We start from the raw sequence: 144,179 nt of genomic DNA on the forward strand, positions 1-144,179 counted from the left end.
GTTTTCAGATTCTGCCACTCAATACCCACTGTGAAAACATTATTCATATACATGCAAATACTTCCCATGTTTGAAAGTGACTCTCAGTGTTTCTCTGCGCCTTTTTTCGGTATCCTTGTGTGTGTGTCAACCTCTTTTGCCTGGCACTTCGTGTTGTGATTGTGTTTGACTGAGTAACCAGTCCAGTTATCAAGTTATCAAGATAAACTGATTTAAAAATGTATAGCCAAGGCTTTACTAATGTTGCTAATGGCTACGAAATGTCTGTTTTTTAATTTATTTTTGACATATAACTGCAATGCCAAATAATTGGTTACTAGGAAAAACTTTGTAAATTCTGTTATCACAAATGAAATCTTTGCCTGAAACCATGATGGAGAACAAGAAGTCTTTAGGCTGCCATTGGTGGATGTGTTTTTTAAATGAAAGTATGAGTTCAGGAAGTACAGTGGTTACAAATGTTACCAGACGGTGTTGGAGTGTAAAAATGCTTTAAACACAGGAAGCTCGGGCAGTCAGTGAGCTGTCACATTAATTATTAGTCAAAGTCAGGCCAACTTATTTGTAAATAATTTTTTACTTTGGTGAATTGCTTCTTTTTATTGTGATCACTGATTTTAAAAAATGTAATATGCACATTGTACTGAATATTTTTGTTAATTGTATATCAATTATAGAAATTTGACAAGCACATTCCAAATTGGAGGTTTGCTTTTGAGTCTCATGTACCTAAACAAGGAGAAAAAATTATTTATATTTTCTGTGACACCATTTTGTCTTTCTCTTGAGCACAACTATTTTGTGGATCCCTTTGCTATGATGCATCCTCTTGTTGCAGAGGACATGTTTCCATGGGTTGTGACACTGGCCTCATTAGGTCACCTTGAACAGCCATGTTTTATCCAAGTTTGACAGGTAAACCTGTGAATGCTTTCCAAACACTTTCTTTTTGATTTTTTTTCCTGGTTATGAATTCTTGCTTTTGCATTTTTGATCATGTATTGGTTTTGATGAAAGATCTCTTTTGATTTGAGTTTTTTGACTTTTGATTTCTGGGTTTAATTTTGGTTCTTGCTAAAAAACTACTTTGACCTTCCATTATCGAAATAGTCACAAATCTTGCAATAATATGTGGTGATTAAATTCAATATTAATAAAATAATTGACTGGGAACTGGAAGCAACCTTCTTCTGACGTCATAACCGAAAGTGACTTCATCCTAGGTGCCGGAACCAGAAGTGGTGTCTTCAGGGATGAGTCGGACAGGTTTTCCCGCGTCAGATCTGCAGAGATAACAGAAGAAGGTTTAGTGCTCTCCGCCACCCCCTGGCCTGGCATGGAATTACCTTCACTTAGTCCATACAATGTCCTCCTACTACTATATATATCCATCCATCCATCTTCCAACCCGCTGAATCCGAACACAGGGTCATGGGGGTCTGCTGGAGCCAATTCCAGCCAACACAGGGCACAAGGCAGGAACCAATCCTGGGCAGGGTGCCAACCCACCGCAGTACTATACATATATATATATATATACAGGGTGGCCCACGAAAAAGTAGCCCGCCTTCCTGCCAGAGTGGCGTGCCGAGTGAATCCTTCCCCGTAGCACCTTGTCAACCCAACCCTTCCACCGAGTTTATTGGGGGACGCCGCGTTGGCGGCTTGCGTCACGCTTCCCCGCCCCCAGGTCCTGTTAGTCTGGGGAAACGGTGACAAAGAAGGCATCATATTGCCGGGTTGAAGGAACAGTAGAGGTGCGAACGTGAGTACGAGCGGAGCGACATGTATCCCATTCCACAAAGAATCGCGATAGTGGAGGCGTACGTTCTCACGGGTTCCATTAAGGAAACGCGGGACATTTTTGCTGCAAAGTTTCCTGCCGCTGGTGTCCCAGCAAAGCGCGCAATACAGCAGTTGGTGAAAAAGTGGCATACGACAGGGTCAGTTGGAAACGCCAAAAAGAATCGGGTCCCGCCCGTTCGCACACCTGAGGCGATCGCCGATGTTTTCGCACGGATGGAGAGAAGCCCTACAAAGTCTACACGTAAGTTGTCTCAGCAGGCGCACATTTCGCGCACTTCTTGCCAGCGCATTTTACACGACTGCCGAATGAAACCGTACACAGTGTCATGTGTGCAAGAACTGAAGCAACCCGACAAGGAAAAATGTGTGCATTACTGCACATGGCTACTTGAAACGATTGCGAGTGGTTTGATGGATCCGCTGCTGTATTTCATGTGTGACGAAGCCTGGTTCCATCTGTCAGGGTATGTGAACTCGCAGAATAGCAGATATTGGTCAGTAGTCAACCCGCATGCGATTCATCAGGAACCTCTTCACGATCAGAAAGTCGGCGTCTGGTGTGCTGTGTCTGGAACTCGGATTGTGGGTCCCATATTTTTTGAGACAACAGTGAACACGAACGTGTACATGAGAATTTTTGAGGAATTTTACGGACAGTTGGCGCTGGAAGAACGCGAGTACGCCTTCTTCCAACAGGACGGCGCGACTTGTCACACGTGTCACTGGCACGAGGCATTTACAGAAGACAGGATTGTCACCAAAGGATTGTGGCCACCGAGATCGCCGGACTTAACAACATGTGACTTTTATCTGTGGGGCAATTTGAAGGGAAAAGTGTACGCTAATAACCCGAGAACTTTACAGCAGTTGAAAGACAATATTCGTAATGCAATTCAGAGCATTGGTGCCCCAGAGTTGCGTCGCGTATATGACAACATGTTAAGGCGCGCCCAAAACTGCATTGACGCACAAGGGGATCATTTCCAGCACTTTCTGTAAAGAGTGAGTACAGATTTTGGCATTTCAAGTTCTTTCTTTCTTTACGGAAGGCCGCCAGTAATACTATAGTAACGCGGGCTACTTTTTCCTGGGCCACCCTGTATATATTATATATATATATATATATATATATATATATATATATACACTGTATATATATATTACAATACATGAAAGATACGGCGGCACGGTGGCGCAGTGGGTAGCGCTGTTGCCTCGCAGTTGGGAGATCTGGGGACCTGGGTTCGCTTCCTGGGTCCTCCCTGCGTGGAGTTTGCATGTTCTCCCCGTGTCTGCGTGGGTTTCCTCCAGGCGCTCCGGTTTCCTCCCACAGTCCAAAGACATGCAGGTTAGGTGGATTGGCGATTCTAAATTGGCCCTAGTGTGTGCTTGGTGTGTAGGTGTGTTTGTGTGTTTCCTGCGGTGGGTTGGCACCCTGCCCAGGATTGTTTCCTGCCTTGTGCCCTGTGTTGGCTGGGATTGGCTCCAGCAGACCCCCGTAACCCTGTGTTCGGATTCAGCGGGTTGGAAAATGGATGGATGGATGAAAGATACAGAGACTGTGTGTGATCATAGTCATCATTTTTGCTTTTTATGTACAAACTAACCAGAATCACTTATTGAGGCTAATTTGTTGTACTTAATGAAATGTCTATCCCCTCTGACCTTTCTCTTGAATTTACTTTTTGTTAATTCTTATTTTACCACCACAGCTACTCAACCACAAATACAATATCTACTATATAGGCCATCTACTTTATCAGGATGTAAGTTAAAACTGGAAAAAGTGGGCTGCAACTTAAATGCTATCTGCATCTTATCCTAAAGATTTGAAAATGTGGAAGATTGGCAATGGCCAAACAATGTTTATCTGCTATAGAGCAAAGAAATGAAATAAGCTGCCCAAAGTCATACTCGAGTACGGCCATATTACATCTGATAAAATTAACTCTTACTTACTTATTTAATTTACTGGAGGCACTCAGTATGAAGTGCTTCCTGATTCTTAGAATTTATTCATGTAATGTAAATATTTTGAAGGAAAATGCTTTAGGAGAATTTTAAAATCATATAATTACTTTTGATGTTTCAAGTGAATGTCAAATGCCAGTAATATCCAAGTTTCCTCCCTAGCTACAATGAAGCAGACATACTGCTAAACTGTAAATCTATCCATCCATTTTCCAGACCTGCTATATCTTGAATAGGGTGCAAGCACAGGGAGCAAGGCAGGAACAATCCTTGGACAGGAGGATTGCAGGAGAAACTTAAAGACACACTCACAAACTAAGGCCAATCCAAACTAACCTACATGTCTTTGGAAACCCAGTCGCACATGGAGAGAACATGCAAACTCCATGAACCCCGGCCCTCCTTGTTGTGAGGCAGCAGCAGCAGCACTATGAGACTCGTTAAGGATGTGCCCCCAATTGTAATTTCTAAATTTACTTTTCTAAAATGTTAACAAATTAAGGGGATCCTGAACAAAACATCTAGTCTCTCCCTCAAAAATAAAGCTGTCAATAAGTGTTTGCTTTCTAGGCTTCCAAAATGCAAGGTTTTGCCATAACACAAATGTAACTTATGTTTAAAAAATCAACAATTTTTCTAAAATGTTTTTACTGAATCTGATATCTCATGGAGATGGTACATGGTAGCGAAATGGATTCAGCACACCCAAATCTATAAAGTACACTTTTTTGAGGAGAATTTTGGTGCAGACAAATGCAGTAGATATTTTTTGGGGATGCTTCATAATTGTTTCTAAGGTAGAAATGCAGCTTACTAATAAGAAAACAGTGTGAGTTTTCCAGTGACAGCAGAAATTTTAAGAGTAACCATTGAAGTAACAGGGCACTTGTATTTGAACAGGTCATTTATTTCTTAATTGTATATGCAGGAGGAAGACTGCATTATTCCAAGTATTTCCTGAAGTGGTAGAATGAGTTGTGTGTGAAGAGAGCAGAGTCTGACAGGGAACAGCTAAATGTGATCGAGTGTGGGTTGGTTCTAGTCTTGTAAACCAATGTTGCTGGGATTACCTGAGGATTTCTGAAATCCAGAATTGGAATAAATAGGATCAGAAAATGAATGTATACATTAATATTGGGATATTTTTAATCCCCAGTTTTAGATTCTTGTTTAAAATCTGTGTTTTATTCCATACCTCATTTATTCACAGGGAGCATACCCTTTTTGAGCAGCTTATGTGAATTTGCTGATTGTAAAAATATCTGTAGTTGGCTTGATGTGACTCTTTGTCTTATGCTGTAGAAAAAAAAGATTTATGATTTTCTAAGGGGCAGTACAGTCTTACAGTGATCAGCACCTGCTGCCTCCTGGATTTAATATCCTGGGTTTGGATCATATGCCCAGTCAAGTCAATCCAACTTTTTTAAAGTGCCTGTTCACTGAGTGTAGGATCATTGTATTGTAGTGCAGTTACAGCTAAAATCAAATTACCTGATGTACATACAGTACATAAAAATAGATATTACTTTAAACAAACAGTAAATGAGAGTAATTTGAGTTTGGTTAAAGTAAACAAATCCCAACAAGATAGGTTCTTTGATACTATAATTTAGATATGGCCAGTTGACAAAGAAGGAGAGGAAAACAAAAACTCTTAGAGAAAATACACCTCTGGGGAGACCAAAATCAGTTATAACAGACAAAGTAAAACACAGTAACAGTAACAGACCTCCTACAGCATTAAGTAAGTCATTGTTCATGCTTTCTTTTTGTACATTTTCCAATGTGCCTGAGTTGGTTTTCCTCAAACATTCCCTTATATATTTAAGTTCATTTGGTTGTGTGTGATTGTACTCAGTAATAGACTGGAGCCCAGCCATGAAACCTAATGATCCAGCAACTCTGAACTGAATTACGTGGCTTGCTGTTCTGGTACATTTCATAAAGAGAGGTCTGGTTCTGATACATTATAAGACCTTCACCCAGACTTGAAAACTGCTTGTGTGAAATATCCAGTCAAGTAATTGTTTCACTGGTTTTAGAAAAGACAACCAGATGCATATATAGACAAATCTTTTCTATTAGAGGTTGACAAGAAGCTTTAACGTATTATGGTAGCATCAGGCATAAAGAGAAGCCAGCCCCTGGTGGTCTAAGGTCTAAAACAAATCAAACTCATCAATGCCAACTACACTCACACAAACCCTCAAATCAGGCTAGTTTGGTATCAAGAGAATCTATCCCTTGCATCATCCTGACATTCATCCAATATAATAAAAATGAAAGGTTTTAATAAATGACTATACAAAATAAGCAAGAAAACTAGACAATTTCCCAGTTTCCTATAAGTCTTCCAATTACCTATTGTTTCATTATTACTTTAAAACAAAACATAAAATAAAACACTCCTGCTATCATAATTCAGTCTACTTCACAGATTAGGCATAATCTGTGAACATATTATTGTTGGTTGTGTCCACATCTTCACAGGGAAGAATCTGATTTTTCCTCAGAGTCAGATTTTCCATTTACACTTCCAGTAAACTCAAAGCTGCTGACTTATTTGCATACACCTTACAAGAACAGAGTTGCCATAGTTAAAAATGTAAATATTCTATTTTAGTTGTAGAAGGTTTTACATTAACAGCTATCTAATCTAAAAAACAATCCTTCTCACTCTTGAAAATGAGATTTAAAAACCTTTAGTTGCGTGACTGATAAAATAATTTTACAATTGTAAGGCACCAGAGATCTACAATTTTAGCTTTGATTTTATACCTCAGCACATTTAAATTGATTTTTCATTTATTAAGTGATATCTATGTGCCTTGTGTGCTTTGGCTATCACAGAAAGATTTTAGTGCACTCTGAGCAATGTGGGCTGAAAATGAGTAACCACCATTAGAACAAAAAGGACCAAAAATAGACTTTGGACTAACTTCAATGGGTGCAGAAAATGGTTGGATAAGTTATTATTTACATGCAGAACTTATGCCAGAGAGAATGAGTTATGTGGTGTGAGTAACATGCTGTTAATTAAACATAATGTATATGTTTAAACCTGATTGATTTAAATGCAGGACAACTGGAGGCCTGTGTCTTTTCTGGCTTTATTGAGCATAAAGAAGGAAAAACCTAGGACAGGGCCTCTATCCAGTTCATATACACATCCACTCAGGGCCAATTTAGACTTGTCACTTAACCAGATAATTTGCATCTTTGGGGATGTGGAATGACAAATTGAGGATCTTGAAGAAAACCCACTCAGATGCAGGGAGAATGTGGAAATTTCACATGGACAGCAACCAAGAACTAAATTCAAATGAAGGATGTGTTTGTCAGCAGTGCCAATTTCTAAATCACAGTGCTATCCGAGCTTATACATTCCTTTAACATATTATCAGAAATAATTCATTTAAATTATTAATTCTAAAATATACTATAAATATACAAAAGGAGGCACTCTTGTTAACATAATCTCTCTTTCCATCTGCAGTTTTGGGGAACCTTGAACAGAAGGCAAGTGACATCACCTCGAGATCTGCGTAATTAGGACATGCCCCTTCTGAGAATCAGCACTACAAAACTAACCGGGACTGGAAGAAGGCATTCAGTTTTGATGCCTACCAGAGACTGAGATGCTCATAAGCTCAACTTTCTTATCTTGTTTTAATACCCTCGTTTTGTTTTTTTTTTTGCCCACTTTTCCCTTAATTTCTCTTTGGATTAAATGTAGGCCCACTGGCTCCCCAACACTCTTTTTAGGTTAACTGTTGCTGTTATCACAATACACCTACTATATATAAAGTTTAGTTGTTTTAAATGAGAATTGCATCAATTTTAATCATCTTTATATTTTTAGGGTGCAGTAAACATGGCTCTAAACTACATCTGGCAGCATTTAAATACTTCATCTACTTATGCCATGATCTTATTTGTGGATTTCAGTTCTTAATTTAACATAATCATGCCAGAGCTACTCCATAGCAAACTTCTCAGTATGAATGTGGACTGTGCAACATGTTTCTGGATTTCTGACTTTTGAAGGAGCAGATGTCAAACAGTGAAGATGGGTGAATATCAGTCACGACCCCTGACCCTGAGCACAAGATCCCCTCAGGGCTGTGTTCTGAATCCTCTCCTTTTCTCTCTGTACGCTAATGGCTGCCCCTGCAGTGACTCATCTGTTAAGCTGCTGACCCTGACTGGCCTGGTCACGAGGTGTCATATCAGAGGGAGGTAGATTAGCTGAACAGTTGATGCACCCTAAACAAACTTAATTCCTTGAACACAGAATTGATTGCAGATTTTAAGAGATACTCCTCACCTCCTACACCCCTAGTTAAAAAAAGATATCACTGTTAACAGGGAGGAATCATTTAAATTTCTTGGCACAACTATCACTCACAGTCCAATTTGGTATGAAAATATAACTGCTCTTGTTGAAAAAGTTCAGCAGCATATGTTCTTTCTCTGTCAAATTTAAAAACTGATCCGTTCCCAAACATTTCTGATATGGTTTTATAGCACTGTCGTTACAAAGTATCCATAGCAGCCTAGTATGGCACTGAATCTACTTATTTGAAACATAAACTGTGGCATGTTATTCGAACAGCAAAAAAGATTGTAGGCCCAAAATTCACTCTTATCAATGTCCTGTTTACAACATGGATCAGAAATCATGCTGGCAATCAAAGACTACACTCACATCGGTCAATGAAGGCAAGAACAACTAGATGCAAAAGTGGTTTCCTTTCTACTGCAGTTACTCTGGTTAAACACTGTCTCTGATTCATCTAAACTCTTACATCAATTCTAAATTATGTTTATTTTGTGTTTCTTTTTTAAGGACTTAGTTGATATATTACTGAGAAGGAGTGCAATTTTCCATTACTCTATTGTTTCATATATTTGCGTTTTGAGCAATATATTTTTTCGTTACTTCTGTATATAACGTTGTGATAAAATTATGTATTGTACATTGTGCTGATTAAGTGTATTTGTTATGTATATGGATGTTACAGCAAGAGAAATCCCAAGAAACAATGGGTGGCTGGCAATAAAGTTCAAGTTTAAGTTGAAAAAAACAACATTAATGATCTCAAACTTTGGGCGCTGGACACTCCAGGGTTCTGTAGCATCTTCGTCACCCTGCTTCTCACACATTTGCAGTTTACAGTATACACAAATGAGTTCAAATGAACATTCAGCTTACAGTCAAGGAGGACTGAAGACTAACATGTGACTTTGGTTTAGAAATAAGGAAGACAGAAGGCCACGTTTTGAAAATGAGGACTTTTCTGCACAAATAGTAATGAAATGCAGTCCTAGATAAAGGACAAACCATGAGACTGATAGTTTTTATCTTAACGTGTTTGCAAAAGTGGTGAAAGTCTAACTTTGACATATCTATTGGATGTCCCAGAGTATGTGTTTCCATGTATGCCATTTGGACCCTGCATTTCTTGAGCTGACATTTAATTGGACCCTGTGATGGATTGGCACCTTGTTTTCAGGGTTTGTTCCTGCATTGTGCCCCATTCTACCTGGGATAGGCTCAGCACCCCCCATGATCCTGTTCAGGACAAAGCGAGTTAGACAATGACAGACTGACTGACTGACTGACATTTAATTGAAGCCATTTGAAGAGGGAATAAAACTACTCTAATGTTTGTAATTATGTTGGATAGAGTATCAAGGCACAGCCGAGGCTTGGGGACCATTCTGTGTGGGGGTTGGAGGGTATGCACATTATAACTGCAATCTGTGGTTTTCAATGGAGAATTGTATTGCAAATTTTAAAACAGCCATGTTGAGAATCAACAACTACAAATTGAAGTTTACGATCATCTCCTAATAAAAGACTAGTGAATGTGAGGGTAGTTACAAAGTGAAAATGATAAAGAGATTGATGACTGGATCAACAAAATAGGGCACTGGTTGAGTTACCATCCTATTTTATTGGTTATTCTGTATCCCCACCCTCATCTCTGTACATATGCAATCAGTAGTTACTGAAAGATTAATATGATGGATGCAAACACATGAAATTAAGATCATGTATAGAGTTTGTAGGTTTCTTCTATATAGCAGAGTTAGGGACTCTGGTGGCAATGAGGACAATGAGGCTAAGGTAATATCAGTTTAACTGACTTGATTTATATGTTAAAATAATATTATTTTTTTCATCCATCCATCCATCCTCTTCCCTTATCTGAGGTCGGGTCGCAGGGGCAGCAGCTTGAGCAGAGATACCCAGACTTCCCTCTCCCCGGCCACTTCTTCTAGCTCTTCTGGGAGAATCCCAAGGCGCTCCCAGGCCAGCCGAGAGACATAGTCTCTCCAGCGTGTCCTGGGTCTTCCCCGGGGCCTCCTCCTGGTTAGACGTGCCCAGAACACCTCACCAGGGATCAGATCCTGATCAGATGCCCGAGCCACCTCATCTGACTCCTCTCGATGCGGAGGAGCAGCGGCTCTACTCTGAGCCCCTCTTAGATGACTGAGCTTCTCACCCTATCTCTAAGGGAAAGCCCAGACACCCTGCGGAGGAAACTCATTTCAGCCGTTTGTATTCGCGATCTCGTTCTTTCGGTCACTACCCATAGCTCATGACCATAGGTGAGAGTAGGAACATAGATCGACTGGTAAATTGAGAGCTTCGCCTTGTGGCTCAGCTCCTTTTTCACCACGACAGAACGATGCAGAGCCCGCATTACTTGTTGATGCCGCACCGATCCGCCTGTCGATCTCACGCTCCATTCTTCCCTCACTCATGAACAAGACCCCGAGATACTTGAACTCCTCCACTTGGGGCAGGATCTCGCTACCAACCCTGAGAGAGCACTCCACCCTTTTCCGGCTGAGGACCATGGTCTCGGATTTGGAGGTGCTGTTTCCCATCCCCGCCGCTTCACACTCGGCTGCGAACCGATCCAGAGAGAGCTGAAGATCACGGCCTGATGAACCAAACAAGACAACATCATCTGCAAAAAGCAGTGACCCAATCCTAAGTCCACCAAACCGGACCCCCTCAACACCCTGGCTGCGCCTAGAAATTCTGTCCATAAAAGTTATGAACAGAATCAGTGACAAAGGGCAGCCCTGGCGGAGTCCAACTCTCACTGGAAACGGGTTCGACTTACTGCCCGGCAATGCGGACCAAGCTCTGGCATCGATCGTACAGGGACCGAACAGCCCTTATCAGGGGGTCCGGTACCCCATACTCTCGGAGTACCCCCCAAAGGATTCCCCGAGGGACACGGTCGAATGCCTTTTCCAAGTCCACAAAACACATGTAGACTGGTTGGGCAAACTCCCATGCACCCTCCAGGACCCTGCTAAGGATGTAGAGCTGGTCCACTGTTCCGCGACCAGGACAAAAACCACACTGTTCCTCCTGAATCCGAGGCTCAACTATCTCAACTAACCCTCCTCTCCAGGACCCCCGAATAGACTTTTCCAGGGAAGCTGAGGAGTGTGATCCCTCTGTAGTTGGAACACACCCTCCGGTCCCCTTTCTTCTTCTTCTTATTATTATTATTTTTTTATTCAGTATAATATGTAAATGTAAACAGCTCAGTAAGTAGGAATGTATAATAAATACTTTTTAAATTCTACTTTGGTGGAACCAAATGTCATTGAGTAATGATATTTAACTCAAAGTTATTCAAATTATGATTATTTTTAATTCAATTTGTGATGAACAAAATATGTTATACTCTCCTGTACCATTGGAATATTAAAGAAAAGCTGTGCCTTTTCTGTAATGACTACTGTAAAATTTACTACACTCCCGTCTTATCAAAAACAATAGCTGCATAATATTAAACACTACAATTATAATAAACACATTTCATTTTCTAAACCTCTCTTTTACACATTGGTGCAATTAAAATGTACTCTGTCATTTGTTGTAAATCTTGTATGCAAACACACATTTCCTGTTCATGAATATAGTGGGGAAAGATGATAATATGTCTAGCGAGATAAAAGTAAACATCAGAACAGATAATATGATAATAAATATTTCCCATTTTCTCTTAAACTTCACTTCTTTTCACTTAAGGAAATGGTACAAAATAATGTTTGAAAGATAGGATAAATAATAAGGAGCAATTGTGGTAATAAAACATAGTTTTAAATTGAAAGTCACCTCTCATGCACAAAGGTAAAAGAAATTATGTCTTTTTTACATTTCTTTGGAACTTTGTAATCATAGGAATAACTCCCCAAGAAACATACTTTCTGACAATTCTAGTTTGATTATAGATGGAATTATGATTCATATACTATCCCATCACCCTCTAAAATTAATTTCTGGGTACAGTTATACACATAATTAATTATGAAATACTGATGGGCATATTTTAAAAGACTTAACTTTTAAAGTTTATGCTCAAAATGATTCATAAGCGCTAGTCTGTAGCACTAGAGTGTTTTACCATGTTAGTCATTATGGATGTAATGAGAAGTCAAGCAAAATGCAAAAATAGTCATACTGTATATTTGAAAAATGGGTCAATGCATACTGAACAACATCTGTTCATTAGTCTATCCATTCATCCATTTTACTGCTTATCTAGTTTGAGTCGCAGGGGCAGCAGTCTAAGCAAATATGCCAAGCAAATGCCAAACATACCCGCAATTCGTATGTGGAATACTGAAGCATTCCCAGGCTAACTGGGAGATATGATCTCTCCAGCGTGTCCTTAGTTTGCGCAGATGTATCCTCCTAGTTGGACATGCCCAAAAGCCTTCTGTAGAGAGTCGTCCAGGAGTCATCCTAATCAGATGCCTGAACCATCTTAACTGGCTCCTTTCGATGTGGAAGAGCAGCAGCTATACTTTGAGCTTCTCCCAAATGTCTGCGCTCCTCACCCTATCTGTAAGACAGACCCCAGACACTCTGCGAAGGAAACTTATGATGCAGTTCTTTTGGTCCCTACCCAAAGTTCAAGGTTAAAGCTGAGGGTAGGAACACAGATCAACTAGTATATCAAGAGCATTGCCTTTCAGACTCAGCTCAATTTTCAACATGATTGGCAGGTACAATGTCTGCACAACTGCTGATACATCTCCTTCTTCTCACACTCGTGAACAAAACTCTGATATACTTAAAATCCTTCACTTGAAATGCAACCTCCTCCCCAACCTGGAGAGGGCACTCTGCTCTTTTCCAGCTAAGAACCAAGACATAAGACTTAGAGATGCTGATCCTCATACCAAATGCTTCACACTGCACCACAAACTGTCCCTGTGCACAACTGAAGTCAACACCCAATGAATCCAATGGGACCACATTAACTGAAAAAGTAAAGATGCAATCCTAAGGTCACTAAACTGAACCCTCTTCACCCCTTGACTGCACCTAGAAAAAATATGAACAGTGTGGGTGACAAAGGCAGCCATGGTGGAGTAAGAAAGTCTGTTAATTAGAAAAAGACAAAATAAGAATTTCTAGTGGAAGTATTTTCATATAATTTTGATGCTTTTGCCTTTAATAGGCCTGATTGAAATCCCTGTATTTTACAACTACTTACAAATTCATATTTTAAATAACATCATACAGATCCAAAATCCAGGATTTGAATTCTGGCCCAGTCATGCCCTGTTTTGAGTTTCAATATTTTCCTAATTTCTGTACCATTCCCTTTCATACACGTTCATGTTAGTTTAATTGTTGACTTTGAATCGGCCCCATGTAGGTGAGCATGCCATGTGATGGACTTTCAGGGCTGATTCCTGCATTCTGCCTGATGCTGCAGAGATAGACTCCAATATTTGGAAATCATAACTTGGGTCAACTAAAACTAAAGCTTCATAGTACTGTTAAATATACAATATCCAATTCAGGGTCAGGAAGTAAAAGAACCTACCTCACCAGCCATGGGTACAGAGTGAAAATCAGCCCTGGTCAGGTAAATAGTCCATTGCAAGGTACAATCATGCAAACACCCTGTATTATCATAGTATTTCTCTTTACTTACCCTTTACCTGTTTTCTCAAGGGTAAGTGTACTCATCAAGTTCGTTATCAGGTTGGTCTACTGTTGCACTTTAAGGTGAACACGCACATACATAGATACACGCATACACACAGACCATAACCACAACAGTGCCCCATGAATGACACACACACACACGCTGATTAACCTTTAGCACTTTAAACCACACAAGTGCTTTAGGAATAACACAGCCTGTCACTCAGCACTTCAAGAGACTTACTTATTATCGGCACGAACATCATACGATGTTTTTAATGATATCTCAGACCTAAATATTACTTTTGGTCTGCAAGAATACATTTAAACATACAAAGACTCTTGACTATAGGCCATTTATCAGCCAAGAATACCTTCTTGATATACTGTTCCCTACTATTGAGTGGAGCTCTCACTCTCAGCCTTAATGAACCTCACAGCACAGAGGTAATGGCGAATCTCTGGCTGCACTAGGTGTTCAAAGAAATCTAACTTATTATTTCAATCACTCTACAGACATTAAGACAAAGCATAGAAAGTTAAAAGCAGCATGGTATTTATTACAAGAATAATAATATCACTGGAACAAAGAATAATGGAAAATAGGTAATGATAAGAAAGTCTGGATATATATAGTCTTTAGAAAAAGCTTACGAAAAAGTTACAGATGACAAGGATGCATGTCCCAGGGCGGCGTTTGACTTAGCAATCGATGTTCATGAAAATGCTGTTAACTGACAATTGGATGAAAACTGGTCACACGTGTTTACTTCTCTGACATCTCTCTTCTGTCGTCATTGTTTCTCTTCTTCTTCTGATGTTGCTTTCAAAATGAGGCATATTTATTATAAAGTTTCATGCCGTGGTTTCACAACACATGATACAGTAGTTGCATACACCTGATTGGCTGGCTCTCAATATGATGGATGAATTTAAAAGTCTTTAATCTATTTTTTCCCAGATAATAAAGTTTTTTGATATTGCCTCATGTCCTCCTTTCCCAGGCTGTAAACCAAATTGTTGTCCCAGATGTCCATCAATAAAGTAATCGATAGATAGATAGATAGATAGATAGATAGATAGATAGATAGATAGATAGATAGATAGATAGATAGATAGATAGATAGATAGATAGATAGATAGATAGATAGATAGATAGATAGATATTTTATTAATCCCAAGGGGAAATTCACATACTCCAGCAGCAGCATACTGATAAAGAAAACATTAAAGAGTGATAACAATGCAGGTATACAGACAGACAATAACTTTGAATAATGTTAACGTTTACTCATGCTGATCACCGCCTTTAAAAGCCCTTTTCTTCTGGTTCAAAAGGCCCTTGATGTCACTTGTAATCCATGGCTTGTTGTTAGGATAGCAAAGTACTGTTCTTACTGGAACTACAATATCCATACAGAAGTTGATGTAGTCAGTAGTGCAGTCAACAACCTCCTCAATGTTCTCACTATGCCTGAGGCATGGCTCAAACTTCCTTTCCCAGGCTAATACCAATTTAGCACTATGATGTGAACAACTGTTATAAAAGTAAGGTGTAAGGGAAGAGGATATGCCTTTTTATTATAACGCCTTCTACATCTGAATTCATCTTGTTAGGATTGAGCAAAATATAATAATAAAAATACAGAGAATAATTTGTAAATTTTATACACCATTACACACCCACATTCATGATCACAAACGTAACCTAAATTGCATGTCTTTTTTAGCACATGCAGACACAGGGATTGTATGCAATCTCAAACATTAACTAGATGTAGAATTCAAACCTAATATTTTCAATCCAAATGGAAGCAGCATTAAGTATTGGGGCATTGCGGATGGAAAATTTATACTTAGTAAGTGTAAACCCACCCTGGATGCCAGTCCGAAACTGCAGACCTAGCTTTAGGTGAACTGAGAACCCTCTTAGGGTGCATGGCCAGTGTGGGGCTCTCAACTCACACATCAGAAGAGTCAGGTGGAGTAGTGTCCCCAGATACATATATTCAGCCACAAAAGTCTAGAGAGGGCCATACATGACTGGGTACACTCATTAAAAACACTGACAATCAGTGTTTTTAATTGGTAAGTTAGGTTTACCAATCAATGCGATATTCACCAGGTGAATTCTGATCACAGGAAATAACTGGGTTTTAAATCCCAAATGTTTCACTTCTGTATAGTCTAACTGGAAAGGGCGCAGTGGGATTTGCTAAGGTGATACTCATATTGTACTACAATGCCTTGTATATTTTCCTCACTCTACTTATATCATACATTAAAGGCAAATGTGCCTTCTTATCTTAAATAAGCACATTTCACCTTTCCCTTACCATGTCATTGTGGCTGGCTAAAGCATACACTGTAAAACAAGGCAGGCATCTGTCCTTCAGTTGGTGATAGTGAGTATAAAAGCCTGGCAGGACCGAATATTGTGACCAGTGGCTTGTGAGAAGTATGTGGGGCATAATGAAATTCATCGCTGCTCTACTGCTTACGACCACCCTAGTGGTTTCAGGTATGTCTCTGTACTATGTCCTTATCTTTTCAGCAACACTGGACTTTATTTAAACTGTTCTCTATTTTAGGGAAATGGTAAGCAAATTATCCCAGCAATATTGATTGCAGCAAATGCTAGACTACATACGAGTGTTACTTCTGTTGCAGGCACTTGATGCCTCAGGAGTGGGACATTGAATGAATTATCAGTGCCTACAGTAGTGTTGCAATGTAATAGAAATAATGGAGCAGTCGATTTCCGGCACCGTGACAGGTGACACTGCTTTAAAGTTACCTAGAGCAGTTCTTGTCAGGCTTTGCCTTCATAATCCTTCATGTCTGCTAGTTTATAACTGAGGTTTTATCATTGAAAAATAACAGCGCTTAACAGAAACAAGCTGGGATCTCACTCAATAATGAGAAGTGGCTCTAATGTCACCACCACTGCATGGCTGACACAGCAGCAAAACCAAGGGTAGCTTTCAGTTGATAGGACTGTGTCTGTAAAGACTCTAAACTCTTTGCTTTAACCATTCTCTTAATTATAGTCTGTTTACCTGCTATTAAAGTAATATGTTCTCTGGACTTAGTTTCAGTTAACGTGTTTGTTACGATTCAGGCCATTTTATTTGTAAACAGCTGCATTTAGGTTTTAACTCTTGTCAGTTTCCTTAACCAGCCATCAGTTAATAGTGAGGTGCAAATGACAAAGGAACCACCAGCTCTACAGCTAACATGCTTACATTTAAGCCTGTGTATATGCATCATGCATTATATTTGTTAATGTAGTGTTTTGAAATAAATGAAAGAAGGGAAGGACCAAGAGTTACAAATCTATTCTAGACCACAAAACATGTGGAAAATGTTCTCAGAAAATGAACAATCTACAATGTAATAAAAGATTTGTCTTCAAAGACTGAAAGGAGTAACGAGCTATATAACTAAATACCAAGTTTCATTTATATTTTTATTTTATTAATTTTCATTGTAATCATTCTATACAAATAGATCAATTTATAACCCAAAAAAATTGAAGACAAATCAAACCCCACCCCTGAGAAGGAGAGCTTAGCCGAAGGAGAATTGCTTACGGCTTTTTAATAAGACAACAATAAACAAAAGAAAGGGAGAAATAAATATATATGTAAATAAGAGATGGAGAAGGGGATTAAATGCGGTAATAGTTATTTCTCTTATTCTAAAATAATATTGATTAAATCCTGCCATGTTTTGAAAAAATGTTGTACAGATCCTCTAACTGAAAATTTTATTTTTTCCAATTTCAAATAATATAAAACATCGGTTTCCCACTGACTTATAAGAGGAGAATTAGGATTCTTCCAATTTAACAGAATAAGTCTGCGTGCCAAAAGTGTAGTGAATGCAATCACCGTTTGCTTGTCCTTCTCCAATTCAAGTCCGTCTGGAAGAACATGGAACACAGCTGTTAATGGGTTAGAAGGGATTGTGATACCAAGGCTGTCTGAAAGGCACTTAAAAATTTTGGTCCAAAATGATGTTAGTTTGGTGCAGGCCCAGAACATGTGACCCAGTGAGGCAGGAGTTGGGTTGCAGCATTCGCAGGTTGGATCCTGCCCTGGAAACATTTTGGACAGTTTTAAACAGATGAGCTCGAAATATAATTTTTAGTTGAATAATTCTATGCTTTGCGCATATGGAACTCGAATGAATTCTCTGCTTTGCTACCTTCCACTCCTTTTCTGATATATTGATTAAGAGATCTTCTTCCCAATGTCCTCTTGGATCTTTGAAAGGTAGGGACTCTAATAAGATTTTATATAATGCGGAAATGGTGTTTAATTCCTCGAAATTGAGCAGTATTTTTTCCAGCGTTGTGGAGGGTGCGAGGTGGGGGAAATCGGGCAATTTCTGTTTAACAAAATTTCTAATTTGAAGATAGTGAAAGAAATGTGTAGCTGGGAGGTTGAATTTTGAACGCAATTGTTCAAAAGATGTAAATATGTTGTCTATATAAAGATCTCTGAGCATTTTAATCCCAAAACTTTTCCAGGTATTAAAAACTGGATATACTTGCGAAGGTTGAAAGAGGTGGTTCTCTTGCAGCGGTGCCACCGATAAAAGATTTTCCATCTTATAATGCTTTCTAATTTGGTTCCATATTCTGAGTGAGTAAAGCACAATTGGGTTATAAGTATATTTGCGATAATTTGCATTTATTGGAGAGCAGAGCAGGGAGTATAAAGAAGTACTACAGGATTTTACTTCTATTGCGGACCAAGCCGGTGTATGTTCATTTATTTGTGTCCAGGTTTTTATGGCTTGTATGTTTGCTGCCCAGTAATAAAACTGAAAATTAGGCAGAGCCATGCCACCCTCCGCCTGAGGTCTTCCTATGCTCTTAAACACTTTCTACACTCTTAAACCTACGTAATTTTAACAACATATAAAATTCAGCGCCCAGGATACAGAACACAGTGCTCTGGTTGGTCGCCTCCCATCCATCAGCAAATAGTATATTGTGGAAACTGGCTCGGACACAGACAGGCAGACACGCTCATGTCACCCAAACCATGTTTATTTACAGTATTTACACTGTCCTTACTGTGCTCACAAACCCCAAAGACCCCAATGTCCTGGCCTCTCAACAATGCCTTCTCTCTCTTCAGGCCGCCTCCTTGCCGTCCTCCCGACATCATCTTTCTTCCTCCCGACTCTTGTCAATGACTGGAGGGAGGCGGCCCCTTTTATACACACCCGGATGTGCTCCAGGTGCTCCCCGGCAGTCTTCCACTGGCACTCCCCAGTGTGGCGGAAATGTCGGCTGTGTACCCGGAAGCACTCTGGGTGTCCCTTCTTCTCTTCCCCCCAGTACTTCCGGGTGTGGCGGAAGCACTGGGGTCCAGGGTCCCCAAGGCATCAGGGCACCCCCTGGCGGTGGCCACAGGCCCCTACAGGGTAGAGCTTCCAAGCTCTGTACCCATGGCCCCCAATACAACCAGGGCGGATGCCCCCTTGCGTTCTGGAGGAGGAATGAGCCCTCCTCCTGTCCTCCTGGGCGTCCCGACCAGGCGTGAGCCCCGTACGGGTGCCACAATATATATATATATATATATATATATATATATATATATATATATATATATATATATATATATATATATATATATCTATATATATATATAGATATATATATATTTTAAAAACCCACGATACAGTGAAGCCACAATAGGTGAACCACGATATGGTGAGGGACGACTGTATATATATATATATATATATATAATATATAAATACACACATGCACGCAAGCATTAATATTGTTTTCAGACTTTCAAGGTCGTAACACTTTTTCTGTTTGCTATTAATGTAATTAAATAGTTAAATAGTAAGGGAATGTAGAATGTGGTAAATTAAGCTAATCACATTTTTATTTAATTGAAATAAAGGTATTTGCATTCTTTTGAGAAAAGCTGATTATTATAGAATGAGATACCATTAATCCATCCATTTATTAAACAAACATAGACCACTTCTAAAGTCTTAAAAAGCTGAAGTGAACCAATTCTGGATGGACTACCAGTCTTTTCGAGGGCAACAATAAGAGACAGATGAAACTTTCCCTTTTGATAAGCTAATTTATGAATGTTTTCATGTCTGGATGTCCCAAGTGATGTTGTCAGAAGTGTAATGTAGAAATATAATTTTTGGAGAAAGGAAAAGTGTCATCCTGGGGTGTAGATCTCCTTCAAATTTTTGCATAACACTAGTTATAAGCCAGTTACTAGGCCGTTCATAGGTATGGGGTTCAATATCTAAATGTCTGAATTAGTCCTCCCAAAAAAACAAAATTCACCATTAGCTTTAATTTTTTTTCATGAAAATAAACAGCAATCACATATGAGATCTTAAAAATTACACTTCTGGATGACTCAGTTATACTCGTATTCTTCTATCATTAGATACGTCACTCATAGGTGACGTTTGGACTGCACAATCAATTGAGATGTGTAACACAAAAAAATGTTGCTACAAAGATGAAGACTGACCGACAAAATCAGTTGCACTGCAAAAATGGGCAGGCAGACAAATGACAGCCTTGCCAAGAAGCTAACTGTTGTTGTGTAGATCCATGGGCTCACTGGAAAGTGGCAGGGTGGGTGTAAGAGACAAAACAACATTGTGGCTGCCTGGTGAATCTGACATGAGCAGCGTGTCTTGCTTACACACTACAGGTCACAGTTGTCTGATATATATTCCCATTCACTAACAAATCCATTTGTAACTCAAAATTAAAGACAAACTTAAATCTAATTAAGGGCAAAACATAATGCAAATAAACAAGAACATCCGGTACATAAAAATAAACATGTTGCTGCTTCAAAGTCTGGATAGACATCCGGCCCGAGTGCAAGGTATGGCCTCTCGGAAACTGACCTGGAACAGGCAGACGAATGCACAGATCTCCTGGGACCCCGCTCCATTGTATCGTCTCCAGTCGAGAGTGAAAACGGGAGCGAAGGTGCAAATGATACAGGTGATACAGGTCACGCTGGATCGCCGATTTCTGAGGATCCTTCGAGACTAGAAAAGGCCCTGCAGGATGTGCTCTCATCTACTCATTGCGAGCCCGCAGCACCTGCTGTAACAGGAGCTGCATTTCCACTCACAGAGCACGAAATCGGAAGCGAACTGTCCGAACTGAAAGAGATGATTGCTACATTGGCTGCCGCCATGGCTACGGCCATAAATGAGCTTAAGAAGGATAACAAGAATGAGCTTAAGAAGTCTAACATTGAGCTTAAGAAAGATAACAAAGACCGGGAAACGCGTCTATTTAAACGTTTTGACATGAACTTTAAAGGCATGTTGGAGAAATTAGAGGAACACATCGAAGAAAATAGATTCAAACTGAAAATGCTTACCGACCAGATTAAAGACGTTACAAATCAGCTGCATGACGTTAAGCAGGCATTCACGGCTCGAGCTGAAACAGCAGAACAACTGCCGTCTAACGCTGATGAAAAAGCCACAGCTACGAATCCCGAATGCAAAAAACTTGGGAACAGACTTGCAGCCCTGGAAGATGGGTACAGAAGAAATAATATAAGAATTGAGGGTATACCTGAGAAACGAGAAAGCTCAAGCCCAATGAAATTTGCAGTAGAATTACTCTAAAATAATTGGAGATGATTTTAAACTCGACATTGAGATAGCAGCTGCTTATCGCACATACAGATCTAGTACCTTTAAACCTAGGTTTTTTATTGTCCACTTCGAGTGACTACGATGTAAGGTTGATGTGATGGCACTTCTCAGACACAAGCAAGAGATTATATTAGAAAATAATCTTATTTGTATATTCCCTGACTTTTCACCATCAACAGCTGCAAAATGTGCAGCCTACTTTGACATTAAAAAGTTGCTACTGAAAGCCGATATCAAATACAGCCTCTTGTATACCGCCAAACTGAAAGTGGAAGTTCAAGATCAATATTATATTTTTTCAAGCAAGGAAGAAGCTGAAAAGGAATTAAAGAAGCTGTTTCCGACACTCTTTTGAAAGTTAATAAGGAGCCGTATTCTATCAAGGCATGGGAAGGACCTATCATCTGCTTTTGGATCCACTTTTAAAGAGACTGGTATTATAATTATACATCCTTTTCTTTATCTGGACATTATATGTTTATGTCTTAATTAGAGTTATAGACGTGAGTGTGGAAGTGTGGAAGTAATTAAAGTAGGATTTTTTTTTTTTTACTACCTGAAAGTAGACTGTTTAACATCATACACTTGGTTTATTGCTATTTATACTATTTATACTATTACATTACACTATTACAGTAGGAATTACCATGTTTATCCTAGACTACTTTTTAAAATCATTCCCAGGGTTCATTCTTTTTTTATCTTAATATCTTAAGATTGCTGAAGATTATTTTAAGCTGAAAGATTGTTAATGATTATATTTTTGGCAGATAGTATTAAGAATTCAGCTGCAATAGATATCTCTTTGTTTTAATTCTCTAACGCCACTGCGGGGTGAGGTTTGTTTTGTTTTGGACGTGCTCTGTCTCTTCGTATGTCAGAGGACTGGGACATTGCGAAGTGGGATCAAGCCTCATGTGGGGAGGCAAAATGGTGGGGGGGGGGGAGGATAAAGGGGGGAAGAGAAGGAGAGCAGGCTATATCTAATCTATTCTTCTAATCCCTATAACTATAAATATCAATGCAACAATAGGCTAAAATGCAATAACTCATGGGGAATTTTGAAACTAAGATTGAAACTGCCTCATTACCAGTTAAGACTATAAAATTACATTAAAAACTCAGAATCAATGTTTCCATGATGGGACAGTTAACTTTGTGAGCTGGAATGTTAAAGGCCTGAATCACGAATTAAAGAAAAAGAAAGTATGCTCTCACCTAACAGGCTTAAACGCTAAAACATTATTTTTACAGGAGACCCACTTACTAAGCAAGAATCAGTTCAGACTACAAAAAGACTGGACTGGCCAAATGTTCCATTCTAGCTTTATAAAGAAAACTAGAGGGGTGGGAATTCTCATACACAGAACAGTTCCATTTGTAGCATCAGATGTAGTATCGGACCCTGAAGGGAGATATGTGATAGTCATGGGCAACTTATATAACAGTAAAATGATTTTGATAAATGTTTATGCACCCAATGTTGATGATAAGGAATTCATGCAAAATCTATTTGCATCCATTCCCAATGTTAACACTAACACAAAAATTATAATGGCTGGGGACTTTAATTGTGTTTAAAATCCACTCTTAGATAGGACTCCTGTGACAAGGGGGATGACATCTAATACTGCAAAGACAATTACACAGGTTTTTAAATGATCACAACTTATCAGACCCCTGGAGGTTTCTTAACCCACACTCAAGAACATATTCGTTCTACTCACCAGTGCATTATAGCTACTCAAGAATTGATTATTTTTTTATAGATAATAATTTCCTGCCTACAATTGTTATCTCCAACCATGCCCCTCTAGTCTTGGATCTAAAATCATTAAGCCCCTCACACTCACCTCACAGATGGCTCCTTAACCCTCTTCTATTGGCAGATGAGAACTGCACAGAATTTATATCCAAACAAATCAACTTCTTCCTAGAGACAAACACGCCCACAGAGGTTTCCGCAGGAACACTCTGGGAAACTCTAAAGGCCTTCTTAAGAGGACAGATTATTTCATTTCTTTCCCACAGAAATAAATTAGAAACCAAGAAAGTGTCAGAGCTAAGAAGCGAAATTACTAGAATAGATGAAGAACAAGCCAGGCGTCCAAGTGAAGCTCTCCATAGGAAAAGGCAGGCCCTGCATACAGAACTTAACATCTTAACAACTAAAGAAACTGAACAACTTATTTATAAGTCTAGATATCATTACTATGAACACGGAGAAAAAGCTAATAAGCTTTTAGCTCAACAAATTCACAAACAAGAAGTTCGCAATGCAATACCAGTAATCACCAACATGAATGGAGAAGAAATTACTGTATAGACCATAAAAATATAATGCACGCATTTAGAGATTATTATAAATCCTTATATTCTACTGAGCTCAAAGAAGACAACACATAATCTAATGCATTTCTGGATACATTACATACACCACAAATAGATGCTTTAAGTGCTGAGGAACTGGATAAACCTCTGACGCTAACAGAATTACTAGATTCTATAAAGTCACTACAAAGCGGGAAATCAGCAGACCTTGATGGTTACCCTGTAGAAATAAGAAATTCTCCACTCAGCTAGCTCCCTTCTTATTGGCAACATTTACAGAAGCTAGAGACAACCAAATACTACCTCAAACATTTCGACAAGCATTAATCACCGTCTTTCCTAAACAAAATAAGGACTTGTTACATACAGACCAATTTCACTCCTGAATAATGATGTTAAGATACTCTCAAAAATTCTAGCTAGAAGGATGGAGAAAGTGCTGCCCTCGGTAATATCACAGGATCAAACTGGATTTATTAAAGGCCGACATCTACCTTCCAATCTCCGACGCTTGTTTAATGTTATACAGTAATCCCTTGCTATATCGTGCTTCGACTTTCACGGCTTCACTCTATCACGGATTTTATATATAAGCATATTTAAATATATGTCGCGGATTTTTTGCTGGTTCGCGGATTTCTGCGGACAATGGGTCTTTTATTTTCTGGTACATGCTTCCTCATTTGGTTTGCCCAGTTGATTTCATACAAGGGACGCTATTGGCAGATGGCTGAGAAGCTACCCAACCAGAGCGCGTATTACCTATTAAATAAAACTCCTCAAATATATTGTGAGCACGGGGGCTGTTCGCACCCCTAGAAGATACGGCCGCTCCTCAAAAAACACTGAAAGACTACCTTCACATTGCTCTCTTCCTTGCTGGGCTTAAATGTGGCTGCTTTGTCAAGTGATATGCTTCCTGCATGGTGCTTCGCATACTTAAAAGATCAAACAGCACGTATTGATTTTTGATTGTTTGCCTTTCTCTGTCTCTCTCTTGCTCTGACATTCTCTGCTCCTGACGGAGAGGACGTGAGCAGGGGGGCTGTTCGCACCCCTAGACGATACGGACGCTCATCTAAAAATGCTGAAAGATTATCTTCACGTTGCTCCCTTTCTTGCAGCTGGTTTGTCAAGCGACATGCTTCCCGCACGGTGCTTCACATACTTAAAAGCTCGAACGGCACGTATTGATTTTTAATTGTTTGTTTTTCTCTATCTCTCTCACTCTCTCTGACATTCTCTGCTCCTGACGGAGGGGGTGTGAGCAGAGGGGCTGTTCGCACCACTAGACGATACGGACGCTCCTCTAAAAAAATGCTGAAAGACTACCTTCACATTGCTCCCTTCCTAGCAGCTGCGTTGTCCGGCGGTGCTTCGCATACTTAAAAGCCCAAACAGCCCTATTGATTTCTGATTGTTTGCTTTTATCTCTCTCTCTCTCTGACATTCTCTGCTCCTGACGCGCACTCCTTTGAAGAGGAAGATATGTTTGCATTCTTTTTAATTGTGAGATGGAACTGTCATCTCTGTCTTGTTCTGGAGCACAGTCTAAACTTTTGACAAAGCGACAAATGTTTGTTTGCAGTGTTTGAATAAAGTTCCTGTCTCTCTACAACCTCCTGTGTTTCTGTGCAAATCTGTGACCCAAGCATGACAATATAAAAATAACCATATAAACATATGGTTTCTACTTCACGGATTTTCACCTTTCGCGGGGGGTTCTGGAACGCAACCCCCGCGATCAAGGAGGGATTACTGTATATTCACCAGCAAAATCAAATACCCCAGAGATATTACTATCATTAGACGCAGAAAAAAGCATTTGATATGATTGAATGGAACTACCTTTTCACTGCATTGGAGAAATTTGGGTTTGGCCCGAATATTTGTGCATGGATCAAACTACTGTATACCAATCCAGAAGCTTCAGTTTGTAACATTTGCTCAGACTACTTTAAGCTAGAACGTGGTACCAGACAAGGATGTCCCTTGTCGCCACTGCTGTTTGCAATCGCTATTGAACTACTGGCAGTTCACTGCTGAAATTCTTATCAGATAAAGGGGATTGTCAGAGAAGGACTGGAACAGAAAATTTCTCTATATGCAGATGATATGGTCTTATATATATCAGACCCAGAAAACACTGTCCCTGTAGTTTTAACAGCACTAACAGAATTTCAAAAGATATCTGGTCTTAGAATTAATCTGAATAAAAGTATACTCTTTCCAGTGAATTCACAAGCATATAATATTAGATTGGACACCCTACCTTTTACCATAGCAGATCAGTTTAAATACCTAGGGGTAAATATCACAAGTAAACATAAAGCTCTTTATCAACAAAATTTTGCTGTCTGTATGGAAAAAATTAAGCAAGACTTGGATAGATGGTCAATCCTTCATCTCACTCTAGCCGGAAGAATTAACGTTGTTAAGATGAATATCCTTCCTAAACTTCTTTTTTTATTTCAAAACATTCCAATATATATCAATAAATCGTTTTTTAAACAGTTAGAATCAACAATAACCTCATTCATTTGGAACTCAAAACATCCATGTATCTGAAGAGCGACCCTACAAAGACCTCAGGCAGAAGGTGGCATGGCTTTACCTAATTTTCAGTTTTATTACTGGGCAGTAAACATACAAGCCATAAAAACCTGGACACAAATAAATGAACATACACAGGCTTGGTCCGCAATAGAAGTAAAATCCTGTAGTACTTCTTTATACTCCTTGCTCTGCTCTCCAATAAATGCAAGTTATCGCAAATATACTTATAACCCAATTGTGCTTTACTCACTTAGAATATGGAACCAAATTAGAAAGCATTTTAAGATGGAGAATCTTTTATCGGTGGCACCTCTGCAAGAGAACCACCTCTTTCAACCCTCACAAACATATCCAGTTTTTAATACCTGGAAAAGTTTTGGGATTAAAATGCTCAGAGATCTTTATATAGACAACATATTTACTGTACATCTTTTGAACAATTATGTTCAAAATTCAACCTCCCAGCTACACATTTCTTTCACTATCTTCAAATTAGAAATTTTGTTAAACAGAAATTGCCCGATTTCCCCCACCTCGCACCCTCCACAATGCTGGAAAAAATACTGCTCAATTTCAAGGAATTAAACACCATTTCCGCATTATATAAAATCCTATTAGAGTCCCTACCTTTCAAAGATCCAAGAGGACATTGGGAAGATCTATTAATCAATATATCAGAAAAGGAGTGGAAGGTAGCAAAGCAGAGAATTCACTTGAGCTCCATATGCGCAAAGCATAGAATTATTCAACTAAAAATTATGTATCGAGCTCATCTGTCTCTCTTAAAACTGTCCAAAATGTTTCCAGGGCAAGATCCAACCTGCGAACGTTGCAACCAAGCTCCTGCCTCACTGGGTCACATGTTCTCGGCCTGCACCAAACTAACATCATTTTGGACCAAAATTTTTAAGTGCCTTTCAGACAGCCTTGGGGTCACAATCTCTCCTAACCCATTAACAGCTGTGTTCGGTGTTCTTCCAGACGGACTTGAAGTGGAGAAGGACAAGCAAACGGTGATTGCATTCACAACACTTTTGGCACGCAGACTTATTCTGTTAAATTGGAAGAATCCTAATTCTCCTCTGATAAGTCAGTGGGAAACCGATGTTTTATATTATTTGAAATTGGAAAAAATCAAATTCTCAGTTAGAGGATCTGTACAAAATTTTTTCAAAACCTGGCAGGATCTGATCAATATTATTTTAGAATAAGAGAAATAACTATTACCACATTTAATTCCCTTCTCCATCTCTTATTTACAAATATATTTATTTCTCCCTTTCTTTTGTTTATTGTTGTCTTATTAAAAAGCCCTAAACAATTCTCCTTTGGCTAAGCTCTCCTTCTCAGGGGTGGGGTTTGATTTGTCTTCAATTTTGTTTGGTTATAAATTGATCTATTTGTATGGAATGATTACAATAAAAATTAATAAAAAAAAAAAAAGGATAGGCTCTGGTTCAACATAACCCTAAAATTGAATTTAGTTGGTCCAGAAAATGGACAGCTAAATAGAAGTAAGTGAGTAACTGTTAATTGTAGAGTTCATAAATTTAAGGCTAACAGCTAACTTGCTAGATAGATAGATGTATATACTGTAATCCTGCTACAGTTAGCCAATGGCTTCTCTTAATGACTCTTCTGTATGGTCCCACAAATGCTAAAATTAAATTGTCATTCTGCACTTTTCCATTTTTGTTTTTGAAGAATCTCTCTTGCCAAAGTGTCTGGTTTTTAAATTTCTTTGCATTATCTGTAATCTGCATCAATCAGTTCTAGAACACATCAGTAGATTCTAATATTTATTCATCTTTATTCATGTTGCAAAATTCACAACAACTACACATAAGTGATGTTTTTAATACAGCATCATCTTTAGAAGGTTACACGTGCTTTTCAGCTTCAGCTGAATTTTTTCAAAAGCTAAAGGCACAAAAATGTCTAACTGGTTTGTGAAAGGTTTCTACAGTGGGACTGTTTTGTGTGCAGCGAAAGTGACAAACAAGTAAGAATATTGGACCAGGAGTTGTAAACAAAACTGCAGGAGTATCAAAAGTATTGTTATTTTTCAGGCTGAGGTCAAAAACTAATAAAGGTCAGACTGACTGTTCAAAATAATAATAATAATAAAAGTTTGTAACACTAGAATGCATTTGCTCTGTCACATGGATGTTTTATACTGTAGCTGATGTTAGGTGATGACTTCTTCTCTGCTGATATTCTTTTCTTTTATGTCATCAGAACAGTTTTTGAAAGGCCTAAAGCAGGTCCCACAACTGGTAGAATATAAGTGTCAGTCTGCTGATTTCATGGTTTAGTATTTGATCAGAGAACATTAGCTCCTCTTTATAGTTTTTTAGCATAACTTTTATGGTATATACGAATATATGATATTCTAAACCATTTTTTAGCATCACTGATTGATAAAAGCATACTTTTCTTCTTGCTTTAGAAATATTATTGTTATCTATTACACGTTCTTGAAACTGAGAGTCATGCCCCTTTAAATTCCTCTCGTAGAAATCCCACTGAAGGCGTTTCTTGTTTATTAAAATACTTTACCTAATCTGTAATCTGTATCATTCAGTTCTACTACACATCAGTCAGAATCAAATTGTCAAGCAACAAGTAAATGGGAAAAATCCAAGAATCTAAATACTATTTTTGTAAAGCATGCAGTGATTTGGAGTTTCTAACATTTATTCACCTTTGTTCCTGTTCCAGCATTCACAACTACAACTACAGGTAAGTGATATTTTTAATACGGCATCATCTTAAAATGTTACACATGGCTTTTAAATTCAGCTGAATTTTTTCATGTGATAAAGGCACTAAAATGTCTAACTGCTTTGTGAAAGGTCTTTACAATGGGACTGTTTTGTATGAAGTGAAGTGACAAATAAGTAAGAATACAGTAATCCCTCGCTACTTCGCGGTTCACTTTTCGCGGATTCACGACTTCGCGGGTTTTTAAATACAAGTGATTGCCCGCCTATTGCAGAAGTTATGTTCCAGACCCATCAGCAACAGGAGAAAATCCGCGATATAGAAAGACCATATAAATAAACATTTTTATAGTTTAAGCCTTAAAATACCCATCCCACATGCTTTAAACACATGTAAACTTATAAAACACACTTTGCTAACACATATGATATGTGGATGTCGGGCTAAGGATATGAGTAACATCTCACTATTATAAAACATTTTAACTTCACGCAAGACAAGACAGTGAGACAGGAAAATAGGTGATGTACACCTAAAAGCCTGATTGTACAGGCTTTTAAATTATTGACACGCAGAGCGACAAGCAGCACAAAGCCAGCACAAAGTCCACTTCTCCTTAGCGTTCATTCAGCTCCCCACCCCCTTGACAATGCGAAGTGGCAGGAGCGTACTGCGCTTCCGGGGAGGGGGGGTTTGAGCGAAGGTGCGTTCAGCTCTCACACACCCACACACACACACTCCTCGCGCAGAGCGACAAGCAGGCATTTTGGCAGAAGCAGCACAAAGTCCATTTCTGCTCAGCGTGAGTTCAGCTGCCCCCCTTCACAAAGCGAGTGCAATCACATTGACGTCTGATCGCTGCGTGCAGTGTGCAGTGGGCAGTGTTGGTCTGAGGTGTTTAAGAATGTAGAAAGTGTTTAAGAGCATAGGAAGTGTTTATAAGAGCGTGGGAAAGGTTAACAAGAGAGTGAGAAAGGTTTATAAGAGTGTGGGAAGGGTTTATAAAGCCTTAAAATATGTATAAATAATAAAATAAATATAGGTCGCTACTTCGCGGATTTTCACCTATCGCGGGGGGGGGGGGGGGGGGGGGGGGGGAACGTAACCCCCGCGATAGGTGAGGGATTACTGTATTGCACATGGAAATAAATTCAAAATTGAAGGAGAATCAAAAGTGTGGACATTTTACAGAATTAAGTCAAAAAATAGATTGACAGATCAAAATAATAATAATAAAAAAAGTTTGTAAAACTTATTTTGGAGTTTCTAACATTTATTCACCTTTGTTCATGTTCCAGAATTCACGACAACTACTCGTAAGTTGTGTTATTTATTTGTTTTAAATTATTGCTTCATTTTTAAACTGATTGATACATATGGTTTTCAACTCCAGCTGAATTTTCCCATATTCTCATTTGAAAAGCACTGGTGTGTGAAAGGTTTGGAACTGTTTTGTACACAGTAAAAGTGAGAAGAAAATATTGGATCAGGACATAACAACAATAACATTTATTTATATAGCAGATTTTCATACAAATAATGTAGCCCAAAGTGCATTACATGATGAAGAAAGAGAAAAAAAAGACAAAATTAAAATTAAAATAAGAGAACACTAATTAACATAGAATAAAAGTAAGGTCCGATGGCCAGGGAGGACAGAAAAAACAAAAACAATTCCAGGACAACTGGAGAAAAAAATAAAATCTGCAGGGGTTCCTGGCCACGAGACCACCCAGCCCTCTCTAGGCATTTTACCTAACATAAATGACCTCAATCAGTCCTCATTGTATTCAGGATTCTCATGGAAGGACTTGATGATGACGGTCATGTGGACTTCTGGGGGGAATTTTTCGTACGTGGATTAGTCATTTAGCCGGATGTAATTATTGATGATTTGGCCTGATTCTGGATCTGTCGGTTTTTCAAAACTCTTGCTGGAAGTGTTGTCATAGCAATACATCCTAATCCTCAAACCTGCTCTGAGCAGGTTTGTTCTACGTAAACAAGGATTAGTTTACACACGTAATCATTGACGGTGCGTGGAAGTCATCCAGTCATGGCTTCGCTGTTCATGAATGAGCGACCAATTGATATTGGTGCGCAAATTATACGAAGAGAATTTCATATAGAGAAGGTTTTGAGCGATCGGCAAGATCCTTTATTGCTCCTGGAGGAAATTCTTTTCGAAAGATACCGCTTTAGCCGAGGGGGAATATTGTACCTCAAAGATTTATTAGCACCTTATATTTGAAGTCAAACTAGGCGAAGTCGGGCTGTCACAACCACACAGACAGTAGGCATTGCTTTGAGATTTTTTACAAGCGGCACTTTTTTATATACTGTAGGCGATGCAGAAAATCTATCTAACTAAAGTGCACTTTGCCAGGCAATTCGTAAAGTCTGTTTGGCTCTGAAATATTTCCTTCGGGTTTCCATAGTGTTTCCTGGACACCTGCGTGTGCAAACAATAAAAGAGGCGTTTCATGCCATTGCAGGTAGGTAATACACAGGCTAAAACACCCACAGTTCCATGAAGAATCTCAATCAGCCTAACATTCTCATTACCAGGATTTCCAAATGTGATTGGGGCACATGGGACTGATCAGAGTGGAGCTTGATCAAACATTATTTGGAAATTGTACCTCTCCTCCTGATGAATAATCAGACACAGTGTCTTCATCAAATATTTGACCTTCGTCAATATCTCGTTGGTCAGACACAAGTTCAAGGGATATGACATTCCCTGCAACTGACCCAACAAAAAAGAGGGATATATGGAACATACCTATGGCACACATGGAGGACAAATATATGCAATGACCATCCTTTACCTGAAATGAAGTGACCACTGCATCCTGCCACTGGTTCTGAGGAGGAGCTTCCCCCTGGAATGCCCACAGAAACAGGGCGATGGCCATTTTGCTGGAGAGCCAACTCTTCTGCAGGGGTTAGGTCTGGACCGCGTGGACCTCCACCTGTTTTTTTGCTTGTCTGCCTTCTTATTAGCTTTAAAATTAATGTTTTTTATATTATATGATTATTTATGTCAACAGTTCTTTAATTAGTTATATACCAATATTTACCAGTTTTAAATATTTTCTTGTACTTCATTTTAACCTGTTCCCATGTTCTCCTTGTGCTCACGTTTGATCTGGAATTATGACATATTAAATAATAATTAATCTGACACATAGGAAGTGAAACACTGCATTCAGTAAGTACAATGCACACTACTTAGCGTTTAATTTGTCGGCCACTTTTTGCCAGCCGTCTTTTCTGGTCTGGGCTGCTTTTGCAGTGTTACCCCTTGTGCATATTAAATCTTGAAATTCTTCATGTCCTTCGAATAAAAGGTCCTGCTCTGCTTGTGTGAAAAAAAATGCTCCCGTTCTTTCGTCATTTTGTTACAGCCTATCAAAGACTTGCTGATCATGTTTTCTAGACTCAATATATATGGGCTTTTCACTCAGTGTGGGCGTGCGCATTCATCTCGTATGCTTAGATCCAGCTAGACTAATCTACTACATGGCTGCGTTTGAAAAAACGATCTATCCCGGATGAGTGTCACCGGCATTAACTTATCCAAGATGAGGCACCTGATCTCGGATGATTTAAGCGACGTACAAAAAATACCCCTTTAATCCATCCATCCATAAAAACGCACAAGAAAGAAACAAAAGAGTTTTCATTGTTCTGGCTAAGGACTCTCCATCTTAAATAGCCATGGAATGATGACCTCATAATTCACACCCTGGGACTAACAATTTGCGCTCCTTACTATTCACAGTCTTGCACAATCTGTTATGATCTCTACAGACAGTACAAGCTAAAAAAACTGAAACAAGGATGATCAAAAATACAAGGATGATTACCTCAGTGTGCAATACTCATGACATTCTAGTTGATATATAAAACAAAATTCATTACAGCATGACTTGTCAGTATCTGTTTTATTGATACATTTCATAAATGTTTATTTGCAGCTCCAGAGCTTATTCCAGGTAAAAATTCCTGCAATGGCGTGTGCAACCAGGCCATCGAGTATTGTTCTTGTGAGGCCTCGTGCTCTTTAAACAACAACTGCTGCCTTGACTTCTGCTCATACTGCTATGAAGTGAATGCTGGTAAAGCACTGTTTTGTAGGCATCTAAAAATATATTCTCTGTATTTTAGCAGTGCTTAAAACATCAATAATTTACTTTTTGCTTATTTATTTATTATTAGACTTTTGTGATTCCACAACTGACAATGGGATACGTAAGTGCTGTCCACTGTTTAGCATGTGCATATACTGTATTCTAATTTAAGAGGCAACAAAATTGTCAGAGCTGATATGTTTCCCTCTACAGCTGGATTTAACATTTGCATGGGTCAATGCGGCAGAACATCAGGCCCCTGCTCATGTCACCCCTCCTGTGCTGAGAGTGGTAACTGCTGCCCCACCTTCTGTGACTTCTGTTCTTACATGGACACAGGTACTGAAGTAGCGTGTAGCTGGTTTTAAATATTATTCTAAATTTCTTGTCTTGTTGAGGCTTATCAGTGTGAGAGAGCAGATGTTGTGTTCTTTAAGAGTCTCCTTGTTCTAATTGTCTTCTGTTTGTTTTAGGATATTGCCAGGTGCCAACATCAGTAACAGGTAAGCCCAATGTTTGGGGAATATATTGTTAAAAATGAAATATTATCATTAATTCTAATAATTAATATAATAAAATATTATCTTTAATTATAAATGTTTTTCTTACATTGTCATAGTCAAGTCTCAGTCCTCTAGCTCAGGGGTCCCAAACGTAAAGTTCTGGGGTACCACTGTAGCAGTGTTTTCATTCCAAACAGTTTCACAAATAAATGCTTCTGGGGTGCATCTAAAAGATCTCCTTGTTTCCGTCTCTTATTTTGTATTCAGAAATATTGCATCTGCTGGTATATTAACAAGTAAACACAATTCTGAAATTTGCATTTTTGTCATATCTTAAAATCTTAAGTTTATGTTACCATATTCTTTTTAATTTACCTTTTCCTGTAGAGTTTACTTGTTTTATTGTATATGATGATAAGTGGTGAGCAGTACAGACAACAGGTAGAAATGACACTGAATACTAAAGGGAAGCAGCTACTCAGTATAAAATTCACTTGTGAGGTAATTGATAAGAAAAGGCTTACTTAAACGACAATAATATAAAAAAGAGTAAAATCTTGAGAATCAAGAAAAAGAACAATAATTATTGTCACACATACCAATGCTTGCTAAATTCCTCTGAAAATTTAAGAAATCCATTTTGTAATTTCTGTAACGACACAAAAAATGCAAAACTGGGATATAACAGCTTGTTTAATACAAGCAGGAGTCCATTTAAAGCAGAAGGTGTTCATTTCCAGCCCAACAACAGCTGAAATCTCTTCTAAAAATGCTGTGGACCAGGCCAATGAATGATGCTGTTGACTTGTCCCCCATGGACTTTGGCTGATGTTGGTGTCCTTAGGTGTGGGGGTTTGGGTGGCCACACGTACCCTTTGAAAAAAAAAAAAAAAACACACACACAAGGCCAAATAAAACTTTTGACAGCTCTTTCAAGAATACACCAATTTGGTGTGAAATCCACAAATCTAGCAGCCCTGACCTGCAGTTATCCAGCTTGGCAGAGTGTGGCATCATTACCTTTGGTGATATTTTTGATTGCTGTGCGGCTCAGAACGTTTCAGTTGCTGAGGTCCACATATTCTACTCTATCACCTTGTTTTTTATTTCTTTTATCTTCAACTCCAGTCTGTTATCAGGTCTTGTGGAATGCCGTAGTCTTCTCTCCTCTCTTTTCATCCTCTTAGATTTTTATCACTCTATCTCCACTCAAACTAAACGTGTCCCTGCTACTTATGCCTTTTTACGCAAGACAAGTCCTTATCCATTCAGTCAGTCTGGCAGCGTGATCTATTGCTGTCTGCTCCTCTCAATTGGGTCCTGATTTATAAGAACATCACTTTTGCCTCTAGGAATCCCAATCATCAGTACACACAGTTCAGATTTGTGCATTGCTTGTATATCGCTCCCCATAACCGGTTTGCTATGGGCCTTTCTAATGATCCCCTTTGTTCTTTATTTTAATTTTGTACATATGTAATGGGAATGTCCCAAAGTTTCAGCCTTTTAGCAAAGCTGTACCACAGTTTCTTTTGTCTGTCCTTTCCTATAATATTCCATTTACTCTTTAAGTTTTTCATCTTTTGGTTCTTTCTGCTCTTTCTTGTTCCTCTTTTCAGCAGAAATTGTTCTCTTTGGGTACAATCGCTGCAAAGTTAGCCTTGGCTTTAAGTTGGAAATCTCTTGAATGTCTACCATCTCGACTCCTGGAAATCCTCCTTCGACAACCTTATGCTTCTTGAGCTCTCTGCTGCTAGAATTAATGGTGTGACCAACTCAGATATTTCTATATACAGCTTGTTTGGACTCAACAGGAGGGGAGCTTTACATGATGTCCACTTTTCTGATGTCCAGCTGTGCCCTCCCTTCTTCCTGGATTAGCTTGTGCTGTTTGGGGTGGTGGGGTGGACACCATGGGATGGGGGTTTTATTTTGTATTGGTGTTTTCATGGTTATCTTTGATTTACTGGAACTTGTTTGGAATATTTACTTGAAGACTATTAAGTGAAGTTTTTTATTAACAATTAGCACACATGACAATATAACATTGAAGTGGCAGCTCTGCTTTAACATTCAGTGTCATTTTCAGCATGTGTGTCTACACTGCTTATAACTAATAGTCAGTATCTATATATATAAAATCCCTGTGTGCGTCCAGGTGTCCGTGTGTGGGTGTCTTCTGGTGAAATGCGCATGCGCGGGGCACGGTGCGATGCGCGATATTACTGTCAGAGAAAGTTAGAGGCGTTTTACGGAAATACAAACCAGTATTACTGCAAGAGGAAATTAAAGGTACACAATACAGTGACGCATATTACAGCCACATACAAGCCAGTATTACTGTCAGAGGAGATTAAAGGCATATTACCGACGCGCACGCCTGTATTACCGCCAGAGAAAATTAAAGGTATATTACGGACGTACAAGCCAGCGGACGTACAAGCCAGCGGACATATAAGACGGTATCCTTCAATAAGGGCGCGCACAAAAAGGCGAGCCTCAAAAGGGCGACCTCAATTGGGTGCAGCGAATAAATGCGCGCGTAAATAAAGATCTGCACCTTTGTTGCTCTTCACATATTCCAGAGCCATTTGAACTAAATTATCTACGAACGCCTTTATTCGCCGCGCTCAATTTAGGTCGCCCTTTTGAAGCTCGCCTTTTTGTGCGCGCCCTTATTGAATAGAGCCGTACAACACAGTATTACTGTCACAGAAAATTAAAGACACACAATACACGGCGGCAGCCCACGAAGAACGGTCAGCTCAGCAAGTAAACATCAACAAAAGAAAGGCTGAAAGAAAGAAAAATACGACCAACAAAAAGAATGAGGTCAAAGTCCCTTGCCATTTAATATAGACTCTTCCTACTAATGTTTATGCACTACTGTTCTAGTGCCCGTTATTGTAACAGGCTAAATGACTAGTTTTGATATAAATTAAAAGGAAAGCTCAACAGAATTGAAATAAAAATGGTAAAAAAAAAACGTGTTTAAAACTACGAAAAAAACAAATTTCGGAATTTCTTGTAAATGCATGTATTATACTAGTGCACTTTTCTGTAGGCAGAATAAAAAAAGATAAAAGGGCAGGTAAGAAATTAAATTGATGAGACTTAGGGGTGACCCGCTGAATTGAGAATCTGGTTGGAATGAAAGACTGTAGCCATTGTGGTCCACCAGGACTGAACTTGAGAGCTGCTGCTATTTTTGTGGTACAGATGGCTTCTTCAGGTTGACCACAAACTAAATGTTCACTCTACTTATACTTAAGAAATCCTAAGTAATCTCCTGCAAGCAGCTCAACTTCTATTGTTGGATTTTCCCTTAAAAAGACTTTACTCACCATATTCTTCTGCCTTCTTCAACAGATCCAGGCTCCTGCAATGGTCTTTGCTATGGAAGCACTGGGAGTTGTTCCTGTGACTCCTCTTGCGTTGATAATGGCAACTGCTGCCCAGACTTCTGCTATTATTGCCAAAGTCTTAGTTATGGTACAGTATACTGCTACTTCAGCATAGTATCAAGCATAAAATATAAGCATAAAATAAATACATTTTTGTAATTACAATTTACAATACAAGTATTAATACTCAACCAATGCTCAGCATTGACCGTATACATATACCAATGATATTGAACCATTCTTGAATTTTACAAACTGTTCTAATTATAAATTCTTTTTTTTAGGTTTCTGCCAGTTTGTAATTACCACAACAACAGGTATTCCTACAGAGTGTTCCTTTAAATTATGATTGATAAACATTTATTTTTAAACATCCAATCTCTCCTGAGAAATGTGAAATAATAATATTGCACATTACATACAATGACTGTAGCTTAATGTAGTTTACACAAAAATTCTCTATATACAGTATAGTGGCAGAATTAAACAAAGAAAGACACAATGAGTATATGAAAAATATAAAACCTGTAAATAATGGACCAAAATATACATTTTGACATCTGTTGAACTTTTCTATTAGAATTTTATTTCTAAAAAGAATACTTTTTGAGAAATCTAATTTGTTATTGGCTCTATTAAAAATTGAAAAAAACAGTTTTCAGCCAAAGTCTGACAACTTTTAAAAAAGCCCAAAAATACTACAGCACCCCCAGAATCCATCTATCCATTTTCTCATAGCATTGTTAAATTCACTTAATCCAAATCAGGGTCACTGGGGTCCAGAGCTTATTCCTCAGGTTTCAGCTACAAGGAAGGAAGCAGACATGAACAAGCTGCCACTTTATTGTAGGCCCTACTCATTAGCACCCAAGTGGAGCACATTTACAACTACAAATTAGCCTAACATTCACAATTTTGCCACACAAAGACACTAGAAAAAGATTGATTTTGATCTAAAACTGTTTTGTGTATTTTTAAAGTCACAGTCAGAATTCTCACTCTAATTCTTAACACATTGAAAAAGAACCAACAACAGGTGGTGCAGTGGCAGTGCTGCTGCTTTGCAGTAAGGAGATTGTGGGTTCGCTTCCGGGTCCTCCCTGTGTGGAGAGCGCTTTGAGTAGTGAGAAAAGCGCTATATAAATGTAAAGAATTATTATTATTTTATTTAACCACAATCTCAGATGACAATGAGCGTGCGATGATGGCTTTTAAAGTGTTACTGCATTTTTGCTAAGACTAATCTAAATGGTGGCAAAGAAAAGTTTGTTTTGGAAAAACAAAGACATAAAAACAATAATATTTAACATATACCTAGAGACAAAAACAAAAAAAATAACCTTATAAAGAGATTTTCTAATTTCAAAATCTTCCAAAATATCAAAATGACCTTGAAATGAAACTTTTAAGTGCAAAAAGACAATTTTGGTCTGAATCATAACACTGAGAAGCAGCAGCACTAACTGCTCCTCCACCATGCCTACCAAATTTTATAAACTGCTTAATCCAGTATAATAATGCAGAAAACAGAAGCCTACTCTAAAAGCAAGCAAGCCTCACAAAATAATCCATTAAAGTTCACACTAACACAGTTTAGTTATTAATAAACATAACAGGAACATCTTTGGGAATGTGAGAGGAAACCAAAATCACCAAGGGGAAAACCCCATATAAATATCTGCTAAAAACCTAAACACACACAAATGCAAATATATACAGTACATATATTGTGAAGTGGGACAACTACGCATGACACTCTTATCCAGAACAGAATGCCTAAAATAAAAGATAATCCTTAAAAATAAAAGACTTACTGAACACAAAATACTATTTAGTATCACTGAAAATGCAACAATTTTCAAACAAACTGCACAAGAACCCAATATACTCTCCCCACTTGCCACCAATACTCTCTTACCATTCTGTCTCTTTCTTGAACACCAGGGCAATCTCCTGAATCCTTCCTGGAGTAAGGAATGTCTTCTGGTCTTTCCTCTGGAGCTCCCTACAGTATCCTGAAATCTTCCAACATCCCTGAGCCCAAATACTTGATACATGGCCAGGCCCCATTTCCCTCTCTGGCCTAATACTTCAATATGGTGTCATCAGAGTCATTGCTTGCAGACATTTTTAGAACGTGTGAGGGAATGATATTCTCGAAAGGAGGTCAATGCTTAATTTTTTTTTCATGGTACCTCTTTATGTTCAGTGCCTTTCACACTCTGGAATAAATGTAGCTCCCTTTGATGGATGTTGAACCCTATGTTTACCATCACACACCCACCTCCTCCTCCTCTAACTTTTACTCATTCTTCCTTTTGTGCTTTTTATGCAATAGTTACATTTTCTGGGCAAAAGAAAATCTTCTGCAGCTCAACCAGTTAGGTCACTTGTGTATCCAGAAGGATTGGTGGAACAAATATCAAGATGGTAGAAGTGAACCCAGTTGCCATTATATCATATACACACATGCAGTTAATTTTATTTTCGTATAGCATAATTCCCATTGACAAGGCTGAAATGCTGTGTGCATTTAAAATATGTTTACAGATTTATAGTTTTCATTACTGTCACATGTACAGAATGCAGTGAAATTCTTACTTGAATGTGCTAATCAAAATGTAACATGTCTCCAAACTCTGGTGCCATGATTAGTGAATATAAGAATCTCATGTCAGAATTTCTGTCCTCCTTATCTTAAAAATCAGACAGCATAAGGATATTTATATTATACGTATGAGGGCTTACGTCTCCTTCAAATTTTTACATAACACTAGTTATAAACCAGCCCTGTTTCCTGCCTTGCACCCTGTGTTGGCTGGGATTGGCTCCCGCAGACCCCCGTGACCCTGTAGTTAGGATATAGTGGGTTGGATAATGGGTGGATGGATGGATGGATGGATGGATGGTTATAAACCAGTTACTAGGCCGTTCATAGGTATGGGATTCAATATCTACATATCTGACTTTGTGCTCCCAAAAAAACAAAATTCACCATTAGCTTTAATTTTTTTTCATGAAAATAAAAAGCAATCACATTTGAGATCTGAAAAAGTACACTTCTGGCTGACTCAGTTATATTCTTCTATCATTAGATACTGTACCTCAATGAGACAAATAAAAATAATATTTCCTTCTGAAAAGCTTTTATTTCCACATCTGTCCTTTTGCATGTGAACCAAGCATATTCTAACACTCATAGGTGACGTTTGGACTTCACAATCAACTGAGACGTGTAGCACAATAAAATGTTGCTACAAAAATGAAGACTGACTGACAAAAGCAGTTGCACTGCAAAAATGGGCAGGAAGACAAATTACAGCTTTTCCAAGAAGCTAACTGCTGTCGTGTACAGTGCATCCGGAAAGCATTCACAGCGCATCACTTTTTCCACATTTTGTTATGTTACAGCCTTATTCTAAAATGGATTAAATTCTTTTTTTTCCTCAGAATTCTACACACAACACCCCATAATGACAACGTGAAAAAAGTTTACTTGAGGTTATTGCAAATTTATTACAAATAAAAAAATTGAGAAACTACATGTACATAAGTATTCACAGCCTTTGCCATGAAGCTCAAAATTGAGCTCAGGTGCATCCTGTTTCCCCTGATCATCCTTGAGATGTTTCTGCAGCTTAATTGGAGTCCACCTGTGGTAAATTCAGTTGATTGGACATGATTTGGAAAGGCACACACCTGTCTATATAAGGTCCCACAGTTGACAGTTCATGTCAGAGCACAAACCAAGCAAGAAGTCAAAGGAATTGTCTGTAGACCTCCGAGATAGGATTGTCTCGAGGCACAAATCTGGGGAAGGTTACAGAAAAATTTCTGTTGATTTGAAGGTCCCAATGAGCACAGTGGCCTCCATCATCCGTAAGTGGAAGAAGTTCGAAACCACCAGGACTCGGTCGAGGGAGAAGGGCCTTAGTCAGGGAGGTGACCAAGAACCCGATGGTCACTCTGTCAGAGCTCCAGAGGTCCTCTGTGGAGAGAGGAGAACCTCCCAGATGGACAACCATCTCTGCAGCAATCCACCAATCAGGCCTGTATGGTAGAGTGGCCAGACGGAAACCACTCCTTAGTAAAATGCACATGGCAGCCCGCCTGGAGTTTGCCAAAAGGCACCTGATGGACTCTCAGACCATGAGAAAGAAAATTCTCTGGTCTGATGAGACAAAGATTGAACTCTTTGGTGTGAATGCCAGGCGTCACGTTTGAAGGAAACCAGGCACCGCTCATCACCAGGCCAATACCATCCCTACAGTGAAGCATGGTGGTGGCAGCATCATGCTGTGGGGATGTTTTTCAGTGGCAGGGACTGGGAGACTAGTCAGGATAAAGGGAAAGATGACTGCAGCAATGTACAGAGACATCCTGGATGAAAACCTGCTCCAGAGCGCTCTTGACCTCAGACTGGGGCGACAGTTCATCTTTCAGCAGGACAACGACCCTAAGCACACAGCCAAGATATCAAAGGAGTGGCTTCAGGACAACTCTGTGAATGTCGTTGAGCGGCCCAACCAGAGCCCAGACTTGAATCTGATTGAACATCTCTGGAAAGATCTTAAAATGGCTGTGCACCGATGCTTCCCATCCAACCTGATGGAGCTTGAGAGGTGCTGCAAAGAGGAATGGGCGAAACTGGCCAAGGATAGGTGTGCCAAGCTTGTGGCATCATATTCAAAAAGACTTGAGGCTGTAATTGCTGCCAAAGGTGCATCGACAAAGTATTGAGCAAAGGCTGTGAATACTTATGTACATGTGATTCCTCAGTTTTTTTATTTTTAATAAATTTGAAAAAACCTCAAGTAAACTTTTTTCATGTTGTCATTATGGGGTGTTGTGTGTAGAATTCTGAGGAAAAAAATGAATTTAATCCATTTTGGAATAAGGCTGTAACATAACAAAATGTGGAAAAAGTGATGCGCTGTGAATACTTTCCAGATGCACTGTACATACATGGGCTCACTGGAAAGTGGCAGGGTGGGTGTAAAAGACTAAACAACATTGTGGCTGCCTGGTGAATCTGACATGAGCAGCGTGTCTTGCTTACACACTGCAGGTCACAGTTGTCTGATATACAGTATATCTCCATTCACTAACAAATCCACTTGTAACTCAAAACAAAAGACAAACTTAAATTTAATTAAGGGCAAAACATAATGCAAATAAACAAGAACATCCAGTACATAAAAATAAACATGCTGCTGTCAGGATAGGCTCTGGTTCAACATAACCCTAAAATTTAATTGAGTCGGACCAGAAAATGGACAGCTAAACAGAAGTAAGTGAGTAAGTGTTAATTGTAGAGTTCATAAATTTAAGGCTAACAGCTAACTTGATAGATAGATAGATGTATATAATCCAGCTACAGTTAGCCAATGGCTTCTCTCAATGACTCTTCAGTATGGTCCCACAAATCCTAAAATAAAATTGTTAGTCTGCTCTTTTCCATTTTTGCTTTTGAAGAATATCTCTTGCCAAAGTGTCTGGTTTTTAAATTTCTTTGCATTTTCTGTATTCTGCATCAATCAGTTCTAGAACACATCAGTAGATTCTAACATTTATCAATCTTTGTTCATGTTGCAGAATTCACAACAACTACACGTAAGTGATATTTTTAATACAGCATCATCTTTAGAAGGTTACACATGCTTTTCAGCTTCAGATGAATTTTTTTAAAAGCTAAACGCTCAAAAATGTCTAACTGGTTTGTGAAAGGTTTCTACAGTGGGACTCTTTTGTGTGCAGCGAAAGTGACAAATAAGTAAGAATATTGGACCAGGAGTTGTAAACAAAACTGCAGGAGTATCAAAAGTGTTGTCATTTTTCAGGCTGAGGTCAAAAACTAATAAAGGTCAGACTGACTGTTCAAAATAATAATAAAGAAAGTTTGTAACACTAGAATGCATTTGCTCTGTCATATGGATGTTTATGCTGTAGCTGAAGTTAGGTGATGACTTCTTTTCTGCTGATATTCTTTTCTTTTATGTCATCAGACTCTTCACAATTGCAAAGTGCACATTTTTTGAAAGGCCTAAAGCAGGTCCCACAACTGGTAGAATATAAGTGTCAGTCTGCTGATTTCGTGGTTTAGTATTTGATCAGAGAACGTTAGCTGCTCTTTATAGTTTCTGAGCATACATTTTATGGTATACACGAATATATGACATTCTAAAACATTTTTTAGAGCATCAATGATTGATAAAAGCATATTTTCTTCTTGCTTTGGAAATATTAATGTTATCTATTACACGTTCTTGAAACTTAGATTCACGGCTCTTTAAATTCCTCTCATCAAAATCCCACTGACAGCATTTCTTGTGTTTTGAAATACTTTACCTAATCTGTAATCTGTATCATTCAGTTCTACTACACATCAGTCAGAATCAAATTGTCAAGCAACAAGTAAATGGGAAAAATCCAAGAATCTAAAATACTATTTTTGTAAAGCATGCAGTGATTTGGAGTTTCTAACATTTATTCACCTTTGTTCCTGTTCCAGCATTCACAACTACAACTACAGGTAAGTGATATTTTTAATATAGCATCATCTTAAAAGGTTACACATGGCTTTCAAATTTTCACGTGATAAAGGCACTAAAATGTCTAACTGCTTTGTGAAAGGTCTTTACAATGGGACTGTTTTGTATGAAGTGAAGTGACAAACAAGTAAGAATATTGCACATGGAAATAAATTCAAAATTGAAGGAGAATCAAAAGTGTGGACATTTTACAGAATTAAGTCAAAAAATAGATTGACAGATCAAAATAATAATAATAAAAAAGTATGTAAAACTTATTTGGAGTTTCTAACATTTATTCACCTTTGTTCATGTTCCAGAATTCACGACAACTACTCGTAAGTTGTGTTATTTATTTGTTTTAAATTATTGCTTCATTTTTAAACTGATTGATACATATGGTTTTCAACTCCAGCTGAATTTTCCCACATTCTGATTTGAAAAGGCACTGGTGTGTGAAAGGTTTGGAACTGTTTTGTACACAGTAAAAGTGAGAAGAAAATAAGAGTATTGGATCAGGAGATAAAAAAGCACAAGAAAGAAACAAAAGAGTTTTCATTTTTCTCCGTCTTAAATAGCTATGGAATGATGACCTCATAATTCACACCCTGGGACCAACAATTGGCGCTCCTTACCATTCACAGTCTCGCTCAATCTGATATGATCTCTACAGACACATAGATAGATAGAACAAGCTGAGCAAAACTCAAATTCAGAATGTGTTGCCAAAAGAAATCCTTACATTTCTGTGCAGTGAGTTTTGTTGTTCTGTATCAGGCTGATGTGAAGATGTGCTCAAGCATGCACTTCAATAAGCTGACATCTTCACCAAGATTACTTTCTGTCTCATCTGACATTGTCTAACTGCAGCTCTATAATGAAAAAGGATAGTCAAAAGTACAAAGATGATCACCTCAGTTTGCAATGTTAATGACATTCTACTTTACGTGAAAGGATGTATACAACAAAATTCATTACATCATAATTTTTCAGTTTCTGTTTTATTTGTACAATTCATAAAAGTTTATTTGCAGCTCAATGGTTTATTCCAGGTAAAAATTCCTGCAATGACTCTTGCAACCAGGCCATTGTGAGGCCTCATGCGCTTTAAACAACAACTGCTGCCTTGACTTCTGCTCATACTGCTTTTATGTGAATGCTGGTAAAGCACTGTTTTGTAGGCATCCATCCATCCATCCATTGTCCACTGCTTATCTGAGGTTGGGTCATGGGGGCAGCAGCCTAAGCAGGGAAGCCCAGACCTCCCTCTCCCCGGCCACCTCCTCCAGCACCTCTCGGGGGACCAGCTGGGAGATACTGTATAATCCCTTCAGCATGTCCTGGGTCTGCCCCGTGGCCTTCTCCCAGTGGGACATGCCCGGAACAACCCCCCCAGGGAGGCGTCCATGGGGCATCCTGACCAGATGCCCGAACCACCTCACCTCAACTGACTCCTCTCAATGCGGAGGAACAGCGACTCTATTCCGAGTCTCTCCCGTATAACTGAACTCCTCACACTATGACAAAGGGCAGCCCTGGAGGAGTCCAACCTCAACAGGAAACGAGTCCGACTTATTGCCGGCAATGCAGACCAAGCTCCTGCTCCTCCTGTACAGGGACTGAATGGCTCGTAACAACGAGCCTTGTAAGATAGATAGATAGATAGATACTTTATTAATCCCAATGGGAAATTCACATTATCCAGCAGCAGTATACTGATACAATAAATAATATTAAATTAAAGATTGATAATAGTAATAATGCAGGTGAAAAACAGACAATAACTTTGTATAATGTTAAATGTTAACGTTGTACCCCGTACTCTTGGAGCACACCCCACAGGATGCTTCGAGAGACACGGTCGAATGCCTTTTCCAAATCCACAAAACACATGCGGACTGGTTGGGCAAACTCCCCTGCCCCCTCCAGGATCCTGGCCAGGGTGTAGAGCTGGTCCAGTGTTCCATGTCCGGGACAGAATCCGCATTATTCCTCTTGAATCCGAGATTCGACCATCAACCAAACTCTCTTCTCCAGCACCCCTGAATAGACCTTACCGGGGAGGCTGAGGAGTGTGATCCCCCTATAGTTGGAGCACATCCTCTGGTCACCCTTCTTAATATGGGGGACCACCACCCAATCCAGAGGCACTGCCCCTGATGTCTGTGCAATGTTGCAGAGACGTGTCAACCAGGACAACCCCACAACATCCAGAGCCTTGAGGAACCCAGGGTGAACCTCGGCCACCCCAGGGGCCATGCCACCTCGGAGCTTTTTAACTACCTCGGTGACCTCGGCCCCTGATATGGACGGGCCCCCCCCCCCCGGAGTCCTCTAGCTCTGCTTCCTCTAAAGAAGACATGCTGGTGGGATTGAGATGATTCTCAAAGTATTCCTTTCCACCGGTCAATAACGTCTGCAGTTGAAGTCAGCAGGGCCCTATCGCCACTGTACACAGTATTGGTAGAGCACTGCTTTCCCCTCCTGAGGTGCTTGACGGTTTGCCAGAACCTTCTCTGTGCCGAACGAAAGTCGTTTTCCATGGCTTCCCCAAACTCCTCCCATGCCCGAGTTTTGCCTCTGCAACAGCCGATGCCACCACACGCTTGGACTGCCGGTACCCCACAGCTGACCCTGGAGTCCCACTGGTCAACCAGACCCAATAGGACTCTTTCTTCAACTTGACGGCCTCTCGAACCTTAGGTGTCCACCACCAGGTTCGTGGATTGCCACCACGAGAGGCACCGACAACCTTGTGGCCACAGCTCCGTTCTGCAGTTTCGACAATGGAGGCTCGGAACATGGACCATTCAGAATCAATGTCCTTTGCCTCCCTGGTCTGTCCGGCAGACTCTTCCGCCATCTGATCCAACTTACCACCAGGTGGTGATCAGTTGACAGCTCAGCCCCTCTCTTCACCCGAGTGTCCAAGACATAAGGTCGCAGATCTGATGACACGATTACAAAGCCGATCATCGAGCTGCGACCTCGGGCATCCTGGCGCCAAGTGCACTTATGGACACCCTTATGCTTGAACATGGTGTTTGTTATGGACAATCCATGACCAGCACAGAAGTCCAACAACTGAACACGACTTGAGTTTAGATCGGGTAGGCTGTTCTTCCCAATCACACCACTCCAGGTTTCACTGTTGTTGCCAATGTGAGCGTTTAAGTTTCCCAGCAGGATGATAGAGTCCCCAGGAGCTGCGCCTCACAGCGCTTCCTCCAGGGACTCCAAGAAGGCTGGGTACTCTGACCTGCTGTTCGGTGCATAAACGCAAACAACAGTCAGAGTCCTTCCCCCATCTCGAAGGTGCAGGGAAGCAACCCTCTCGTCCAACGGGGAGAACCCCAACGTGCAGGCCTCGAGCCGGGGGGCCATAAGCAAGCCCACCCCTGCCCGATGCCTTTCACCCACAGCAACTCCAGAGTGGAACAAAGTCCAGCCTCTCTCAAGAGGAATGGTTCCAGAGCCCAGACCATGCGTACAGGTGAGCCCGACTATATCTAGCCGGTACCTGTCAACCTCTCGCACCAGTTCGGGCTTCTTCCCCGCCAGAGAGGTAACATTCCATGTCCCAAGAGCCAGTTTCGGCAACTGAGGGTCGGAATACCAGAGTTACCGCCCTCAGCCACCACCCATATCATATTGCACCTGACCCCTATGGCCTCTCTTGCAGGTGGTGGGCCCACAAGAGGTTTTGTAGGCATCTAAAAATATATATATATTCTCTGCATATTAGCAATGCTTAAAATATCAGTAATTTAACTTTTGCTTCTTTATTTATTGTTAGAATTCTGTGATTCCACAACTGACTATGGGATAAGTGCTGTCCTCTGTCTAGCATGTGCAGATTTTCTAACTTAAGAGGCATTGAAATTGTCAGAGCTGATATGTTTCCCTCTACAGCTGGATTTAACATGTGCATGGGTCAATGTGGCAGAACATCAGGACCCTGCTCATGTGACCCCTCCTGTGTTGAGAGTGGTAACTGCTGCTCCACCTTCTGTGACTTCTGCTCTTACATGGACACAGGTACTGAAGTAGCGTGCAGTCTGCTTTTAAACATTATTCTAAATTTCTTGTTCTGCCTGGCTTTACATCTGTATGTTGAGGCTTATCAGTGTGAGAGAGCAGATGTTGTGTTCTTTAAGAGTCTCCTTGTTCTAATTGTCTTCTATTTGTTTTAGGATATTGCCAGGTGCTAACACCAGTAACAGGTGAGTCCAATGTTTGGGGAATATATTGTTTAAAATTAAATATTATCATTAATTCTAATAATCAATATAATTAAATATGATCATTGATTATAAAAGTTTCTCTTACATTGTCATAGTCAAGTCTCAGGCCTCTAGCTCAGGGGTCCCAAACGTAAAGTTCTGGGGTACCACTGTAGCAGTGTTTTCATTCCAAACAGTTTCACAAATAAATGATTCAGTGGTGCGTCTAAAAGATCTCCTTATTTCCGTCTCTTATTTTGCATTCAGAAATACTGCATCTGCTGGTATATTAACAAGTAAACAAAATTCTGAAATTTGCATTTTGTCAAATCTTAAAATCTTAATTTTATGTTACCGTATTCTTATAAATTTACCTTTCCCTGTAGAGTTTACTTGTTTTATTGTATATGACGATAAATGGTGAGCAGTACAGACAACAGGTAGAAATGACACAGAATACTAAAGGGAAGCAGCTACTCAGTATAAAATTCACTTGTGAGGTAATTGATAAGAAAAGGCTGTTTCCTTAAGAGGCATTAGCTCTCTGGAAATGTGTTCTTTTCAATTGCGGCGTTTTAATTAACCTATCACATATTCGATTCTATTACCTTGTTTTTTATTTCTTTTATCTTCAACTCCAGTCTGTTATCAGGTCTTGTGGAATGCTGCAGTCTTCTCTCTTCTCTTTTCATCCTCTGAGATTTTTATCACTCTATCTCCACTCAGACTAAATGTGTCCCTGCTACTTATGCGTTTTTACACAAGACAGGTCCTTGTCTGTTCAGTCAGTCTGGCAGCGTTATCTATCACTGTCTGCTCCTCTTGGTTGGGTCCTGATTTTTAAGAACATCACTTTTGCCTCTAGGAATCCCAATCATCAGTACACACAGTTCAGATTTGTGCATTGCTTGTATATCACTCCCCATAACTGGTTTGTTATGGGCCTTTCTAATGATCCCCTTTGTTCTATTTGTTTTTAATTTTTTTACATATGTAATGGGAATGTCCCAAAGTTTCAGCCTTTTGGCAAAGCTGTACCACAGTTTCTTTTGTCTGTCCTCTCCTATAATATTCCATTTACCCTTTAAGTTTTTCTTCTTTTGGTTCTTTCTGCTTTTTCTTGTTCCTCTTTTCAGCAGAAATTGTTCTCTTTGGGTACAATCGCTACAAAGTTAGCCTTGGCTTTAAGTTGGAAATCTCTTGAATGTCTACCATCTCTACTCCTGGAAATCCTCCTTCGACAACCTTATGCTTCTTGAGCTCTCTGCAGCTAGAATTAATGGTGTGACCAACTCAGATATTTCTATATAAAACTATTTTGGACTCAACAGGAGGGGAGCTTTACATGATGTCCACTTTTCTGATGTCCAGCTGTGCCCTCCCTTCTCCTGGATTAGCTTGTGCTGTTTGGGGTGGTAGGGTGGACACCATGGGATGGGGGTTTTATTTTGTATTGGAGTTTTCATGGTTATCTTTGATTTACTGGAACTTGTTTTGCATATTTACTGAATAGAAATTTGATAAAAAAAACACGTACAGTAAGAGAGGTCAGCAGGAGTGAACTTGAAGACCATTACGTGAAGTTTTTTATTAACAATTAGCACACATGAGAATATAACATTGAAGTGGCAGCTCTGCTTTAACATTCAGTGTCATTTTCAGCATGTGTGTCTATACTGCCTATAACTAATAGTCAGTATTTTGATATAAATTAAAAGGCAAACTCAACAGAAATAAGAGGAATTGAAATAAAAATGGTAAAAAAAAGTTAAGTGTTTAAAACTATGTAAAAAAACAAATTTCGGAATTTCTTGTAAATGCATGTATTATACTAGTTCACTTTTCTGTAGGCAGAATAAAAAAAAGATAAAAGGGCAGGTAAGAAATTAAATTGATGAGACTTAGGGGTGACCCGCTGAATTGAGAATCTGGTTGGAATGAAAGACTGTAGCCATTGTGGTCCACCAGGACTGAACTTGAGAGCTGCTGCTATTTTTGTGGTACAGATGGCTTCTTCAGGTTGACCACAAATTAAATGTTCACTTAAGAAATCCTAAGTAATCTCCTGCAAGCAACTCAACTTCTATTGTTGGATTTTCCCTTAAAAAGACTTTACTCACCATATTCATCTGCCTTCTTCAACAGATCCAGGCTCCTGCAATGGTCTTTGCTCTGGAAGCACTGGGAGTTGTTCCTGTGACTACTCTTGCGTTGATAATGGCAACTGCTGCCCAGACTTCTGCTATTATTGCCAAAGTCTTAGTTATGGTACAGTATACTGCTACTTCAGCACAGTATCGAGCATAAAATATAAGCATAAAATAAATACATTTTTATAATTACAATTTACAATACAAGTATTAATACTCAACCAATGCTCAGCATTGACCGTATACGTATACCAATGATATTGAACCATTCTTGAATTTTACAAACTGTTCTAATTATAAATTCTTTTTTTAGGTCTCTGCCAGTTTGTAATTACCACAACAACAGGTATTCCTACAGAGTTAAGAGTGTTCCTTTAAATTATGATTGATAAACATTTATTTTTAAACATCCAATCTCTCCTGAGAAATGTGAAATAATAATATTGCACATTACATACAATGACTGTAGCTTAATGTAGTTTACACAAAAATACTCTATATACAGTATAGTGGCAGAATTAAACAAAGAAAGACACATTGAGTATATAAAAAATATAAAACCTGTAAATAATGGACCAAAATATACATTTTGACATCTGTTGAACTTTTCTATTAGAATTTTATTTCTAAAAAGAATACTTTTTGAGAAATCTAATTTGTTATTGGCTCTATTAAAAATTGAAAAAAACAGTTTTCAGCCAAAGTCTGACAACCTTTAAAAAAAGCCCAAAAATACTACAGCACTCCCAGAATCCATCTATCCATTTTCTCATACCATTGTTAAATTCACTTAATCCAAATCAGGGTCACTGGGGTCCAGAGCTTATTCCTCAGGTATCAGCTACAAGGAAGGAAGCAGACATGAACAAGCTGCCAGTTTATTGTAGGCCCTACTCATTAGCACCCAAGTGGAGCACATTTACAACTACAAATTAGCCTAACATTCACAATTTTGCCACACAAAGACACTAGAATATGATTGATTTCGATCTAAAACTGTTTTGTGTATTTTTAAATTCTTTTTTGCCAGACTGAAAATCTAACAATTCATCTGAGTTCCAGCAACGGCAAAGTCCACCTGCTTTTTGAAAAGCAAACTTCACTACTGCAACAATAAGTTGGCAAAAAGACATCAGGAGATGGACAGAAAAATCAAATGAATCAAATTCAAAACCAGGCCATCAAGTAACCCAGGAAAACCCCATGTAGACATCTGCTAAAAACCACCACACACACGAACGCAAATATATACAGTACATATATTGTGAAGTGGGACAACTATGCATGACACTCTTATCCAGAACAGAATGCCTAAAATAAAAGAGAATCCTTAAAAATAAGAGACATACTGAACACAAAATACTATTTAGTATGACTGAAAAAGCAACGATTTTCAAACAAACTGCACAAGAACCCAATATACTCTCCCCACTTGCCGCCAATACTCTCTTACCATTCGCTCTCTTTCTTGAACACCAGCCACACCACATGTCCACCATATTGAGCACTCGCCACTAACTTGTCTCTTGACAATTAAACTCTGAAAGGAGATGTTTGCAGGGCAATCTACTGAATCCATCCTGGAGTAAGGAATGTCCTCTGGCCTTTCCTCTGGAGCTCCCTACAGTATCCTCAAATCTTCCAAAATCCCTGAGCCCAAATACTTGCTAAAGGGCCAGGCCCCATTTCCCTCTCTGGCCTAATAGTTCAATATGGTGTCATCAGAGTCATCGTTTCCAGTCACTTTTAGAACATGTGAGGGAATGATATTCTCTAAAGGAGGTTAATCCCTAATTTATTTTTCATGGTACCTCTTTATGTTCAGTGCCTTATACGCTCTGCAATAAATGCAGGTCCCTTTGTGGTTGTTGAAACCCATGCTTACCATCACACACCCCCCTCCTCCAACTCCTCCGCCTCGTCTAACTTTTAGTCATTCTTCCTTTTGTGCTTTTTATGCAATAATTACATTTTCTGGGCAAAAGAAAATCTTCTGCAGCTCAACCAGTCAGGTCACTTGTGTATCCAGAAGGATTGGTGGTGTAAATATTAAGATGGTAGAAGTGAACCCAGTTGCCATTATAACATATACACACATGCAATTGATTTTATTTTCATATAACACAATTCTGATTGACTAGGTTGAAATACTGTGTACATTTAAAAATATGTTTATAGGTTTATAGTGTCATTACTGTCACATATACAGAACACAGTGAAATTGTTACTTGCATGTGCTAATCAAATTGTTACCTGTTGCTGAATTCTGGTGCCATGATTAGTAAGTATAAGAATCTCATGTTAGAATTTCTGTCTTCCATACCTGAAAAATCAGACAGCATAAGGATACCTATTTTATATACATGAGGACGTCTCCTTCAAATTTTTGCATAACACTATTTATAAGCCAATTACTAGGCCATTCATAGGTATGGGGTTTAGTTTTACATATCTGACTTAGTCCTCCCAAAAAAACAAAATTCACCATTACCTTTAATTCACATCTGAGATCTTAAAAATTACACATAATATTTCCCTCTGAAAAGCTTTTATTTACCCATATGTCCTTTTGCATGTGAACCAAGCATATGCTCACACTCATAGGTGACATTTGGACTGCACAATCAACTGAGACGTATAACACAAAAAAATGTTGCTACAAAAATGAAGACTAACCGACAAAATCAGTTGCACTATAAAAACAGGCAGGCAGACAACTGACAGCTTTTCCAAGAAGCTAACTGCTGTCGTGTAGATACATGGGCTCACAGAAAAGTGGCAGGGTGGGTGTAAAAGACAAAAGAACATTGTGGCTGCCTTGTGAACTTGACATGAGCAGCTTGTCTTGCACATTGCAGGTCACAGTTGTCTGATATATATTTCCATTCACTAACAAATCCACTTGTAACTCAAAATAAAATACAAACATATTTAATAAAAGGGCAAAACATAATGCAAATAAACAAGAACATCCAGTACATAAAAATAAACATGCTGCTGTCAGGATAGGCTTGGACTCAACATAACCCTAAAATTGAATTGAGTTGGTCCAGAAAATGGACAGCTAAATAGAAGTAAGTGAGTAAGTGTTAATTGTAGAGTTCATAAATTTAAGGCTAACAGCTAACTTGCTAGATAGATAGATGTATATACTATAATCCTGCTACAGTTAAGCTTCTTAATTAATTAATTAATTGGTTAATTAAGCTTCTCTTAATGACTCTTCTGTATGGTCCCACAAATCCTAAAATAAAACTGTTAGTCTGCTCTTTTCCGTTTTTGCTTTTGAAGAATCTCTCTTGCCAAAGTGTCTGGTTTTTAAATTTCTTTGCATTATCCGTAAACTGCATCAATCAGTACTAGAACACATCAGTAGATTCTAACATTTATTCATCTTTGTTCATGTTGCAGAATTCACAACAACTACACGTAAGTGATACTTTTAATACAGCATCATCTTTAGAAGGTTACACATGCTTTTCAACTTCAGCTGAATATTTCAAAAGCTAAAGGCACAAAAATTTCTAACTGGTTTGTGAAAGGTTTCTACAGTAGGGCTGTTTTGTGTGCAGCGAAAGTGACAAACAAGTAAGAATATTGGACCAGGAGTTGTAAACAAAACTGCAGGAGTATCAAAAGTGTTGTTATTTTTCAGGCTCATTTGCTCGGTCACATGGCTGTTTATGCTGTAGCTGAAGTTAGGTGATGACTTCTTTTCTGCTGATATTCTTTTCTTTTATGTCATCAGACTCTTCACAATTGCAAAGTGCACATTTTTTGAAATTCCTAAAGCAGGTCCCAGAACTGGTAGAATATAAGTGTCAGTCTGCTGATTTCATGGTTTAGTATTTGATCAGAGAATGTTAGCTCCTCTTTGCAGTTTTTGAGTATACATTTTATGGTATATACGAATATATGACATTATCAACCATTTTTTAGAGCATCAATGATTGATAAAAGCATACTTTTCACTTGCTTTGGAAATATTAATGTTATCTATTACATGTTTTTGAAACTGAGAGTCATGCCTCTTCAAATTCCTCTCATAGAAATCCCTCTGACAGCATTTCTTGTTTTTTAAAATACTTTACCTAATCTGTAATCTGTATCAGTCAGTTCTACTATACATCAATCAGAATCTACTTGTCAAGCAACAAGTAAATGGGAAAAATTCAAGAATCTAAAATAATATTTTTGTAAAGCATGCAGTGATTTGGAGTTTCTAACATTTATTCACCTTTGTTCCTGTTCCAGCATTCACAACTACAGCTATAGGTAAGTGATATTTTTAATACTGCATCATCTTAAATATTACACATGGTTTTCAAATTCAGCTGAATTTTTTCACGTGATAAAGGCACTAAAACGTCTAACTGCTTTGTGAAAGGCCTTTACAATGGGACTGTTTTGTATGAAGTGAAGTAACAAATAAGTAAGAATATTGCACATGGAAATAAATTCAAAATTGAAGGAGAATCAAAAGTGTTGTCATTTTTCAGAATTATGTCAAAAAATAGATTGACAGATCAAAATAATAATAAATAGATTGACAGATCAAAATAATAATAATAAAAATGTTTGTAAAACGCATTTGGAGTTTCTAACATTTATTCACCTTTGTTCATGTTCCAGAATTCATGACAGCTACACGTAAGTTGTGTTTATTTATTTATTTTAAATTATCGCATCATTTTTATACTGATTGATATATATGGTTTTCAACTCCAGCTGAATTTTCCTATATTCTGATTTGAAAATGGCATCTCACATGATGTCACTAGATGTATTAACTAACAACAAAATCTCTGGCTTTATGTAAATAGAATAGAAAATTACAGCACTTATGAGGAGAAGAAACTTCAAAATGACAATGCAAAGATGTCAGAAAAATAAAGATACATTTTTAATAGAAGGAAAGTTGAACCAATATTAAAGAACTTCCAAAAATGTTCTAGAGGTACAAAAATTGGAATCAGATAAGGGTAAGGCTGTTTTTACATAGATAGATAGATAGATAGATAGATAGATAGATAGATAGATAGATAGATAGATAGATAGATAGATAGATAGATAGATAGATAGATAGATAGATAGATAGATAGATAGATAGATAGATCTTAATTTATTCTCAGGGGTAATTTGGCTTTTTACAAAAGCTTAATAAATCAGTAAATATTTTTGTATAAATAATATTATTACTTTATGACAAAAAACTATCTCAAATATAAACTAGAATGACTGTACACCAGATGTATTGCCATTGGTGTATAAGAGCTCCAGTAGTGTTTCTTGACACACTTCTGCTAAATAATCCATTAGCTGAACGAGCACAGTGTTAGTGTGTCTGAGAGAGGATATGCTGCCTTATTCATAATGGCACTCAGTTTTGTTTTCATTTCTCTTCTGCTACTACCTTCAGAGAATTAAGAATGTGTCCCATAACTGAACCATGAGCTTGTTGATTCAGTTGGCTTTCTTATATAGTTCCTCTGTTTTACCAAACCAGTCCAGCTTGTCATTGATGTGGACCCCCAAGTACTTGTAGCAATGCACCACTGCTACATCCACTCCTTGAGTAGTGACTGGACCTAGAGGTACTTTGTTGTGGCAAAAGTCAATAACCAATTCTTTGTTTAGCTGATTGGTAGTTGCAGACAATTCTCTTTGCACCAAGAAATAAAGTTCCCCACCTCACTCATATACTCTACCTCATCCCCCATATCTTTATACATCATAAGTGCAGAATCATCTGAGAATTTCTGCAAGTGAAATGACCTGTGGCTTCACGTATAAATGGTACGTACGCACAAAAATGTTGTGTACGCCCATTTCCCTGCTCACATCACGATGTATAAAAAGTAAACTTGCCATAAAGCCACGCACATTCTCACAGCAGCTCCCCACCTTGCGTACCCACGTTTCTCCATGGTTTTACAAACTGGTGGCACCCAGCGTCAAAACAGTGGTACCGTTCCTGTGTGGTTTCCCTTTCTTTTTTAGATTCACCTCCATGATGTGGGCTTTTTAAAATAACACTGAAATTAACCACATATCGTTTATAAATTTAAGGCATCTGATTGTAATCAACCTGTGACACTATAATGGTGCATGGAATGGCCAAGCTGTTCCAAATACCATTGCTAATTTAGCGTTGTTACTCTCAGTGCACCACTCAGAATATTTTAACCCATTGTATGTGTGTGTGAAATCACAGCTGCACAGCAGCTGACCGGAAGGCTCTACGACCAGTTGTGTCGAGAGCATAGAGGATTATCAGGAAACAGCTTCTAGCACTAGAGGACATTTATAGCATATGCAGCCTCAGGAAAGCCACCAGAATCTGAATGGATTCCACTCACCCATGCCACAACCTATTTGAACTTCTCCCATCCGGCAAACACTTCAGGGCCTTTCCTGCATGGACCTTGAGGCTCAGAAACAGCTTCATCCCAAGAGCTATAAACACACTCAATCAGTCCATCAAGTGCTCCCAGTAGAACTGCTTGTATTTATAATTACAATTACCTCACTGTAAACTTGAACTACAACTGTAATATTGCACAAACCGAGCCACTTCATGAACCATTTCCACTATCTGCACTATATGTACATGTATATTGTACTTATGCGTTCGTATTGTATATTTTTCATTTTTTTATCGTATTATTATCATTATTTTTACTGAGCTGGGAAAGATGCGCAGCAGGTTAGGGTGATAAAGGATAAAGATGGAAACATACTCACAAGCAAGGAGAGTGTGTTGAGCAGATGGAAAGAGTACTTTGAGAGGTTGATGAATGAAGACAACGAGAGAGAGAAGGTTGGATGATGTGAATCAGGAATATAGTGAATCAGGAAGTGCAATGGATTAGCAAGGAGGAAGTAAGGGCAGCTATGAAGAAGATGAAAAATGGAAAGGCTGTTGGTCCAGATGACATACCTGTGGAAGCATGGAGGTGTTTAGGAGAGATGGCAGTGGAGTTTTTAACTAGATTGTTTAAAGGAATCTTGGAAAGTGAGAGGATGCCTGAGGAGTGGAGAAGTGTACTGGTGCCAATGTTTAAGAATAAGGGGGATGTGCAGGACTGTGCTAACTACAGGGGGATAAAATTGATGAGCCACAGCACCACAGATGTGATGTTTGCTCTGAGGATGTTGATGAAGAAGTATAGAGAAGGCCAGAAGTGTTGTGTTGCATCTTTGTGGACCTGGAGAAAGCATATGACAGGGTGCCTTTAGAGGAGCTGTGGTATTGTATGAGGAAGTCGGGAGTGGCAGAGAAGTACGTAAGAGTTGTACAGGATATATATGAGGGAAGTGTGACAGTGGTGAGGTCTGCGGTAGGAGTGATGGATGCATTCAAGGTGGAGGTGGGATTACATCAGGGATCGGCTCTGAGCCCTTTTGTATTTGCAATGGTAATGGACAGGTTGACAGATGAGATTAGACAGGAATCACCATGGACTATGATGTTTGCTGATGACATTGTGATCTGGTAGTGATAGGTGGGAGCAAGTTGAGGAGACCATGGAGAGGTGGAGATATGCTCTAGAGTGGAAAGGAATGAAGGTCAGTAGGAACAACACAGAATACATGTGTGTAAATGAGAGGGAGGTCAGTGGAATGATGAGGATACAGGGAGTAGAGTTGGCAAAGGTGGATTAGTTTAAATACTTGGGATCAACAGTACAGAGTAATGGGGATTGTGGAAGAGAGGTGAAGAAGAGAGAGCAGGCAGGGTGGAATGGGTGGAGAAGAGTATCAGGAGTAATTTGTGGCGGGTACTAGCTAGAGTGAAAGGGAAGGTCTACAGGACGGTAGTGAGACCAGCTATGTTATATGGGTTGGAGACAGTGGCACTGACCAGAAAGGAGGAGTCAGAACTGGAGGTAGCAGAGTTAAAGATGCTAAGATTTGCACTGGGTGTGACAAGGATGGATAGGATTACAAATGAGTACATTAGAGGGTCAGCTCAAGTTGGACGGTTGGGAGACAAAGTCAGAGAGGCGAGATTGTGCTGGTTTGGTCAGAGGAGAGTTGCTGAGTATATTGGGAATAAAGGATGTTAAGGATAGAGCTGCCGGGTAAGAGGAAAAGAGGAAGGCTTAAGAGGAGGTTTATGGATGTGGTGAGGGAGGACATGCAGGTGGTTGGTGTAACAGAACAAGATGCAGAGGACAGAAAGATATGGAAAAAGATGATCTGCTGTGGCAACCCTTAACGGGAGCAGCCAAAAGAAGAAGAAGAAGATTATTATTATTTTTATGATATTATAATTATGTTATTTTAACATTTTATAGGAAAATATGTTGATGAAGGATTTGCATATTGAATCTCATTGGACCATTCAATGACAATAAAGGAATTCAGTTCAATTCAATAGAAGATAGGCGTATTTACAGATGAAGATGACTGACTTCTAAGTCAATTTATGAGGGACGCTCAAAAAGTTTCCGCACTTTTATATTTTCGTTGGAAATAGTGAAGGCAGGAGGAGTAATAATTGGTCGTGTCTGAGAGTTTAATGTGACTAGTTCTGTCTAGCAAGCTGGCTGCCCTTGCAATTTAGTATAAGAGTTGTCACCCTGTGGTGAAGATGGCTGTGAAATTCATCTCCACATGTGTGCTCAGTATGGGGATAAAGTTCTCTCTTGTAGAGTTGTCTATGAGTGGATTGAAATGTTCGAAAATGGCCATACTAGTGTGGCGGATGCAGAGCACTCCAGACGTCCAGCTACAGCCATGACCATGAGGAATGAAGAAAGATGATGATGTGAAAGCAGCAGTGCATCAGATGGCATTATAAAGTTTGTATGACGCTGGGAAAAATTGCATCACAAAGGAAGGTGACTATGTAGAAAAGTGATGAAATTTGATTTTGAAATTCTTAATAAATAGAGTTAAAAAAAGTGCGGAAACATTTTCAACATCCCTTGTAGATTTCCAAGAGCTATCCTCTTGGAGCTGTGAGCTGTTAGAATACTAGGATGTATACTTGATATTATTTTTAAGATGAAATGCATTGAAGTATGTATATTACACTGTAGAGATAAATTTTTATCTTCATTTAAATAATGTATACTGTTAAAAATTAAACATGTGGGGGCATGGTGGCACAGCGTTAGTGATGAGTTGGTGCCCAGGGCTGGGACTGTACATTTCACTCTGACTGCGATTTATTTAGCGGAAGTGTGTGGAAGCTCGCTTATGCATGGTTTTGTGCATCTGAATTTTTTTGTGCGCATGCACATTTCCACTTTTGCTTGTATGCCATGTGTGTATTCTAAGCTTGGGATTATACATGAGGCCCCTGGTATTGTGTTTATAGCTCGAGGGGAACAGACTGAAGAGAAAAGGAGACACAGCTCTTGAGTCTCACAAACTGTGGTCCTCTGAATAGATAGTCCATTATTCATGTATCAATTTCACATGTCATTTTTAGATTATGTGTGGTTTTGCTGTGCTTGTATATATTTATTGTTGTGATAGAGACGTCATGCTGCTGCCATTTTGATGAGCTTGTCATTTCAGTGGCCATTTTTGTTGTTGCTTGATTGACTGTGACTCCAAGCTTGTCATGTTTGACATCATAGTGCCAGCATACAGTATATAAAGATGGCACCATAGCCTTCAGTTATTCTAGTTTTCAGTTTTCCTAAATAAATCCGTGCTGTGAGTGCTTGAGTGTTCTTTCATTAGGAATTTATTTTTGGCTAGTTTGATTCCTAAATTCTGCTTAGATTTTTGACTTTGATTCTTTATTTGACCCAAAAACTACTTAGTTTGGTGATCTTGTTAGTGTTACTGGATTTGATCTTTTCCTGAGCTTGCTTTCCCCCCGTTTAGTCTTTTAATCTTCTGGTCACTTTATTTGCAATAATTATGGCACAGACTCTGCCCATTTCTAGCAAATGCAAACTCTAATAATAAACAACGTGATGGTAAGGAGCCTTGCTCAAGCCTGGGAAAAAGGAGCTGAAAACATGGGCTTTATTGTGGAACCTGTAAGATTTTGATTTACTAACTTGACCATATGCAGTTAGAGTGAGTACCTGCCTGACTAAATTAGCTCCTAAAAGAGTACTAAACAGCACAGTGCTGGCAAAACAAAGATAAGAAAAGAAGCACTAAACAAAAACAGTGCTCAAAAGCTCTAAGTTGAAGAGTACAGAAAAATGACTCAATATTCTAATGAAACAGAAGGTAATTGGACACTAATAAAACAGAATCTGACTTGCCAAATAATGTAAATGAACAAATAAATGAGATAATGAACCATGCCCACTAGTCTTCTTAATTTTATGAAAATCTCAGAATGTATTCATATATTCTTGCATATTGGAAAGAAATAACAGAGTCAGGAACAGTAAATAAAAATAAATAGTAATAGAAGCAAACAATGCTAGGAAAATGCATTCAAAATTGCTGATGCATTCAACTGTTGTTGTTTTTTGTTTTTGTTTTTTGAGCCTCTACAGTCATTTCTATTGATTTTTGAATTGATTTATTACGTTATTCAAATAGTTATTTATTTTTATTGTTATTATGATGATGCTATTGCAGCGCCATTTCAGAATGGCTTTTGTTTGTGTCTGTAAATATTTTGGACTTCTGTTGTGTGACTGCAGCCTTGTTATTTGTACTAAAGATGCTTATCACTTGCTACATGATCATCGGTGCAGCAATGTGTGATATTATCACAAGATCATCATTCAAGATGGCCACACAATGTTATCCTAGCTTTGTGATAATTCTAAACAACCTCACAGAACTTTCTTAGAAGAAAATTATGAAATAAACTTTTAAATCCTAATTTGATGACTCACAAAATTGGCACACTGCTATTAGACTGGACACCTATGTTTTTTTTATAATTAATTATTATGTGACAGGATGCTTTTAGTATATAAAGTTGTAGTAAATAGTTATAATTAGCAATGTAGTGTGTAAAATATAATTTCTACTTAAGTGTGGTGACACTGCATGTAAGGAATGTGCATCTAATACAAGATGAATCTGTTGTTTTTTCTTCTTTATGTAAATAAAATAATCATCATATAATAATGTAATTATAGCATTGATGATTAATGTTATTTCAGAATAGTGAAATAAGAACATTATAAATGGCAAAATGAGATTAATTAAATATTTGGAAGTGTTGCATGTGTTAATATTTAATTAACTATGTTTTTTTTTTTTTATTTATTGAAGCGTACTTAAATGATATATTCATTCCACTTTCAACAATAGGTTACACATCCCAAGGAGGAGGAGATTCTTGTAATGGCCTTTGCTCTTCGTTTGCTGCAGACTGCTCATGTGAATATTCCTGTGTCAATAATGGCAACTGCTGTCCTGACTTTTGTGACTTTTGTTCTTATGTTAATTTTGGTAAGTTTCATTGTTTACCATAAAGTTATTACAGAAATTAAACATTACAGCAGTAACATTATTGATGTAGGTTTGTCCAGAGTTTGTCTGTATTAATACATTTAGCTGATTATTGCTTCATTCTTCATTAATTAGCAATGCTTTATTTTAGGATATTGTGAGCAGTCAACTTCCGCAGCAATGATTTCAACAGGTATGTCTACTTTTTTACCGAATTAGAGTACTTAACGTTTCAGGTTTTAAGTTAAATTCAGAACTGTAATCCATTAATATACTTCATAACAAGATTAATATTTCTTGTTATTTCTAATGCCCAGGACAATTTTTAAAGATTCTATATGAAAAAAAACAAACATTCACATAGATATATAGATAATGAGTATCAAATCACCGATATATAGATAGATAGATAGATAGATAGATAGATAGATAGATAGATAGATAGATAGATAGATAGATAGATAGATAGATAGATAGATAGATAGATAGATAGATAGATAGATAGTGCTTGTATATGGAGTTTCTAACATTTATTCACCTTTGTTCATGTTGCAGATACCATGAGTCTTTCATCTATGCGTAAGTCTTGTTTTTTATATAACATCATCTTTAGAAGGTTACACATGGTTTTCAACTTCAGCTGAATTATTTCTTTTTTCTTTTTATTGATTTTAATTAAAACAAATAACAATCTATACAATCAAATCAATTTCTTGTTATTTCTAATCTGTTTTTCAAGCATTGGTGATCTTTTTATTCAAAGTGTGTAATACATTTTATAAATTTGAAAATGTTCAAGAACATTTTAGAAATTATTATTAAACTGAAATGATCCAAGGTTTAGGTATATAAAGAGCAAACATATGAAAATGATACCATTTAAGTTAAAGCCTTTAATTTAATTCCCGGGTGTCATGTTTAATGTTATTCAAAAAATGACTTAAAAGGGAGATGATTCTTCTCGTAGGAGTAGAGCATTCTGAGAATTTACATAAAATGCTTCATGCTCTCTAGTTTTAATTTCTTTTATCATATTGTCAAAATACTCTTTAATTTGTAATCTTACATAAACACCTTTTTATGAAGCAGAATAACATTATATATTCTTCCACCACCAGTTACCCCAGGATCCTGCAATGGCTTTTGCTCTGGGTGGGCTGGAACCTGCTCATGTGCCGCCTCTTGCATTGAAAACAATAACTGCTGCCCTGACTTCTGTGACTACTGCTCCAATGACTATTACAATAATTATGGTACGTTTTACAGTTTATTATTCTAATCATGCCTGAAGATTTACAAGTGTGACCAGGGTTTAAAACTCAATGTGGTCTCTGTTTCTGCATTGAGCTTGCATGTTGTCTTTGTACCTATATGGCTCTTTCTCCAATATCATAAAGATGTGTCAGTTAGGAGAATTCAGAACTTTAAACTGGCTCAATGTGAGTGAGGATGAGAGTGTGCTACTCCATTCATGGATGGCTTTTCCCTTGCAAATGATGATCCCAATGTAGGCTTCAGCTCCAGGCATCCCTAAAATAGGATTGAGCAGATTAAATGATCTGATGAATGTCTAAATTATTATTAATGTTGTGTTTTGACTGAGATGATCACTTTTGCTAGATAGAGTCACTGTGAATGGTCAGTTTTCCTCTGCTCTAATATCAATCTCTTTATTTTAGAATACTGTAACTCTCAACTAGTCAGTCAAACAGGTAAGCCTTGGCTATTAAGTTAAACTTTACAAAGTTGTTGCTTTATTATTAAAGCTTCACTGTTCATTTGACAAGATGGTGACAATACCTGCATTACATTTTCTTATTAAAATGTTACATTTTTGTAGTGTCACAAGTTTACCTAACTAGAGACTTTAAAGAGGAAAGGCTTTTTGATAGACAGATGTTTTTATGAAATACATATATTGCTTAAGATTGAACAGTATGAATATGTATAAAGGTCATTCAAAACTTCTAATTCTGTTTTTGATACCACAGCATCCTCTGAAAAGTGATGCTTTCATTTTTAGTTTGCTATCCTTAAAATCTTTGACAGTTATAATTTTATTGACTATTAAATTACAAAAGGGGTACACTTTAGTCTGATTAAAGCAGAAAAACACAAAACCATCTAATTCAGCTATCATCGTAGAGGCAACTATTCACATGGAATCCTTTAATACAAGGTTTATTATCACTACTTTGTCACCAGAAATCACACTTCACACTTGGGCACATATACTGTACAAGTCCTGGGGAACACTGTGTCTTTCTTATATTACTACCACAAACATCACTCTTTGCCAGTTCCAAAATAACTATGACATTTGTACACTTCTATTCTCACATTTTGTAACAGGCCCAGTCACTAGAGAGCTGTTAAAATCATTACAAAATTGTACATAGGACCCATTACAGACAACACTGCCACAAAGCAAAATTAACCTAAACGTAACAAAGTAAAATACAAGGCAATTTATTTTATCATTTGTTAGTACTTGATCACAGACTCTTTTAATATAGCTTAGGAACCAGTGCTTGACAGTGTACCAGTGCACTCTAGGGCATACTCTCACTTATTCAGTCACACCCAGCCAAAAAAGTGCAGACCCATAACTCCCAATTTTGGACCATGAACCCTGTAGTGGCCTGGAGGTCCTGTAGACTTTTGCTATTCTTGTCTTACATACTAATGAGATAATTAGGTGTGCCTTTGTCTGCTGGGTCACTGCCTTGCCAAACATACAATGGGAACATTTCATTCTCTCCTTATAGTCGCATCTCTCTCTCACTTTTCTAGCATTACATAAGGACAGATGACCCCTTGACTTTCCTTGACATGTGTAGGACCTCTGTTGCTGCTACCGCCAGTCCTTGCTCTCTCTTCCTGTTCTTGAGGTTTTGTGCCACTTTCATAGATTTCTTTTGCCAATAGGGTGAAACCACTTCTCTGAAAATTGGAAAAACAGCTGACACACTTAGGGGGAACATGCAAACTCCATCACACTGACAATGCCCAGGATGATTTTTAAAGATTAGAATTTATAAAGATTAGATAGACAGACAGACAGACAGACAGACAGACAGACAGACAGACAGACAGACAGACAGACAGACAGACAGACAGACAGACAGACAGACAGATAGATAGATAGATAGATAGATAGATAGATAGATAGATAGATAGATAGATAGATAGATAGATAGATAGATAGATAGATAGATAGATAGACAGCTGCTGCACAGGATTTTAAATGATCGACACGCAGTGCGACAAGCAGAACATGCAGCTCGGCAGCAGCAGCAGCAAGACAGCAGCTGATCCAATTGCATCTCTTTAGAGTGCGTTCAGCACCCCCTTCACAACGCGAGCAGCAGAGCGCGCCCCTTTGAGGAGGGTGGGCGAGCAAAGCAAGCAGGGGGCACAGCCCCTAGTTGTTTATAAAGAAATAATGAATTCTTGAGTAACAATGATGAACTTGTGAGAAGAAGGAATATGCTCTAAGGTTTGGATTTGAAGAACTCCATGGGTCTGATAAGTTCTGATCCATTACAAATTGTATAATTATTTTTGCAGTATTAGATGTTATTGCCACTACAGCTGAAGACTTATCCAGGTCTAGATTTAAAACACAATTAAGGTCTCCACGCATTATAATTTTATGAGTGTTCACATTAGGAATAGATGTGAATACATTTTGGATGACATCTCTATCATCCACATTAGGTACATAAATATTCATCAGAATCAGTTTAGTATTAAATAAATTGCCCATCACCATGATATATCGCCCTTCAGGATCACATATTACGTCTGACACTACAAATGGGATAGTTCTTTGAATTAATACTCCCACACCCCTAGTTTTCTTTGTATAGCCGGAGTGAAAAATTTGGCCAATCCAACACCTTTGCAACTGAAACTGGTCCTTACTTCTTATGTGAGTATCCTGTAAAAATACTGTCTTGGCATTTAAACCTATTAACAGAGTGAATACTTTCTTTTTCTGTAATTCATGATTGAGACCTTTGACATTCAAGCTCACAGAGTTCATTGTTTGGTTATAAAAACATTGCTTCTGAACTTTTGTTGACATTTTGTAGTCTTAAGAGAAGGTAGTACATTTTTACATATAATAGCTTTGACCTAGATGTCAACTTTTTGCCAGGTGTTATGGCTATGAAGCCTATTGTTGTGATGGCATTAATGGTTAATGGGGTAGAAAGGACTTAATTAAAACGGAGTAGACAGAAAATAAAGGTTTATCCCTGTACTTTGCCATGATATATGTAAGCACATTTGAGAAAGAAAATGTGAAATCCTTAAATCACAGATGTTATTATTCAATCAAGTATTAAACTATTTCATTTATTAATACTTTACAATATTTTTTGGAGCTCAAAAGTAAAAGAGAAAAGATGCCGTCAGTGGCTCAATTAACTAAGGTGGTTGCTTTTCAAATTCTGAGCGTAGTGCTAGCCCGAGTTCAATCCGAACTAAACACTCACCATAATTAATAAAAATTAAAAAAATAATCTCGAGTGAAATCTTTATAATCAATTTGAACTAAATAATTTTGAGAGATACTGTGGAAGGATCGCATAAGAGATCTGTTCGTGAATCATCCCCACTTAGAATCGCCATCAAAATGCGATGACTAATTGCGTAAGGCAGCTCACGTATTTACATTAATTCATCTTCTATTCATCGCCATTTGACGTTCATGAACCCCTCCATTGAATAAGGTGATAACAAACCCACTGTGGTAGATCAGGTTGAATTTGCTCTGCTGCACCAAACATTCAAAGGTGTCAATCCGGAGCTCATCAGAGAGGCTGAGAGACACGGCGCAGATCAGTCACCGGCACACTGACACACAGACAGACACGGGACACTCCAAGGTGAGCAGTGCATGTATCAAGGTCGGCATTAAAGATCTTCTTGAGTGCTGAGGTAACAACAAAAAGCAGCGGGACAAACACATCTGGACCTGCTGCCGAAAAAGCATTTGCTTTTAACAACAGCATCCGTCCCTCGTGAACACATCTTCAAGGTCCGGACAGGCGATCAGGAAGAAGTTGTCTTAGTCACAGCACAGTGCAATAATAAAACATTTCCTAAAACATATAGTTGTCCAATCTGTATCATTCCTAAGCAATCTTCCAGTTATAGAGGCGCAATCCCAGTTACTAACACATTTATCGTGTAGCTCCCCCCCCCCCCCCCCCCCCCCAACACTCAAAGTAAGAACACATTCCACCTTATTAATTTAATATTTAAAATTTTAAAACGCTAAACCCGCCATCAACAACTACAATAACAGTTGAAATCGTCACTCAAATATTTTTTTTTTGTTATAGACATAAAACAAGATGCCCATTTCCATTTGATATATCTTTACTAGTGTTCTCGCCTTGCTCGCTCTCGGTCCACGGTGGAATTTGCTGTTAAATGGAAAAAAAGAAAAAGAAAAACAGACTCTTTTGGGTCACAATTCGTGGACGTGGGACCCGAACCCAAGCAAGCCTTATTATGGAGCGGCAACGCTACCGCTGCACCACTACTGTTTTCGGCAGAGGGGATGTATATATAATGCATGTTTTGTATGTATGTATGTATGTATGTATGTATGTATGTATGTATGTATGTATGTAATGAAGACAAAAACAATTATATATAGATGTATACTGTATGACATACGTTCAGTGTTGCATGAAAACGTTGCATGAGGTGAAGAATGGATATTTATGAGAGTATTATAGTGAGAGATGTGTTGTCACCGTATTACTAAAGCTCTTCTTTGCAGCATTATGCATTCTACAAGTCAGAATTTGTATGATGTATAATTTATAATTTTATTTTTTACCACAAAGTATTATCGGGCACAATCATTTAACATGTATGGATCATCCATAAACATTCATTTCAATGGGAATTCTGTCGAGTTTTTGAACTCTGTTGATGCCATATGTACTTCAAACATGAGCTCGTCAGCACCAAGCAGACATGCACACTGGAATCATCAAGCTTGGTTAGAAGCACTGAGCAGACATGCGTACTAAGATTGCATCATGACGGAGCTCTGAAGCCTCAGACATGCGTAGTACTGAGATCATGACGGAGCTCTGAAGCCTCAGACATGCGTAGTACTGAGATTGGATCATGATAGGGCTTCGAAGTCTCGAGCAGACATGGTCACTGGTTACTGAATCTTTGTGAAGCCTCAGCACACTCAAAGGCATTGACCTCTATATTTTGAGAGTCTATCTGACACTTAACTCTCTAGTTATATTTTGTAATTCGTATTGACATTACACACTTCACTTAATATAGTTAAACTACAATTCAGGTAGTTGCTGAGAAGTAATTATTGTTCTTGTGGTTTGCTGTGATTTCCTTTGTCTGATATATAATGTCAAAATATATATTGTCATATATCAACTTTATATATATAAAAAGATTAGGTAAATCGTGCAACCTTTTTATGGAACGCTTAATTTTGTTCAAAACCGTACGTCATATAGTATACATCTATAAATATAATTTTTTTGTCTTCATTAAGAGAATACAACAATGATACTCTCGTGTCAATTAAACCAATTTAACGTGTATATGTCAAACAACATATTTCCACATCCGCCGCAGTAAGAACAGTAGTAGTAGTTCAGTTGTGCGAAGCTCGTTAATTATCCTGATTAGGTGGCTCAATGGTATTGTAACTGTCTCTCAGTAAAAACACCAGGGGTTCGCGTCATCGATCCTCCACTTGTGAAATGTTTTTTTTCAATTCCTCCATTTAACAATATTTTCAGCTTAGACGGATAGCGAGTGAATCGAGCTGTCGAGGGAAGGTTGGGCTGCCGTAGTCGGGCAGGGGGCACACGTCCCTAATTATATTGTGTATGTAAAGAGTTTCACTGTAAAATGTAATAAGCTTCATATTTGTGTGTTTGGAGACCCTGGTGTCGTACTGAATTTGTATTGTAGAAAAAAAAAAACTACTGTCCAGCATGCCTAAATGTGTCTTTTCATTTCTGATCGCTATACGGCACTACCAATTTAAGACAATTCGCTATAAACAGTTTCAGCCAATCAGCGCCTTCTAAACATGCAGAATGACAGTGTGAACCTTTATTGTAGCAGTGCAGCATTTTCATTTCAGTCAGTCATTGTCCTTTTAGACTATTTACTGTTACGTGCTGCTTGAGGTAGCGTTTATAGTACAACAGGTAGCCTACGTAGTTCTTAAATTGGTATTGAAATGCACACACAAGTCTCCTAAATTATTTATTGAAATGCCTACATTTACAGTGTCCGTTTTAGGAAATCGTAGTTTTTACTTGTTCCTGTTATTAGGAATTACAATTCCTCAGTGTCACATATTATTTGTTACTACTCGCGAGTCCCGCATCATTGAGATTCTGATTTATATTCTGTATAAGCAATTTTTTTTAAAAGGAACGTTAATTGAACTGACTATAGCTGACTTGTCATCTTCTTAAAATGACTTTATTGATTTGATGTTGACAATCATAAGGTCAAAAACCAAGGAGGATATGAGTTCGCATGGACTGTGCTGTTTCTTTTTTTTCGTGACATCGCATCAGTAGAGAGTGCGTCAAGTTAACAATGCATTTTGTCCTAAATGACAGCGCATACGCTTTTTAATATTTCCTAAAGGCCAATGTGTCTCAGTTTGCTCATTAATATATTTTGACAGTGTATTTTAGTGAGAATGATTACAAACATATTACCCATGTTCATTTCCCATGTAGATATGTAACGTTTGGTGAGAATAAATAAAAAGTAACAACAGATATAATAGTTGTGTTGCATTGTTTATGATTAACAAAATTCATTGTTTATCTGAAATGTTCTACTTATACAGTCGATTTATTCCACTTCTGAAGGTGTACACTGTCGGTATTCTCCATTGCAATTGCCCCAGAGTGTAAGGTGTGCCAGTGCAACTGAAGGGTGGCAGACGAGCTCACGTAATGGGTGACAAGGCACATCCTCACCCTGATGCCGAGGCTCTTGTCATGAATATTCCCATCTTGTGCTTTTTCTCGTTCCTGCTAGTTTACTATTATTATTGGACACGTATGTAGAGGGAATGTGTGTCTTATTTTATGTCTATGAAAGGAAGGACGGTAAAGTCTTGAATGAAACTGAGTGTTGATGCTTTGGGTGACACGACAGGTGAGGAGCAGGGAACGTTAAACGTGACAATAACAGCGGGGGATTGTGGGACTGGAAGATGGTTTAAGAATACAGAAATGACAAAAGCTTAGTCTTTCAATAATTCTATTTACATCAATGATTTACTCTGTTGTGCTGCAGTTCGGAAGATTACTTATTCCCCCATTCCCCCTCGCGCAGCCTTTAATAAGATGCATTCAGAAGAAAAGGATGTTGCTGACAAAGTCAGGTGCTTTTTTGAAAGTTTGGCTCCAGATGTGCTTATCCAGCTGCTCCTTCTTGTCAGTACTTGAGTGATCTTTATGTTCACCTCTGGATGAATTCGCAAAGTTTTCTTTACAACTTTGTTGTCTCATTAACGCAAAACTCCCGAAGCTTTCCTAAAATTGCAGAAGACAGTTGTGATTAGTTATGCAACACACGCTTTTACTCACATTGCTTTTTGGAAATCAATAATACAAATCAGCTACAGATCTGGGAATCACTGAATAGTAAAAACGTTTAATGAGGAGTGTCTTGCGCATATACTGGTGTAATGACCACGTCGGCTTTAGTGAAGCGTTTCTTAGCCTGTCTGATATGATCGACATGGGGTAGAGTTGATTCTGGATTGTTATAATACGTGCTACCTTACGCAAAATATGCTCATTAATTTGTTACAGATTCTAGGTGGACACAATTCCACACCAAGGAAAAAGGTGCCCCATGTAAATCGTTAATAATGTCTCCAAAATATATTTGTTAACTTTCAGACAAGTACTACTTAACTGTTTTATACAAAATCCTTATTTCAACATATGCGAGCCCCAATTAGGATTTGAACTTAGGTTAGCGAACCTTATCGCTGTAGCAAGAACAACTGCTTTTACGCTTTGAGCCAAAGCACTTTAAGAGACTAGTGAATGACCAAATCGATTGCTGACTGCGCAGATATCAATGACGTCATTACGCTAGCATGACTCAAAATCACGTGACGGGCACATTTGAAGCAAGCCTCGAAGCGGCGCTTCGATCTCCAGTGCTTCGAAAGCTCGACACAGTGTCAAAACCTGAGTATTGAGCGGCCCATCACTAGTAAACACTATACGCTCGTACGGATGTTGACTATATGAGTGAGGCACGTCGACTCAGACGGAGAATAGGAGACGATTGCCCACAATCCCGCAGTGAGAGAGAGAGAAGAACCATCAGCTCAGTTGTGATCACATGACTCTCAGCAGACAAACAACTCGTACTGCAAGACCTCGCTCGTTTATCAAGTGAAAATTTATTAAAAATTTTTGCTCGTCTTGCAAAACACTCGCAAACCAAGTTACTCGCAAACCGAGGTTCCACTGTAAGTCTAAGATTATCTTTTATCGTGGGGACATGAGAGGTGACAACAAACGAATGCTCATCGGATAGTACAATGAATAGAATGCAGAGACAAGAAATAAGGAACATGTGTGTTGTTATACCTCACAAACAGAAGAGAAACTCATCTGTACTATGTTTCATGTTTTATATACCATGACAGAATGGAAAATAGAAATAAAATTGCAGAGACTGTGGCTGAACTCGCCACACATGTTAACTCTTCATAAAGGCGCCAACTCCGTCAGAGAGCACATTATTGTCCGTCACAAAAAGGGGCAACACGACTGCACTGAAATGTCGGGACTCAGTCAGTAAGTGTGACATGGGCAGTAATTTTCAGTCATTTAAATTGATATGGTTCGGTGACGAGACCAGCAACTGCGGTTGGCAAGCCTGACATACCCAATGACTAGAAGTCTTATAATGTGATAACGTCTCAATGAACTGCCAATTGGATCGGACTATTAAAAGGAATTTTAATGTGGAATATATTTACATATGGAAACTAGCGTATACTGATGCAGATCTAATGATCAGTAGCATCGAGTTCATCTCAGCATGCTAAGGATTTTTCTTATCATGTGCACACTTTTCAAGATGGCCGCACAATGTTATCTTGGCTTTGGAATAATTCTAAGCAACATCACAGTACTTATTTCACTCAGTTTCTGGTTAGGAATTTCTACTTTAACTTAGTGTTATGTATTCTTGATTTTTGATATTTAGATTTTGGTTTTGCTTAGAATTTATAAGTCTTGTGCTGTGATATTTCCATCTCCTACCAGTCCTTGACTGTGTTTTATTTTTTTCCTTTTGATCTTCTTGTTTAAAATTGCACACTAGTACAAATAATAACAAAAGTAAAAATAAAAAAGCTGTCAGGCTAGGTAAGTAAATAATTCTCTCAGATTGCAATGAGCTCCATCTTGCAGTACAGTCTGTTCTGAAAAGAACATCTCCTTCTTGCAGCTGTGGGATTTATAGGCAGGGAACTGGAAGAGGTGGAGTCAGTTGCCCTCATATTAACATTGATGACTAATGTTCTTTCAAAAGAGTGAAATAAGATAATAATAAATGGCAGAAATTGATTAATGAAATATTTAGAAGTGTTCCATGTCTTAACATCTGCATAGCTGTTGAATATGACTATTTTTTATTCAAGCACCTTTAAGTGACATTCATACTTCAGCTCCAAATATACAGTACATCACACCATAGTTTACAGTGAAATAAGAAAATTCTAAGTGGCAAAATAGATTAATGAAATATTTGGCAGTTGTTCCATGTCGTAATATTTAGTTAACTCTGGGACATAAATTTTTTTTTTTATTAATATTCGCACTTCAGTTCCTACTATAGGTTACACAGCCCAGGGAGGAGGAGATTCTTGTAATGGCCTTTGCTCTTCTTTTGCTTCAAACTGCTCATGCGAATATTCCTGTGGCTACAACGACAACTGCTGCCCTGACTTCTGTGACTTTTGTCCCTATGTTAACTTTGGTAAGTTTTTCAGTTTAATGTGAAATTATTGCTGTAATTAAATATTAAGACAGTAGACGTTTTGATTTGGGCTTGGACAGAGATTCTGTTTTAATGCAGGTACAGATTGTTGTTTTATCCTACATTGATTAGAAATACTTTATTTTAGGTTATTGTGAGCAGTCAACTGGCATGTCACCCACTGCTTCAGGTATGTCGATTTTTTTTACAGGATTAGAGAACCTAATATTTCAGGTTTAAAGTTAAACTCTGAACTGTAATCCATGAATATGCTTGTTAACAAGATTAATATTTGTAGTTATCTCTAATTTCTTTCTTCTGCATTGGTGACCTTTTTATTCAATTATCTCTAATTTCTAATTCAATGGTGTAATACATTTTATAGAAATGTAAAAACTGAGAACATTTCAGAATGTATTATGAAAGTAAAATGCTTCAAGGTTATGATAAATAGGAGAGTAAATCATGAAGCTGATGCAATACAACACATTTGTGATGGCTTATGGATAGTTTGAACATGTACAATGTAGCACTCTGCAGTTAGACTAGATGAAGACAAGGTCAAGTAAACTCTACTGCAGGATTGCACCATTGTTGAACAATGAGCCGTAGTGAGATTTCTTTGGGTAGAAAGAGTGAAACCTGATAAAATTCACTGAAGGATGTTAGTTCATTATGGAAGTGGAAACAGCATAACTCAATAAAAAGTTTATGAATAGGTAGAAAGGTTTAAAGTGGGAAGAACAAATGAAACCAGCAAAGCTCGATCTGGTTGACCATCAACATCGCACAAACAAAAAACTACATTGACAGGGCGAATACCTTCATCAGAAAAGACCAACAGATTACGTTGTCAGCTGTTGCTACACATTTGGACATCAGCTATGGATCTGCACATGCCATTGAGGTATCATACAGTTTGTGCAAGATTGGTACCCAAACTGCTTACTGATTTGCCCAAGTCAAGATCCATTAGTGAATTTCAACAGGATTCATTCACTCTGCCCAAAGAAACCTCATGACGATATGTTGTTTAACAATGGTGCAGTCCCACAGTGGAGCATCTATGTTCATTTGACATTGGCTTCAGCTACAGTATAATAACGGGCTAAGCACTGTATTGTGCATGTTCAGACTAACCATAAGTCATCTCAAATGTGTTGTATTGCATCATCTTCTATCCATTGTGGTTGCTATGTAATTTTCAATTATGACTCTGTGGGTTGTGAGAGAAAACCCAGAGTGCTTCGACAAATAGTGGCACAAAAGCAGGAATACTGTGCAAATTCCACATAATGTTAGACGTTTCTGCCCATTTTTCAGTGTCTAGGCCACCATGCATTTTTCCCAGTAAGATAACATTCCAACAGTTGACCAAATATTCCTTAAGGCTTTCATCATTTTCTGAGGATGTTAGTAAAGAACTCTAGCTAATACAAATGAAATGACAAGCTTATATGTACCACCATATGCATGAACTGTGTTGCTGGCAGGGCTGCTTTTCCCATCACACAGGTATGCCTTTGTTAATCTTTGTGTGTAGGTCATTTGGCTGAAAGCCCAGCTGATATTTATATGTAAAGCATTATGGAACATAATATAAAGCACAGTTTGTACAGGTAAACAGCCATGTTTAGTGATATAGAAAGTGTTGATACCTTAAACTAATAAACAATATGCGGTAAATTTTAGTGTATTTGATAAAGCCGCGTCAGGGATCTAAAAAAGAAAGGGAAACCACACTGGAACAAAAGCACTGCTTTGACGCTGTGTGCCGCCAGTTTGCAAAAGCGAGAGGAGAACTTGCGTACGGCAAGCATTTAGCTGGCGTGAAAATGTGCGTGGCTTTACACCAAGTTTAGGTTTTATAAATCGCGTTGTGAACGTGGAAACGGGCTTACGCAACATTTTTGTGCGCATGCACCATTTATACATGAGGTCCCTGGCGTATTCTAGATCTATTCTGGTAATTTCGCTGATTAACTCAGGTGCCTTCTTGGTTTCCAATTTATTTTTGTGAGAAGGATATGAAATAATCTGTCATCTTAAAAATGCCTTAAAGGTTTCCCATAGTATTTCTGCAAGACCTCTGGGGATCCATTTGTCTTCAGAAAAGAATCAATTTGCTTAGATATAAATTCTATATAAATTCTGAACAGTGCTCATCAGCTAATGACAGGGGGTTAAGACACCAGCTATGAGATGAGTGTGTAGGCAGGGCCGGATTTTCCTATAGGCTAACTAGGCTTCAGCCTAGGGCCTCAAGATCAAGAGGGGCCTACATTCAAATTGTTAGCAAAATTTTATTTTCTCTCATATAATTTACAAACTTAAAAATGGAAGGTGAAAGGGCCTCATAAGTGGAATAGCCTAGGGCCTCTTTTCATATAAATCCGGCCCTGTGTGTAGGACATAATATCTCCATGATCAGAAGGGCATGGTCAGACATAACAATAGTGTCATACTTACACAACAATGGGCAAAAAAGTATTGTGTATAAAGAAGTAACGAATCTTTGAGTAACAATGATGAACTTGTGAGAAGAAGGAATATGCTCTAAGGTTTGGATTTGAAAAACTCTATGGGTCTGATAAGTTCTGATCCATTACAAATTGTATAATTATTTTTGCAGTATTAGATGTTGTCACCACTACAACTTAAGACTTATCCAGGTCTGGTTTTAAAGCACAATTAAAGTCTCAACACATTATAATTTTATGAGTGTTCACATTAGGAATGGATGTGAATACATTTTGGATGAAATCTCTGTCATCCACATTAGATATATAAATATTCATCAGAATCACTTTAGTATTAAATAAATTGCCCATCACGATGATATATCACCCTGCAGGGTCACATATTACATCTAACACTATAAATGGGATAGTTCTTTGTATTAATACTCCCACACCCCTAGTTTTCTTTGTATAGCCAGAGTGAAAAATTTGGCCAATCCAACACGTTTACAACTGAAACTGGTCCTTACTCATTATGTGAGTATCCTGTAAAAATACTATCTTTCCATTTATACCTGTTAACAGAGTGAATACTTTCTTTTTATTTAATTCATGATTGAGACCTTTGACATTCCAGCTTACAGAGTTCACTGTTTGGTTATAAAAATATTGCTTCCCGGCTGAGGAAGACAATACTTCACGAAATCCCGGTCCTCTGACATGCCAAGACAGACAGAGCACATCCAGAACAAAATGAACACCCCAAGAAGTGGTGTAGAAAAGGTTAAAATTGAGGTATCTTTTGACAGTACAGTTCCAAAACAATAAACCCTAGGAATGATATTAAACAAATCCCAAGGAGACTGAAATAACATTTGATAATACATTCCATCCATCCATCCATTGTCTCCCGCTTATCCGAGGTCGGGTCGCGGGGGCAGCAGCTTGAGCAGAGATGCCCAGACTTCCCTCTCCCCGGCCACTTCTTCTAGCTCTTCCGGGAGAATCCCAAGGCGTTCCCAGGCCAGTCGAGAGACATAGTCCCTCCAGCGTGTCCTGGGTCTTCCCCGGGGCCTTCTCCCGGTTGGACGTGCCCGGAACACCTCACCAGGGAGGCGTCCAGGAGGCATCCTGATCAGATGCCCGAGCCACCTCATCTGACTCCTCTCGATGCGGAGGAGCAGCGGCTCTACTCTGAGCCCCTCCCGGATGACTGAGCTTCTCACCCTATCTTTAAGGGAAAGCCCAGACACCCTGCGGAGGAAACTCATTTCAGCCGCTTGTATTCGCGATCTCGTTCTTTCGGTCACTACCCATAGCTCATGACCATAGGTGAGGGTAGGAACATAGATCGACTGGTAAATTGAGAGCTTCGCCTTGCGGCTCAGCTCCTTTTTCACCACGACAGACCGATGCAATGCCCGCATTACTGCGGATGCCGCACCGATCCGCCTGTCGATCTCACGCTCCATTCTTCCCTCACTCGTGAACAAGACCCCGAGATACTTGAACTCCTCCACTTGGGGCAGGATCTCGCTACCAACCCTGAGAGGGCACTCCACCCTTTTCCGGTTGAGGACCATGGTCTCGGATTTGGAGGTGCTGATTCTCATCCCAGCCGCTTCACACTCGGCTGCGAACCGATCCAGAGAGAGCTGAAGATCACGGCCTGATGAAGCAAACAGGACAACATCATCTGCAAAAAGCAGTGACCCAATCCTGAGCCCACCAAACCGGACCCCCTCAACACCCTGGCTGCGCCTAGAAATTCTGTCCATAAAAGTTATGAACAGAATCGGTGACAAAGGGCAGCCCTGGCGGAGTCCAACTCTCACTGGAAACGGGTTCGACTTACTGCCGGCAATGCGGACCAAGCTCTGGCACCGATCGTACAGGGACTGAACAGCCCTTATCAGGGGGGCCGGTACCCCATACTCTTGGAGTACCCCCCACAGGATTCCCCGAGGGACACGGTCGAATGCCTTTTCTAAGTCCACAAAACACATGTAGACTGGTTGGGCAAACTCCCATGCACCCTCCAGGACCCTGCTAAGGGTATAGAGCTGGTCCACTGTTCCGCGACCAGGACGAAAACCACACTGTTCCTCCTGAATCCGAGGCTCGACTATCCGACGGACCCTCCTCTCCAGGACCCCTGAATAGACTTTTCCAGGGAGGCTGAGGAGTGTGATCCCTCTGTAGTTGGAACACACCCTCCGATCCCCCTTCTTAAAGAGGGGGACCACCACCCCGGTCTGCCAATCCAGAGGCACTGTCCCTGATGTCCATGCGATGTTGCAGAGGCGTGTCAGCCAAGACAGTCCTACAACATCCAGAGCCTTGAGGAACTCCGGGCGTATCTCATCCACCCCCGGGGCCCTGCCACCAAGGAGTTTTTTGACCACCTCGGTGACCTCAGTCCCAGAGATGGGGGAGCCCACCTCTGAGTCCCCAGGCTCTGCTTCCTCATTGGAAGGCATGTTAATGGGATTGAGGAGGTCTTCGAAGTATTCCCCCCACCGACCCACAACGTCCCGAGTCGAGGTCAGCAGCGCACCATCCCCACCATATACAGTGTTGACACTGCACTGCTTCCCCTTCCTGAGACGCCGGATGGTGGACCAGAATCTCCTCGAAGCCGTCCGAAAGTCATTCTCCATGGCCTCCCCAAACTCCTCCCTCGCCCGAGTTTTTGCCTCAGCAACCACCAAAGCCGCATTCCGCTTGGCCTGCCGGTACCTATCAGCTGCCTCCGGGGTCCCACAGGACAAAAGGGTCCTGTAGGACTCCTTCTTCAGCTTGACGGCATCCTTCACCGCCGGTGTCCACCAGCGGGTTCGGGGATTGCCGCCACGACAGGCACCGACCACCTTACGGCCACAGCTCCGGTCAGCTGCCTCAACAATAGAGGCACGGAACATGGCCCATTCGGACTCAATGTCCCCCACCTCCCTCGGGATGTGGTCGAAGTTCTGCCGGAGGTGGGAGTTGAAGCTACTTCTGACAGGGGGCTCTGCCAGATGTTCCCAGCAGACCCTCACAACACGTTTGGGCCTACCACGCCTGACCGGCATCCTCCCCCACCATCGAAGCCAACTCACCACCAGGTGGTGATCAGTTGACAGCTCCGCCCCTCTCTTCACCCGAGTGTCCAAGACATGTGGCCGCAAGTCCGACGACATGACCACAAAGTCGATCATCGAACTGAGGCCTAGGGTGTCCTGGTGCCAAGTGCACATATGAACACCCCTATGCTTGAACATGGTGTTCGTTATGGACAATCCGTGACGAGCACAGAAGTCCAATAACAAAACACCGCTCGGGTTCAGATCAGGGGGGCCATTCCTCCCAATCACGCCCTTCCAGGTCTCACTGTCATTGCCCACGTGAGCATTGAAGTCTCCCAGCAGAACGAGGGAGTCCCCAGAAGGTATGCCCTCTAGCACCCCCTCCAGGGACTCCAAAAAGGGTGGGTACTCCGAACTGCTGTTCGGTGCATACGCACAAACAACAGTTAGGACCCGTCCCCCCACCCGAAGGCGAAGGGAGGCTACCCTCTCGTCCACCGGGGTAAACCCCAATGTACAGGCTCCAAGTTGGGGGGCAATAAGTATACCCACACCTGCTCGGCGCCTCTCACCGGGGGCAACTCCAGAGTGGTAGAGAGTCCAGCCCCTCTCAAGGAGATTGGTTCCAGAGTCCAAGCTGTGCGTCGAGGTGAGTCCGACTATATCTAGCCAGAACCTCTCAACTTCGCGCACTAGCTCAGGCTCCTTCCCCTTCAGAGAGGTGACATTCCACGTCCCAAGAGCCAGTTTCTGTAGCCGAGGATCGGACCGCCAAGGTCCCCGCCTTCGGCCACCACTCAACTCACACTGCACCCGACCTCCTTGGCCCCTCCCATAGGTGGTGAGCCCATGGGAAGGGGGACCCACGTTGCCTCTTCGGGCTGTACATTCCCAATACAATAAATCAAGGATTTGAAGGGAAACAAAAAAAGCAACTGTTGTAGTGGATAAATCTGGAAAAATATGAATGCAGATACTGTATTTTCAAATATAATCTCTTTCTGTCGAGGAAGGGACATGAAGTTTTGTTTGGTCTGTAATTTGTTGATAAACAGACAATAACGCTTCTTGGGTTTGAGAACTTCAATCTACATATACGGCAGGCTACTGAGATCTTGGTGTTCAATTTGAAGTCCACTCTAATTATTTTAGAGAATAGTTCAGCTATGAATTTCACTGGGTTTGGACTTTCACAGACCTTCGATTCTGACGTTGTTGCTTCTATATCTATCTTCCAGTGCAGCCAGTTTGTCAGCGAGCACTTTGTATTCTGATTTTGCAGCTGTTGTCAATTATTCAAGTATTTCAATATGAGCTGTAAACATTTGCTTAACATCTTCAAGCTGAACAGCAAGTACTCTATTTTTTTCTGTAACTTACTCATTTTCCTGTATTTTTTCATCAATTTCTCCTACAATTTCTGTAAAAGCTGTAGTAAACTTAGTACTTAAACTTTCCTCCAGGTCTTTTATATCTTGATGCTGCTTCTCATTCTTCTTGTTTTGGTCCATTATTTCTTTCTCTATATCCTTCTTTATATCACTCTTTGTGTCATTTATGTCCCCCACCCACCCCCTGAGTGCAGCAATAATTTACTTCAGCTCGGAAAGTGTGTTTCGGTCTTCTTTTGCGCTCTGTAGGCAGTGTTGTGGGTCCGGTTTGGGTTAATGCGGCTGATTTTTTTCCCTAGCTAAAGTCACATAAATGTCTAGATGGTTTGCAAAAGGTTTTTACAGCGAGACTGTTTTGTGAAAGTGAAAGTGACAAGTAAGAATATTGGACCAGGAGATGAAAACAAAACTGCAGGAGAATCAGGCGGATAAAGCGACTTGCTCATGGCCACACAATGGTGTTAGAGGTGGGAGTTCAACACAATACCTCACGACTAAACTTCCAAAGTCTTAATCACCTAGAATGAGTAAGATCTAACTGGAGTACAGCCATATAAATTAGAGCAATTAATAGTAAAATTCTAAAGCAATGACTACAGTTTAGTAATCATAGTAAAGTATTTTATTACTACCACCCATACATTTCCCCATATATTACTGAGAACACAATGCAAATACTTTGAAATTGCAAAACAAAAAAAAATGTCAAGACACTATTTGGAAGATGTGAGCCCAATGTGTGACTTTGCTGATGTATCTGCTGAAACTCAAGAGGAGACGCTTGTGGGAATACCTGGGTATTTTTTCTCAAGAGAAAAATTTGAAAAGCAGAAGACAAAAGAAAATGTCTCAATTTAATATTTTTCTGATTTCGATCTTTTCGAGGAGAAAGCAAAAAGACATTAAGGAGACTTTTTTTTCATTTTTCTTTTCTGTGGGATAGCACATAGGTATCCTGGACGAGACCAGGTTATAACAGGTACAGGTTTTTGACTGGCACTTCCTCTGGGCAGTCTAGGCCTAAATTGCTCTCTGTCTCAGTCTTGACTGGTGGGGGACACCTTCCAAAGGTAACTTGCATGGCCACTGTGATCCATCAGAGAGGCAGAAAGTAGCAGAGCTGAGCTGCTCAAGAACCTGTACAGCTGTTAAATATCTCTCAAAAGATTCAATCCAGCATGTCCACAGCATAGGAGGCTCATCTGGTAGTGTAAGGACTGCAGAAGGTGGTGGGAATGAAAGACCCATCTTCATCCTCAATGTCATATTGCCAATATGAAGACAGCACAATGGTTAGTATGCATGCAACAAGTCTTTACTTGACTCCATATCTCCTATTTCAAAAAAATGTTCAGTCCCCTAACACATGCAAAGATTGCACAAAACATGGCACAGTCACAAGGCTGTGCAGATACAAAACATATACACATTAAAATTGAATTCCAGACATGAACCCGTGAAAACACAAAAGGAAACAGACTCACCCACTAGAAACAAAATGGTAATAAGAAAGCATTATACATATGTAACGGCCGACCCCTTACCCAGACTGCCACTACACTACCAAGACTTTTCCTTGGATCACCTGAGGTTTCATGCTCTAATAACAAGCCGTACTCCTTACAAGTTGTCTCATTTTTCCCATTATTTTCCCAAAATAACCAGAAAACAGTAAGCAGATGTGTAAAATCAAACATGGATATATTGTAAATGGAGAAGACAAACAAATATTCAATAATATATATATATATATATGACTAAATATTATATAAGACACGACTATACAAATATTTACAAAGAACCCTCACTTGCCCCTAAACAATTAATAGAAACACATAACACAAATACAAACACAGATTAGTTAAACACAGCAATTGAAATGTGGTGGAAAATGAGTCCAAAATAAAGTCCGGTTGTATTGATACTGGCTGTAGTGTTATTGTGCTCCTTCCCGAAAACAAAACGACCTCACAATGAAAAGTCCTGGCAATGGCTGGTATGAATCCGAACCCCGAGGTTTCTCGGCTCTGGCTGTCGTGATGTTGAATCGGAAGTTGAAGAAACCAAGCAGTGGATTGATGCAGTAAACTGCAGTGATGAGTTTGTAAATGATCGGGTAAATTGTCTCCTTTCTCCTCTTGATTTCTCTCCTCTCTCTTTCTCCTCTTTCCCTCTTGCCTTCACTCCTCTTTTTTAAATACAGAATGTCCCGGATGTATCTGGTGAATTTAGCAGGTGATTTCCATCTCGGGGCTATGGTCTCTCTCCATCATCCTTCCCCTCTTTGCTTATGGGGACAACATTTACTGAGGCACATATAACGGACAGTAAATGGGACGATGAACACAAAATGCACTCAGCACAGACAAAAACAAATACTTATTATTATGTAGCCCCACTACAAATTTATAGTAATCCATAATGCATGAAAACAAAAATACACCAAACAACAGACTCACAACATGATCCTTGCACCCTTTCTTATTTAAATCCTGCTATACCAATTGTTTTTTATTTTATTTAAATACAAAGCTTGGACATAGTAGTATTTGTGCTGCTATATTTTTTACTGGCATCACATATGACATTATCAGCAAATCACATGACTGACAACAGCTGTTATTGCTAAACAATATATTTGTCTCCATAAAAACAGTGTAAAAAATCTAGATATTTATAATTAAAAGACACTGGAAAATGCCAAACATAGTGATGTCATAATAGTAAACATATTTTTAATCAATATTTAAAAAAGTAAGCCACTATTTAAAAAAAACTCCCAAAAATATTGTAGAGATATTAAAACAGGATACAGACCATGGGAAGGTGGGCTCAAATAAGAAATAGCATGCACTGCTTTAATACCTTTTCCTCACCTGGGAAGAAAGGAGATTAGAACAAATGCTTTATTATAGACCCTGAAAATGTTTGCTTTACTCACCTGAACGTATGTGATTAGAGTGAGTACCTGCCTGAGTAAATTAGCTCCTGAAGACCACAGAACACCACAGTGCTGAGATTTAAAAAAATTACAAAAGAAGCACTAAGCAAAACTAATGCACAAAACACTATGTTCAAGAGTACAGCAAAAATATTCAGTATTGTAAATAAATAGACATCAAATATAACAGAATATGAATGGTCCAAAAATTATATAAAGAAATAAAAAATATATAAACTTGCTATCCCCACAGGCTCCTTATTATTGCAAAAATGGCTGCAGTGATGCCTCTTGCATAGTGTGAAGAAATGGAAGAGAATCAGAAACAGTAAAAAAAAAAAAAAAAACTTAAAAATGGCCGATACATCCAACTGTAGTGTCTTTTCATTTTTGAACCTGTAGAGAAGTTATTTAATGTTATTCAGCAACATGTTAAAATTGCTTTAGATCAGTGATGTTGTTGCTTTTCATTTGCTTTGCATTTTCATGGCTATAGTTTGTATACTGATGATGTGTGCTACCAAACAACATGACTGTTGGTGGGGCAACACATGACATTATCATGTGCACACTTTTCAAGATGGCCACACAATCTTATCCTTGTTTTGGGATAATTCTAAACAACCTCACAGAAATTATTTAATTGAATTTCTGGTTAGGAATTTCTACTTTAACTTAATGTTATATATTCTTGATTTCCGATATTTAGATTTTGGTTTTGTTTAGAATTTTTAAGTCTTGTGCTCTGATATTTCAATCTCCTACCAGTCCTTGACCATGTTTTTTTCTTCCCTTCATTTCTGCTTTTGATCTTCTAGTTTAAAGTTGTTTTTCCAAATTAATGAACACCAGTCTTTCAAGGTGTACCACAATACCGGTACCCTATTATTAGACTGGACATCTATGGTTTTTATAACTAATTACAAAACAGGATGCTTTTGATGTATAAAGCGCTAGTAAATGTTTTTAACTAGTGTGGTTGAATGAAGTATTGCAAGTCTCAGAGATAAATGTTGGGGCACCATCTCAGTTGTCCCTGGTTAATTCAGTCCAACAAAAATCAATGAAAAGGAAACTATGCACACCAGTAGAAATAATAACAGAAGCAACAATTTAAATGCTGTCAGGATAGGTAACTAAATGATTCTCTCAGATTTCAAGGAGCTCCATCTTGCAGTACAGTCTGTTCTAAACTTAACGCCTCCTTGTGGCAGCTGTGGCATTTATTGATGGCTAATGTTGTTATCCTCCGGCTAGGACTTTGCATATCTCTGGGTCCACGGTTCTTGAGGCTGATCCTCCAATTAGCTGTGAACCACCCAATCTCACTGACATTGCACTGGTGGTGAACCAGCTGAGGGGAGGAAAGGCTGCAGGGATCTGTGGTATCCATGGTGAACTTCTCCAGGCTGGTGGTAAGGCTGTTCTCCTGGCATTGCAAGCAATCTTTGCTTCCATTTGGGAGACTGGCATCATTCCAACTGACTGGAAAACAGGACTTGTCATCCCTATCTGGAAAGGGAAGGGTGATCGCCTGGATTGCGGCAGTCTGGTTTTACGCCTAACAAGTCTACCATCGACCGCATCCTGGCACTGAGGGTTCTCATGGAGCACAAACGCAAATATTGGCAAAGTTTCTTTGCAGCCTTTGTCGATTTTCATAAAGCATTCAACTCAGTTGATCGAGCTGCCCTGTGGGACATCCTGAGGGTTCGCGGGATACCACCGAGGTTGCTGCATATCATGGCCGGCCTATACACTGGTACTGTGAGTGCTGCGCAGAGTGGAGGCAGAACCTCTGCATTTTCCCCAGTTGATTTTGGGGTTCGTCAGGGGTGTGTTCTTGCTCCTACTTTATTCAATGCTTGTTTGGACTGGGTGTTGGGCAAGGTCGTGGGGTCCAGCGGCTGTGGGGCATCTGTTGGTGAAGAAAGATTCACGGATTTTGACATTGCTAATGATGCTGTGATCTTTGCTGAGTCAATGGAGGCTCTGTTTGGGGCACTCGAGAGACTGAGTGAGGAGTCTGAGTGTCTGGGCTTGTGAGTGTCCTGGATAAAAACCAAGAGCCAGGCCTTTAATGACCTCTTGGGCACTACCATCAGCAGTGTGTCTGTCTGCGGAGAGAGTGTTGACCTTGTTGAGAGGTTTACTTACCTTGGCAGTGACATTCATGTCTCTGGTGACTGTTCCTATGAAGTCAGTAGACAGATTGGGAGAGCATAGGGGGGTCATGGGGTCACTGGAAAGGGGTGTGTGGCGCTCCCGATATCTATGCAAAAGGACGAAGGTCCAAGTCTTTAGAGTCCTGGTGCTTCCTGTCTTGCTATATGGTTGCGAGACATGGATGCTATCCAGTGACCTGAGACGAAGACTGGACTCCTTTGGTATTGTGTCTCTCTGGAAAATCCTTGGGTACCGTTGGTTTGACTTTGTGTTGAATGAGCGGTTGCTCATGGAGTCCTGAATTGTGCACATTACCTGCATTGTAACCCATGTAACACCTGGGTGTGGCAGACAGAGGGTCATTTCCAGAGGGTGGGACTGGACCGCATGTCTGCCTGGGGGGGTTGCCAACCGGGATCCCGAGTTATTTCATCATGTAGTGGATGCGGCAACGCACTGTACTAGTGCATGCTCCCCAACTTGACTTGACTAATGTTCTTTCAATAGAATGAAATCAGATAATAATAAATGGCAAATGAATGGCAAAAAGAGATTCATGAAACCTATGGAAACGTCCCATGTCGTAATATTTAATTAACTGTTGGGACATGATTTTTTTTTTTTATTGATGCATACTTAAGTGATATTCGCACTTCAGTTCCTACTATAGGTTACACAACCCAGGGAGGAGGAGATTCTTGTAATGGCCTTTGCTCTTTTTTTGCTTCAAACTGCTCATGTGAATATTCCTGTGGCTACAATGACAACTGCTGCCCTGACTTCTGTGACTTTTGTCCTTATGTTAATTTTGGTAAGTTTTTCAGTTTAATGTGAAATTATTGCAGTAATTAAACATTAAGAGAGTGGAATTTTTGATTTGGGCTTGGACAGAGATTCTGTTTTAATATAGATTGCTGTTTTATTCTGCATTAATTATAGATGCTTTATTTTAGGTTATTGTGAGCAGTCAACTGTCATACCATCCCCCACTTTAGGTATGTTGTTTTTTTACAGGATTAGAGAACCAAATATTTCAGATTTAAAGTTAAATTCTGAACTGTAATCAATAAATATACTTGTTAACAAGATTAATATTTCAAATTATCTCTAATTTGTTTCGCCTTCATTGGTGAGATTTTTATTCAATGGTGTAATACATTTTATAGAAATGTAAAAACTGAGAACATTTCAGATAGTATTATGAAAGTAAAATGCTTCAAGGTTATGGTAAACTAGCCGTCCCCCGCGGTTTCACCCATGTAGAAGTGAAACAGGATAGCGAGGAGGGCCCTACCAGTCCTTGACTGTGTTTTATTTTTTTCCGCTTGATCTTCTTGTTTAAAATTGCACACTAGTACAAATAATAACAAAAGCAAAAATAAAAAAGCTGTCAGGCTAGGTAAGTAAATAATTCTCTCAGATTGCAAGGAGCTCCATCTTGCAGTACAGTCTGTTCTGAAAAGAACACCTCCTTCTTGCAGCTGCGGGATTTATAGACAGGGAACTGGAAGAGGCGGAGTCAGTTGCCCTCATATTAACATTAATGACTAATGTTCTTTCAAAAGAGTGAAATAAGATAATAATAAATGGCAAAAATTGATTAATTAAATATTTAGAAGTGTTCCATGTCTTAACATCTGCATAGCTGTTGAATATGACTATTTTTTATTCAAGCACCTTTAAGTGACATTCATACTTCAGCTCCAAATATACATCACACCATAGTTTATAGTGAAATAAGAAAATTCTAAGTGGCAAAATAGATTAATGAAATATTTGGCAGTTGTTCCATGTCGTAATATTTAGTTAACTCTGGGACATGAATTTTTTTTTATTAATATTCACCCTTCAGTTCCTAGTATAGGTTACACAGCCCAGGGAGGAGGAGATTCTTGTAATGGCCTTTGCTCTTCTTTTGCTTCAAACTGCTCATGTGAATATTCCTGTGGCTACAATGACAACTGCTGCCCTGACTTCTGTGACTTTTGTCCCTATGTTAATTTTGGTAAGTTTTTCACTTTAATGTGAAATTATTGCAGTAATTAAACATTAAGACAGTAGACGTTTTGATGTGGGCTTGGACAGAGATTCTGTTTTAATGCAGGTACAGATTGTTGTTTTATCCTACATTAATTAGAGATGCTTTATTTTAGGTTATTGTGAGAAGTCAACTGTCATGCCACCCACTACTTCAGGTATGTTGATTTTTTTTTACAGGATTAGAGAACCTAATATTCAGGTTTAAAGTTAAATTCTGAACTGTAATCCATGAATATGCTTGTTAACAAGATTAATATTTGTAATTATCTCTAATTTCTATTTCAATGGTGTAATACATTTTATAGAAATGTAAAAACTGAGAACATTTCAGAATGTATTATGAAAGTAAAATGCTTCAAGGTTATGATAAATAGGAGAGAAAATCATGAAGCTGATGCAATACAACACATTTGTGATGGCTTATGGGTAGTTTGAACATGTACAATGTAGCACTCTGCAGTTAGACTAGATGAAGACAAGGTCAAGTAAACTCCACTGCAGGATTGCACCATTGTTGAACAATGAGCCGTAGTGAGATTTCTTTGGGCAGAAAGAGTAAAACCTGATAAAATTCACCGAAGGATGTTAGCTCATTATGGAAGTTGAAACAGCATAACTCAATAAAAAGTTTATGAATAGGTAGAAAGGTTTAAAGTGAGAAGAACAAGTGAAACCAACAAAGCTCAATCTGGTTAACCATCAACGTCACACAAACAATAAAGCACATTGACAGGGCGAATACCTTCATCAGAAAAGACCAACAGATTATGCTGTCAGCTGTTGCTACACATTTGGACATCAGCTATGGATCTGCACATGCCATTGAGGTATCATACAGTTTGTGCAAGATGGGTACCCAAACTGCTTACTGATTTGCCCAAGTCAACATGCTTTAGTGAATTTCAACAGGTTTCACTCCCTTTGCCCAAAGACATCTCATGACGATATGTTGTTTAACAATGGTGCAGTCCCACAGTGGAGCATCTATGTTCATTTGACATTGGCTCCAGCTACAGTATAATAACGGGCTAAGAACTGTACTGTGCATGTTCAAACTAACCATAAGTCATCTCAAATGTGTTGTATTGCATCATCTTCTATCCATTGTGGTTGCCATTTAATTTTCAATTATGACTCTATGGGTTGTGGGAGAAAACCCAGAGTGCTTGGACAGATAGTGGCACAAAAGGAGGAATACTGTGAAAATTCCACATAATGTTAGACGTTTCTGCCCATTTTTCAGTGTCTGGGCCACCATGCATTTTCCCCAGTAAGATAACATTCCAGCAGTTGACCAAATATTCCTTAAGGCTTTCATCATTTTCTGAGGATGTTAGTAAAGAACTCTGGCTAATACAAATGAAATGACAAGCTTACATGTACCACCATACGCATAAACTGTGTTGCTGGCAGGACTGCTTTTCCCATCACACAGATATGCCTTTGTTAATCTTTGTGTGTAGATCATTTGGCTGAAAACCCAGCTGATATTTATATTTAAAGCAAAGCACAGTTTGTACAGGTAAATGGCCATACCTGTTTAGTGATATAGAAAATGTCTGTACATTGTTTCATAACCACAGTATAAACAATGGGTGCATTATTGGCTGCAATGTAAATTAAAGCTAGCTAAAAATAAAAGTTTATATTGGAAATCTATTAAAGAATTATTAAATACGGCATACATTATACAGTTCCACTCTGTCTTCATTGATTGAAGTACACAGAAGTGCAAATGTATTTGTAAGAAAACTGACAGTAAAAAGATCTGTAACCAACACCCTTACAAGTACTGCTACTAGTATAAACCAAGCCTTGAAATGACTTCTGGGGTCAAGAAGATCACTGTAGACATTCTTGCTGCTCTTGGTGTCTCTACCCCTTGGGCCACCGGGTGTCCTTGAAGTGTTTTGTCTTTTTCCCTTCATCCCTTCACTTCCTGGCCTCACACTCTTTCTAAACAAAGAATGTGAAATCTCATCAACTAGCGGTTTCCTGGGGCCTCATGCATAACACCGTGCGTAGAATTTACACTTAAAAGCGTACTGACAAAAGCGGAAATGTGCGTACACACAAAAAAATCCAGATCCATAAATCTGTGCGTACGGCAACTTCCACGTTCTTCTGCTCCATAAATCCCAGTCAGCGTCAAAAGTAATGCAAGTGCACCTGCTGCCACTCCCAAACTCCTCCCAGAATTATGCCTCTTTCAATATGCAAATCAATATAAATAGCCCTTAAGCTCAGCGTTCTGTGAAAAGGCAATGGCAAAAGCACGGGGGAAAATAGAAGAATTTCAGTGAATACCAAGTGGAGGCAATGAAAAACCTACTATTTGTTGATTTAAACAGTGGTATAAACAACAAAAGGAAGTTGATCAAGTGACATAGAGTGTCGAAGAAACTTGAAAGCTCAAGTTCACAAAGTCGCACAGTGCCCAAAATAAAAAAGAAGTTGTCAGATATGAAAGTCCGCGTGAAAAGGCGAGTTGTAGCCCACCATCTGAGTCTCATATGAAAGCTTATTAGGGTACAGAGAAAAGAAAAAAGTAGGGACACAGTGGGGAAAAAAGCATGGAACTTTAATCTCGAAATTTCCACTTTAATCACGTAGTTTATTTTGTTATTAAAGTAGAGCATCATAAACTTCTTCTTAAAATCTTTTAATTTACTAGTTTTTCATTACCATTGTAACTAAAGTAGCACGTTAAATGCTTTGTTTTGTATGTGTTCTTCTATATGCTATCTGCTGTTTGATGCGTTTTGATGGTGCGTAGTGTAGCATTACATCATGTTCCACTTGATTCTGTGTTGGGTGTCTTCACTTTGGAGTCTCTATTTCCTTACTTTGTTTGAGTGGTTTCTTTCTAGAACTTCACTATCTTCCCCCAGTCCACAATGAATTGCCACTTTTAAAAAATGGCCAGAGACACTGCATGGGTACTTATGTGAGTGGCTTTACAATGGACTGACATCCTTTCTGGGGTTGGTTTCTTCCTTGGACCTATCATTGGATAGACTTCTGCTGTCCTTGATCCAATACTGAGTAAAAGAGGATTACGGACTGGAAGAGTTAATACCCAAGATACTGTGTATTTGTTTTCATAAGTGCAGTAGTTCATTAATCATTGCTACATACTATCTCTCTGTCTCTCTCTTTCCGTCAATCAGAATGAACCAGAGGCGTATAAAAGCCAAGCCGCATTACACGAGTTTTCCAGCGATTTTCAATCATAGTCTTTGTTTACATTATCTTAGAGTGTCAGGAGCCAGTAATGTAATTCGACATGCCTAGCAACTCACTGTAACTAGTTTGTGATGTGCTCTGTCAAAATCAAATAAGTCTGAGATTATCTTTTATTGTAGGGACATGAGAGGTGACAATAAATGAATGCTCATCGTAGAGTACAATGCATAGAATGCAGAGACAAGATATAAGGAACACGTGTGTTGCTATACCTCACAAACAGAAGAGAAACTCATCTGTTCTGTGTTGCATGTTTTGTATACCATGACAGAATGGAAAAAAGAAATAAAATTGCAGAGATTGTAGCTGAACTCACCACACATGTTAACCCTTCGTACAGCGCCAACTCTGTCAGACAGCACATTACTGGGTGTCACAAAAAGGGGCAACACAACTGTGCTGAAATGTTGGGACTCAGTCAGTAAGTGTGACATGGGCAGTGATTTTCAGTCATTTAAATTGATATGGACCGGTAACAAGATCAGCAACTGTGGTTGGCAACCATGACATACCCAATGACTAGAAGTCTTATAATGTGATAGCATCTTAATGAACTGCCAATCAGATTGGACTATTAAAAGCAATTCTAATGTAGAATATATTTACATATGTAAGCTAGTGTATACAGATCAGTAGCATTGAGTTCACCTTTGCATGCTAAGGATTTTTCTTAATTTGTTAAATTTTCATATTTTGTTTCTTGTAATTTTTTTTACTGAGAAAAACATCCTCGGGCAAAGAAGCAACCACATTATTTGACTGAAACTGTTACGCAGTATGCTGCAGGCTAATCTTGAAACGTAAGCCACAGGTCTCAATTTAGAATTCATAATTGCAAATCCAAAATCACCTATTGGAACACTGAACACTTGAATCCACAAATGTCAGCTCCTACAAGTTATCTTCTATAATTCATTAATTTTTTTTTCTCAAAACACTTACTATAATACAGACAAAGGGGATTTGGAGGCTATCCTAAGAGGAGTGGTTGCAAGCTTGGACACAGTCCTTTTTTGGAAGCCAAGTCCACCACAGGGCCTACACATTCACATTCTGACACCTTAGCATACCAAACCAACCTAACCTGCATGTCTCTGAGATGTGGGAGGAAACGTTCCATAGCTGGAAATGATCAATATGGATACGATGACGGCATGAAAAGTTCACACAAAGATTGATTTGAGAATCAAACCCAGTTTCCTGGAGTTTTGAGGCCACGCTGCTACTCTCTGTGTTATAGTGTTCTGGATAACTGTGTGCAAAATTAACTTTTGTAGATGGTTTCCAAAAATGACCTTTTACAATAAAACGAAAAAAGATTTTCTTTGTACAGAATCAGAATCTTTAAAATTAGTACTAATGAGTTTCTACCCATTGATTTGAATCTTTTCATACCAGGACTACAAATGAGAAATGCTCGCCTTGCTGATCATCAATTGTAATAGATAGATGGAATAATCACAATACTTCTGTTCTTTTTTTAGCAGAATCATTTGGCCCATTCTGTGGTGGTGTTCTTGTTGGACCGTCTGGAGAAACAATAATGCCACAATATACAGAAACAAATGGATACAGTGGTCAATGTACATGGTACATAGAAGTTGCAAGAGGCTATCGAATACAGATCCAGATTACACCATATTCGTAAGAAAATTCTTTTCAAAGCCAAACTTACATGAGTGTTGTCCCTCTTTTTAAACACTTGGAAATTCTGCATGAATGGCAACTTTCCCACTTTACCAGCTGGAGTGAAATCATTTTATCAATTTTCCTAATTTAGGAAGCTACTCCTAACTTAACCAGGATTTAGGAGACCTCGTGAGCTATCTTAACTCACTAGGAGCTACCAAAAGAGATCGGAACACACATCCAGGGAAAGGCGGAGTGTTTTTGAAATGCAATGATCTTGTTTAAAAGTTATCAGTCTGACAGAGATGGAATAATATTTGTAACTAATCTTGTATGTTATGTGATCAATCCATCTATTTGGAGAAGCCATGCACTGTCAATTGAAACAAAAGTGTTGGTAATGTTACTTTTTGGCCACAGGGAAAATGTAGCCTTGCAATAGAAATGATTTGTGTATGTCACAACCTACCATTTCTCAAATTTTGCCAAAAACTTTGCACACCTTTAGTACAAATAAGGTAATACACACATTTTTACATTTCCCCACAGCTAAATATGAGATCATTTTTAAGCAATATACAATCATGCAAATGGGGCATTGATCTTTATGTGAATAACTAAGCACGGATAAGCATGCATATTTGAATTGCAAGAGATATTACAATATAAACACACGGGTAGTCATGGATGTAAACTGTATTGTAATGGGCAGTATTTTGCCCTGTGCGGCTGACAGCGAAATTGCACACAGGTATGCCAAGTTCTGTACTCTACAAACCCCTGAAACATTCATGTTACATTTTACAAGTCTGGGAAGATTCTAGAAGGCAGGTGGACACTCCTGGGGTGACAGATAAACATAGTCTCACTGAAGATGAGAAGAGGATAACAGAGAGGGACACAGGATGAGAGTCTGGAAGAATGAACACAACTTATAGCTGTGGCAGTTACTTTACGAGGTGCTTCTTGTGGCTATAAGAGTGGGAAGGTGACTCTTCTGAAAAGTACAACTGTGGATCATTCATTGCTAAATAAACATACCTGTTATCAAGCTTAGCTCTTATTTGGTATGTTTGTCTCTAATGTTCCATCTTGGTGCTCAATATAGAATCATTCCTGATATTGCTGCGAAGTGGCAATAGAGATAGATAGATAGATAGATAGATAGATAGATAGATAGATAGATAGATAGATAGATAGATAGATAGATAGATAGATAGATAGATAGATAGATAGATAGATAGATAGATAGATAGATAGATAGATAGATAGATAGATAGATAGATAGATAGATAGATAGATAGATAGATACTTTATTAATCCCAAGGGGAAATTCACACACTCCAGCAGCACCTTACTGATACAAAAAACAATATTAAATTAAAGATTGATAATAATGCAGGTAAAAACAGACAATAACTTTATATAATGTTAACGTTTACCCCCCCGGGTGGAACTGAAGAACTAAATGGATACAGTGTAAGTAAATGTAACTTAGCACCTTGTCCTACATTATATCGTTCTCCTTCTTCTTCTTCTCCTACAACTTTACTATTATTATCCTTGTGGTGAAGCCTTAGTGTTAGTATCAGAAAACTACAAAATGTTACCATGAGTGCTGTAAAATCATGATATAAATCATTCTCAAACTTGGCCACCTACTCATTGCTGGGAGTGGGAGTAGAATGCTGTGCAGCTACCTCTAATGTCTTAGTATGAGGTAGGACAAATTCTTATCCTAATCAGACTTATAGTGCACTATCTAGGAGTAACACTTAGACACTTAAAAAAAAGTCAACGGTCACAAAATCTAGCAATAGGGCAGAAGACTACGGAGTAGCTTAGCACTAGCTTCCCCAGATAGTTGTCACGTTTTTCCCCAAAGCTGGCTTTTTGCTAACATGCCATGGCCTCACTCTCGCTCTATAAGGACCAACTTGGCCCCTTCTATGAAGGAAATCTCCATCAAGATTTTCAGCTCTTTTCCAGAACTCCATGGCAACTATTTTGGTTGTATTAGAAGCACTCTGTGAAATTAATGGGACCCCTGGGGTACTAGGGAAATCTCTTCACTTGCACTCGATTTCCCTAACCTTGTAATCTCATTTCCATGGTAAATGTTAAGTGTCTTTGATCAGTTGTCCAAACAACATGATGGGCATAAATATTGATCACTACTTGGATATGTCAAACACATACCTTATGCTATTTTAATAAAATTAAGATTAAATTGTTTATTAAAAATGTATTATATTCAGTTTCTTTATTTCTGTTTTTTTAAAGATGACATGACACTTTAAAACATACATCAATGATTAAAAGAAAAAGAATCAACTTATCATCTATAATGTTTGATATACTGTTTGATTGACATCTTTTTCAGAGAAGTAATCATCTATCCTTGTAACATGGACGTTATTTCTGTAATTGATGGTCCTTCTGACAGTTTTCCAATTATTGGAGAGAATTGTTTTGAAGAATATGGAACATATGAATCATCGTCCAACTTTTTGACAGTGACCTCTAAATTATCTTTTGTTAATACAAATTCAGCATTTGTTATAAATTACAGAACTGTTCCTGGTAAGTTGACTTTCCAAGTGTGTTTCATTACAAAAAGTATATTACAGTATTGCTCAAAACACCTTTTGCAGTATTATCATGTACTCATAAAGATCAGTATCTGTGCACACATTAAATACAGGTTAAGGATTTCATCAAGATCACTTTGAGAAATGATGAATAATTGGGTTTTCAACTTCAAACCTAAAAACATTGTTGTCTGTATACAGCTTTACACTTTGATAATTGTAAAAAAAAAAAAAAAAAACTAACAAAAAGTAAAAGTTATGCTGTCTAAAATATTGTATCTTGTCAATTCCTATTCTTTTATTGTTTTGTAAATAATTTTATGCCTAGAAAGTGTTTTTGAAGTATTGGGAGTATAACAGACATCTAATGCCACTTAGCAGCCTAGGCCATATTACCTCCTTGAAGAACCTTTTGATTTTATTACAAAATGTAAATTTTTACCAACACTACTGATTTTTCTAGGATTAAAAGACTGAGTTTTTTGACCTTTCAATCTTATAGTAAAGCTCTTTTCTCCCCTCTAGCAGCTTTGAGAATCTTCTGATGGAGAATAAAATAATAACTTCAATTCAGATTTGGACAACCCTGGTGCATTATGGTGGCTATGCACTGCAGTGTCTTATAAAACACACCATCATACACCCGACACCCCAACACACACACATTTCTTATATTTATATTCTTCCTTTTTTGTGGCTGCTCTGTAAATGATCACATATTACTCTTTTCTTCACTGTTAGAAACTTATGACAAAATTAATAGAGCTTTTACTCTTAATACTGGAAAAAAATCCTTAGTTATTCTGGCCTCATTTAATTTCTAATTCATTTATAATTATGGATCTAATGAATGTATAGGGGCAGCACGGTGGCGCAGTGGGTAGCGCTGCTGCCTCGCAGTTGGGAGACCTGGGGACCCGGGTTCGCTTCCCGGGTCCTCCCTGCGTGGAGTTTGCATGTTCTCCCCGTGTCTGCGTGGGTTTCCTCCGGGCGCTCCGGTTTCATCCCACAGTCCAAAGACATGCAGGTTAGGTGGATTGGCGTTTCTAAATTGGCCCTAGTGTGTGCTTCGTGTGTGGGTGTGTTTGTGTGTGTCCTGCGGTGGGTTGGCACCCTGCCCAGGATTGTTTCCTGCCTTGTGCCCTGTGTTGGCTGGGATTGGCTCCAGCAGACCCCCGTGACCCTGTGTTTGGATTCAGCGGGTTGGAAAATGGATGGATGGATGGATGAATGTATAGGCCTCACAGTTAACATTGTTATTTTATGGCATGTTGTCAAAGTCAAACACAAGACAACTCGCTACAATGGTGGTAGTGGGTAGCAGCAAAATCCACTGCTGAAAAGGCTACACCCATAGGGTTTCATTTAAGAGCCTCTTTGTCTGTGCACTTTAAACATGTCATAACAATTGCAAGTAGATTTAAAAGATATATTATGCATTCAATACAATTATTCTCTAAATATTATTTTGCAAATACGAGGCATGTTCAAAAAGTTTCTGCACTTTTTATTAAGAATTTCAAAAACAAATTACATCACTTTTCTACATAATCACTTTCCTTTGCGATGCAATTTTCCCAGCATTGTCCCAACTTTTTAATGTCCAAGTACTACTCCTCCCACTTTCACCATTTCCAACAAAAATATAAAAGTGCGGAAACTTTTTGAACATCCCTCATATATATTATTTGTTAAACCACTGCAACTATATTCTGCATTTAGACAGTAATTTTAACGTTCTTTAGTTATTTATTTAGACATGCAGTCGGAAACTTGGATGCTGTGCAGCCTCACCCATGGTTCTGTTGGTATCTGTGTCTTTCAGCACATTTAATGTTTCAGGTGTTTTGACTACATAAATCTGCATCTTTTGTACCTATCTGGTTTCAACAGCAAAAAGATCTTCCTTAACTGAAGTTGTTTTTTACCCTCTTTTTTCCTGGGTTCAAACACACATTCTAGAGTTCATGTTTTTGAGAAAGTAGCTGTTAATTCTTTCAACTGCACATTTACTGCAACACTATTGTCCTAACTGTGAGTGTCAGAGACCACATACAGCTGGTGGCAGAGCATCGTTCACTTTTACTAGTAGCCCAGCGATGTTGTTGAATCTTACATTATAATCTGGTTTAACAAAATGTATTATTTTTCCTACTTGTATTAGGTTATGCTTATTTTTTCCATGTGCAATGTGTTATCTGTAGATGTGGTACACATTTATAGATTTAACAGGGTATTTTTTGAGACTTTACAGCAATGGACAATTCATCCATCATAACCACAGGCTTGGTATTGGTCAGATGATGTTGATAAAAGCACCATTGCTCTTTGCTGTTTCAAATCAGCACCCCTACTTTAAACTCAGTCTTCATTTGGTATTGGATTAGCTTAGATATTTCACACTCAGTTAACTGTCTAATTGGTTCCAACCACAATTCCGTCAAATGCATTCATGGTTGACTTCAGACATACAGTATATCCGTATGCCGCCTTTAAGTCAGTTGGTGGCCTTAAACTAGTCTGGGGGGTATTTTTCGTACGTGGATTACTTGTTTAGCCGGATGTAATTGTTGACAATTTGGCATAATCCTGGATCTGTCGGTTTTTCGAAACTCTTGCTGGATGTGTTGTTATAGCAGCACATCCAAATCAGGGTTGTTTTATGTAAACAAGGATTAGCTCACACACTTAATCAGTGTCCATGCATGGAATTCATTCAGTCATGGCTTCGCCGTTCATGAATGAGTGACCAATTGATATCGGTGTGCAAATTATAAGAAGAGAATTTCATATAGAGAGGGTTTTGCGCGATCAGCAAGATCCTTTATTGCTCCCGAAGGAAATTCTTTTTGAAAGATACCGCTTTAGCCGAGGGGGAATACTGTACCTCAAAGATTTATTAGCACCTTATATTCGAAGTCAAACTAGGCGAAGTCGGGCTCTCACAACCACATAGACAGTAGGCATTGCTTTGAGGATTTTTGCAAGCAGCACTTTTTTATATACTGTAGGCGATGCGGAAAATTGATCTAAGAGTGCAGTTTGCCAGGCAATTCGTAAAGTCTGTTTGGCTCTGAAATATTTCCTTCGGGTTTTCATAGTGTTTCCTGGACACCTGCGTGTGTAGATAATACAAGAGGTGTTTCATGCCATTGCAGGTAGGTAATACACAGGCAAAAACACCCACAGTTCCATGAAGAATCTCACAATCAGCCTAACATTCTCATTACCCAGGATTTCCAAATGTGATTGGGGCACTGGATTGTACGCAGATCCGAATAATCAGACACAGTGTCTTCATCAAATATTTGACCTTCGTCAATATCTCGTTGGTAAGACACAGGTTCTAGGGATATGACATTCCCTACAACTGACCCAACCAAAAAAAAAGAGCGCTATATGGAACCTACCTATGGCACACATCGATGACAAATATATGCAATGACCATGCTTTACCTGAAATGAAGTGACCACTGCATCCTGCCACTGGTTCTGGGGAGGAGCTTCCCCCTGGAATGCCCTCAGAAATAGGGCGATGGGCATTTTGCTGGATAGCCAACTCTTCTGCAGGGGTTAGGTCTGGACCACGTGGACCTCCACCTGTTTTTTGCTTATCTGCCTTCTTATTAGCTTTAGAATTAATGTTTTTTATATTATATATGATTCTTTATGTCAACAATTCTTTAAATAGTTATATACCAATATTTACCAGTTTGAAGTATATTCTTGTACTTTACTTTAACCTGTTCCCATGTTCTCCTTGTGCTCACGTTTGATCGGAATTATGACATATTAAATAATAATTAATCTGACACATAGGAAATGAAACGCTGCATTCAGTAAGTACAATGTACACTACTTAGCGTTTAATTTGTTGGCCACTTTTTACCCGCCGTCTTTTCTGGTTTGGGCTGCTTTTGCAGTGTTACCCCTTAAGCATATTAAATTTTGAAATTCTTCATGTCCTTTGAATAAAAGATCTTGCTCCGCTTGTGTAAAAAAAACCGCGCCCGTTCTTTCGTCATTTTGTTACAGCCTATCAAAGACTTGCTGATCATGTTTTCTAGACTCAATATATATGGGCTTTTCAATCAGCGCGGGCGCGCGCATTCATCTCGGATGATTACATCCAGCTAGACTAATCTACTACATGGCTGCGTTTGAAAAACCGACTTATCCCGGATGAGTTTCACCGGCATTAACTCATCCAAGATGAGGCACCTGATCTCGGATGATTTAAGCGACGTACGGAAAATACCCCCCTGATGTCTGTGGCCATGTTTCTGTTTACCCTGCACCTGTTGCAACTGGCATAAACCTTGAAATCTTACCACCCTAAATTAGATTAAGGAATAGAACAATGGATATAACAGTTGGTGGTTTTCAGTCTGATTTTCTAATTTTCACTTCCTGTATTAATATCCTGGATGACCTGACTAACTTTGTTACAGAGGTAGATTACTTTTATTACTATATTTAACTTGCGACCTAAAATTATTTAGTAGGCCTACCTATCTTTAACTTGAACAAATTATTTATTAGTTATTATTTATTACAAATTTATAATTGATAATTGATGAACTTTTTCATTGTTACTGTCACTTTATATCAGCCTCGAGGCACAGTCACTGGAGTTGAGCAACTAAACATTTCATCACATATTGTACCGTATGAATAATTTGTATATAACAAATAAAATTTGATTTAATATGATGTAAAGAAATTAAGTGACTGTCCCAGCAGTCTATTAATATAGTGTCTTGTGGAGAGCTTTATGGGCATGATAGGGTCACACTCAGTAGTGAAGAATTGGTGGTGTTCCTATTGTTTTATTGTTGACTACTGAAGCAATTTCAGACAGTAGGATAGGGGATTTCCCCCTTGAAAGTATGATTATGCATTGATATACAGAAACTGTAATGAATAGCGTGTACAGGGTGGTTCCCCTTGGTGGTCCGACTGCAAGCTGATATACAGAAATTACAGTGAAGTGTAACTGGAGGGCTGTGTTTCGGGTGGTGGTTCTCCCCCTTGGAATTGTGAAAGCCTGATGAACACTGGTATGCATACAATAAGTGTCTGTACTTATAAGGACAGAACAGGGACGTGCCAGTATGGAGTACTGGTCGGTGACAGCCCACTTCAAGCATTGGTTACCTTACCTGTTTGGTATAAGAGATGGAAGAGACAAGAACTAAAACTGATAACCAGGGTAGTTTAGCCTTAGTGTTGTGACTTGAAACAGCTACATTTATTGATTCTTATTCCACTGTGTGAACTTAATAAAGTCAAAAGAAGTGATGGAGGTAGATATATAGGTTTATTGGGTCATTACTGTCACGTATACAGAATACATTGAAATTCTTACTTGCATTTATTAATGAACAGGCAACATGTCACCACTCTGGTGCCATGAGAGCATGCAGTAGAGACTCATGACTGTTAGAAATGGCCTATGAAATCTAAATCTGAACAATGAAGTTTTAGTTGTTTTCTGTGTCAGTCATCAATTATCCGTAATGCCATGCGTAAACCCAAGGTTTCGATTAAGTATCCCTTGTGTCAGCACACTTTGGACCAAGTGTCCAGCATGTTTTGAACACCTACATAAAATCTTAGTGTTAAGCTGGGTAATCTGATAACAGCTGAAACATCCAAGTAGAGCCAAAATGACTGTAAGGATGTCCCAAGCAGAATCTTTATCCCAGCTTTAGAAACACTGTACATCTGAGGAGTCTACAAAATTGGGTCTGAAGTGACCCTGTTATGGGCTTCACTACTGTAGATGGCTATTATGAGATTCAGCTGATAGGCTGTTGGTTCCTACCATGGGAACAAATCTAGAAACATTGGTGACAGGATCGTTTTCTGGTCTAAGCAAGGTTATTGGCCATGTGGGGCGAGTCCCAAACCACATAGAGGACAATGTTCAAGCACTTCAGCTCTAAAAAGGCTAGCAGCGGGCCAAACTGATCAACATCCAACAGTGAGAAAGTCACCAGGTTAAAGTAGGAGTCATGTTTAATTTGATTTAAACCGAATGGTACTAGTGGAAGAGAATGGTGTAGTAAGGCAGGAGAGGAGGACTTTTGGGTGACCTGATAAAGGTTCTGACTCTGGGAGGACAGAGGCAATGCCCCTTGAGTTGTTTTCAGGAAGATGTGAGAAATGTTGCCTTCAATTGATGGCTAAAATACCATGAAGAACTCCTGATACGGTCAAATACACCTTTCTTAGACAAGAGCATACAAAAAGCATTCAATGGAATTGGGCCTGTTTTCGGATTGGGTTACTATAGAGTGAACCAGCTGAAAATCTGCATGAAATACATCTGGCAAAACTGGGTTGTGTTTAAACTTTTCAGTCTTTAATTCTGCATGTGCTGTGCCGATTACATTCAGGATATGAACTGTATAACTCTTACACAGATGATTAAGAAGTTAGTTACTTTTTCAAATCTTGGTTTTTACATATTGTGGATTCAGTGAGGGTCTCTAAACTATGTATCATTTTTTTTTTCCCCCAGAGAGGTGCTGCACTAATATGGGGATGTTATGTACAATTCTACACTTGTATTTACAGAGCTAGAGTTATGACTGCGATAAATGTATTGTTACAATTAAATTAGAAGGATCAGTGAGTTCCACTTCACAATATATCTTGAACTATCTTGAACGAAGTAAATCAAGTAAAAGCTGCATCCCAGCATCATCCATTCACTCAAATGAAATTCAAATTTAGGAGTATATGACAAAATGCTATATTCTTACAAAAGGCTGTTTCTTTATTTTTCTTTCTAGTGTTCTCAGATTCAGACATCACATGCTCTTCTTACTTCATGACTGTAAAGCTACATCAGCCATACATCTGGTCACTGGGGTACAACGCAAGTGAGCTGCATTTAGATGATGTAATCTGTACACCACAAATATTTGGGTCAATTATTCTGTTTAAATTTCCACTTAATGAGTGCGGAACTAATAGAAAGGTAAGACTATGCTTTTCCTATGCAATGTGATTACAAATATATTAAGTTGGTCATGGGGGAAAAAAAAAAAAAAAAAAAGTATTGGAACTGATTATTTGAAATATATGTCTAGACTGGAAATTTGTTCTCTATTGCCAGCTCTTCTTAGTAATATATTCATTCCATATTTATTTAAAGAGCTTCTGAAAAAGCCTAATTTCCACATGGGGACAAATGAAGTTCTATCTATTTTTACTTTCTAGCTATCTAATTATACTTTTTAAATTCATTTAATAATACTTTAAAATACTTTCTAAAATCTAATTAATAATGTCTGTAGACTTGTGCACATATTGCATAATGTTTTGTGTTTTTCGATGAACATTACTTTCTTTTTTACCGTATATACTCGCGTTTAAGTTCTCCCGTTTATAAATCGTGGCTTGATTTTATCGTATAATTTCCGGCATTTTATAATGTTGGTCATATAAGTTGAATGCGGAAAACTCACGCTATTGGTCCAAGAGATTATGATATTCTAACACCCACCTGAGAGAGTAACCACGGAGAACACTGCCTTTGTTTTTCTATGTATTGTGCCTACGTGACCACACGGTAATACCTGAACTATTCCGAAATGATGTTTGCACTGATTTGTGTTTTTTGTATCTCACATCCTCATACACATTTATTGTAAGAGCATCCCTTATCTACGATGGAGCGTTCAATCAGAAGAAAATATGAAGCTGGTTTTAAATTAAAAGTCGTTGAAGTGGCAAAAGAAACTGGTAACTGCGCTGCTGCAATAAAATTTGCTGTGCTTGAGAAACTGTTGCGAGATTGGAGGGAGCAAGAAGATGTACAAAAAAAAATATTATAGTTTTTTTGAATGGCTGTATAAGTTGGGGTCAGATTTTATGATCGATTTTTCAGGTTTCAAGACCTGACTTATATGTGAGTATATATGGTATTTATAACTGTAAATATGGCAAGCACTCTACGCTGGTAAATGAAAGTGAACTAAATTAAAAAAAAAAGTAATTGTAAAATGTTCAAAAGAAAATGCAGTTTCTTGAAAGTATATTGATTTATGCATGGGTACTGTTCAATCCTGTTGAATTATTGGCTGGCTTGCGTGACCAAATCCTTAGGAGTGTGGGAGTGGAATGGCTACATCACAAGTCCCACCACAGACTCATTATGTGATGCTAAGAATGTCATTTAGCTTGCTGGTGCATAAACTGTAGAAATGTGCAAAACAACTGCAATGCATTTTGTATGTAGGGCATCTTCGAATAGTGCACATAATTAGTGATGCTACTTCTGATTTTATTTAAGCATAATATATGGTTTAATATGTTTTTATATAGTTTTATAATGTATTGTAATGGACTCTTCAGCATTAAAATTCTGGTGGGCCATTCAGGAATTCTTCTATATACGTGCAAAATTCTCTAACTTAAACATGAACTTACCAAACTAAAAATCTCTGTCGCACTCTGACTTGTGAAACTTGCAAGTTCATGTACCTTTCACATAAAGCATCAATCAAATAATGAGATGCTGGTGCCTGGTCTGTCTTGACTGGCATTATACCTTTGAGATACCCTCTAACATATTCACCATCTGACAAAACACAGCCATAAAGTGAAAGCTTTGCAAAAACCAGCTTGCTCTGGAAAAAATCTAAGGGCTATTACCTGGCTAAACTGAAATGGCAACACCTCAAGTTTAGAAATGAACCCCTCTGAGGTGAAAAAGGACAAGTCGCAATAACATGGACAGAACATGCAGGCTGCACACAATGCATAAATCAAACTGCACACTGAACATCCAGTAGTAGTGCTACCTACTGTGCAGCCAGGCAGTTACTGGTCAGCACAATACCAGTATACAATTGAAAAAACTGGTTTTCTACACACATCCTTACTCTTTAAGCACCAGGATTCTGCAATTGTATACCACAGGAACATCACACTAGAAACATACATAGGCTTCCTTGGTGGCTTTTTCAAATTTAGCGTGGCCCTCCATAGTGGTGGGTGGAAAGGACGATCTAGTGCAACGTCTTGTGAATGAGGCATTCCTCATATTTTTCTCGTTTCTTTGTTTTTCAAATCATTGATGCTACTTTTACTGGGAGCAAATGGACTATCCATACATCTTCCCTTGCATGTACTGCATTGGCCACAACTAAGAAAAGCTTGAGTTTAAATGCACAGCTTACAAAAAAGGAAGGAGCTTATTTTAAAATGCTTTTTTTGCAAAAATATTTGTTTTACCGAAATATCGCTAAAATATCCACCTCATTTGTTGCTTGCCTTCCATTCATCATGTAATTCCCACGAGACTTTAGTTTACTGTTTAGGATGTGTGCACCAAGTATTCCATAAGAAATTATTTAACAATATTTTAGCAAAACAAAAAAAAAAGAAAAAAAGTAAAGGATGCATTTTGCATGTTTTCAGTATACAACTAGATAACTGACATGAGAATTATGCGACACAAGTAACGTAATATTTTTTTTTTTCCCACGGATGTTTATCACATTGTTTGCAGTTGTACAGTACTGGTCACTATTTGTTTTGATTACATCAAAAAAAATGTTCTCTCCTTTCTGCATGAAAACATGACAAATAAAATTTCTTAGCCATCACTACAGTACATGTGGTAAAATAAAAAAATATTATTTTTGGGTGGAGCACTCCTTTAAGTTTCTAAGGCTTTGTAATAAAACATTTCTGCTAAAAGCAGACAACAAGCAAAGTTTGATTGATAGCAGCTACACAAGTACTAAGAATTAGTGCTGCGCAATACACACAAAAATATAATCAAAATTCTTTTCTGTATCGATCGATTTTGATAATTATCATAATTACCCTGCTCGCTTTGCTCGCCAACCCCCCTGCCTGTGCTACGTGCCAGTAACTTTGCGTCTCTGCCAATTGCAAACAACAAAACTTTTAATTCTCGCAAATAGGCCTCTTCTTTGGAAAGAAACACTACTTTTCCCTGATGGCAACACGAATTAGATGATCGACAAGACTAACTTAAAGTTTAAAGCCAAACAATATCTACATCTATCATACTTCTATCATATCATCTATGTCCATATATTCAATCTCTTTTCGCTTTTAACTTTCCATCAATATCGCATTGAATATTGATTGTGTTTTAAATTACATCGTGACGACACAACGTATAACTACCCGTGAATGAATAACATTTCTTTCTCTCTACACGAACTGTGTCTGACAATAGCATTCACACAAATGAGAAATGACTGAACTGTGTGTGTGGTTGTAAATGTTTTAGATGTGGGCAGGACTTTTCCAAATCTCTTTGCATAAAGCCTTGCCTTTCGAGCCTTGAAATTTACTCTTGCGGGATTTCACTGTCACCAAACAACCAATCTTTTAATTCTTGCGGATACGCCTCTTCATTGGGAAGGAACACTACGTTTCCCTGATGGCAACACGAATTAGCCAACCTACAAGTCTCCGACTCAAAGTTTAAATCTGAACAATATATTCAATCTCTTTTCGCTGTCCCGTTATTTCACAGAGTAATAATTCCCGTTTGTTTGCACTAATGTAATCTTTACTATAATTTTTTTGAGACTTTTGAATTTTTGTATTTCCATTATCTCTAACCTGCTCTGGATGTGTATCGCGCCAATGTTTTTGAATTCTTTATGATGTTCCACTTTGTCATCTACTCTTTGTCTTTTATTTCCGGCCCCGGACATGGTTAAATCTCTTGGCACAATGTCTCGCCTTGTGGGATGTGAAAGTGTCTCTCTTCAAAAGATCACGTCTTTTTGCAGGATAAAAAGTCTTGTCTCTAAAGATTTTTTTTATTATTGTAATAGTATCTATCTATCTATCTATCTAGAGATATATTGTTTCATATTACTGCTTCCATTTTTAAAGAGTATCTATCTAAATACTGTATATTATGAACAATCAAGTTAAAATAAAGGGTGGCACAGTGGTAGCGCTGCTGCCTCGCAGTAAGGAGACCTGGGTTCGCTTCCCGGGTCCTCCCTGCGTGGAGTTTGCATGTTCTCCTTGTGTCTGCGTGGGTTTCCTCCAGGGCCTCCGGTTTCCTCTCACAGTCCAAAGACATTTGGGTTAGTTGCATTGGCGATTCTAAATTGTCCCTAGTGTGTGCGTGCCCTGCGGTGGGTTGGCACCGTGCCCGGGGTTTGTTTCCTGCCTTGCACCCTGTGTTGGCTGGGATTGGCTCCAGCAGACCCCACGTGACCCTGTAGTTAGGATATAGTGGGTTGGATAATGGATGGATGAAGTTAAAATAAAAAATATTAATAAGCAGATAAGATTTATTTTTGAGAAATGGCATATAAACTACTGCATATACATTTAATATCTCCTTAAAAATTCTGGAATGTTTTTAATTTTCAACTTTTCAGAATGATTGCACTTACATTTGATCAACTTAATACAACAATTTATCAATGTAGAAAAACTGTGCGAAACAGTTTAACAGTGCAAATATGTTAAATTTCAAACATAACACAAAGCAAACCAAATCTGCTTTACTAGCTAGAATAAACATCCATCTCTATTCTCCATCACTTACAAATGTCAGGTAGAACAGTATCTAAAATAATTTGAGATCTTTTCTTTTTTTTCTCTATAAAAGCAGCACACATTTTCTCTTGTACACTACAGGGTTTTTGCTGGAAAAAGGTGGACCACAGGCTTCACATGATACATTGACATACTATTCCCCTGACAGTACAGCTGTGAAACTAACCAATGGATTTACAACCTTGTGGACAGACTTGAGGATGTCAATGTCTTGCCAAGTGGGCACAGATTTTCTCTGCAGATAGTACGTTTGTGATGCCCTTCTCCTGCTCCAGCATGCCCCCTACCAATTTTTGACAGGACTCCATTTTCTTGGAGATTCTGTAATCGGTATATGCTGGATAATCTTGCATACTGACTTTATTTGTGCTTGGTCTGATTCGAGGTGGGCAAACCACTTCCAAACGTTTGATGACATGTGCCCTTTCTTTAGTATTACCTCCTCCTGAGCAGTTAACAGATTTTCCTCCTCAGCTTCACTTACCAGGATGTCCCTGTTGCACGACATATTTCCCAAACACCCAACCATGTTGCTAATGTTGACAACATAGCTTCTTCTGGAGGATGGGCAAATTTGCAAAGTGCATGTTTGGCTTTTGAATTGTCATTTCACCCAGCCTACTTGCTGTGTGATAGGCCATATACATTGTCTTTAGCAACACATTTGTCTTTTAAAACTTTAGGGGAAAAAAACAAGTTTTATTGATTTTTATAGCTTATGTTGTTCATCGTTATCGTTTTTTTCTCCAATCAAAAATCAAAATCATTTTAACACCCAGCACTACCAAGAATTCAAGCTTCTCCTAAATGTGTGTTTTCCTTAGGCATGGTCTATACAAAAAAAACTTTGAATTCTTGTCCCATAATAAAAATAATTCATGATACGAGTGAAAAAATACCATTAGCCAACAGAAACAGGAGAAATAAGTAGTCTACAGTAATCCCTCGCTATATCGCACTTCGCCTTTCGCGACTTCACTACATCGCGGATTTTATATGTAAGCATATTTAAATATATATCGCGGATTTTTTGCTGGTTCGCGGATTTCTGCGGACAATGGGTCTTTAAATTTCTGGTACATGCTTCCTCAGTTGGTTTGCCCAGTTGATTTCATACAAGGGACGCTATTGGCAGATGGCTGAGAAGCTACCCAACTTACTTTTCTCTCTCTCGCGCTGACTTTCTCTGATCCTGACGTAGGGGGTGTGAGCAGGGGGGCTGTTCGCACACCTAGACGATACGGACGCTCGTCTAAAAATGCTGAAAGATTATCTTCACGTGTACCTTCTGTGCAGCTGCTTCCTGAAGCGACATGCTGCACGGTGCTTCGCATACTTAAAAGCTCGAAGGGCACGTATTGATTTTTGCTTGTTTGTTTTTCTCTGTCTCTCTCTCTGCTCCTGACGGAGGGGGTGTGAGCTGCCGCCTTCAACAGCTTTGTGCCGCGGTGCTTCGCATACTTAAAAGCCAAACAGCCCTATTGATTTGTTAGCTTTTCACTATCTCTCTGACATGCTCTGCTCCTGACGCGCACTCCTTTGAAGAGGAAGATATGTTTGCATTCTTTTAATTGTGAGACGGAACTGTCATCTCTGTCTTGTCATGGAGCACAGTTTAAACTTTTGAAAAAGAGACAAATGTTTGTTTGCAGTGTTTGAATAACGTTCCTGTCTCTCTACAACCTCCTGTGTTTCTGCGCAAATCTGTGACCCAAGCATGACAATATAAAAATAACCATATAAACATATGGTTTCTACTTCGCGGATTTTCTTATTTTGCGGGTGGCTCTGGAACGCAACCCCCGCGATGGAGGAGGGATTACTGTACTCAACATACCAGTAGAAGACTTTACATCTGTCATAAAAATGCAAACAATGGGATTTAATTTAACAAACTTTTTTTTGGAAATAAGGCTATAGGATCTAAACTGTTAACTTTTTAATTTGCAGGTAGTAAATGGTACCATAATTTATTCCAACAATGTCAGATCTTCTCCTTCTAATGGACTGATAACTCGTGAGACTTACCTCAAACTCAATGTACGATGCAAAATGCAACAGGAGGCAATTGCAGACATCATGTACCAAGCAAATGGAGGAATCACTGCAAATGAAACAGGCACAGGCACTTACAACATCAGCATGGTATTCTACCACGGTGATTTCACTAGTCAAGTATTAGAAAACCCCTACATTGTTGACCTAAATGAAGATATCTTTGTTCAAATTGTGCTCTACACCTCAGACTATTTGGAAGTTTTTATTGACACCTGCACTGCTGCACCATCTCAGTTTGGTTATCCTTCATACGAGTTGATCAGAGATGGGTAAGACCATTTTACCATTTTGAAAAAAATATTAATATCTAATTGTGTGCTTGCAATATATCCACACATAAATACTATTTAACACTTTCTCAAAGTAATTTTAAAAAGCTTGGCAATATTTTGATGTATCACTAACTCTATGCTCTTTTTATAACCAGTGTTGGAAGAGAGTTTTTAAAAGGAAAAAAGAATCATTTAAAATATTTAAAAAAAAAAATGTGTAGAAAGGTAGTGTCTCCTAAACAATATGCATAAAATTCCAGTACTATAATCATATAAATGTAAAAGTGTTTCTACAAAAATCATCAAATAATTAAATGCAACTTTCTTGTTAAGTAATTTACTGTTTTATTGAGCATATGAAAATAGTTAAATAGTTTAATTGCCATTTTGTTTTTCACAAATTAGTATTTTTTGGTTAATATAACTCTTCAAATTTAAAACTTTTTATATATACTGTGCTGCGGTGGGTTGGCACCCTGCCCAGGATTGGTTCCATGCCTTGTGCCCTGTGTTGGCTGGGATTGGCTCCAGCAGACCCCCGTGACCCTGTGTTCGGATTCAGCGGGTTGGAAAATGGATGGATGGATATATACTGTGCTGTATTATTTTATAGTTGTTTTAAGAAAGAAATTGATTGTCTCTCTTATAATGAAACTACAGGGGGTCCTCGGGTTACGACATAGTTCCGTTCCTACAGCAGTGATGTAACCCGAATTTTGTTATAAGTCGAAACACACCCTAGCCTAAGTCACTTACCTATCCTAACACATTTGCAAAATCATAATATAGAGCATAAAAACACAACTAAGCCACAGAAAAAGGAAAAGGACATAAATATACTGTACTGTAGTAACAGAAAAAGGAGTGTAAAAAATAAAATCCTTACCTTTATTCCTTCTCACGTCTCAATTTTTATGGGAGTGAGCGTTGTAAACTCGAAACGTCGTATGTCGAGACGTTGTAACCCGAGGGCCCCCTGTATTTTAATGAAAAAGTCTATACTGTATCTCATAATGTATTCCTTTACTTCTCAGGTGTGTAAGAGATGACACATTTGTTGCCTCCCCAAGTACCTCATTTGACATTGCACGCTTCAGATTTAATGCTTTCAAGTTTGTTGACTACTCATCCAGTGTTTACCTTGAGTGTAAAGTGGTGCTGTGCCAGATGTATGACTATTCTTCACGATGTAACCGAGGCTGCCAGGCAAGGCGCAGGAGAGATTTAAGCTCTTCAAAGGATAAGGTTGATATAGTCTCGGGGAGAATAGAGCTGAGAAAAGACAAGAATCTTGCAGGTAAAAAGCGTCAATTTCAATTGTCTATCAAATCAAACACATTTTTATTATTATTAATAGAAAATAAAGTTAATATTTTATAGATATGCAAATACCTGCAAAAAAAAAAAAAGCAAAAAAAAACTGCATTACATTAAAAAGTAAATAATCCTCTTAACATGAAGTATATCTAGGACACAAGATTTTGTCAGCCACCCTTAGTATGCCATTTGGCTAATTAAAAACTCTCTGAACATGACTCATTCACTTCCATTTACACCACAAATACATCAGCTGTCAAAACAAAGAAATGAGTGACATCTCCAAAATTGTTTATGTCTCACATTTATTCTCTCTTTCAGCAGAATATATCAAGTTAAAGAAAGAAGAGGGCTTTAAAATTTCTTCAACCCAAACACTAGTGTGGATTTCCATGATAGCTCTGGCTACTACCACAGTCATCTTGGCTTTCTTTACTCTGAAGTTTTATAAGAAACAACAAAGAATGAAAGGAAACTTTAACAGATTATAAATCTACAGCTTGGATGAAGGTTGACAGCATTTTACTTTCTTCAAGAATACTACCTTAAGTCAACTAAGTTAATATATAATAAATAATAATATGAATGATACCAAATAGTCTGTAACCTTTAAGCAATGTATGTGTCTATTTTGTTTCTTGGGGACCTTAACCAGTGGAAGTCCAAAATATGTAAAAGAATAAAGCTTATAAATTATGACAAATGATTCTGGACATTCAGCTAAAATAGTAAATTCACATCAGGTGAACATGAGTAACAGGACAAAAACAAAATAAGGTAAGAAGCATATTCTGATAGATACAAAACCCTTTTACTTCAAAATGTTAGCAATAAACTTCTGTCATTTTTTATTGACCAACATTCAAATTTCCACGCAATACAGGAAATATGAAAGAAACTTACTGTTGCTAAACTTTCACAAGTATACAAGGACTGGACATATAATCATATCAGAGTGAAAATTACATTAAACCAAAGGTGACACCTTATTTGAAATGTAATTTACAGAGTTTAAAACATACAATTCCAGGTTATGTTATGGAATTGTATTGGCTTTGAACCAAAAGACTACCAAAAAATAAAGCTGAAGCAAACACAACCATGTTTTTGAACCGTGATTCTCGTATATTGCTTCTACTGAAACAATTAGCGCAAAAGTCACTTACACTTCCATGTCTGCTGACAGTGCAGGATCAAATTTGCCAGTCTTTTTGGCACCCATGAACTCCCATAGCTTGTTTACTCAGTGTGGTCTTAAAGGTCTGTTAGAAAGTTTAATGTCAGGCTATATGATGTTAAATTTATTTAGAATGCCTTATTGGGACCATCTATAGTTGTGAGCTTAAACTACACTGGGGACAAAAAAAAATGCACCAAATGTGTAATTTAATGCAAATGTTTAACCTCACCATAATTATTATAAAAAAAAACATTTTAGGAGAATTACTATACTGAATTTGTTTTAACAATTTCAAGATTTTTATTGTACAAAGCACAATAAATGAAATTCCAATTTTACTCCAACATGAAAAAAAACTGTGATAAACCTATTTCTCAGAACTCAGCATGTGTCAATATAACATGTAAAATATTACGATATATGCAAGTTAGCTATGGTTTATTTGACATAAATCCAGTACAAAACATTTTTGATCAGGAAACAAAGGTTCATATTATTGCCAGGTAATAATATTAATTAGCTTAGTACCATATTTATATTTTCAGAAACTTTAGTTGTGTATGCTATAGGCTGGCAATACAATAATTTTTAATTACTGCCTTATGTTAAAGGCTTGTTGCATGAATCAAACTTATCAAACCTCCATGACACCAATTAGAACTACTAACTGAAATTATATATTAACCATCCAAAAAAAGCATAGGCCATTGCACAGTGTTTGGGAGAGAGCAATTTTACATTAAGAATTAGAAATAGACACGTCGATTGTTGAAGAAAATAAGCACTGCATTTCCCCTGACAATTCCAAGAACAATAAATATATGAATCTATCATTTACATAAATACAGCCAAAAAAAAGAAATAAAGGTTGTAGGACTTTTTGCTTTTTTTTAAATTGAACATTAATGCATACTGCTCTAAACATAAACATGGACATAAAAACCGCATGGTATTATGAATACTAAATGGAGGACTGCCTTGTCCTGGGAAAACTCTTTGGCTTAATAACGAACATGAGGTAATACACATACCTTAATAACATAAAGCAAATACTTGAGGTATGATGATGGTTTACATTTAACTCGTGTGCGCACATATATATTTTTACATACATACACAAACACCATAATGTATTCAACATTTCAAGTAGCATCAAGTGGAACAAAAATAACAGCTTCAATATAGTGCATCAAGACAGTATTTGGTTACACATTCTCATTAGCCAATTCTGTACACCTGCAGCAGTGAATTTCTGCTTTAACACGTTCAGTCTTCTGAGCTAAACTTGTAGCTAAAATAGTCCTTTGTAGATTTTCCTGTAACTCTTTCATGCGATGGTCTATATGGTCCATAAGTTTCTGCTCTATTGATTCCAGTTTTTTTGCAATTACTACTTCTAAAGTTGAACAGCAAGAATGTGCCTGTCTGAAAAATAAAAACAAAGATATATAAAAGATTTGCTTATTACAACAGATAGTTAAATCAAGCTTTTGGTACACATGAATTAGTATACAACATTACTATTATGCAGTTATAAATGAATACATTCATCAAAATGCAAAAGTAGAAGTTAACTGTATAAGAAAAATAAAACTAAAAAAACTAAGGTAAAATATTTAGGTAATAAAACTGATACAGTTCCTTAAATGTTTTTGTGTATTGCAGTTTCCCGGCTCTGAAAAACATCTTTTAATAGCACATGCTGTAGATGGTCCTATTTAAAAACAAAGAACTATATAACTTGATATCTACATATAAATTTAATAACTAAACATGAAAAATGTACTGTATACAAAGTGTTCCATTGTACAACAGAATCAAACTAAACTCGAAAAAACAGCAACAAACTTAAGACAAAATATACTTTGTTAAGATTACCAAAATGTAAATGAACAGAGACAAATGGCACAGTTTATTTAAAATATTTTACAAATACACTTTACAAGTAAAATACTCACTCTGATCCTAAGCACAAATCTTCACCAGGCACCGTTTTTAAATCACTTTGCATATTGTTGAGACGTAGCTGCTGTACTTGCCCACACACTCTCTGAAGCAGAGAGAACATTTCAGTAGCTGAAGTATTCTGTTTGTCCCAGGTTTGGTTACACAGAAAAGAATTTATCTCCTTAACATGATTTGTAGAAGGAAGGATGCCATTTGTTTGAAGCTGGTGTCTGTGGCATTCATGGTTTTGAACTTGTCCATCTGCATCTTCTGTTATAGTGTTGGGACTGGATTCAGCATACGTGTGATCAAATCTGAAGTCATTCACAGAAGATTGCTCAGTTGTTTGTATTGCATCGGCAGCAGTTGAGCCAGTGATAATAGTGGGTGCAGACTTCATACTTTCATTATTACAATCTTTAAACTGGCTTTGCCTGAGTAGAAGTGGTAGGAAACTGCTCATCATGTCCTTGGAGTTCTGAAAATATTAAGTACAAGTTCTCAAAAATCCATTAAAATACACACAAAATATCAAACACATTTATTTTGCTACCGTGTTTCCCCAAAAATAAGACCTACTCCGAAAATAAGCCCTAACATGATTTTTAGGCTGCTCTGTAATATAAGCCCTAGTCAAGATCATCAGCTGAAAAATAAGGCACCTAAGGCAAGGTTTATACTTCATGTGATGCGACGCGTGTGCCTGAAACATCCATTAAATTCTGAGGACACCTTGCCACAATATCTCTGAAAAGGATGTTTAATGATTACATCCATCAATCCGGGGATGCGCCCATTCCAGCAGCTTCGGTGCAAGACAGAAACAAAATCCCTGGATGAGGCATCAGCTCATCGCAAGTTGAACACAAGTACACACATACACTGGCATCGTTTTAGCGTCACAAAGTCCCCAAACCTTCATGTCTTTGGATGGAAAACTCAGCCCACCAGGAAAAAACATGCAAACTCTAGGCAGGGATCACAAGGGACGTGACTCCCTACTACGAGACAGCAGCGTTACCACTCTGCCACCCCATAGATAGATAGATAGATAGATACTTTATTAATATGTGTAACTATTAACAGTATTCATTATTTAAACAAAGTTAACAATTTATCTGTAAATGTAACATACATACTTTAATGCATTTCATCACGCAAGTGATATCATTTATAAATCTAATAATTCTAAATGTGCAGAGAGCTGGAATATTATAAATGTAATGTGTTCTATGTGGCGATCTATTGCTGCTTGCTGCTGCTGTCAGCTCAGGAGGAAGCCTCAGAAGCTTGTATTGATTTAACAACTGGGATGACGTTTACAACGGTCTACTTTAATGATAGAGTAAACTACGAGGTTAAAGTGGACATTTCGAGATTAAAGCCGAAATTTCCATTTTAATCACAAAATAGACATTTTTATTATGTTCTTTTTTTTTTCTTCCTGTGGCTAAAATACGTTGCCGTACATTCTGATGGTATTGTAAAGGAAAAAAAAAAAAGACGGCACAGAAGATGGTATGCAAGACTTTTAAAATATATCGTGTCATTACTTTGGGGATTATGCGATGCTTGAATATAAAAGCAACATGAATACATTTGTATGTCAGCATTTTGCTTCACCACATTGAATCATTCATCAAACATCGAAGCTGGCACATTGATCCGCAGAGTGGCTGGAGTAGCAAGAAATTCAGGCAGGAATTTCAATAAATATTGCAGAAGAAGATGACATGACTATATTTGGATAAATGTATATTGTTGTACATGAATGTAGAGAAAAGCCAAGCAAAATGACATTTTTTTTGGCTAACTAAAAAGATTACAATATGCAAGCTTTCGAGGCAACTCAGGCCCCTTCTTGCCTGAAATTGGAAATTGGACAATGGAAACATAAAATACAAAAAAGAATGTAAAGCTCTATTTTATTTTTGGAGATACTTGAAAAAAACGTAACACAGTCCAAAGGAAACACTGCTTAACACATGGCATAGTGATAACTTTCTGGATACTGCTAAAAATGTGGAGTGGACACGTAATTCAAGAATTATTTAATGATCATACATATCCTAAACAGTGCTATATAAATTTTAATTTTACTTACACTATTCCAGTGAGGTGCTCAGGTGTCAACTGCTGAACTTGGGTTCCAATCCAGGCAGTTCGTTGTGTGGTAGGTGTGGCAACGCGCTATCATCGCAGCCTCCCAAACTAACAGTGTTTACATACTATCAATTCATTCTCCGCATAATGCCCTATATAGCTATGAAAATTTCTCCCTAGGCTTAATTAATTTCTTAAGGGATCTTTTCCTGTTTTCTTTTTCATTCTCTTTACCCTTCACTTTCTGGAGCTCCATTTTTACTGAAAATTACTTAAGTTTTGGAAACATCAAAGATGCTGCAGACACCAAGGTATAAATAATTGGTTGTCCATGTCCGGTTTCTGTTTCATCGCTTGCTTAGATAACTCAATTATTCCACAGTCCTCACTGTTAAACCTACCTATTTTGTATTGTGGGGTACTCTAGTTTGGGACTGTCAGGAAGAATTATCGCAGATAAGTTGACTTTTAAACATTTTCACAAAGAAGTTTAAAAAAATAAACTTGATAGGAAACCATTCATCACTAGTAAGCTACCCAAATTAGACAGCTTTCAACAGTTGCAGGCCAGTTACACAGATTGCCCTTGTTACAAGGGTTGTGCATTATACTGGTACTGGAATAGTACTGAAAAATCCAAATTTGAAAATGGTACATTACCTTTATTTCAGTAGCAGAAGTAAAAAGTAAGCTTTCCTCTTAATGACCCCCATTACTTTGATACTCCTTGATGGAAGTGGATTCACACCTGTTTTCTAGACTTAATGAAACAAAGCTTCAAGCTTTGATGACATCAGGACTTCACAGAGGATATCAACTTGTATACCACACCAGGTTGGCTGGTGTGAGATGTGTTTAGAATTGTGCCCTGTGGAACTGTTTTAGTACCAGTACAGAGGTCAGAAAGCTAGTATTGATAATGAAGTCAAACTTTTAATACCAGTTCAACAATACTTACTACCATATGTAAATTCAGTATGTTTACATGTTTTTCCTTCATGAAACTTCCAATATTTGACATACTAACATAAAAAAATAACAGGTGTGTTTTGCTTAAAGAACTAATTTTAAAATAACACCTGGGCATTCACTCTGTTAATTCCCTTCATACTCTTAAACACTACTATTGCTTACCTTTGAAACTCTGGTTGCTTTAGTGGCTTTATTTTTTAATTGTAACAATCTTTCCCCATAGCTTACACCCTGCAACTCTAGAACAAGTCTAATACATCTTGTCTGGATTTTCACCATGTAGCATGCTGAACAAAATTCTATACTAGTGATGCTCTTATTCAGCGGTTCCCAAACTCGATCCTGGGGATCCACTGTGGCAGCAGATTTTTGTTCTAACCAGATTCACAATCGGTGATAATAATCGATAACAACTGATCTCATTTAATTAGCTGGTCCTTTTTACATTTCTTTTATTCTGCAATACAGAAAAACACAACAGTATGGTTTTTACATTTATAAGACATTTAGAAATATTTCTATTTTTTTCGAAAGCTATAAATGCTTAACTCTCTTTTGTTGTTTTCCTATTATTTTCCCCTTTCCCTGTATAGTTTGCTCCCTTCATTTAACACTAATAGTGACAATTAAACAAGCACAGTAGACACCCGGGATGATGAAAGCTGCAATGAGTTCAAGTATCAGACCCGCTAATTAGTAAAGAATCAAATAACCAGAACATCTGGAAAAGCAGAATGAAAATTTGGTTGAAAATGCTATTAACGACTTAAAAAAAACCTACATGTTCCCCATATAACTGCTTATTACATTTTAATAAAAATCTACCAAACTTAGTTTGTAATTTCTACATTGACTCCAAAACCCAAAATAGTGGCTCACTTAATTAGGCTAAGAGTCCAATGAAAAACAGAAGTTGGTTGGAACAAAAACCTGCAGCCACAAGGGGTCCCCCAGGACTGAATTTAGGAACCACTGCTCGAATTGTTTCGCGAACTATCAAAATCAGCTGATTTTCCCTATAAAAATCTCGATTGGTGATTGTTGGATTGGCCAATCATAAAAAAATTATTTTTTCATCATCTAGTTTTCTATTATGTGAGGTATTATGGTAGTTAAGTGAACACACATCTTTTTGTTGTGAACTTATTGTAAATAGACAGCAATAAGTGTGAAATTTACCAGAGAAAAAGTGAAGACGAATATTAGCCTTTACATTACATTTCTTTACATTAAAGAAAGTTGAGTAATAAACTGAGAAAAAGGAATCAAAGGAGTCATCTTGACCAATTTAATAAATGACAATAAAAGTTACTTTAACAAAATCAGAGATTTTTATTTTGTCCTTTTATTAAAACAAGCACTGCTTGTCTGAGTCTGGTCAGTTAGCAAGCTTGTGTTAAGTACAGCATCTTTTTCAATTAGAAAAAGAAGAGCTCGAGAAGAATTTTAAATTGTTGTTTAGTAAACAATAGCCTTGTTAGCTTAACAGCAAAAAATGTCTATTTTACTTGTAAATGTGTTAAGCACGTTAGCCTTATATCTTCTTGATAAACATCTTATGAACATTTGATAGATTTGCAGCTTTGTTTAAAGGTATGTACTCTGTTGATTACTTGTTTGTGTCATACAGTATACATTCTGGTAAGAAACAAGTACTGCATAATTAACACAGGAATCCATATTTATAATTATACCTCAAAAATCAAGCATGTCTAGCTAGTACACTGGGGAAAAAACTGCATAAATATAGTGAATGTATATCTTAACAGCAAAAAAGCTGTGGTGCAATTAATGATTAAAACCTATAGATGCATGTACAGTATATTTACATTTAAGCAGTGTTTAACTGCCAAAATCAATTAAATGAATCGATGTGTAAGAATTTTTTTTTTGTTAGACAAATGATGAAAATTACTTTTTTTTTAATTAATCTTTGATTCATAGAAGTACAATAGAAATGAAATTTAACCATATGACAACTTGTAATTATAAGAACCATTTTATTTTCTTTAATATAATATGTGCTATGGATATTTCCCCTACCTAAGTTATTAGTTAAAAAGTATTTATTTTAAGGTAATTTTATTAAAATATAGTCATTAAACAATAAGCCTACATAATTTAAGTTTGTTAATAAAAAATGAACAGATAACTTTGACATTTTTATAATTAAACTATAGATGGCAGATGTTAAGACTTTAATATTGTCTCCTATTCTCCGTCTGAGTCGGCGTGCCTCACTCATATAGTCAACATCCGTTTACTACAGCATTGTGCTCTGTGGGTGTGGGTGTGTGTGTGTGTGCTGTGACGTGCGAGTCCCCGTCTTGCACCACCAGCTTTATTCAGCTTGAAACAGCAACAGCGCGGTTATTTACTGTAGCGTGATCTGCCACTCTCCTATATACAGACACAGCAGTCAGGCAGGGTCGTGGCCAAGTAGTACTGTGCCCTGCGCATTTATAATGTTCCTTGTATCACCCATCGACGGCAGGTGCGTATAGCATGTCCGCAATCTTTTCGGATTCGCTCTTATGGCGAACTGCTACAGCGCTGGGAGACTGCGATTGCTTTGGGACGCTCTTCCGTGTGTCGTCCCATTGGGTGGAATCTCACAAGAGTTTAGAAACTCACTCACACCAACCATGATTCTTTTCAAAGGTAAAGTGCAGGTTAATTTGTTTTAGGTATTTTTACTTTACATTTTGTATTAATCATTTTTATATGAATAGTTTTGGGTTGTGGAACGAATCATCTGAGATTCCATTATTATGGGGAAATTCACTTTGATATACGAGTGCTTTGGACTGCGAGCACGTTTCCGGAACGAATTATGCTCGGAAATGGAGGTTCCACTGTACTTCAAACTTTATCATGTAATCAAATATGGAATATATTGTACAGTTATATGAAAAAGTTTGGGAACCCCTTTTAATTCTTTGGATTTTTGTTTATCATTGGCTGAGCTTTCAAAGTAGCAACTTCCTTTTAATATATGACATGCCTTATGGAAACAGTAGTATTTCAGCAGTGGCATTAAGTTTATTGGATTAACAGAAAATATGCAATATGCATCATCACAAAATTTGACAGGTCCATAAATATGGGCACCCCAACAGAGATATTACATCAATACTTAGCTGAGCCTCCTTTTGCAAATATAACAGCCTCAAGACGCCTCCTATAGCCTTTGACGAGTGTCTGGATTCTGGATGGAGGTATTTTTGACCATTCTTCCATACAAAATCTCTCCAGTTCAGTTAAATTTGATGGCTTCGGCCAAGCATGGACAGCCTGCTTCAAATCATCCCATAGATTTTCAATGATATTCAACTCAGGGGACTGTGACGGCCATTCCAGAACACTGTACTTCTCCCTCTGCATGAATGCCTTTGTAGATTTCAAACTGTGTTTTGGGTCACTGTCTTGTTGGAATATCCAACCCCTGCGTAACTTCAACTTTGTGACTGATGCTTGAACATTACCCTGAAGAATTTGTTGAACTTAGGTTAAATTCATCCAACCTTCGACTTTAATAAGGGCCCCAGTCCCTTAACTACCCACACAGCATGATGGAACCTCCACCAAATTTGACAGTAGGTAGCAGGTGTTTGTCTTGGAATGCAGTGTTCTTCTTCTGCCATGCAAAGCACTTTTTGTTATGATCAAATAACTAAATTTTTGTCTCATCAGTCCAAAGCACTTTGTTCCAAAATGAATTTGGCTTGTCTAAATGAGCATTTGCAAACAACAAGCGACTCTGTTTGTGGCGTAAATGCAGAAAGGTTTTCTTTGTCAACACCCTGCCATATAGATGTTCTTTGTGCACACTGCACTGAATTGTAGAACGATGTACAGATACACCATCTGCAGCAAGATGTTCTTGCAGGTCTTTGGAGGTGATCTGTGGGCTCTCTGTAACCATTCTCACAATCCTGCGCATATGTCGCTCCTGTATTTTTCATGGCCTGCCTGACCTGGGTTTAACAGCAACTGTGCCTGTGGCCTTCCATTTCCTGATTACATTCCTTACAGTTGAAACTGACAGTTTAAACCTCTTTTTGTAGCCTTCCCCTAAACCATGATACTGAACAATCTTTTTTTTCCAGATCTTTTCAGAGTTGCTTTGAGGATCCCATGCTGTCACTCTTCAGAGGAGAGTCAAAGGGAAGCACAACTTGTAATTGACCACCTTAAATACCACTTCTCATGACTGTACACACCTGTCTATGAAGTTCAAGGCTTAACGAGCTAATCCAACCAATTTGGTGTTGCACGTAATCAGTATTGAGCAGTTACATGCATTCAAATCAGCAAAATTACAAGGGGACCCACATTTTTGCACAGCCAGTTTTTCACATTCGATTTAATTTCATACAACTAAATACTGCTTCACTAAAAGTCTTTGTTCAGAAAACACCCCAGTACTCATATGTTCCTAGGAAATGAAAGACATACCACTGTTATCTTTTTTTGTTGCAAGTACAGTAAATTATTATGCAGGCTGAGAGGGGTTCCCAAACATTTTCATATGGCTGTATACACACACACACACACACACACACACACACACACACACACACACACACACACACACACACACACACACACACACACACACACACACACACACACACATTGCATATACCCATATAATATATAATTTATTTTTCTCCAGTAGGAACGGCATAAGATAGTAAAAACAATACAGCCATCATGCCAGTTAAAAAACAAATCACACATATAATTTAGTTTTCATAATCTAATTATGTGTCTGTAAAGAAATAAAGATAAAAGGCTCTGACCAACCTTCTGCTGAAACTGTACCATATCCATAAGGTGCTGTGCTCCAGGAGAGAGTCTAGTTCCCATGGATTCCATCATGTTTTGCACACGTTTAAGATCAATACTCACACCAGCTGCAGGAGAACTTTTCATAGCTTTAACAGGTGCTGCTTCCACAACAATTTTATTAATAGCAACACTTGGCTTCTCTTGGAGTGAAAGTAACTAAAATAAAGGATGAAAATAGCACTCTCTCAGTCAAAATAAGGGACGAAAATAGCAGTCTGTCATTCAGAAACAGTTACTATGGATCACTAAAGTGATGGCCATAATTTCAAATTAAAAGGACTCTTTAAACCTGGAAATTAACCAATTTATTGTAAGGAAATGTAAAGAAAAAAATAGTTGGCCTTGATGTCAGCTCATTTTGAATCTGTATACCTTATTTTCCAAAATAACTTCTGCCATAGAAACATTTATACAATAAAAATAAACGTTTGGATTAATGTAAAGTTCAGGTTGTCCTCTTGACTTTTATTCTACCTACAAATTTCTATTATATGACAAGCACAAATTAATTACTTGAAAAAAATGTTCAAAATAATTGACAAAAGGGAAAATATAAATAAACCTGTCCACAAACAGTGAAAATTGTTTAAAGAAATAATACAAGAAAATTAATTCTACTTTATGACTATAAATAATTTAAAAGCAAAATATTTCTTTGTAGATGCACATTCTATAAACAGTCCAAGTATTTCAAAGCCAGTGAAAAAGATAAAAGCATAACTCTGTGAAGTTTATTGAAAGACATATCATTAATCATGTTTTCTGTACAATGCTAGAAATCTGTACACTGAATTAAGTTCAACACTTTAGGTCACTTCTACTATGAAAAGTTAAAAAAAAGAATCTAAACCAAATATGGAAACTAATTTTCCAAATTTTCAAATATGGAACAGTGATTATATGCACAATATGATATTTATTTAAAAAATACGCTTTAACTGACATTCTAAAGAAATGATTAAAAAAAAATGAGGGTCCTTGAAGGATGGCAACAATAAGTGATATCATACATTTAGATTACTTCAGAACTATGATCTTTATTATTAACAATTTAAAAAATATTAAAAATATTAAGGAATAGCATGTGAGCCATGCAGTATATAACAGAAAAACAGAGGAAGCAAATATGTTGAAGCATGAAAACCCAAACATTTTCTGAAGTTAGTTTGAAGAGGAATATTTTTCTTGAGTTTTACAGTAAAGTGGAAATGTAGTTTCTGGTTGTAATGAGACATTGTGTATTTTAAGAATACAGTATAGGTTTCATTTATGCATATTCTATCACATGAAGCAACAACTTAGCAAGTGCAGAACTTTTCAGATTGCTTTGTTCGCAATTCTGATGAATGAATTTACTTAACAGGTATGATTGTCTAACTGCTCATGAGAAACAAAAAAGCCAATAATGAAAACAAAATTTTAAAAAGAGCAATGAAAGAAAAACTTAGGCAGTTGTAAATAGCTGCTAATTATTTGTAACTTATTTTGACTATTTTTTGTTTATCCTATTCAAAATTGAAAACACTATTGTTTGCTGAAACTGAAAAGATACCCGCACAAAATGGGAATCATAAGATTAAGTTTAGCTTTCAGGACTGACATAATACAGTATTTACATTTCTCATTTTTAATGCACTGTGATATTACTGGTAAGCCATTACCTATAACAACGTCCACTGGATATCTTGCCTTCATTACATTTTTTGTGTGTCTGGCCTGTCCATAAAATATTATAACAGTACACTAAAGAAAGATACCATGAATATTCCACATTTTTATATATTAAGAGCTAATATGTTTTATGACTGTTTTGATCTTTAAAATTAGACTTAGATTCCATATATAAGGATTATATTAGACTAGAACAGTGAAATGGTTATTTAGTAAAACAGGCACAATGGTAAGTCCATCTTTTTCGATAACGTTGTGCATTTAGCAACCTCTCTTTATCATATATGCTAGCCCTTACGACCCACTTTCTTTGTTCTTCTTGTTGCCTTTGTTCATCGGACATTCCAGCCCTCTTGTGGATGCCAGACATGTATTTAATTTATTTATATAACACACACACACACACGTATATATCGTGAGACTTTCAAGCTCTTTTGAGACCTTTTCCAATGAGGCTGCACACCGAAACGCAATAGACGCGTCTGTCGAAAGCTGCTTGTCTGTCGCCGAGGCAACCACAGGTTTGTAGTGCCCCATAAGTTTGTAGCACCACCCAGGCAACAGCAACTTTGCAGCCTCTCCACGCCAGATGACTGATACAGGGAACATTATAACCCGGCTGCTGACCTGGCTCCATCTCTGTTTGTTTGCTGTGTCTGTGTGAAGGGAAATGGTAGCTGCCACTTGAATGCTGTTCATGTTTGGACTGAAATCACACACACAAACAGATGATTACACACCCAGCATGCACTTTACTTAGCTGGTACTTTCAGTGATATATGATAACAAGAAATTCTGCAAATTATATAAGATCAAGTAAAAATGTGGGACTGAAAAATAGACATAATCTTAAGTGTTTTGAATACTAGACTATTATGCACAAAATGATAATGATAAAAAAGGAAAATGAACACGTAATACTAAAGCAAATTATTAATATATACATCCTGAAAATCAAGCACAAGGTTAATATATTATAAACAATAGTTTACCATTATAGAAGTGTTAGCACTGACCACATTTGTTTTCTTGAGAGTGTTACACTTGCATAAAGATTGTACAAAGGTACAACCACTGCTCTAGGGAAATGAATGGAGAAATGCCATCAATTCAGAGAGGGAGAGGCAAGTTTGTTGTACCATGTGAACGTGACTGAGAGAATAAAACTGAATTAACAAAAAAAAAAAGCTATCTTTTACAAGTAGCAAAAATTTACACCAGGTGTTACAGTCTCAAATCAATGTATGTTTATGTTTTTACTATATAAAATAGAAATAATTGCAGCTGATTACTCAAAATGGTAAGTACGGGGAAGACCAGGGATCGAACCCGCAACCTCTTGATTACATGGCAGCCATTCTTACTTCTGCACTAGCCAAGCAGACATGTCTGCTTTGCGTCATTTGATATTTGGGTTTCAGCATTTACACATTGACAGCAACATGTAAATTGAATAATTTCTTTTTCTTCGGTTACATTCTTGAATAAAAGCATACTTTTAGAACACTCTAGACTTGTTTTGTTATATCTTTTCTGAAACTGTTTATTTCATATTTGGACTTCAGTCTTCACACATTACACACTTCACGTCAGCATTTTGTCATTATTACTATAACATGAAAAAAGCGTCTGTTTTAGTTATGTGTTCAACATTTCTTGCCTCGCATTTCCTGTTATCCTACATATACACAGATCATTGTGGACACGGAACACACATGAAATGTATGTATTCCAAATTACGATACAGTTAGGTCCATAAATATTTGGACAGAGACAACTTTTTCTAATTTTGGTTCTGTACATTACCACAATTAATTTTAAATGAAATAACTCAGATGCAGTTGAAGTGCAGACTTTCAGCTTTAATTCAGTGGGGTGAAGAAAACGATTGCATAAAAATGCGAGGCAACTAAAGCATTTTTTAACACAATCCCTTCATTTTAGGGGCTCAAAAGTAATTGGACAAATTAAATAACTGGAAATAAAATGTTCATTTCTAATACTTGGTTGAAAACCCTTTGCTGTCAATGACAGCCTGAAGTCTTGAACTCATGGACATCACCAGATGCTGGGTTTCCTCCTTTTTTTTTTTTTTAATGCTCTGCCAGGCCCTTACTGCAGCGGCTTTCAGTTGCTGTTTGTTTGTGGGGCTTTCTGTCGAAGTTTAGTCTTCAACAAGTGAAATGCGTGCTCAATTGAGTTAAGATCAGGTGACTGACTTGGCCATTCAAGAATTTTCCACTTCTTTGCTTTAATAAACTCCTGGGTTGCTTTGGCTGTATGTTTTGGGTCATTGTCCATCTGTATCATGAAACGCCGTCCAATCAATTTGACAGCATTTAGCTGGATTTGAGCAGACAGTATGTCTCTGAACACCTCAGAATTCATTCGGCTGTTTCTGTCCTGTGTCACATCATCAATAAACACCAGTGTCCCAGTGCCACTGGCAGCCATGCACGCCCAAGTCATCACACTGCCTCCACCGTGTTTTACAGATGATGTGGTATGCTTTGGATAATGAGCTGTTCCACGCCTTCTCCATACTTTTTTTCTTGCCATCATTCTGGTAGAGGTTGATCTTGGTTTCACCTGTCCAAAGAATGTTTTTCCAGAACTGTGCTGGCTTTTTTAGATGTTCTTTAGCAAAGTCCAATCTAGCCTTTCTATTATTGAGACTTATGAGTGGCTTGCACCTTGCAGTGCACCCTCTGTATTTACTTTCATGCAGTCTTCTCTTTATGGTAGACTTGGAAATCGATACACCTACCCCCTGGAGAGTGTTGTTCACTTGGTTGGCTGTTGTGAAGGGGTTGCTCTTCACCATGGAAATGATTCTGTGATCATCCACCACTGTTGTCTTCCGTGGACGTCCAGGTCTTTTTGCGTTGCTGAGTTCACCAGTGCTTGCTTTCTTTCTCAGGATGTACCAAACTGTAGATTTTGCTACTCGTAATATTGTAGCAATTTCTCGGATGGGTTTTTTCTGTTTTCGCAGCTTAAGGATGGCTTCTTTCATCCGCATGGAGAGCTCCTTTGACCGCATGTTGTCTGTTCACAGCAAAATCTTCCACATGCAAGCACCACACCTCAAATCAACTCGAGGCCTTTTATCTGCTTAACTGATAATGACATAACGACAGACTTGCCCACACCTGCCCATGAAATAGCCTTTGAGTCAATTATCCAATTACTTTTGAGCCCCTGAAATGAAGGGATTGTGTTAAAAAAATGCTTTAGTTGCCTCACATTTTTATGCAATCGTTTTGTTCACCCCACTGAATTAAAGCTGAAAGTCTGCACTTCAACTGCATGTGAGGTGTTTCATTTAAAATTCATTGTGGTAATGTACAGAACCAAAATTAGAAAAAAGTTGTCTCTGTCCAAATATTTATGGACCTAACTGTATATTATTTACTCTATACAATTCCAGACCCTTAACTGCAAGATAAAGAGACTTCAGTTCTGAGAATTTTGCGTCTGACTTGATTTAAGCTGCCTCAGTGGGGGATAGGACAGCAGGCTGCTTGCTGTTTGTGCTGATTGACACATTTGCAAATCAACGGCGCCGATGAGGAGGTGAGGTGCAATATTTTTGTGGGCTTTAGGGATTCTAGTGCTAAACATCTAAAGGTTTCACTCCACATCAGAAAGCATCACAAAATTAAAACGCATTCAACTGTAATAATGTTTATATTAGAGATGCTCCGATCAATCAGTTGCCAATACAGCAGACCCCTGCGAAGTCGCAGTTCAGAGTTCGTGGCCTCAGTCATTCGCGGATATTTCCTTAGAACCCAACTAATAATTGTTAGTGGAAACCGCAAATATCCTCCGCAATTTTTATGGCTTTTTTCGTGGCAATACTGTACTGTAGAGAGAACAGGAAGCAGCTGTAGAGAAAACCGCGACTTAGGAAGGTGAAAGTATCCAATAGAATTTGAAGCTGCAACTCCCAGCAGTGGCTCTGATTGGTCTTCTGCTGAGGGTGCTGGGGCTGTTGAGGTCAAAGGATGTTAGCACGGCTATTAAAAAGAGGGCCACTGATCAAAAGCGCAAAAAAAAAAAAAAAAGTTTTTGTAATTTGTGTTTCAAGTTCCTGTCTGTCTGCCTTCTGTTGGGTTACCTGTACTTATACATTTTGTCCTGGATCGTTTCGTGCATCTGGATTGTCTGTACATGAGGACTGTAAGTGGATTCATGGCCTCCTGCAAAGAAAGGAGCGCTCCTGAACCCATCTAAACAGTTTCAGGAACTACTGGTAGGACTATCTGTACATTCCCATTCAACGTGCAGATCTCTGGACTATCTATTTTCATCATTGCATTTCATCCGTTGCCGTTTTTCATTAACTTTTTTATGATTAACTGTGTGTGTTTTGTTTGTGCTTTGTTGTATTTAATGTGTAATCGCTGTAAGGGGAACAGTGGTGGTATCGTTGTTTTCTTATTTCATTTGTTTTCATTACATTCTTTATTTGCTGTTTGATTACAGGTTTGCTTTGTTTTTGTCTCTGTCTGTGAGTGCGCATGTCAGGTCAAGGCTGGAATCTCCACCATAAAAATAAATAAATCACCGTCTTCTCGATTACGGCTTCTAACGCGACACTACGCTTACTTAAAAGCCTGAACCGTACCTGTTCTTTTTGGCTGATTGTTTTGTTTCTCTCTCCTCCCCCAGACAGGGGTTGTGCTCCCCTAGGATGTTTGTCTATTGTTTAATCGTTGACTAATTGCATGCTGAGCACCTTTTACTTCTGAAAGAGACATGTTTGTTTGAAGTGTTTGAATAAAGTTCCTGTCTCTACAATCTCCTGTGTTTGTGTGCAATTCCGTGACCCAAGCTGCACTAAGACTAGCCTGCAAGCATCAGCGCTTACCTCTATATGCTTTCGTGTAGCCAGTTTAAGCGCATTTGGCTCAGTGATTTACATCCATGGCGTCAGTTGCACTTTGTATATATTGTTCCAGTAGTTTTTTTAAATAGTTTTTACAGTTCATTAGCAGTGTGTAAAATGATCAGTGTTGCAGTAATTGTGATGCTCTTTGCATGAAAAAAATGTGTTCCATTAAAATTTCACTTTTTCTTTGTTAATTGTGACATTTACTTAAAGTGCAGCAAAAAAGTATTTGGTGTCCAGTGATGCATTAACCCCTAAGTATCTGGCAGTTTAACGGTTAAAGCCCCAAGATGCCGCCGAAATGAGCTGCACCGTCTAAGGCTTCTGGCAATAAAAACGCGCTTGCATGAATTAGATAGCGGTAACATCGGTATATTACATTCTAGCACTACGGGAGACATAGCAGTATAGTACTGTGCAGTATACAGGTTTACCTTTACACTCTTTATTTTTAGATAATGTATTAAGCTGAGTTTGAAATTAAGTTAGAGTGTTTTGGGGGCATATTTAGGGTTTAAACTATGAAAATAGGCATTTTTTTTAACCACATCCAAAATCTGCGGTTCTTTTTACCTCCTTTTGATGAGGTGTGACACATTGTTTACTTTGAATACAAATTTTGCTATTCATATTTTCACAAAAACGGATGCCAATTCTTTCAGCCCTACATCGACTCCTACACTATCATAAGAGAATAAAAAGTGGTTTCAGTTTCGAATTAGGAATGCTCAACCTGTACTAGACTCTGTACTTATTAGAATGAAAATAATACTCAGTTTTTTTTTTTTTTTTTTGTTTTTTGGTGATAAAAAGAGACAATAAAGCAATAGGCATCGTGCATAAACTTTTGGTACTTTCAAAATTCTAGCCTTGACTAGTCTGCTAAATCCCTACAAAGTGAGAAATTTGCAGACCCAGACAGCTATAAAAAAAACCTTCTTATTTTAAAGGAGGAAACACCTCTACCAAAAACACTGCACCAGGTGTCAAGTTGTATCCCTCCCCCCCCACCGAGAAATTAAAACATATTACAGGTTGGTGCATGAAAAAGTAGTCCTGTTCAAAGTATTAGCCCTGCTCTGGTTTTAGCAACTAACAATCAGTTGGAGAAAGCAGGACACCCCCGTGCATGTTTTTTTTCACTTCTTTGTCTGTGTGTGCTGGAATGAAGAAATGCAATATTCATTAGAACAGTATATTTTAACTGTCAAGGGTCCTAGGCATGAGAGTTAACTTGATCATCACAATGACATATCTCTTATTCGTATTAAATATGATTTACTAGTGCTTTTTTTTTTTTTTTGGGTTTGGCAGCAAAATTTGAAAAAATTAGATCATTGCATTGGTAAAATTTAAGCAAAGCAGTGGAAATTAAAATTCTAATTTAAAAAATGAGCAGGGGTATAAAAAAAATGCACGTGTATTGAACATCAAAATACTAAACAACTGCCAGGCATCACAGTTGTTACCTGGACGGACCAATCACAACTAAATAAGCTGTGTTCTCATCAAACTTTTCAAAGCTCTGAAAATCAACGCATTAGATAATATTCTGCTGAACAATCATTACACAGATCCTGCAATTAGTCACAGTTAAATAGTAAGACTAATAAAAACAAATCATATAAAGATGGATGTTATTTTGATCTAAACAAAGAAGATGATTGTGCAACAGCCACATCTGTTTTGACAATTCACTCTAATTTCCAAAATGTAGCATCTTAAAATATAAAAAAGACGTATCTCCGACTTCAACTGTACTCTCAGTAGGAGCAAGTATAAATAACACATTTGTGAAATATTCACAAAAATGTAATACTATAGATCTCCATCTTTAGTGAAAGTAAACCAAGTTATCAAAAATAGTAAAAGAAAACAAAATGCATGTGTATTTGTTCCACTAGCTCTCCCTCTGATCACATGTTCAGTTCAACTAGAAACAATGCCACTCCAGGGAGCAGCACACACCATATTTTTTTTTTTAATATTTGACCGCACCTTCATTACAATTTATTTTTATAAGCAGCTATAACTTGTAGCCTTTGATTTGTTATTTACTGGCTACCAGTAAAGTGTTTCTTTATAAATACAGTAAATGCGCACTGTTAGTTTAAATGTAAAAGTGCCTTACACTAAAATCAACTGTTAGTGACCAATACTAAACTACTCCCTCCTCCCAACCTCATAGGTATAGTATCTCTATAACAGTCTAGTTATTATATATGATAGTTATTCAAATAAGATAAGCTGCCTTTCAGCAGACCTCTACAGCTGTCTTCAAGCTGACAAGTAAATTTTTGTAGTGAAGATCACAAAATGCATCCTGGACAATTGCCACAAACATAGAGAGTGCACAACATAAGTGTGACATCACGCACAGTAAAAGGACAGGCGAAAGCAATATATCATACAGGCTCCAGCCTTAATGTGAGGCCGGATGGCAGCCACGTTCAATATGATGATTTTATATAAAACTAGGAAAAATGTGAAATTCACATTGCAAGGAAAAACTTCTCAGTTTAAAGTTTAAGAATCTAGCAAGCATTTATCAAACTTTTCTTTTTCAACTGAGCATATTATATAAATGAAAACCTTTGTGGATATTTCAGTATCTCGGACCGATTACTTCATGTTAAAACTTTCTCATTCTTTGCTTTCTATATAACTATGGGAATTTTCTTCTGATCTGACTAAGTAGTAGTAAGTTATCAGTAATATATTACACACATTGTAATGAAACCTTGAAATCAAAATAATTTATATTCATAATGATCTATGTATATAAGAGGTACAGATCAACATCATTCTGCTCTCTTAATTTGTACATTCAAAAAGACTTGATTAATACAAAAATGCATTTACTTTATATCATGTTAGCTATTCTACAGTAGTCACCAGGGTACTGAACGTTTCCAGATAAAATAATAAAGTAACAGAACTTTCTTTGTATTTATTGCAAGACAGTATATTGTATCATAAGAAAGACTAACCTTAATTTCACAGGAATTTGTAGGTGAATCAAGACGGATATTTTTCTTATATAACAGTACATTTTCTTTAACACTGTAAAAAGAACAGAAATAGCACAGTTATGTACATATAAAGACACATCTGTGTAACACTGTGTCCGATTGAATTTGCCCACCAGGACAGAGCTAGGGAAAAAACATACATTTTGACTTTTTTCACTGAAAAACATTTAAAAATCTATTTTTTGTTAATTGGCAGATGTATATAGCTAAAGAGTGTTTATTAAAAAAAATTATTTTTATCCGACTGCTCATTAAAGAAAGTATTTAATAAAACCTTTGATGGCTTGTTTGGTTTTGTTCATTTTTATGTGTAGGATAATATAAAATATTACACCTTTAACTTTCCTGACATTCTGTGTGAATTAAAATTAATCTTATTTTCAGATATAATTCAAATTAGAGTAATATTGACAATCCATTACTGTATTTTGCTGTGTTAAGTTTCAAATTTGGTCTTTTTTGTGTGAGTCTTTATTTTCTTCTTTGAGTTGTTACATGAGATTTCTTGAGTTGAATAAAAGTGTAAAATAATGTATTGATTTTTGTAATTCGCTGAAGCCACTATTTGCAAAAAAACACACATATTATTGTTCCTAGACATATGGTCATGTTGAAACAATTTACAGTATCAGTCAAACAAGCCTGTTTTTATATTACCCTATAGCAATTACCAAAGTAATCAAGCAATACTATGACAAAATATGTTTTTGTATATAATGGCAATACATATTACCGTGTAAGAATTACTTAAGAACACTTTGAAACAACTTCATTTGTACATGCCACATCAACCAACTCAATGGGTTCACTCTGTAATGAGATACATGGAGTCAAAGTTACGGTTTTTCACAAAACTCAAAAGAACTGTTTACTAGTTTCATTTATCCAACATATAACCCAAAACGAGACAATGCAAGTGTCAGGTAAGTGCATATTAGGAGACTTCCTACCAGATACCTACAGGCCAAGATGTACCATCCTGTCAAATTTCAACTTTTAACCTAATTGGGAAATAGTGTTTTTGTGGATAAGTGAGTGAGTGAGTGAGTGAGTGAGTGAGTGAGTGAGTGAGTGAATGAATGGGTCAACTTTGAATTATATACTGTATATACACATGAATGCACAAGTGAATAACTTCCAATGACTTTTTAAACCTGTCCAAAACACTAACCAGTTGCAACATTCTTATAAAAATGACTGTGTTCTTTCATATTTTGGCATTATACACAACGCTGACCCATATGAGTAGATCTACACTGTCTTATATACGTATCCTGCCTTAGGGTTCCTCAAAGAAAGTTTAAACAGATACCTCCAATAGGTATGACACCAAATTATCAACCAATCTATCAAACCAATCTGCCTAAATGAAGGAAGCCACAATGATTTCTACTGTTAAGAGATTAAAAAAAGATAAAAATATGAAAATAGTCATTGTGCTTCCTTGGTGGCTAATCTAAGCAACACAACCAAATCAAATTCTGGAAACCAGTGTTAAAAATAACCTTACTTCGTTTATAACATGACATCATTGTATCATTACTCGTATACTACAGTGCTATCCCAATCACAATACACTATAGGCCTCTTCTATTAAGCCAAGCAATTCCAAAGGTATGTTGCTTACATACATTTTGAAAAACCAAAGCCATATAGTAAATTAACAATTCTGTGCACTTCTATAGGTGGTTTCCTCCTATGTTACAAAAATGCAAAGCCTCTAGAGTTTCCACTGAAGGATATTTGCAAAATGGGAATTTATACATATAAATAAAAAACAATCACACAAAATAGAATTGCGATGCCACCACTTCATAGTACACCCCACATACAATGACACTGTTCTAATTATGACTAGCAACACCAAAACACACATCAAGAAGTGTGTGGAATGTTAAGCATTCAAAAAAAAAAAAAAAAATCCACACAACCAAAATAAGAATATGCAAAGTCCCCATAGATGCTGAATCATCAAAAATTCAAACTGAAGTTATGACACATCAGGCCTAACAAATGCTGCCACATAGAGAATTACATTATCTAAAAAATTGTTAACCGTGCTCTATTATATAAATTGAAATAACCAACTAACAAGCTTGTGAACAACTGCCTTTAAAGTTAGAAAAGAATGCAACTGGCCACACAAGTTTTATTTTGAATTTCATCAAAATGTCATATTTTGAAGTTTACTTTATTTAGAATAAAAATATGAAATGAACAATGCTACAATCAACCTTTAATTGTTAGTGAATGGCGAAAAATGAAAATGCTTGGTTAATGAGATGGCTCCAAAAGCAATAAACAGTTAGTAGTTAACATGTGGTGCAATATTCCATTTTATTGGGATGCAACTTTTATGATATCTTGGGACAATATTTTTATTAAATAAGAAGCCTTGCTGGAATGATTTTAAATGGAAGAACACCATGTTGCTTCTAATCAATTTATCAACTGTCTTATAACTTCTAAAAGCCTTAAAGATTAGCTAAATGTACAAGCACAGTAATTTCTCTCAAATGATTGAACGAAGTTATTTGTGACCTAACAATTATTTTAGGACATTGCTCTTTTATTTCCCTAAATAACAATCCAAAAAGCAATCGGGTACTAAATAGTACCAGGCAATTAAGTAACTGAGTAAAAATAACCTCCATGCAATACAAACTTTTCAGGAGACATTGGTTCTTGTTCCATATGCAGATTTTTCCAAGTGAGTTTGTGAAAAGCTTACAATTATTCAAGCATCTATGCATAAGAGAAAAGAAAAGAAATATACCAGTTGTCTTGCGAAGTGTGCACTGGTTCACCTCGACATGTGCCACAGTACTCAGAGGATGAATACACTTCCATGGTCCGTGCCTGGCTCACTACATGGAGGCAAACTATTTCAATCCCAGCCTGTGGGATGCACTGCAAGTGCACAACACAGGGAATGTCTGTTTCATTGCCTTGAGGTTGTTGTATGATTAATAACTCAGACCTATTAAATAAAAAACAAGACACACAATAATAAAATTAATCTACCAGAAAAACTCAACACATATGTACTGTAAGCTTTAAAACAAAGTCCTGAACATCCACATGTGCAAAAATTGCGAACTCTCAATTCAATGAAAAAGGCGACCAAAGGAGTGCTCATTATTCATTAAAAAAATGACAGTAAAGGTGTTGAATTCCAATAATCTTTTTCATTATTGGAAGTGTTGTTATTTTTTATAAGGAAAGAGATGAGCTAAAGCTCTTAAACTGACTGAAATGTTAAACCTGATTAACTGATTTTCAAACTGTTATTTTTTTAATAATGGTACTTTACAAAAGAAGACACAAGCAAGATTTTTGAACTTACTCTGTCTCATTGTGTAAGATTTTTATTATAAAAAAAGATTTATCTTACTTTTTAGATGAAGCTCATAACAGCAAAACAATAAATGCACTTAGGCTTTTATAAACTGAATTTCAATAAAGCCAAATTCATTTGCACATTCTATCAACATTTCCTTACACATCAATCTGTCCATTTTCTCAAGCATTGAATTCAATGTAGGATTGCTGGGTACTGGCCAGGAATATTGATGTCAGTCCAAGCAATAATGCAAAGAATTCCTAAAGTACACCATTACAGAGGAAACCGGACCGTGCGTCCGTACATCCGAGACAAATGACAACACCAGACTAACCGATGAAAACCCACTCAGCGAAGAAGGGAAAATGTGAGCTCCAAAACAGCAGAGGGTCAAAAACGACCTCAGCGAAGAAAACTATTTAACAGTTAAAATAGGTAGGATCAAGATTCTTCTAGAAAGTTGATTCAGTTCATCTGAACATAGTTCTTTCCAGGGAGATACGTTACATCACTCATCCAAGTGATTTCTTCAATTCTAGAATTTCCTTACCTGGATTATTGAGAATGCACTGAGACATTTTGACGCACTTTGGCAAGAACTGCCTAAAGCTTGTACGTGAGTATGAGCAAACAGCACGTAAGACGGCAGACTACAGGAACCACCTGAAATTCAGTCTCAGATGTAGACAGAGCGCAATTACAGTCTACAGATGAAATTCAGATGTAGACAGAGCGCAATTACAGTCTACAGATGAAATCGTCAGTGACGGGTCTCCGAGCTACAAAAATCCTACAGAAGGCACAGAGCCAGCTGCTAAACGAACGGGTGAGTCAAACTAACTTTACTATTGTTGTTTTGAAATCGAAACTGGGGAAGTCACTTGGATGAGTGATGTAACGTATCTCCCTGAAAAAGAACTATGTCCAGATGAACTGAATCAACTTTCTAGAATTTCCTTACCTGGATTATTCAGCATGCATCGAGACATTTAGGATCAAGATTCTTTTGTACAAATAGGTAATTTTGTCGCGCAGATTAGACGTGACACTCTATAGTAGCAATGGAATAATTACACATTGGATAGTTTGCATTATCAGTACTGTATATCAATTGTATAAAAGGCGCTTACAAATCTGACGTGTCACTTGTCGCTTCATAAAATTCCGTAGGATTGTTTGCCAAAACCATGTGACCCCAAAAATCCTCTTCAGATGTACAATTCCAGGACAAACGTACAGAAATTACGGCTTGCTTGTTTGAGAGCAAATGCTGGTTCTGCATCCTTTACCATGAGTTACACCGTTGTTCTTAATGTAAGATTAAAGTAAACTAACTGTACGAACTGTAATTGATTGTAATCACTTCTCATGGCAACTTGCAACGGACCATATCCCAGTCCTAAAAAAAATCAACACTTAAAATGAATACAGAAAAATACGTATCCAATAACCGTTGAATTGATCACAGGTACGCTGTATTAAACGTTCTGTCATGTACGTTCATATTGTATTATTTAAAAAATTACACATTAATACCAGAACGTAATATTAAAACTGAGTGACACTTTAAAAAAAGTTATCCTCTACGTATACGGTATAGTCGATCTCATGTAAAATAAAAACTTCCAGCGAGTTAAATGCTAAGCACGCCCGAACTCACATAACCAGTGTCGCCTTCGTGACGTAACCGCACCAAACACGGGTCCTCGTATTATAGCTGCCTTCCCCATCTGCCTGAAAGAAAATCGTGCTTGTCTTCGGCTTTTCGACATATTACACTGTAACTTTATTTATGAAATAAATTACATACATGAACAGCATTTTAATGACTCCTTTTATGATCCCGCCCAGTTCCTACTATACTTTATCAACCGTTTTGATTTGCATTATAATCGTTCCTGTTCTGTTTGCAACCTGTTTCCCTTCCATACCCAAACAACGTTTCCCCGAGTGAAGTAATGAAATGGACGGATGACTGGGTGGTATCTGCCGAAGTGGCTATCGGGGCAACTTACCTCGGGAGCCGTAGGTTCGACCCTGACTACGTTTTAAGATTGCGTCTTCTGCCTAAAGTATGCGTGTATTTAGTGTCTCCGCATATTAGCCCAGTAAGTTTAAGTGTGTGATATCCAGCATGTATGGATAGGTATCCCAGCTTGGGAGGGCAAGTGTGCTTTTCCCTTTCTGATTTCAGAGAAGAGACTTTATCGATGCAGATGACTTGCAAAGACCCAAAACTAGCAACATTCTAATTGCCCAGAAATATATGTCAAAAGAACTAAACAAAATTAGTTGATCTCATTATACTATGTATTTCTACCAAATTCTTAAATTTTATTGTACACTTTAGTGGCATTAGATGTTAGCTGTCACTGCAGATTCTACAGATTCTAACTGTGCAGGCAAAACATTTAGGTCTGTTTTGTGCCACGGAAAAAGCCAAACATAATCCCAGTATTGCAGTTTTCATCTTGAGGTGAGCAAAAATAGATAAGAAAACCTATATGAAAATGCAGAAATCTTCTTTCAATAAAACCATTCCCTAATTATTATCATAATCCCTTTAGGAAATTAAGGGGAGGCAAGAAATGACCCCAGCAGCAAGAACCAAGCAGCAAGAATTGACTATGGACAGCTTGCCAGTCTGTCACAGGACGTTCTCACACACACATGCTGTGATATTTTAGAAATGACAGTAATTCTATTAAATGAAATAGAAACATGAATATAGAAATATGTTTGTATTCTTGGATGTACACACTATCACTTAAATTTTAAATAATGACAAAAATAATATTTATTTTGATGGATCATGTTTTTTCAAGATTTGGAATATAAAGCACAGTGTCTTGCAATATGGTTAAATCTTGTTACACTTGTTTTTTTAGATTTTATTGTAAACTTATACACTTTAAGAAGGATAATTTGATAGATATTTTTGTCAGCACAGATCCTAAAAAAGTAAAAAACAAAAAACAAAGTATTTTATTTATTTAACTTCACAGACTCTCGCCTACCAAAAGATTTCAGGTTTCACAGATGCCACAAATTACCCTAACAGTGATATAACTGACTTACTCAAAAGCCTCTGCAATTTTATGACTGAAGTAACTATTAATTGTTTTGGATAAGCAAATGCATCCATTTAGAAATCATTGGTAAATGTGAAAGATGAGAATGTACAGGTACATAAACATTAAAGTGCACTGGATGGAAAAATCATTAAAAATGTACATATTATAGTAAAGGGATGTATCAAAGTAATTTCATCTTCATTGTTGCATTGTTAGCTCAGTTATAAAGGAATTAAATTTGCATAACATTGTGAGAAAAGGCACTATGAGAAAGTACATTATAGGAAACATTGTACTTTGAAATTATTTCTCATTAGCATGAACTGGCAGCCTGTTACAGCTGAAGAAAAATAGAAATATCGCTGTTTTGGAAATTATAGATGAATCCGGAGGAGAAAATTCAACTTTTTAGCAGGACAACTGTCCCAAGGAGAGGGCCAAAACAATACAGGAGTATGTCAAGGAATAAAAGATGAATGATATTGAATGGCCTAGTCAAAGTCCTGTTCTCAACCCAGTCAAGAAGGCATGGAACAATGTGAAAAAGGTAGGAAACAAGTACTGCTTTTAAAAATTTAGATGAGCCCGAGCAAGTCTGCCAACAAAAACAGACAAAAATCATCATATAAAGCATACAAAGATGGTACAGAATAATTCCAAAAATTCTTATTACATTAAACAAGGCTAAACAAAATATTAATTGCTTTTTGTCTGCATATATAAGAAATAACACTTTATTTCAGTTTTGCCTGAATAATATCCATCCATCCATCCATCCTCTTCCGCTTATCTGAGGTCAGGTCGCGTGGGCAGCAGCTTGAGCAGAGATGCCCAGACTTCCCTCTCTCCAGCCACTTCTTCTAGCTCTTCCAGGAGAATCCAAAGGCGTTCCTAGGCCAGCCGTGAGACATAGTCCCTCCAGCGTGTCCTGGGTCTTCCCCGGGGCCTCCTCCCGGTTGGATGTGCCCGGAACATCTCACCAGGGAGGCGTCCAGGAGGCATCCTGATCAGATGCCCGAGCCAACTCATCTGACTCCTCTCGATACGGAGGAGCAGCGGCTCTACTCTGAGCCCCTCTCGGATGACTGAGCTTCTCACCCTGTCTTTAAGGGAGAGCCCAGACACCCTGCAGAGGAAACTCATTTCAGCCGCTTGTATTGAGAACCTCAGTGTAGTAAAATTACAAAATAAAACAAGATTTTTGGCTATCATTTGTAATACACCAACAATTCAAAAATAGTAGTCTGAATATTTTTGTGTGTCCATTCTGATATGGATCTACTAAAATACTAATATCATGTGTGCTTCATACAGTAATTTGCTTTGTATTGCTCAGTAATAATACATATATATAATACATATATGTGGCAGGTCTTTCATCTTGTATCACTCAAAAATATTATTTGCTAGATGAAGTTATTTCAATTATATGTAAAAAGTTCTATGTATAGAGTACAGAATTAAGAAATTCTAGAGAGACTGAACAACAACACAGTGTAAGATATTGTGTTACCGTAACTTATATGAGATAACTAGCGCAGTTCAGCTATAATGATTTTTACTTTTGGATTATGTGACAATTTTCTGTCCATCAATATTGTGAAACTGTACCATACATTTAATAAATCACAAAATAACTAATTTTTAATTGTAATTGTAGAGGATACATTTTGAGGCATTATAACATAATCTAATAATCTTTTTAAACAACTGGTTAATGTTTTTTGTGCACAATTATATGATGTAATTTTAATAAACTCTTGTCTGAACATGGAAAAAAGGAGGCCCATGAGTTGTGAGCTGTAGGTTTTCCATTATGTCACACAAAAATCAGTCCAAAGGCAGTTTTATAATGTATAGATTTTGTGGCAAATCAAAAAAGTACCATTAGTAGTGTTTAACTTCCTCTCAGACCACATAAGGTGGTGGGAATACCCAAAGCTTCTTGCAACATTTCCCCCTAAAGGTGTCTCTGTAATGCTAATGAAGCATTTTCACCAAAGGATAGGTGTATAACAGCAGAAAATGTCCTGAAAAATAATCCAAAATAGCACCACACATGAGTCTTTTTTTTCTTATTGGAATGTGTTAAAAATAATAAAGTCTGGGGGGGATTTGTTGTGTGCAGGGCAACAATGCCATATGAAATGTGAATGGATGCCCGAAGACAATTAAAATTGCTTCCTTTATTACAGCATAAATAAAGTAAATAAGAAAATTAACCTGATAGTAAAATTATGTCAACTGTGAAAGGCACACATAAAACCTACTATCATGTTCATTTTAAGTTAAATCAACTAAAGACAACTGGGAAATGGCAATACAGTATATCTGAAGTTTCATCTTTAAAACCTTATGTTATGCTCAGTTTGAGTAAAGTCAGCCTAACTGAAATTAGCAATGGCAGTATACTTCAAAATAGTTTTCTGCCACTATCATCTTAATTTCAGCCTGTTTCTTGCTATGTCTGATGCTTTATCCCTTTTTATTCAATGCAAGATTTATACCTGTTGAAGAATTTTACCAATAGCGATATACAGAAGTACCAAAAAAAGGACTTTTTTTCATTATTAGTCATACATAAAGGCTCCCAAAATATTAAGCAAAAGTGGTACAGCACTTCTGTCACACAGTTCCAATGTCCTGGGTTTGAATCCAGGCCTGATCACTGTTTGTGTGGAGTTCATTCATTCTCCCAAATGCAGCATGTGTGAATTATTCATTGAGTGCTCCATATCTCAAAGACATCAGTGATTTCACTTACAGCACACAGTTATCCCAGTGAGTTTAGTATGATCTGAAGTTGGGTCATGTTGTACTCCCAAAACTGCCAGGATAGGTCCTTTCTCTAGGAGTCCTGGAACTGATCAAGTGGATGGATGCATCACCCCTTTAGAATGTCTTGTCAGTAAAAATATCATTGCATATACGCCAGTGTTTAAAATAAGCTTAAAAAATTATTATTTGATAAAATTGTTAATTTCCATTGTTCTGCATTATTTTCATGTTGTAAATGGCTTATCTTGCTTTGTCACCTTTCCTTCTCTTTTCACCACAAATAATGTCAATATCAATGTCAATTTATTTATATAGCACATTTAAAACAACATAGTAATGCTGTGGCCAACGTGCTTTACAATAATAGAATAAAAGAAAAACAAAACAACATAAAAACATAAATAGAAATAAAATATATGAACATAAAATGAGATACATAATAAATAGAAGTAATGTTATATAATCACAAAGAGGAAACCAATCAGTATACTGAAGGTTACGGAATGCAAGTGAATAGAAATGAGTCTTTAATCTTGTTTTGAACAGTTCAATTGTAGATGGCTCCTTTATATGATGAGGTAAAGCGTTCCACAGGCGAGGAGCAGTAGCTGCAAAGGCCCTGTCCCCCTTGGTTTTACACTTGGTACGAGGGACAACAAGAGACAACTGATCAGAGGATCTAAGCACTCTGGATGGCTGGTGTAAAACACACAGTTCAGATAAACAGGCAGAAGCAAGCCCATGTAAAGATTTTAAAACTAGCAGCAAGATTTTAAAATCAATTTGAAAACTGACAGGCAGCCAGTGTAGAGAAGCTAAAATAGGAGAAACAGAGTCATACTTTCTTGCCCCAACCAGAAAGCGAGCGGCAGCATTTTGGACCAACTGTAACCTGTGTATCAGAGATTTGTTAATCCCAGAATACAGCGAGTTGCAGTAATCGAGGCGAGAAAAAATAAAAGCATGAGTAGCTTTCTCAAGATCCCTAGAAGATAAAAAAGGCTTGATCTTACTAATAGACGAAGTTGGAAAAAGCAACCCTTGACTACAGAATTTACTTGTTTCTCAAAAGAGAGGTTACTGTCAAAGGTAACACCAAGATTGCGGACTTGAGGTTTGGAAAAGACAGAGAAAGAGCCGAGAAGTCCAAGACCAATTTGGGCTTTAGCTGATGGACCCATTATAAGCACCTCCGTTTTATTTTGATTCAGATCAAGAAAATTATTAGCCATCCAGGATCTTAGTTCAGAAAGACAGTTGTGGAGTTGATATGTTGCAGAGTTGCAGACAGGAATATAAACCTGAGTATCATCAGCATAGCAGTGAAAAGAAATGTTAAATTTCCTAAAAATCGCTCCAATAGGGTGAAGGTATATAGAGAATAAAATAGGACCCAAAATGGATCACTGAGGAACACCATATTTAAGAGGAGCAGTAGATGAAAAAGAGGAATTAAAAGTCACTGAAAAGTGTCTACCAGTTAAATATGACCTGAACCAGTTAAGAGCAGCTCCATTAAGCCCAGCAAGATGTTCAAGCTGCATCAGCAATATTTCATGGTCAATGGTGTCAAAGGTAGCGGACAGGTCAAGGAGGAGAAGGACTACCGCATCACCTGAGTCAGTAATAAGAGAGATGTTGTTGAACACTTTCAGGAGTGCCGTTTCAACACTATGATAACGCCTAAAGCCAGATTGGTAGATCTCAAATAAATTATTGGAGTTAAGGTGATCGACCAATTGATTATAAATAATTCTTTCTAGAATTTTAGCTAGAAACGGCAGTTGGGAAATTGGACGAAAATTGGCTAAAACTCCAGGATCTAATTCTGCCTTTTTTAGATGGGGATGGACTGCAGCATGTTTAAAAAATGAGGGCACAACACCCGAACTAATAGAATCATTTATAATGGCTAGTAAGGATGGGCCCAACACATCAAAGGCATAATTAACATTAATTATGATAAAATAATTATGATAACACGAAAAGGCGTGGTGGTACTATATCGAGGGGGCTGGAAGCTGGTTTAAGGGTGTCAATAGTTCTTTTTAGCTGTAAAAGTGAGACTAGATCAAAGGATTCTAAGACAATGTCATGATTAACAGTAGAAAGTTCATAGCCCGTTTGAACAATGCCACAGCGGATAGTATCAATTTTGCTGACAAAGAATGATAGAAACAGGTCACATGAATGAACAGTGCTATTTAATCCCATCGCAGAGTGAGGGTGAATGGACGCGTTAATTTAATTAAATAAGACCCTAGGATTCTTTAAATGACGGGATACTAAATCAGCAAAGAAACTAAAAATCTGTTTAGAGACAATCAGTCCATCTTTTTTCCAATGCCGTTCAGCAGTTCGACAGGCGCGGCGCAGTGATAGTGTACAGTATTTTCATTTAGCCAGGGAGCAAGTCTACCCTTGTTACTGCTTATCTTGGGCGGAGCAATTGAGTCTAAAACCATTTTACAGGAAGAATTAAATTTTACGACAGAATCATCGATACCATTATTACCAATCAGCCACACTTCTCTGTATTTAGCTTCATCTAGATATTTTACAGTGTAATTTATCATATAATGCAACTAAGCTCAGCTTTCTCACTTATTATCCGTATGTGCAAAGAAAACTGTATGATTATTTGAGATTAAGTAGTATATTTACATTTCTTATTGCCTTTTCTTATGCCGATTTGCGCAACTATCGCCACGCCTGCACCCTTTATTTTTCAAAGGTCTGAATTCTGAAGTTTTTTATATATGTTTTAGCACTATAGGAATAGTAGTTTCTCTCTTTTTTATTTTTTCGCTCTCGATAACAGAAAGGTGTATTTTTCAATGCATTTCTAAAAGTTGGTACTTTCAAAAATAACAGAATTACAAACAGTGCATTCGGATTTGAGCAACTCTGGTTTCTGGGGAAGGTTGCTCTACCTTTTTATTGCAGAACAGGTCAGGCCGGTTTCCACTTATTTTTAGCTTCAGCTCAACGACAAGATACTTACTACCTGTCAAATAGTCGGGCAAAGGTAATCGAAGATCATGCCGAAACTCTGGACTCTCCACATTATTTTATTGCTAAGTTTATTTTTTAGTGGTTTCTCCAGAGCAGGTAAGTAGAATTTTAAAGTGTTAATCGTTATTAACCTGCCTCATCGTAGAAATGATTGCAAGTGATTGTGTTCCACGGGGATAGTTAAGATATTACCTGTGCTGAAAACCTTTAAAACAATGCATCGAAACAAAGAAGAACCTCTATGAGTACGTCCCGAAGGGGTCGCTTGGCGCTTTTTAAAATAAAGTTTTATAATCTTATTTATTAATTTTGTTTCTGTATGGTCGTCCTCCTCAGGATCCAGCAATTAACAAAATACACAAATATAAAACATATAGGGTGTGAACTATTTTTAGCGTGTACATGTTTATTATTAAACGTGTGTTTCGGAAAGGGTTTCAAATTTTTAAAATTAACGGATCAATCAATTCTGATATCATCCCACATTGTGTACAGGTCGTTTTTTCCAGGGGGACTTGGGGGACAGAATTGGATATAACACTGACAATATCTCAAAAAACGATCTCACTGAAATGTTTTCTTTACACAATATAATAATATAACTTAACTCTAAATGATCATATTGGCTGACTTTACGTAGCACTTTCAGTGTCATAAATTTACTGGATATCAATCACATTAACACATTTACGTTGAAATAAAGCCAACAGATTTCATTTCATTAAGCAAAGGGAGTCACGTGGTCTTTTGACATTATACATTCCATCCATCCATTTTCCAACCCGCTGAATCCGAATACAGGGTCGCGGGACATTATACATTTATTATGTTAATTGTACTCAAAATTAACATCGAAAAATGTTACTACTTCCTCAATACATAGTAGTATTAAGCTGATTTAACATAAACACGCTTTACACGTTCTATGTACATGATGACGTCACAGCATGTCCGGGTGAATTCCACCCCCTGGCTTACACTATCCACTTGGGGAAAAACAAGTTGGGACAGATTAAAAAGTCTTAAAAATACAGAGGTCGTACATTCTTAAGTAATTGTCTTAATTTAACAAATGGTAGTTTTGCTGTTCGAATATAATATTTTAGTGTTAAGATAACCAATGACAATGTCGTTACAGTAACATTGTTAGCTCCTTTGGTGCAACTAAACCTATTTACGAGGAACCTGTCGATATAACCGTATCAAGGTATTTTTACAGTTAGTCTATATTTGCTTGCTTTCCCTAGTTTTATTTTAAATCTGTATATTAGTTAAATGTTTACAGTATCTTCATAAAGACCCCTATATTGTTAAACAGGTGCATGGAATCTCATTTATAGTCCTTGCAAAGGAGATCCCTATTTTGGGTTTGGTCCAACAATGTACAGTACTGATAATCTGCCTTGAGCAGGTTGTTATTGCCTTGTATGCATGCAGTGCTTTCAGGGTAGGATCTGTCTTATAATTCTGAACTAGGTTAATTAAGTTCTATGTCAAATTAAATTTTCAGAAGCACTGAGATTTATATTACTATTAATACAATACTGTATGCTACAGAATCATGTAATTTATCATTTAATTTTGCATCAGGTTTTAGAACTTTAACACTTGATTACAATTCAATTTTAAACAAGCATTTATTCCTCACCAAGTACTAATTTAAGATAAATTTAAATTTGGAAGGGGAAGAGATATTAGTTGCAAATCAATTATTAGTATTCTGAAAAAATAAGCTAACATACTATAAAAAGCTATACATAAAAAAATAACTACACAGTTTCTGTTAATATAATTAGACCAGATTCTGCTTATAAAAGTACGTAATTAGATGATGACCAGGGGCCTCATGTATAAACAATGTGTATGCACAGAAATGTTGCGTAAGAACATTTCCACATTCAAATCGCGATGTATAAAACCTACACTTGGCGTAAAGCCACGCACTTTTCCACGGTACGTCATACCCTGTCGTACGCAAGTTCTCCGCTTGGTTTTGCAGACTGGCGGCACCCAGCATCAAAGCAGTGCTGCTGTTCCTGTGTGGTTACCCTTTCTTAGATCCACATCCACGATGGCGGCTTTATCAAATACACTGAAATTAACCGCATAT

At 37.9% G+C, this 144,179-nt stretch overlaps 4 protein-coding genes across 4 annotated transcripts in view; 3 read left to right on the plus strand and 1 right to left on the minus strand.

Annotated features, from left to right (window-relative positions):
• Positions 1-16,197: 16,197 nt before the first annotated feature.
• LOC114645556 (keratin-associated protein 5-3-like) lies at positions 16,198-85,548 on the plus strand. The gene is made up of 15 exons (XM_051922597.1): positions 16,198-16,277; positions 30,355-30,372; positions 33,040-33,180; positions 33,281-33,313; positions 33,406-33,531; positions 33,666-33,695; positions 37,065-37,187; positions 37,384-37,416; positions 43,611-43,631; positions 47,542-47,667; positions 47,823-47,852; positions 61,214-61,393; positions 61,545-61,586; positions 72,293-72,445; positions 85,424-85,548. Exons 1-15 carry the CDS (start codon positions 16,217-16,219, stop codon positions 85,531-85,533), a joined length of 1,227 nt encoding a protein of 408 aa, XP_051778557.1. The 5' UTR covers positions 16,198-16,216; the 3' UTR covers positions 85,534-85,548.
• A 5,693-nt stretch (positions 85,549-91,241) lies between these two features.
• Positions 91,242-109,694, plus strand: LOC114646868 (CUB and zona pellucida-like domain-containing protein 1). The gene is made up of 6 exons (XM_028795234.2): positions 91,242-91,400; positions 93,769-93,968; positions 100,777-100,964; positions 107,507-107,883; positions 108,921-109,183; positions 109,525-109,694. The coding sequence occupies exons 1-6, from the start codon at positions 91,300-91,302 to the stop codon at positions 109,692-109,694; spliced, it is 1,299 nt and encodes a 432-aa protein (XP_028651067.1). The 5' UTR covers positions 91,242-91,299.
• Positions 109,695-110,663: 969 nt separating this feature from the next.
• Positions 110,664-134,853, minus strand: c2h10orf88 (chromosome 2 C10orf88 homolog). The gene is made up of 6 exons (XM_028795232.2): positions 134,333-134,853; positions 132,636-132,839; positions 129,818-129,890; positions 120,215-120,415; positions 112,342-112,808; positions 110,664-111,808 (listed from the first exon to the last, which is right to left on the minus strand). The coding sequence occupies exons 1-6, from the start codon at positions 134,482-134,484 to the stop codon at positions 111,589-111,591; spliced, it is 1,317 nt and encodes a 438-aa protein (XP_028651065.1). The 5' UTR covers positions 134,485-134,853; the 3' UTR covers positions 110,664-111,588.
• A 7,158-nt stretch (positions 134,854-142,011) lies between these two features.
• Positions 142,012-144,179, plus strand: part of zgc:174164 (uncharacterized protein LOC570656 homolog) — a 72,413-nt gene continuing 70,245 nt past the window's right edge. The window contains exon 1 of the mRNA XM_028795235.2: positions 142,012-142,165. Coding sequence (XP_028651068.2) covers positions 142,096-142,165 — 70 coding nt within the window. The 5' untranslated portion in view covers positions 142,012-142,095. The remainder of the gene's footprint in view (positions 142,166-144,179) is intronic.

This window comes from Erpetoichthys calabaricus, chromosome 2 (assembly GCF_900747795.2).
Source record: "Erpetoichthys calabaricus chromosome 2, fErpCal1.3, whole genome shotgun sequence".
Lineage (NCBI taxonomy): Eukaryota > Metazoa > Chordata > Cladistia > Polypteriformes > Polypteridae > Erpetoichthys > Erpetoichthys calabaricus.

Coding starts and splice junctions, on each gene's coding strand:
- LOC114645556 (XM_051922597.1), top strand. CDS start 16,217: ATGTGGGGCATAATGAAATTCATCGCTGCTCTACTGCTTACGACCACC. Junction 33,314..33,405: donor CACAACTGACAATGGGATAC/GTAAGTGCTGTC, acceptor TTCCCTCTACAG/CTGGATTTAACATTTGCATG. Junction 37,417..43,610: donor TGTAATTACCACAACAACAG/GTATTCCTACAG, acceptor TTCCTGTTCCAG/CATTCACAACTACAACTACA.
- LOC114646868 (XM_028795234.2), top strand. CDS start 91,300: ATGCCACAATATACAGAAACAAATGGATACAGTGGTCAATGTACATGG. Junction 93,969..100,776: donor AAATTACAGAACTGTTCCTG/GTAAGTTGACTT, acceptor TTTTCTTTCTAG/TGTTCTCAGATTCAGACATC. Junction 109,184..109,524: donor AAAAGACAAGAATCTTGCAG/GTAAAAAGCGTC, acceptor TCTCTCTTTCAG/CAGAATATATCAAGTTAAAG.
- c2h10orf88 (XM_028795232.2), bottom strand. CDS start 134,484: ATGCAGAACCAGCATTTGCTCTCAAACAAGCAAGCCGTAATTTCTGTA. Junction 132,840..134,332: donor ACAAGTGACACGTCAGATTT/GTAAGCGCCTTT, acceptor TTTATTTAATAG/GTCTGAGTTATTAATCATAC. Junction 111,809..112,341: donor GATTTGTGCTTAGGATCAGA/GTGAGTATTTTA, acceptor TTTATTTTTCAG/ACAGGCACATTCTTGCTGTT.